Below are 144,179 nucleotides of genomic sequence, written 5' to 3'. Positions count from 1 at the left end.
AGAAGGAAGAAAGAGAAGACATTAAAAGCATCCAGAGAAGAGTAGATCATATAAAAGACGTCAAGAATCAGAGAGGCAATGGGTTGTTTACAACACTATCTATATATATAAAAGCCTTATATGCAAAGTGTCCCCTGGGGAGTTCAACCGGGAGACCCCTATGATGTGCGCTGACCACAAGGGGGTGGCATGGAATGAAGGAAGGCCCTGGCCAGCAGCCAGAAGGAAGGCCCCAATCAACCCTGATCACCGGCCAGGCCTAGGGACCCTACCCATGCACAAATTTTGTGCACCAGGCCTCTAGTTAAAAATAAGAAATAAGAAAAAGTCTTCAATATTCTTATGGAAAAAAGAAATTCTGACCAATAATTCTATAATCAAACTATCATCCTATTGTAAGGGCTGCAAAAAAGACATTTCTAGACATAAAAGGACACAAGCACAATTTCTTAGGAAACTCCAAATGATGTGCTCCACCAAAATGGGGGAGTAAACCAGAAAAGAGGAAGACATGAGATTCAAGAAACAGGTAAATTAGCACAGGAAAACAGTGAAGGACATCACAGGAAACAGAAGAAAAAAGGGAAGTCTTGAGGAAATTGCAGCAGGCCTAGAGAGTAACCAGACTAGCAAGGAGCAGGATTAAAAAGGGAATGGAGATGAAAGTCTCCACATTCAAAAGAAATGATGTGTTTGATCAGATGAAAAACATTCTTTTTTTATTATTATTATTAGTTACGGTATTACAAATGTGTTCTCATCCCCCCCCCCCCCCCAGATGAAAAACATATTAATTGGCATGTGACAATGATTCTGGAGACTTTGGATAAAAATAAATGGATAGCCCTAGCTGGTTTGGCTCAGTGGATAGAATGTTGGCCTGCAGACTGAAGGGTCTATGGTTCGATTCTCGTCAAGGGCACTGCCCAGGTTGTGAGCTCGATCCCCAGTGGGGGACCTGCAGGAGGTAGCCAATCAATGATTCTCTCTCATCATTGATGTTTCTCTCTCTCTCTTTCTCCTTTCCTCTCTGAAATCAACAAAAATAAAAAAATAAAATTTTAAATACATGGATAATTAAGCAAATGTGAGAAAAAAAATTAACCTCAGGAAAAATAAAAAGTTGTAATAGAATAAAGCTGAGCTAGCTCAGCAGTGAGTGATATTTACATACTAATATCTCATACACTATTGATGTAACCAAAAATTGTAATATAATTAATAACAGAATCAGAGGAAATTAAGGGAGCAATATGGGAGTACAATGTCCCCTCCACTCTGCAGTAAGTCAAGAGATAATGAGTAAATTGATTCATCAAAAAATAGCAATTCAACCACATGCAAGAGTTGAAGGGGAAAGGAAGTTGGGGGGCTAAGTGAAAAAGATGAAGGGATTTAGAAGTACAAACTGGCAATTACAAAAGTCATGGGAGCCGAAACCGGTTTGGCTCAGTGGATAGAGCGTCGGCCTGCGGACTGAAAGGTCCTACGTTCAATTCCGGTCAAGGGCATGTGCCTGGGTTGCGGGCACATCCCCAGTGGGAGATGTGCAGGAGGCGGCTGATAGATGTTTCTCTCTCATCGATGTTTCTAACTCTCTATCTCTCTCCCTTCCTCTCTGTAAAAAATCAACAAAATATATATATATAAAAAAAAAGTCATGGGAATGTAAAATACAATATAGAGAATATAGTCAATAATACTATAATAACTATGTATGGTGCCAGGCAGGTAGTTGAAGTATCATGGGGAATCACTTTGTAAATTAAGTAATTATCTAACTACTATGCTGTATACCTAAAGCTAATATAAAATAATATTAAAAATCAACTGTAATTTAAAAATTAAATTAAAAAAGAGGGTTGAAGGCAGCCACCTTTTAGGAGTGAAACTGGTGATAAGACTGTAATAGTACTACTTCACTTGTACACAAGTATACAATGACTTTTAAAAATACTTTATCTTAGAAAATTTAATTTGCATATAGTTCAAGACTGAACCATTCTAATGTCACAATATTATATAATAAGAGCTATTCCTTGTTACAACAAATTCTCTTCATAAGCATGTTTTTCACTGAATAATATTCTATTATAGGGATATAAATGATAACTTTTCTTTTGCTTTCAGATATTGAGGCTACAGGTGATCTTTAGAGATCTTCCCAACATTAGCCCAATTTTATAACCACACCCACTGTTCAACTGGAAATTCCCTTTATTCCTGAGCTACACAAAACAGATGGAGGAGATCATTCCATTATTAAGAGTGAAATCAAACAAACTCTTATTCCACATATTTTTTCATTGGAAAACCTAAGTCTGCAGAGATGTTCCGGATTTTTCCCTATGAGGTGTCCTTAATTATTTTACCCTATCAAATCACTAAGAAAATTAGATTCATTAACAAATTAATCTAGATTTCTGGTAGATGTCTAAGATAGAAGGTACTAAAGTACCTACAAAATGAGTCTGTAAACATTGTTTAAAACAAGGGAAGCCCTAGCTGGTTTGGCTCAATGGATAGAGTGTTGGCCTGCAGATTGTAGGGTCCCCGGGTTCGATTCCAGTCAAGGTCATGTGCCTGGGTTGCAGGCTTGATCCCCAGTGGGGGGTGTGCAGGAGGCAGCCAATCAATAATTCTCTCTCATCATTGATGTTTCTTTCTATCTCTCCCTCTCCCTTCCTCTCTGAAATCAATAAAAATATTTTTTAAAAAAATTAAAATTAAAAAAAAGAAGGGAGAACTGGTTGTGTGTAGGGGCATTGGTTTGTTTAGGAGAAAATTGGGGTCAGTTTCCTGAAGAGGGATATGTTAACCAGAGCAAAATTTTATTTTCCAAATTTGGTCTCAGTCAGACCATTTTTCATTGTGTAATTCACAATCTCTTTGTGCAAACAAGTAATGTTTCTTGATGAATTCCTGATAAATTTTAGCCTGATTGACACCTCTTCAGAGAAACTTGTTATCCAACCACTTGACCCTCTAACAGTTATCTGCAAGAGTGTAAAGAAAGATCTTTAACTAGACATTCTTTTCTTTTTTCCAAAAATGATTACTGAACACTTCTTTTTTCTATAACTATCTCCACAAACAGAGAAATATTTGAATTGGCTTATTAGAGACCTTTTTCTTCAAAGCAAAGGTAAGAGAACTTTGTAATTGCTTATAACTAAACTGTCTGAAAGTTCTTTTTTTTTTTATCTTTTTAACTAACCATCGGAAAGCATCATGATGAGGAAAGCAAATGTTTACATATACTAGGGATAAAAATGGCTCCATTTGAGCAAACAAAACAACACAAAGAAACCCACACAAACAACCCACATAACATCTCACCTGAGCCATGGCTTTGATATTTGCAGAAAAGGACCAGCTGTCCTCTGAACTCCTCTTTAGGAAAAAGACAGAGCTGGGGGAAGCAAAAGAAGCTACATAAGATCTCACTTGCCTTATAGCTCCAAAAATGATCATTTCCCCTCTGTTCACTCCACACAAACACTTGAGGGGTTATTAGTGAGAAGAACAGGAAAGTATTTCATTATCCCCAACTCCAGAAACCTCATGCTTTTGACTAGACCAGGATAGATTTGAATAACCTGATATGGCTTGGAGAATATATGTACACCTACAACCAAAGATGTAATTTTTTTTACATAAACTGTAGTATATTATACTTAGCCAAATTATACATCATTAAATGGATATATTTTACTTAACCATCTGCTGCTGCTGATCATTTGGGTTTGTACATATCATTTTACCAACATATGAATTTTGAATGATTAATTCCTAAAAGTTGATTACAATCATTTTGGTTTGGATATACATTGGTCAAATCAGGTTTCAATGATCCTGGATTATACAATCAGGTCCCAAGTCCTGAGTAAGAAACAGTTGATTGATAAACCAGATCCTCTAATCCTGCCTTAAGTCTTGCCTTAAGATAACTAAAATCCAGAAAAGCAAACAAAGTAATATTACTGAAACTTTAGCTGGATGTTAAAATTAGCATAGCAATAAGAAGGAATTACGAGTATAGAAATTATGCAGAAATTGACCTTATCACTGATGCTTTAGAATAGATTTTGACATTACATAAATGAAGCATTAATTTTAAAAATCACATATATTTTATGTACTTAACATGTTTAAAATGTCCAAAAGAATAGTTACACTAGCCAGGTCAGAGTGGCTCATTGGTTGAGTGTCGACCTATAAACCAAGAGGTTACAGTTCCATTTCCGGTCCAGGGCACCTGAAGGGGTTGCAGGCTTGATCCCCAGTGCAGGAGGCAACCAGTCAATGATTCTCTCATCATTTATGTTTCTATCTCTCTCTTTCTCCCTCTCATCATTTATGTTTCTATCTCTCTCTTTCTCCCTCTCTGAATCAATAAAAATATGTTATTAAAAAAGAATAGTTATACAAATAGAAGGCTAAATTATTTAAGAAGAGCAACTGCTTTGTGATCTATGTTTAAACTTTTAAGAAAAAAACTTTCTTGCTTATTAGATATAGGAAAATAAACTGAGCATTATAAAAGTATAAAGGGCAGTGAGCATTCCTCTCTGTACAAAGCTCCTTGATCATTAAACAATTCAACAATTTCAAGTGAAACTAAACACCCAGGAAGTAGCACCATGTAATCAATTATTTAATGACTACTCACTATATTCCCCGGGTGTATACATATTCCAAGAAATTAAAACCAAAATAATTCATAAATCTCTTCCTTAAAATGTGAAAGCACTCCTTTTATTATTACTATATATTAAGCCCCTAGTATTCTTTTACCAACCATACAACCTATATACCAGGCAATGTACTAAATACTGAAAAATTAACAGTAATCCAGAAAGACTTAGAAACAAAATTCCTTCGCCCATATTCCTTACTTTATGTCTCCCTTTCTAGTCTCTCCTCCTCAACTTTCCCTGGTTAAAGGGGCATCCTTGGCTGCTGCAACTTCCAAGTTGGATGAACAGGAAATATTCTTACTTCAATACACCTCCTTCTACCTTTGTCACTTTCCCAAACTTCTTCATCTTGTTCCTATGGGGTATCCTCACACACTGAGTTCTTGCATCTGGAGGATGTGTCCCTCATTTTTAAAGCCAAACATCTCTATGGCCAAGACTATACAGTGGGGCCTTGACTTATGAGTTTAATTCGTTCCGTGACGGAGCTCGTAACTCAAATTACTCGTATGTCAAATCATTAGAGTGAACGAGTGAGACACGTGATGCTGAGCTGATATTGTGGCGTTCACTGTGACATTCACTGTGCCAACTGCGGTGGGATATCTGAAGCTGGCTTGTAACCCGAATTTTAGCTCTCAACTCAAAGCAAAAAATCGGCCGAGAGACGACTCTTATCTCAAAAACCTAAGTCAAGCAAAAAAATATCACTACAGAGAAGAAGTCCTTTAAAATAGAGTAACTTACATTTTTTTAGTATTTTGCAATCTTATAAATAATAAACCTATCCTATATAATAAAAGGCTAATATGGAAATTGTCCCCACGACCAGGAGTTCAACCAGGAGTTCAACCAGGGGGCGGAGCCAGATGGCCAACTGCCTGCAGCCCCTCCCCCCAGACAGCCCCGCCCCCGATCGCCCCCACCCCACCCTGATCACGGGTGGGGCAGGCTGGCCAACATCCCATGTCCCCTCTCCCTGGCTGGCCTGGGCCAACAGGCCCCAAATGGGGCTGGCCAGACAGACCACACCGGTGCACAAATTCGTACACCAGGCCTGTAGTCTTTTAATAAAAGATTATTATTTCACTTATAGTATGTTTTTTTTTTAATTAAATCTTTATTGTTCAGATTATTACGATTTGTTTCTCTTTTTTCCCCCCATAGCTCCCTCCACCCGGTTCCCACCACACCCTCTGCCCTTACCCCCCACACACTGTCCTCATCCATAAGTGTACGATTTTTGTCCAGTCTCTTCCCGCATCCCCCACACCCCTTCCCCCCCCAAAAGAATAGTCAGTCCACTCCTTTTCTATGCCCCTGCTTCTATTATATTCACCAGTTTATTCTGTTCATCAGATTATTTATTCACTTGATTTTTAGATTCACTGTTGATAGATGTGTATTTGTTGTTCATAATTGCCAGAAGCCAGTCCATCCTTGCTGTTTCAAGGGACCTGGCATATATGGCATACTGTTCTTAATATGTTTGCTCACCTTCTTGGCACTATGTGTTTTAACCAAGGTCTCTGAGAAAGGTTGTTTCCCCAGGTAGGGATTTTCCCCTGAAGTTAGGGAGGGAATAAAACCTCTTAACTAAGTGCCAGGTGGGTAATTAATCACTTTAACTACGAACAATCATGCTTAAGCTACATAATCTTTACTCCCTGGAATGGAGATAAGAAACGCCCTAACCTTTGAAATAGAGATTGATAGGACTGGAATCAACTGGTATAAATACAGATCTAACAAGACAGAACTAAGAAGACAGAACTTAGAAGACAGAACCTACACAGAACCTAGAGACAGAGCCTAGCAAGAGAACATGGCAAAAGATCCTGGACTGAACCTGACTATAGAACATGACAAGAGAACCTGACTAGAACTTGGTGACTGAACCTGGCTGGAGAACCTGGACAGAACCTGGCTGGAGAACCTAGCGAGGGAACATGGCTACAGAACCTGGCTGGAGAAGCTGGAGAACCTAGCAAGAGAACATGGACACAGAACCTGGCTGGAGATCCTAACCAGAACTTCACTGGAGAGCCTGACCAGAACTTGGCTAGAGATCCTGGCTAGGCTGCTGGTCAACTGAACGCTGCCTCTGTGTTGTTCCTTCTTCGCCGACTCCGTCCACACCTTTGGGGACCCCTGGACCCGCTGGGGTTGGACCCCAGCATCTGGCGCCCGAACAGGGACCCCTAGGTAAGCACCCCGCACTCGGGACGGATAGGACTCCACCATAGGAAGAGGGTGGATAGTCTTTGCCGACTCCGTCCACACCTTTGGGAACCCCTGGAACAGGATTCCCCTAGGTGAGCCCCCCCCATTGAGAACCCCACACTCGGGACGGATAGGACTCCACCAGGGTACTGCAGACCCCCCTATAGAGGATAAGTAGGGTAAGAAGGTGGATAGTACAGAACTTAGATTGAGAAGATGTGCCATACTGAGTCCAAAGAAAGAAGACTCTGTATTGATTCTTAGATTGAGAAGATGTGCCATACTGAGTCCAAAGAAAGAAGACTCTGTATTGATCTTTAGATTAAGAAAATGTGCCATACTGAGTCTAAAGAAATAAGACTCTGTATTGATCTTTTAACACATATGCTTGCTAGCAGAGGAATTAAGGTTACTCCAAGTCAGACAGAACGTTTTATACAAGAAGTATGTCCATGCTTTTCTGAGGAAGGAAAGGTAAATGTAAAGGCATGGGAGGAGGTAGGCCCAAGGAACCTTATCCTTAACCCCACTGCAGCCTTTCCACCCCGGGAAAGTGCAGGATTGGCAAGCTCTCCCTGGGGTGATAGATCAGGCCTCAGGTAATAGCGGAAAGCGCCAATCCTACTCTTAAAATGGATACAAGAGAGCATTTGGGGTTTTTCTTTATAATGCCTGCTTTTAAAAAATAAAAAAGGGGGAATTTGCTGGGAGCCGGTCCATGCTTGCTGTTTCAAGGGACCTGGCATATATGGCATACTGTTCTTAATATGTTTGCTCACCTTCTTGGCACTATGTGTTTTAACCAAGGTCTCTGAGAAAGGTTGTTTCCCCAGGTAGAGATTTTCCCCTGAAGTTAGGGAGGGAATAAAACCCCTCAACTAAGTGCCAGGCGGGTAATTAATCACTTTAACTATGAACAATCATGCTTAAGCTACATAATCTTTACTCCCTGGAATGGAGATAAGAAACGCCCTAACCTTTGTAATAGAGATTGATAGGATTGAATCAACTGGTATAAATACAGATGTAATAAGACAGCAAGAGACAGAACTAAGAAGACAGAACCGAGAGAGACAGAAATTGGCACAGAACCTACACAGAACGTTCTCTAGAGACAGAAGACTTTCGCTGGAGAGAACATGGCAAAAGATCCTGGACAGAAACTGGCCTCAGAACCTAGAGACAGAACCTAGCGAGAGAACATGGCAAAAGATCCTGGACTGAACCTGACTACAGAAATTGGTAAGAGAACCTGACTAGAACCTGGTGACTGAACCTGGACGGAGAACCTGGACACAGAACCTAGCTGGAGATCCTAACCAGAACTTCACTGGAGATCCTGACCAGAACTTGTCTAGAGATCCTGGCTAGGCTGCTGATCAGTTGAACGCTGTCTCTGTGTCATTCCTTCTTCGCCGACTCCGTCCACACCTTTGGAGACCCCTGGACCTGCTGGGGTTGGACCCCGGCACATAATTTGTATCTTTACCTTTTTCTTCTACTTCCTCTTCTCAAAGGATACCTTTCAGCATTTCATATAATACTGGTTTTCTAATCTGTAAAGCTCTTTATCTGACCTTCAATTCTGAATGATAACTTTGGTGGATAAAGTAATCTTGGTTGTAGGTCTTGCTATTCATCACTTTGAATATTTCTTGCCACTCCCTTCTGGCCTGCATAGTTTCTGTTGAGAAATCGGCTGACAGTTGTATGGGTACGCCCTTGTAGGTAACTGACTTTTTTTCTCTTGCTGCTGTTAAGATTCTCTCTTTGTCTTCTGCTCTTGGCATTTTAATTATGATGTGTCTCAGTGTGGTCCTCTTTGGATTCCTTTTGTTTGGGGTTCTCTGCGCTTCCTGGACTTGTAAGTCTATTTCTTTCACCAGGTAGGGGAAGTTTTCTGTCATTATTTCTTCAAATAGGTTTTCAATAGCTTGCGCTCTCTCTTCTTCTAGCATTCCCATAATTCTGATGTTGGTACACTTGAAGCTGTCCCAGAGGCTCCTTACACTACCTTCATATTTTTGGATTCTTTTTTCTTTTTGTGTTTCCAGTTGGGTGTTTTTTCCTTCTTCGTATTTCAAATGTTTGACTTGATTCTTGCGATTCTCTAGTCTGCTGTTGGAACTCTGCGTAATACTTTTTATTTCAGACAGTGTATGCTTAATTTCTAGTTGGTTCTTTTTCATATCCTTGAGGGTCTCACTAGAGTTATCAAGGGTCTCACTAAATTTATTGGCAGTTTCTAGAAAATTCTTGAAAAACCTTATAACCATGGTTTTGAACTCTATATCCAGTCATTTGCTTTCCTCCATTTCTGTCATTGGTGACCTGTTTCTTTTTCTCCGCATTTTTTATGCTTCCCTGTGTTGATAGAGTGGCTTTCTGTGCTAGGTGTCCTATAGGGCCGAGTGGCTCAGCCTCCCCAATTACCTTAGGTGGACACTTTTGGTGCACACATTTGTGGGCTTTGTGCACAGTCTTGTTGTAGTTAAGCCTTGATTGTTGTAGGTATCACTGGGAGGAATTGACCTCCAAGCCAATTGGCTGTGAGAATCAGCTGTGTCTACAGTGGGAGAACTTTTGTGCTGGAGACACCCTTCTGGGGCAAGACTTGCTTCAGTGGGGCTTTGGTGCTCACTGAGTCTGCCCCCTGAGTCGGTCCCTTATGAATCTGAGGAGTTGTAATTTGGATGGTCACTCTGACCACTGGGTACACTGGCTCTTGGATCTCTGAGGAGGTGCTAATTTAGCCTCTGCCTGAGGCTACCCAGCAGGAGCTGTGGAGAGATCTGTAGATTCCTCTTCTATGTTTGGGGTTTGGAGGTGCCCAGATGAGGCCCAGCTGTGAAGCAATTCAAGCTGCTGTGGGGCCTTGGGCCTTCTCTTGGAAGTTCTGGGTCTCTCAGACCCAGCTGCAATTTGGTAGGTAATTTTCAGATTGCAACGGGCCAGGCCGTTCATATGCAAAAGCCTCTGCACACAGCTTGGGTGGGGCGGTGTCTCAGAGAATCAAAAGGGCAGAGCAAACAGCTATGGCTATCCTCAGTCCTACCCTAAGAGGCCCTGTGTCTCAGTGTCCCGGTAATCACTGCATGCATCTCTGAGAGAAAGCCGCCCTCGAGTTCCGACCGATACCAGACAGTCCAGTTTCTCCTCGTATGAGTCTTGGTCCCCAGAGACTCGCCTGGAACTGGAGTTCAGAGCAGTCGGGAGGGTGAGACTCTCTCCCAATTTAAAAAGACAATCGCGTCATCACTTGCCAGCCCTTTCCACGTGTTCCTCCGTACCTCTGCACTTTACTTCCACACCTCCTCTGAGTTTCAGTGTGCTTTTGTCTTTCCTTGTAGTTGTAGAATTTCCACTCAGCCAGCCTTCTTGTGGTTCTGGATAATGTCCGTTTTGTCTTTTAGTTGTATTTTTGAAGTGGTTGTGCGAGGCAGCAATTTCCAGCGTTTACCCATGCCACCATCTTGGTTTCTCCTCTCACTTATAGTATGTTTTAAATTACTTCCAGCATTTTTCTGAAAATTTCCCATATACTAGGAATTATATGTGTCTGTGAGTGACAGAAACCTGAAAAGCAGTTTAATTTTTCTTTTTTTAAAAAATTAAATCTTTAGTGTTCAGATTATTATAATTTGTCCCTCTTTTTCCCCCATAGCTCTCCTCCACTCAGTTCCCACCCCACCCTTTGTCCTTACCCTTTCCACTCTCCTCATCCATAGGTGTACAATTTTTGTCCAGTCTCTTCCTGCACCCCCATACCCATTTCCCCCCAAGAATAGTCAGTCCACTCCTTCTATGCCCCTGCTTCTATTATATTCACCAGTTTACTCTGTTCATCACATTTTTTATTCACTTGATTTTTAGATTCACTTGTTGATAGATATGTATTTGCTGTTCATAATTTTTATTTTACCTTTTTCTTCTTCCTCTTCTTAAAGAATACCTTTCAGCATTTCATATAATACTGGTTTGGTGGTGATGAACTCCTTTAGCTTTTTCTTTTCTGTGAAGCTCTTTATCTGACCTTCAATTCTGAGTGATAGCGTTGCTGGATGAAGTAATCTTGGTTGTAGGTCTTGCTATTCATCACTTTGAATATTTCTTGCCACTCCCTTCTGGCCTGCATAGTTTCTGTTGAGAAATCAGCTGACAGTTTTATGGGTACTCCCTTGTAGGTGACTGACTGTTTTTCTCTTGCTGCTTTTAAGATTCTCTCTTTGTCTTTTGCCCTTGGCATTTTAATTATGATGTGTCTCAGTGTGGTCCTCTTTGGATTTCCTTTTGTTTGGGGTTCTCTGCGCTTCCTGGACTTGTAAGTCTATTTCTTTCACCAGGTAGGGGAAGTTTTCTGTCATTATTTCTTCAAATAGGTTTTCAATAGCTTGCTCTCTCTCTTCTTCTAGCATTCCCATAATTCTGATGTTGGTACACTTGAAGCTGTCCCAGAGGCTCCTTACACTATCTTCATATTTTTGGATTCTTTTTTCTTTTTTCTTTACTGGTTGGGTGTTTTTTCCTTCTTCGTATTTCAAATGTTTGACTTGATTCTTGCAATCCTCTTGTCTGCTGTTAGAACTCTGTATGATATTTTTTATTTCAGTCAGTGTATGCTTAATTTCTAATTGGTCTTTTTTCATATCCTCCAGGGTCTCACTAAATTTATTGGCAGTTTCTAGAAAATCCTTGAAAAACCTTATAACCATGGTTTTGAACTCTATATCCAGTCATTTGCTTTCCTCCATTTCTGTCATTGGTGACCTGTTTCTTTTTCTCCGCATTTTTTATGCTTCCCTATGTTGGTAGAGAGGCTTTCTGTGCTAGGTGTCCTACAGGGGCAAGTGGCTCAGCCTCTCCAATGACCTGAGGTGAACACTCTTCGTGCACCCCTTTGTGGGCTTTGTGCACAGTCTTGTTGTAGTTAAGCCTTGATTGTTGTAGGTATCACTGGGAGGAATGGACCCCCAGGCCAACTGGCTGTGAGAAACAGCTGTGTCTACGGTGGGAGAACTTTTGTGCTGGAGACACCCTTCTGGGGCAAGACTTGCTTCAGTGGGGCTTTGGTGCTCACTGAGTCTGCCCCCTGAGTATGTCCCTTATGGATCTGAGGAGTTGTAATTTGGATGGTCCCACTCTGACCACTGGGTACACTGGCTCTTGGATCTAAGGAGGTGCTAATTTAGCCTCTGCCTGAGGCTACCCAGAAGGAGCTATGAAGAGATCTGCAGATTCCCCGTCCTTGTTTGGGGTTTGGAGGTGTCCAGATGAGGCCCAGCTGTGAAGCATTTCAAGCTGCTGTGGGGCCTTGGGCCTTCTCTTGGAAGTTCTGGGTCTCTCAGACCCAGCTGCAATTTGGTAGGTAATTTTCAGATTGCAAAGGGCCAGGGCATTTATATGCGAAAGCCTCTGCACACAGCTTGGGTGGGGCGAGGTCTCAGGGAATCAACAGGGCAGAGGACACAGCTATGGGTGATCCTCAGTCCTGCCCTAAGAGGCCCCGCGTCTCAGTGTCCCGGTAATTGCTGCAGGCACCACTGAGAGAAAGCCGCCCTCATTTTCCGAGTTCTGCCCACTGCGAAACAGTCCAGTTTCTCCCCTATGAGTCTGGGTCCCAGAGACTTCCGGAACTGGAGTTCAGAGAAGTTGGGAGCTTGTGACTCCCTACCGATTCAAAAAGACAGCTGTGTCCTCAGTTACCAGCCTTTGCCACGTGCGCCTCTGTACCTCTGCATTTTACTTCCGCACCGCACCTCCTCTGAGTCTCAGTGTGCTTTTGTCTTTCCTTGTAGTTGTAGAATTTCCACTCAGCCAGCCTTCCTGTAGTTCTGGATGATGTCCGTTTTGTCTTTTTAGTTGTATTTTTGAAGTTGTTGTGGAAGGCAGCAATTTCCGGTGTTTACCTATGCCGCCATCTTTGCTCTCCAAATTTTTCTTTTATAATGAGAAAGTTAGAAATAGATAAGAAGTAGTAATGGCCTTGATACCATCCACCCCCCCCCCCCGCCCAGTTTTTTTAGATACAATATCTACCACACAATCAAAAATGCAAGAAGATTAAAAACAAAAAATAGGAGAACCATAGACAATTCAGACATTGGACCTGGCAAACAAATCATTTAAAATAGCTACAATTAAATGTTAAAGACAATCAAGGAAAAATGATAGGCAAATGTGTGAGAAGATTAAGAAATTAAATAGAATTGAAGTTTATAAAAAAAGATAAAAATAGACTAGATTAGCAAATTAAGAAATTAAAAAGTCATTACACAGTGTTAACATGAAACCAGACATGAGGTAGATAGAATTACTGAACTCAAAAACAAGTAAAAGAGGTCAGAAGATGGCGACCAGCAGGAAGGTAGGGAGGGAGAGAGTGTGAGAGCACAAGGGAAAGAAAGAGGTGTGTGTGGACGTGTATGGTGTGTGTGTGTATGAGCTAGGGACAGTTAGATTCTGCAGGTCTTCTAAGGGGCTGCTAAACCAGGCAGTCTTAGACGGAGGAGCCCTGCTCCCAGCACGGACACGCCTGGGTGGCCAGCACGGGCACAGAGACCACACCATCTTGAGAAACAGAGCTGCTTGAGACTAGGATCCTGGCCTCAGCACCACCCAGTCTGGTTCCAGAAGCAAACCAGGACCCTGCAGCCACTGGGGACAGAAACCTGCGACCACAGCTATAGACCCACGGACACCAAGAATCCAGACATCCCCACGGCAGACCTCCGTGAATAACAGAGCCCATCCCCTTCCCCGCAGGCTTGCGGGTAGCGGCATAGTAACTGATAGACCCACCCCATGCCCGGGCCTCAGTGCTGCTACAGGAACCTTAGCCTGGAAGTGCGTGAACACCGGGAACTTGTCCCGCGCAGCACAGGCTACAGGAACCTTAGCTTGGGAGCTAACGTGCGAACACTGGGAACTTGTCCCCCACAGCACAGGCTACAGGAACCTTAGCTTGGGAGCTAACGCGCGAACACTGGGAACTTGTTCCTCGCATCATGGGCCCCGGGACCCCAATTCTCCGGGCAGGAGGCAGCACCAAGCACCAGTGACTTGACTGTGTTTCTTATCATCTGCGCCTGGGATCCCTGATTCCCTGTGCATTCACACTAAGAGCTAGTGACTCTAATTCTTGGTGCATGTGCACACAGGGACCCTGATTCTCAATGCGAGGCCACACAAAGCAACAGAGACTCTGATACTGGTTTCTTGGGGAACTCTGACTCCTGGAGCACGCTAGGAGGCTCTGATTTTCAACACATTCCGGGGGGGGGGGGGAATCTCTGTTTCAGCAAGGTGCAGGCAGGGTCCCTACTTCTATGTGCGCACACGAGGCCACATTGAGAGCTGGTAACGCTGACTCTGAGAGAGCCTGGATCCCACCAACCCACCACAACCACACATGTTAGTGTCAGAGCTCTTCAGTGACACTAGGGTGGTGCGAAGCTCCCATTGCACATGGCCCAGGCCCATGCAACTCCACGTTTGAACCATCTGGAGATAGTCAAAATGGGGAGATGACACAAACCCCAGAGGAAAGAAAATGAGGAGTCACCAAGAAAGGAAATTAATGAAATTGAAGAATGCAACATGACAGAAAAAGAATTCAAAGTAATGGTTGTACAATTATTTCACTGGATGGATGAGAAAATCAACAACCTATGCAAGAATCAGGAAGAAATGAAAAGTGATATAGCTACAATCAAAAACACCATGGAAGGTTTCAACAGTAGAATAGAAGAAGCAGAGGACCGAATTAGTGAGTTAGGAGATAAGGTAGAGAAACAAGCTCAATCTGAACAGCAACTGGATAAAAAAAATTAAAAAGCAGGAGGAGAGCCTAAGGGAGCTTTGAACAACATGAAATGAAGTAACATATGCATAATAGGGCTGCCAGAACAACAAGAAGAGCAGCAAGGATTAGAAAATCTATTTGAAGAAATAATGACAGAAAACTTCTCAGATATGGGGAAGAAAAAAGTTACACAAGTACAGAGAGTCCCAAGGAAGATGAACCCCAAAAGACCCACACCAAGACACGTCATAATAACGATGGCAAGTGTACACAACAAAGAAATAATCTTTTTTTTAAGTGGGCATTCTTTTTTAAAAAAATATATATATATATATTTTTAAACAAATCATTTAAAATAGCTACAATTAAATGTAAAAGACAATCAAGGAAAAATGATAGGCAAATGTGTGAGAAGATTAAGAAATTAAATAGAATTGAAGTTTATAAAAAAAAGATAAAAATAGACTATAAATATATATAGTCTATAAATATATTTAGTCTATAAAATAGACTAAAAAAATATATATATATTATTGATTTTTTTACAGAGAGGAAGGGAGAGTAATAGAGAGTTAGAAACATCAATGAGAAAGAAACATCGATCAGCTGCCTCCTGCACACCCCCTCCTGGGGATGTGCCTGCAACCAAGGTACATGCCCCTGACCGGAATTGAACCTGGGACCTTTCAGTCCACAGGCTGATGCTCTATCCAGTGAGCCAAACCAGTTAGGGCAAGAGAGAATCTTAAAGGCTGCAAGAGAGAGATAGTTACCTACAAAGGATCCCCCATCAGATTATCAAATGATTTCTCAAGAGAAATACATCAAGCTAGAAGAGAATGGAAGGAGGTATACAAAGTGTTGTGAAGCAAAGGACTGAATCCAAGAATATTCTATCCGGCAAGACTAACAATCAAAATTGAAGGGGATATCACAAGCTTTGCAGACAAAATAAGGCTAAGGGAGTTTATCACTACCAAGCCAGCAATGCAAGCAATACTAAAGGGAATGCTGTAAAAAGAAGAAATATAAAGGTAAGAGAGAACACAGGCACAAAAATAGAAATGAATACAAGCAATTACCTTTCAATAATAACTTTAAATATAAACGGCTAAATGCTCCAATCAAAAGACATCAAGTGGCTGAATGGATAAAAAGACATGACCCATATATATGCTGTCTACAAGAGACCCATCTCAGAACAAGGGACTCACACAGACTGAAAGTGAAGGGATGTAAAATATCTTTCAGGCAAATGGAAATTAAAAAAAAAAAGCTGGGGTAGAAATACTTATATCTGACAAAATAGACCTCAAAGTGAAGGCCATAACAAGAGATAAAGAAGGCCACTTCATAATACTAAAGGGATCGATACAACAAGAGGATATAACCCTGATAAACATATATGCACCCAATGCAGAAGCACCCAAATACATAAAAAACCTCCTGGAAGATAACAAGGGAGAGATCAACAACAACACAATCATAGTAGGGGATCTAAACACACCACTGACATCACTGGATAAATCCTCTAGACAAAAAATTAGCAAAGAAACAGCAATCCTAAATGACTCACTAGATCAGATGGACTTAATTGACATCTTCAGAACATTTCACCCCAAAGCCACGGAATATGCCTTCTTCTCAAGTGCACATGGGACAGTTTCAAAAATAGACCACATACTGGGTCACAAGCAAAGTCTGCCCAAATTCAAGAAGATTGAAATCATAAAAAGCATCTTCTCAGATCACAATGGCATAATATTAGAAATAAACTACAATAAAAACAATCCAAAAAACTCAAACACTTGGAAACTGAATAGCATGCTACTAAATAATGATTGGGTTACCAATGAGATCAAAGAAGAAATTAAAAACACCCCGGAAACTAATGGCAATAAAAGCACAACAATCCAAAATCTATGGGACACAATGAAAGCAATCCTGAGAGGGAAGTTTATAGCACTACAGGCCTACCTCAAAAAATAAGAAAAAATGATAGTAGATCATCTAACTTTACAACTCAAAGAATTAGAAAGAGAGCAACAAGAAAAGCCCAGAGTGAGCAGAAGGAAGGAGATAATAAAGATCAGAGCAGAAATAAATGACATAGAGACCAAAAAAACAATACAAAAGATCAATGAAACCAAGAGCTGGTTCTTTGAAAGGATAAACAAGACTGATGAGCCTCTAGCCAGGCTCATCAAGAAGCAAAGAGAGAGGATTCAAATAAAGAAAATCAGAAATGAAAGAGGTGAAATAACAACACACTCCTGAGAAATTTAAAGAATTGTTAACAAATACTATGAACAACCCTACTCTAACAAACTAGACAACCTGGAGGAAATGGACATATTCCTAGAAAAGTACAATCTTCCAAAACTCAATCCGAAAGATTCTAAAAATCTCAATAGGCCAATAACTATGAAAGAAATTGAAGCAGTCATCAGAAAGCTCCCAGCAAACAAAAGCCTAGGGCCAGACAGCTTCACAGGGGAGTTTTACCAAACATTCAAGGAAGAACTAAAACCTATCCTTCTCAGACTTTCCAAAAAATTCAAGAGGGAGGAACACTTCCCAGTTCATTCTATGAAGCCAGCATCACCCTAATACCAAAACCAGATAGAGACAACACAATGAAAGAGAATTATAGGCCAATATTCCTCATGAACATAGATGCCAAAATACTCAACAAAATTCTACCAAATCAGAAAGATCATACACCATGACCAAGTAGGATTTATCCCTGGGATGCAAGGATGGTACAATATCTGCAAATCAATAATTGTGGTACATCACATAAACAAATTGAGAGATAAAAATCACAGTCATATCAATTGACACAGAAAAAGCATTTGACAAAATTCAACACCCTTTCTTGATTAAAACTCTCAGCAAGGTCGGAATAGAAGGATCATACCTCAACATAATAAAAACCATATATGACAAACCCACAGCCAACATCATAATCAATGGGCAAAAACTAAAACCATTTCCACTAAGAACAGGAACAAGATAGGGATGCCCCCTCTTACCACTCCTGTTCAACATAGTACTGGAAGTACTAGCCATTGCGATCAGACAAGAAGAAGAAATAAAAGGCATTCAAATTGGAAAAGAAGAAGTACAACTGTCCTTATTTGCAGATGACATGCTACTGTACATAGAAAACTCTAAAGACTCCATAAAAAAACTATTAGACTTAATAAATGAATTTGGCAATGTAGCAGGATACAAAATTAATGCCAAGAATCTAAGGCATTTCTTTACACCAACAGTGAACTTACAGAAAGGGAGACTAAAAAAGCAATCCCATTTACCATCGCACCAAAAAAAATTAAGATACCTAGGAATAAACTTAACTAAGGAAGTAAAAGACTTATATGCAAAAAACTACAGGACACTGAAAAAAGAGAGAGGAAGACATAAACAGATGGAAGAACATACCGTGTTCATGGATTGGTAGGATCAATATAATCAAAATGTCCATACTACCCAAAGCAATCTATAGATTCAATGCAATCCCCATTAAATTACCAATGGCATATTTCACAGATCTAGAACGAAAGTTTCAAAAATTCATCTGGAATAAAAAAAGACCTCAAATAGCTGCAGCAATCCTGAGAAAGAAGAATAAAGTAGGTGAGATCTCAATACTAGATATCAAGCTGTATTACAAAGCCACTATTCTTAAAACAGCTTGGTACTGGCACAAGAACAGACATATCGATCAATGGAATAGAATAGAGAACCCAGAAATCAACAAAAACCACTAAGACCAATTAATATTCGACAAAGGAGGCAAGAGCATACAATGGCATCAAGACAGTCTCTTCAATAAATGGTGCTGGGAAAATTGGACAGATATGCAAAAAGATGATACTAGACCACCTACTCACACCATACACAAAAATAAACTCAAAATGGATAAAGGACTTAAACGTAAGACGGGAAACCATAAAAATACTAGAGGAATCCACAGGCAGCGAAATCGTAAACATATGCCGAAGGAATTTCTTCTCTGATACTGCTCCTAGGGCAATGGAAACTAAAGAGAAAATAAATAATGGGACTACACCAAAATAAAAAGCTTTTGCACAGCAAAACAAAACAACAAGAATTTGCCAATGATATCACCCATAAGGGTTTAATCTCCAACATTTACAGGGAACTCATGCAACTGAACAAAAGGAAGATAAACAATCCAATCAAAACATGGGCAAAGGACCTAAATAGACACTTTTCGAAAGAGGACATACAGAAGGCCGAAAGACATATGAAAACATGCTCAAAGTCACTATACGAGAGATGCAAATCAAAATGACAATGCGGTATCATCTCACACCTGTCAGAATGGCCATCATCAACAAATCAACAAACAACAAGTGTTGGGGAGGATGTGGAGAAAAAGGATCCCTTCTGCACTGCTGGTGGGAATGCAGACTGGTGCAGCCACTGTGGAAAACAGTATGGAGTTTCCTCAAAAAACTGAAAATGGAACTCCCATTTGACCCTGTGATCCCACTTCTAGGAATATATCCCAAGAAGCCAGAAACACCAATCAGAAAGGATATATGCACCCCTATGTTCATAGCAGCACAATTCACCATAGCTAAGATTTGGAAACAGCCCAAGTGCCCATCAGCAGATGAGTGGATTAAAAAAGTGTGGTACATCTACACAATGGAATACTACGCTGCAGTAAAAAAGAAGGAATTCTTGCAATTTGCAACAGCATGGATGGAACTGGAGAGCATTATGCTAAGTGAAATAAGCCACTCAGAGAAAGATAAATACCACATGATCTCACTCATTTGTGGAATATAGAGAACAACATAGACTGATGAACAGGGACAGATCCAAAGACAGAGAAACAGCAATCAGACTATCAATCCCCAGAGGGAAAGTAGGGGAGGGTGGGGGTAAGGGGAGGAGATGAACCAAAGGACTTGTATGCATGCATATAAGCTAAATCAATGGACATGGACAACAGGGGGATGAGAGCATGAGGGTGGTGGTGGTGGGGGAAGTTGGGGGTTGATGGGGGGATGAGGACACATTTGTAATACCTTAACCAATAAAGAAATTAAAAGTAAAAAAATATATTTACAAAAATGCAGACAAGAAAGAAAAAGAACATAAGTTAATATAAAAGACACATGAGACACAGTCAAAAGAGCTCCCACACATGTAAATGGCATTTCAGAAGGAGAAAAGAGATTGGATAGGAATTAATAGTAAAAACATTAACTAATCAAATACTTCAACAAGAGTTTCAAGAAGTTCAGCAAATCTGAAGTAAAACAAACACACAAAACAAAGAGCAAAACCACAACCAAATATAGCCAAATTGTTAAAAACCGAAGAGAAACAAAAAAAAATCTTTAAAGTAAACAAAGGAAGAAAAACACATTACCAAGAGCACTGATGAAAAAAAGAGAGGAAATGGTATCTCAATGTTGCTTTCTTAATTTTTTAAATAGGATAATTTCCATGTATCCCTACCTTTCACTACACAAATGAACAATATAAGGAATGAAAAGGTAACATCATTATAAGTGCCATAGACACTAAAAAGATAACAAGAGAATGCTAATAAGTTTATGTTCGTAAGTGTGAAAGCTTAGATAAAAATAGACAAATTCCTTAAAAAACATTCCCAAACTGACAAAACAAACAAAAACAATAGAACATCTAAAGAGTTAAATTGACTCCAAAATTTAAAATCTTCCTATAAAGAAAATTTTAGGCCCAAATTGCTTCACCAGTAACTCAGTAACTTCTTCCAAATTTAAGAAACAACTTTATTCTTACTTGTAGTGAATAGAGAAACACAAAATTCTTCCCAACTCATTTATGAGGCTAATAGAAGCCTGACACCAAAACTTAACAAAGACATTAGAAGAAAATATGGGCCAATATTTCTCATGAGCATATAAAACAGAAATTCGCCGAAAACGGTTTGGCTCAGTGGATAGAGCATCGGCTTGCAGACTGAAAGGTCCCAGGTTCGATTCCGGTCAAGGGCATGTACCTGGGTTGCGGGCATATCCCAATGGGGGATATGCAGGAGGCAGCTGATTGATGTTTCTCTCTCATCGATGTTTCTAACTCTCTATCTCTCTCCCTTCCTCTCTGTAAAAAATCAATAAAATATATTAAAAACAAAACAAAAACAAAAAACAGAAATTCTACACAGCATTAGCAAATTTTAAAAGGGTTTAATATATTATGGCCAAGCAGGGTTTAATTCAGGAAGGAAAGGTTGGTTTGACATTTGAAAACAACATAATTTACCACATTGATATATTTAATAAAAAAATCATATGATCCTTTTGATAGACACAGAAAATGTATTTGTCTAAATTCATCCCCCATTAATGTAAAAAAGTCTTTAACTAATGAGAAAGAGAACATCCTCAACTTCATAAGTAGCATCTACAGTAGGTATTTTACAAATGCTAGATACAAGGACAATATACAAAAAGCAACAATACTTACAGCAATAAACAATTGTGACCATGTGTTGTAGAATGCATGTGGGGGTACCTTTAAATACTGCCTGGTTTTATCTGTGGTTAGTGTGATTTTGCAACCACGTACAGGTATGTGATGCTTGTGACTGTTTATTACAGTCTCAATAATAAACATCAAATACTCAGGTACAAAGCTAACAGATGTGCACTGAAAACTATAAATTGTTGAGAGAAATTAAAGACCTTAACAAATGTAGATGTATTGGGTGTCTCCAAAAATGTTTACACACTTTGAATAATAGTTATTAATGCCAATGGGTTAAATATGAAAGGAAACATCAATTGAGCTATATTTATTAGGTGAAAGGTTAAATATTGATAAAATGTCAGTTATCTCCTAATTAACATATAGATTCACAAACAAAATCCCAGCGAGGACTTTTCTTTTTTTGGTGAGCATTAGCAAGTTGAGTCAAACATAGGAAATTGAAAGGACATACAATAGCCAAGACAGTCTTGAAAAAGTAGGAAAAAAGTTGGAGAATTAATATTGAAGATTTCAAAACCGTGGCACTGATAAAAAGAATAATAAAATAGAATACAGTTCAGAAAGAGCCACATATGTAATATCACCTGATTTAGGATAAAAAGCTCTTTGTAATTCAGATGGACAAGGACAGTGTTTTCAGTAAATAGTGCTGGAACAACTGGGCACTTAAATGGGGGGAAAATTAACCTTTATCCCTATTTTCACCATACATTAATTTAAGATAGATCACAGACGTAAATGTATTTAAGTACGAAATCTATAACGCTTCTAAAGGAAACATAGGAGAATATCTTCCAAACCTTGGGAATAATCAAAGGTTTCTTTTCAAGGTAGAAAAAAGAACTAATCACAAAAGACAAAGGGCTAAAAACCTGCTAGAAACATGGGGAAAGACATAAATAGGCAATAAAAAAGATTTAAAATGTTCAAGCACACTCCTATTTAAAAAATTAAGAAAGCAACACTGAGATACCATTTCCATGTATTAGATTGCTAAAAATGAAAAAGAATGACAACACATGCTGTTGGCTAGACTGTGAAGGGGAAATAGGCATTCTTATACATTACAAGTGGGAATGAAAACTGGTGCAACATAGGGGAATTTAGAAATATCCAACAAAACTGTATACGTACTTACCTCTGACCCAGCAATCCCACTTCTAAAAATCTACCCTGAAGATATGCCTCTAGCCCTAACCGGTTTGGCTCAATGGATAGAGTGTCGGCCTGTGGACTGTGGGGTCCCGGGTTCGACTCCAGTCAAGGGCATGTACCTTGGTTGCGGGCACTTCCCCAGTGGGAGGTGTGCGGGAGGCAGCTGATTGATGTTTCAAACTCTCTATCCCTGTTCCTTCCTCTCTGTAAAAAATCAATAAAATATATATTTTTTAAAAAGATATGCCTCTAAGCAATACAAAAATACATATATACAAAGTTATTTATTGCAGCATTGTTTCTAGTAGTAAAATATTGTAAGTGGTAAAGAGGGAATTAGTAAATCATTTGATCTGAAGAGTCTCCTTGAGGAACTTCAAACTTTCATTGCTTGATCTCTGTAAACCATGTTTTTTTCTTCAAAAAATATCCATAATAAGAGAGTGGTTGAATAAACTATGATAAATGTATATACTGGAATATTTATTATGCAACTATGTAAACAAAAGCTATAAGTATCTTTTTGAATTGTGATGGAGTAATGTCCAGTATATATCATTAAGTGAAATAAGCAATGTTCAAAACAGTATGCTATTTTCTTCTGATTTTATTCTTCTTTATTTTTATTGTTGACACTATCACAGATATCCCCATTCCCTCTCTTCTTCTCCCCTCCTTCACCCAGCCCCTGCTCCTCCTTTCCTCTGGCCATCACTGTGGCCTGTGTCTATGGGTTATGCATATACTGTATGTTCTTTGGCTAATCCCTTCACCTTCTTTCATCCCTCCCTCTCCCCTCTGACAGCTATCAGTCTGTTCCATATATCTATGCCTCTGTTTCTATTTTGTTCCTCAGTTTATTTTGTTCATTAGATTCCACATATAAGTGATATCATACGGTATTTGTCTTTCTCTGACTGGCTTATTTCACTTACCATATAATCTTCAGGTCGATTGCAAAAAAGAGGTCATTTGAAAGAATACATGTCCCTATTCATTTGTGCAAAATAAATAGCAGAAGGAAAAAGCAGAAACTAATGAGATTGATTAGTATAGGGAGTAGACAGGAACCACATTAATGTTTTCAAACTCAAAATACTGCGACATGCAACAATCAACCAGGATGTGGGGGAACCTAAAGTGTACAAACAAAACTAAACATATGAAAAATGAGTAACAAAACTACACTGAAGAGGAAGGCAAAGAAAAGAATAAAATTAGAAACAGTTTTTGACCATATACTGTAAGGTTAAAGAAAAAAAATTGCACAGAAATACTTTATTGTAGTAAACTTGTTGTTTATATATATATATATATATATATATATATATATATATATATACATATATTTTTATTGATTTCAGAGAGGAAGGGAGGGGAAGATAGAAACATCAATGATGAGAGAGAATTATTGATCGGCTGCGTGCTACATGCTCCCTACTGGGGAATAATCCTGCACCAGGGCATGTGCTCTGACCCGTAATAGAACCATAACTTCCTAGTTCATAGGTCGATGTCAACCACATAACCACACAGGCTGGGGTAAATTGGTGGGTTTTTTAATATAAGTATGAGTTAGCAATTCTGAAACTACTTTACATGTATTCTAGGGTATGAGTAAAAAAAAAAAAAAGACACTAGAATCAGGTTTCTCATTGTTGGAGAAAGGAGTTACAAATAAGGAAATGACCAACTTGATGGGAAACAATTCTCCTTGCGTCTTGCATGTTTCTACACATCTTGCCATCAAAAGCACTAGAATTATTATCTTGTACTATTTCTCCAAGATGTTTATGTAGTGAACAGCCTTGAAAGGCAGAGATATTCTCTCTTCAGAGCAAAGGGAAGGCATGCTTATTGCCCATTACATAAGATTCAGGTTCCCTAAATTCATGGGAGCACACAAATACCTGTGTAATTGCATCACCCTATGGGTGCAAGCGAGCCAATGCAAGGCAATGTTGGTACTTTGGCTTTTGCTATAAGCAATAAACTGTCTTTCATTTCTGACCTGAAAGTCTCACATCTTCTACCAGCAACTGTGAAACTGTGGCCAGCTAACTTGTTAACATTCAGGTATGGTAAAATCTCAGACACTTCACAGTTCTTGACAGAATCCTGTGGTACTGGGTTGGAATAGAAAGTTTTAAATAGTGGCTTTTTAATGTATACAAATTAATAGGTAGGTAGATAGATAAATAGACATAGATGTATATATTCTAGTTTTGTCCAATGACAAAACTAGATCAATTACACCAAGGTAGCAATGAGCAAACCTAGTGCCCAGAGCTTGGTTTATAAATCCATTCTGCAATAAAATATACCAGGGCTCCTTGGAAAATTGCTGATGCCAGGGCTAGAGGATGAAAAATACAAGATAAGCCTGGAACATCATGGTGCCAGAAAGAAAGCAAGCACTAAAAAAATGGCATGTTGAAAGGACACAGGAGTCAACAAGAAGGAGTTCTTAATGGCCAAATCTGGAACAATTTAGCAATAAAATCCTATATAATAAAGAGGTAATATGCAAATTGACTATCATGCCCTTGCACAAGATGGCCACGCCAATGTCATCACAAGATGGCCACCACAAGATGGCCAGCAAGGGAGGGCAGTTGGGGACGAACAGGCCAGCAAGGGAGGGCAGTTGGGGGTGACTGGGCTGGCAGGGGAGGGCAGTTGGGGGCAACTGGGCCTGCAGGGGAGGGGAGTTGGGGGGGATTGGGCCAGCAGGGAGGGCAGTTAGGGGCGACCAGGCTGGCAGGGAGGGCAGTTGAGGGTGACCGGGCCTGCAGGGGAGGGCAGTTAGGGATGACCAGGCCAGCAGGAGAGTGGTTAGGGGGCAATCAGGCAGGCAAGCAGGCAAGCGGTTGGGAGCCAGCAGTCCTGAATTGTGAGAGGGATGTCCAACTGGCAGTCGGACATCCCCTGAGGGGTCCCAGATTGGAGAGGGTGCAGGCTGGGCTGAGTGACACCCCCCACCCCCGAGTGCATGAATTTCATGCACTGGGTCTCTAGTATATAATAATACTGAATTAATACTCAAAGAATAAAATAACCATGAGTCCATAAATAAATAATCAAATAAACACATGAGGAATAAAGAATAGTTCCTCCTTACAGTAGAATTTATTTTTTTAATATATTTTTATTTATTTCAGAGAGGAAAGGAGAGGGAGAGAGATAGAAACATCAATGAGATGAGAGAGAATCATTGACTGGTTGCCTCCTACATGCCCCCTACTGGGGATTGAGCCCGCAACCCAGCCATGTGCCTGACCAGGAATTGAACGGTGATCTAGTTCAGAGGTTGACACTCAACCACTGAGCTATGCTGGCTGGCCAGAACTTACAGTAGAATTTAAATTAATGAATGTAGAAGGACTGATGGAAAGAGAAAATCACCACCAGGCAAACATCACAGTAATAATTATTACAAACAAGAATTACCAATGAATGTCAAATTTATTGGGTGAAAGTATGATGAGAAATATTATTTTTGCATAGTCTCAAAGCATCTTCCCACAAGATACTAATTAAAAAGGGAAAATACTAATTTTACATAGGAAAAACCTGGTACCCACCACCAACTAATTTGTAATAGCCAAAACCTGGAAACTAGCAAATGTCCATCAACACTACAATTAATTACTAAACTGCAATACTAGTATATCCCCAAATGTAATGAGCACTAAGTACAATTATATTCAACAACATGGATGAATCTCAGGCATAATGTGGAACAAAAGAAGCCAGGCATAAAAAAGTACATGCTATATAATTCTATTTAAATATAAAATTCAAGAATCGGTAAAATTAACTAATGGGGATAGGTTTCTGATTGTGATTCTGGGAGAAAAATAACTGGGAAGGGGTTTAAAGGAAAGTTCTGGGCAGGACATTGTTATATAGCTATATACTTAACTTCTGTGCACTTTACTATATTTATACTATATCTCATAAAAATGTTTTAAAAACTATCAGAACCGGGGAGGGGGGGGGGGGCTAGAAGGGGTCAATGGGGGAAAAGGAGAAAGTATGTAAATCTTTCAACAATAAGATTTAAAAAAGAAAATAGGACTTTGTAAAAAAAAAAAAACAACTATCGGATATAGAACAATGAAATGCTTCAAACACTGCTATGCAAATATAAATTTGTGCACCCATCTTGGTAAATATTATTTAGTAAAGCGGAAGATATTATACAGCCCAGTAATTCCATTGGTAGATAAACTCATGCATGTGTACCTTATGTAAAAGAATGTTTGCACAGCATTGCTTATAAAGTAAAACAGACTAGAAAATAACTCAAATCCATCAATACTAGAAAGGATGAGTAGTAGCCCAGCTGGTGCAGACAGAGACCTACCTGAGGCGGGCAAGATGGCTCTTGAGCGTCAGGATTTCGGTCCGCGCTTAACTGCGTCCCAGCCGAAACCTAGAGCATCAACCCATGAACCTAGAAATCACAGGTTCCTTGTCAGGGCATATGCTGGGGTTTCAGGCTCAATTCGCGGGGGAGGCGGTGGAGAGGGAGGGAGGAGGGAGCCAATCAATGTTTCTGTCTCATCGATGTTTCTATCTCTATCCCTCTCCCTTCCTCTCTAAAATCAATACACACATATTTTTTTTATAAAGGAACCACTATTATATCTAATATGGGAAATCCTCAAAAACAATTGTACAAATAAGCAAAAATAAAAGATAAAGGAGAGCATTCATATAAAGTTTAAAAACCAGGGAAAACTACAGTATAATGCTTAGAGAGGTATAAATAAATGAAAAAACCTCATACAATTATCCAGTCTCGCAAATCACATAACCACTATGGGAACATAAAGCTAGAAGTAACCCACAATCAAAGCAACAGGGCCGCACACACAGGGCTTCAGAGGGTCACAAGCATCGCATACCTGTACTTGGTCGCAGAGTCACAATCACACTAAAACAGATAAAACCACACAGTATTCACAGGTACCCCCACATGCACTCTCCACAGCACGCGGTCACACACACACCCCGACGGGACAAACGCTATCACACCCCCCGAGCCAAAAGCTCTCCACACCTGCACATACAAAGCTGCACGTGGCTACACACACACACACACACACACACACACACACACACACGGAGTACCGTCCTGTCACACCAGCAGTCGCTGGCTCGCCGACAGCGCTGCAAGTCACACCCACACGGTCAGTCTCCACATGGACGAAATCACACCATTTAAATCTGATCTCCCGGGTACAAAGCCTAGGCTCCGGTCCCGCCGCCTCCTTGCGGTCCTCACCTCAGCAGGAGCCCCTCCACAGAACTGTAGCAGTTGCTGGTGTAGACCCGAGGGTCCCGCCAGCGCGTGACTTAGAGGCTGAATTAACGCGAGAATCCCGTTACGCTGAGGAGTCCTCTGGGCAATGCAGTCAGAGACCTACCTGGGGCGGGCAAGATGGCTCTTGAGCGTCAGGATTTCCGTCCGCGCTTAACTGCGTCCCGGCCGAAACGACTGCCCCCTCACCCAACGGCGCACCGGAGGCCTCAGGGAGCCTGGCGTCCCTCCGGCCGTGGCTCCTGAAAAAGGCCACTCGGACGCGTTCGATGAGTTTCGTTCCCTTATCCGCCGTACGATCCAGCAGTGGGACAGGCTCGGGAAGAGGCTAGTTCCCCAGGAAAGAAAAGACGCGCCGCCGGCGCTTCTGGGAAATGTAGCTCGGGGCCCTGATTCTTCAGCCTGCTCCGGCTACGCCGCGGACATTGCTGGGGGCGCACCGTGTCCTGGGCCGCTGCTTTGGCCTGCGTTCCGCAGTAGCTTTGGCTTGGGGTTCTTCCGCGCAGAGGAGTTGTGGGACCTAAGTTTCTGAGTCCCAGAGCCCGACCCGAGGCTGAAGGGGAGGCAGACTAGGATCCTGCAAAGGGAATGGGGAGGCTGGTAAGGAGGAATCGCCAAACGTGAAACGGGATGGGGAAGGCCAAAGAGGAGGAGTTTACGAAATTGCGAAAGAGGCTGGCATTCTGAGCTGACTTTTGTATGAAATGTCTTGGCCTGAGGAGAATAAGGCAGGGGTGAGGCAGGCTTTGCTAGAAAAAAGTAAGGGGGGAGGGGGGAGGGGAGGGGAGAGAGTTGGGCATCGCAGAGGGAGAAACTGGATTCAGGATTTTGTATGGGTGTGTGTATAATTGAAAGTTTAAGTATCACTGTATATATCACAGTGATTGTATTTTTTTAATTTGATGGGAGAAAGGTTACATAATTGAGCTAATAAATTAATTAATATGTTTTTATAGATTTTAGAGGAGAGATAGAAACATCAATGATGAGACAGAATCATCGATGAGCTGCCCCTACTGCAGATCCAGCGCAACCTGGTCTCTGCCCTAAGGGGAATCCAACCATGACCTCCTGGTTCATAGGTCTACGCTCAACCACTGAAAACACGGGGAGGGGGATGCGAATAAATGATTTAAAGCGTGTAAAATCTTAAGCATCTGTATAGAATAGAAATAAAAACTGTTGTTTTCTTTAAAAAGAAAGCCAGAGGCTGGGTGGAGGGGGCAAAGGAGAGGAAAATAGGGACATCTGCAATAGTGTCAACAATAAAAATAAAGAAAAATAAAATAATAAAACAAAAAGAAAGCCAATTCCAAGGGACTTGTTTTTTAAATGGGGTGCTTGCTCTTGCTTAGACTGCAGACTGGAGACATAGCCTTTCAATCTTATGGGCTCTTTTCGAGTCCTGGTTGAAGGGGGTAAGTCTAAGCGATGTAAGCCTAAGGCAGCCGTGGGCAAACTACGGCCTGCGGTCGGGAATAAAACTAAAAAAAAAAGACCGTACCCTTTTATGTAATGATGTTTACTTTAAATTTATATTAGTTCACACAAACACTCCATCCATGCTTTTGTTCCGGCCCTCCGGTCCAGTTTAAGAACCCATTGTGGCCTTCAAGTCAAAAAGTTTGCCCACCCCTGGGGCCCTAAGGTCTAAGGCAGTGGTCAGCAAACTGCGGCTCGGGAGCCACATGCGGCTCTTTGGCCCCTTGAATGTGGCTCTTCCACAAAATACCACGTGCGGGCGCGCATGTACAGTGCGATTGAAACTTCGTGGCCCATGCCCAGAAGTCGGTATTTTGTGGAAGAGCCACACTCAAGGGGCTAAAGAGCCGCGTGTGGCTTGCGAGCCGTAATTTGCTGACCACTGGTCTAAGGGAACAGATTTGTGAAGTCCTGGATTAAGAAACAACTTTAAAGTTCGAAGAGTAGTGTCGACCATTGCATAGAAAAGAAGTGAATTAGGCAGTGTTAGTCCCATTTTTTGAAGAAAAAAACATGGCTTACAGAGATCAAGGAATGTAAGTTTGAGTTCCTCAAGGAGACTTCAGATTACCTCCAGGCCAGATGAATTTTGTTAGGTATAAAAATAACTGTTTTCTAACTGCAAAATGCTGTCTCCAAATATTTTATTGTAGTTACTTTTAACCTATTTTTTTAAAAATTGATTTTAGAGAGAGAAAGGGAAAGAAAAAGAAAAACGTTGATTTGTTATTCTACTTATTTTTATATTCATTGGTTGATTCTTGTATGTGCCCTGACTGGAAGATTGAATGGGAAATCTTGGCATATGAAGAGGACTCTGTAACCAACTGAGCTTTCCTGGCCAGGCCTCATTGGTTGATTCTTTTAAGTGCCGTAAAGAGGGATGAACCCACAACCTGGGCCAACCAGAGAACAGTCTAAGAAACTGGGCCAGAGTTAACATCTATACTAATAAAAGGGTAATATGCTAATTAGACCAGACATTTTCCAGACTAACTTCCAGACAAAGCCATGGTGGCGGGGCTGAGGCAGAGGAAGTTAGGGGCGATCAGGTCAGCAGGGGAGAGCAGTTAGGGGCGATCAAGCTGGCAGGGGAGAGCAGTTAGGGGGATCAGGCTGGCAGGGTAGAGCAGTTAGGGGGATCAGGCTGGCAGGGGAGAGCAGTTAGAGGGCTCAGGCTGGCAGGCAGGTGAGCAGTTAGGAACCAGCGGTCCCCGATTGCAAGAGGGATGTCCTACTGCTGGTTGTGGGATTGGGCCTAACCGGCAGTTAGACATCCCCCGAGGAGTCCCGGATTGGAGAGGGTGCAGGCCAAGCTGAGGAACCTTCCCCCCTCCCCCCCATGGACGAATTTCATGCACTGGGCCTCTAGTAATCTGTAATAATAAAAGGGTAATATGCTAATTAGACCAGATGTCATTCCAAATGTCCTTCCTGACAAAGCCAGGGCTGGGGGGAAGCCATCCGGGTCCCGGGTCCTGGGTGCCGGAGGGAAGCCGGTGCCGGCAGCCAGGGGAAGGATGGCCTACTCTTGCACAAATTTTCATGCATTGGGTCTCTGGTTTTAAATAAAGGGAGAAAATAAGACAGTGGGTATAAAATTTGTGTAAATAAACTTCATATATACAAACAAAACCTTGCAGTACAGTTAAATGCTTAAGAATAATCAGCAATAAACAAAAAAATAAGTTTAATACACAATTGAAAGGCACAGAAAAAAACTTAGCCAATGAAAGAAATTATACTATATCCTTGAATAAAAGTTTGTAACACAAACATATCATTTTAAATAATTTATGAATTTAACATGATCCCATTTAAAATGTATTTTTCTAAATAGGGATTTTTCTAAAGTTTAAGTGGAAAACCAAAGGTAAGAATAGACAGTATACTTGGGCAGAAAATGCAGTATGGGGCAATTGGGGCTAGTCTTACCAGATAACAAACCATACCCTTAAACTTCAAATATTGGCCCTAGCCCGTGGTTAGAGCATTGGCCCACAGACTGAAGGATCATGGATTCGATTCTGGTCAAGGGCAAGTACCTCAGTTGCAGGTTCCATCCCTGGCTCAGTTGGGGTGCATGTGGGAGGCAACCAATCAATGTGTCTCTCACATAAATGTTTCTCTGTCTCCCTTCCTTGCATTCTCTCTAAAAATCAATGGAAAAATATCCTGGGGTGAGGATTAACAAAATAATCCTATATAATAAAAGCCTAATATGCAAATTGTCCTCTTGACTGGGAGTTCAACCAGGGGCAGGGGCGGCCGGCCAACCGCCCTCAGCCCCTCCCCCCCGGCCGGATTGGCCCTGGTGGGGGTGGGCCGACAGGACCCCACCCATGCACGAATTCGTGCACTGGGCCTCTATTAATATGGTAATAATAATTGCTACATCAGATAAGTTTTTTTGGTTTGTTTGTTTAATATATTTTATTGATTTTTTTACAGAGAGGAAGGGAGAGGGATAGAGAATCAGAAACATCGATGAGAGAGAAACATCGATCAGCTGCCTCCTGCACACCCCCTACTGGGGATGTGCACGCAACCAAGGTACATGCCCTTGACCAGAATCGAACCTGGGACCTTCCAATCCGCAGGCCGACGCTCTATCCACTGAGCCAAACCAGTCAGGGCCAGATAAGTTTTGATATGTTCTGTTTTCATTTTGATTTCTTTGAGAGTATTTTTTAAATGTTTCTTGTGATTTCTTCTTTGACCCCTTGTTTTAAGAGTATGATGTTTAATTTCTATATATTTGGAATTTTCCATTTTTCTGCTGTTATTGATGTCTAATTTCATTTAATTACACATAATTGGAAATTATATTTTGTATTAATCAACCTTTTAAAATTTATCATGACTTGTTTTCTGGCCTGACATTGTCTATTCTGCAAAAAGTTCTATATGAACTTCAAAACTTTTTATTCTGCTGTTGCTAGGTGCAGTGTTTTCTGTTTGTTAGGTTTAAATGGTTTTTTAATCTTTTATGTTCTCCTTGATTTTCCTGTTGTTCTATCCATTATTGAAAATAGAGTACAGTTAGGTAATTTTGTCGTTAGGTGAACATCATAAAGTATACAGGCATACCTCATTTTATTGCACTTCACATGTATTGTTTTCTTTACAGATTGAAGGTTTGTAGCAACCACGTGTTGAACAAGTCTATTGCTGTCATTTTTCCAATAGGTTCAGGTGATGATTAGCATTTCTAGCAGTAATAAGTATTTTTAAATTATGGTATATACATTTTTTAGATATAATGCTTTAGCACAACTTAATAGACTATAGTGCAAATATAATGTTTAGATGCCCTGGGAAACCAAAAAATTCCTGTGACTCACTTTATTGTGATATTGTGGTGTTCTGTAAAAGAACCCACAGTATCTGAGGTATGCCTGTACTTACACAAACCTAGATGATACAGTTTACTGCACACCTATGCTATGTAATATACCCTATTGCTCCTAGGCTACAAACCTGTACAGCATACTGTAGGCAGTTGTAACACAATGGTATTTGTTTATCTAAACATAGGTAAGGTACAGTAAAAACAGAGCATAGCCCTGGCCAGTGTGCTCAGTTGGTTGAGTATCATTCCATGCACTGAAAGGTTGCCAGTTCGATTCCTGGTCAGGGCACATGCTCAGGTTGTGGGTTTAGTCCCCAGTTAGGGTGCATATAGGAGGCAACTGATCAATATTTCTCTCTCACATTGATTGGTGTTTCTCTCTTTCTCTTCCTCTACCTTCTTCTTTATTTAAAATCAATTAAAAAATACTTAAAAAGAAACATAGCATAAAAGATTAAAAAATGGTACACCTGAATAGAGCACTTACCAATAATGGAGCTTACAAGTCTGGAAGTTGCTCTGGGGGAGTTGAATTCATGCTGACTTAATGTGATCATATACTACTGTAAACTTTATAAACACTGCATACTTAGGCTACCCTAAATTTATTTACACTTATTCAATAATAAACTAACATCAGCTTAATGTGACTTTTTACTTTATAAACTTAAGAAGTTTTAACATTTTTATTTTTTGTTTTAATCCTTACCCTAGGATATTTTTCCATTGATTTTTTTTTTTTTTTTTTTTTTTGAGAGAGAGAGAGAGAGAGTGGAGGGGAGGGAGGAGGGAGGAGAGAGAAAAACATTGATTACAGGGATTGATTGCCTCCCATGCGCATCTCAACCAGGGCTGTGAATAGAACCTGTGACCTTTCAAGCCAAAAGCCAAACCAGCCAGGGCACTTTTTGTAATAATACTTAGCTTAAAACAGTTTACAGCTATAAAACAATATTTATCTTTATATCCTTATTGTAAAAGCTATTTTCTTTTAATTAAAATGTTTAAAAATTATTTGTTAAAAATAAAGACATAAATACACACATTAGCTTAGGCCTACATAGGGTCAGGATCAATATCACTGTCTTTCACCTCCACATCTTGTACTACTGAAAGGTCTTCTGGGGAATTCCATACATGGAGTATCATTTCCTATAACAATGCCTTCTGGAATATTTCACCAAGTACCTGCCTGGGACTCTTGAAATGTCACTCTTTTAAAAAATATGTCCATTGCCGAAACCAGTTTGGCTCAGTGGATAGAGCGTCGGCCTGCGGACTGAGAGGTCCCGGGTTCGATTCCGGTCAAGGGCATGCACCTGGGTTGCGGGCACAGGATGTGCAAGAGGCGGCTGATCGATGTTTCTCTCTCATCGATGTTTCTGGCTCTCTCTATCTCTCTCCCTTCCTCTCTGTGAAAAATCAATAAAATATATTTTTTTTAAAAAATATATGTCCATGGTAGTTTGCTTTTTTTCCATCATAGACCATGAACATTCCTATTAAAGAAAACCTTTTGGTGTTGGGGTCCATGCTTTCAAACATTTTAAGAAGCATGTTGAGGTCTGCAAAACCCACTAAACCCTGTACTATGATTTTTCTTCAAGTTCTCTTCCTCTAGTTTTATTTTCTCTAGCCTCTTCTTCAGCTATGTACTCCACTCGGTTATGACTAGTGTCACTAGGTGATAGGAATTTTCAGCTTCATTATAATCTTACTAGAGGCCTGGTGCATGAAAATTCATGAACTCAGGGGGGGAGGGGTCCCTCAGCCCAGCCTTCTCTCTTGCAGTCTGGGACCCCTCGGGGGTTGTCCACCTGCCAAGGGATCAGGCCTAAACTGGTAGTCAGACATCCCTCTGGCAGCCCAGGAACCCATGAGGGATGTCCGACTGACGGCGTAGGCCCGCTTCCTACAGGGCCTAAGCCGCAGTCGGACATCCTTAGTTCTGCCGAGGAGGCAGGAGAGACTCCTGCCACCGCCACTGCACTCCCCAGTTGTCAGCCCGACTTGTGGCTGAGCGAAGCTCCCCCTGTGGGAGTGCACTAACCACCATGGGGCAGCTCCTGCATTGAGCGTCTGCCCCTTGGTGGTCAGTGCGTGTCATAGCAACTGGTCTTTCTGCTGTTAGGGTCAATTTGCATATTACCCTTTTATTATATAGGTGTACCACTGTCATATATGTGGTCCACTGCTGACCAAATCATCGTTATGTGGATTATGACTATTGAAATATCCAACTATTATTGTACAAGTATTTCTCCTTTCAGTCCTATCAGATTGTTTCATATATCTTGAGCCTCTCATGTCTGGTGTATATGTTTATAATTCATATATTTCTTGGCTGATATATCCCTTTCCCTTATAATAGTTTTTTTACTCAGTGTCACTTTTCTTTTAGTATAGCTACTTCTGCTCCCTTTTGATTACTATTTGCATGGACTATCTTCTTCCATCCTTTTACCATCAACCCATTTGGGTCTTTAGGTCTAAAGTATCTTGTACATAGCATAGTTGGGTCATTCTTTAAAAATCCATTTTGGCAATCTCTGTATTTTGACTGAAGAATTGAATCAATATACATTTAATTACTGAAAAGAACTGCTATTTGCTGTTTTCTGTATGTCTTCACAGCATTCCCTCATTTTCTTCATTATTGCCCTCATTTTTTATATTTGTGACATATATTGATTCTTTTCCAATTTTCTTTTGTGTTTGTCCTATGGCTATATCTTTATTAGTTACCATGGGAATGACATATAACATCCTAATGTTATAACAAAATGTTATAACAATCTAAATACCAACTTACCTACAGTCATAAAAACAATTCTACTATAACTGTTCTCTTTGTTACTAATGTCAAAATGTTGCATCTTTATACAGCGCATGTCCAATAACAAAGATTTATAATTATTTTTATAAATGTACTGTGAATTCTATAGAAAATAAGAAGTGGAATTACAAACTTAAATTACCCAATTCTCCTCCATGCCATAGATTATCTATTGTGTATCCACTAATAATCTCTTGAACCACTTATCTATGGGTTTATAGTCCACCCTGTAGCTTTTATGAGCAGTACCTACTCATTTTCTCCCACCTGCATTCTGATTCATGCAAAACAGATAAGTGCCTTGTATCAGTCCTTCATGTATCAAGAAAGATTAGAAAAGATGTATACAATAATTTGTAAAGATGATCTGCTTTGCTCCCTCCAGTTTGAGGGAGAAATGGGTTGCTGCCTGCTCAAGACCAAGATCACTGCCATGCTGGGGAGCAGTGGGATAAGAGTGAAAATGCTACAAAACTTTATTAACATTTGAAGATGGCTTTTTCTTTTCTTTTTTTTTATATTATTTTATTGATTTTTTACAGAGAGGAAGGGAGAGGGATAGAGAGTTGGAAACATCGATGACAGAGAAACATTGATCAGCTGCCTCCTGCACACTCCCCACTGGGTATATGCCGACAACCAAGGTACATGCCCTTGACCAGAATTGAACTTGGGACCCTTGAGTCCACAGGCTGACGCTCTATCTGCTGAGCCAAACCGGTTAGGGCGGCTTTTTCTTTATTAGGCATTTGATTGTTCCTATAAACCTTTGACTACTTTCCAGGGGTGTGGGAAACTGTTTATGGCCTTCACTATCTGATAAGCGTAGACAGAGAACGCCCCCCCCCGCCCCCCCCCCCCCCTCCAAGGCTGGGTGCCTTTGAAGCCCTAGCAAAGGTCGGAGCTAGGCGCCACCTCTGTTTGTCCAGACAGTGGTAGCTGAAACTACTCCCCCATTTATTATTATGTAAATCCTTGCTGATGGGCTAGTCTGCCTGTTGCCAGGGGTCACCTGCCTAAGGGCTATGCTATGGGTGCATCCCAGATCAATAAAAGCTTGGTGAAGCCTGAGCAGAAGGAAGTCCTTTGGGACTTGCCGCCTGGTCCCTCAATATTGCAAAATTATCTCGTGTCTTTTTCTCTCATTTGTTGTGCGGCTCCTTTCAGATACCGAACCCTACTCCACGCAGAACGTGGAGGGAGTCTTACTCGACACAGGGGTATTACAAAGTTAGTTCAGAAAACTTCCGTTTTATTCAGTTTGTGGGGAAACAATAAACTGGAGCTTTTTCATTCAACATTTTGGTGATATTGCTCCAGGAATTTGTCACATATTTCCTGTTTCAATTATTCTTCTTTTAAAACAAAGAAATTGGAATTTATGGAAGTATTATAAATTCCCCAAAACTATAGAGCTTGTTAAAAAAGTTAGGATTACACTCTCCTAACAATAAAGTGTCTTTGTCTTACCATATATTAGGAGCATATAACCTTATTTCTAACTGACTGGCATGGAATTAAGAAGGACATGATTGTCTTACCTTGGGCTCCTATAACAGACTAGGTGGCCTAAACAATGGACATTTATTTCTCACAGTTCTGGAAGCTGCAAAGTTCCAAAATCAAAGTGCTGACAAATTTGGTTTCTGATAAAGATCTATTTCCTGGCTTGTAGACAGCTACCTTCTCATTTATGTTCACATGGAGATATCTCTTTCTCTCCCTTAAAGATTACTATTCCCATCATGAGTGTCCTACCCTCATGACATAATCTAAACTAAATTACCTTCCTAAAGCCTCACCTCCAAATACCATCACATTAGCAATTAGGGCTTCAACATATGAACTCTTGTAGATGGAAACAGTCAGTCCAATCAGGGATTTTTCTTATTCACCCAAATATTAAACCTTTCTTGAATATAATGGTATTAAGCAGAGATGTGCTGCACATTACTTTATTCAGAATCCCTCTGCTGAAGGACATGTATCACAATTTTAATAAATGCTAAGGCATACTGTTTGGGGGCAGAAAGGCAATATCATGTCACTTCTCTCCAAATAAATGTATAAATTTAATGCAATACCAACTAGAATACCAAAAGGTTTTTCTAATTTGAGAAAACTATCTTCATTTATGTAGAAATAAAATTAACTTTGAGTAGGCATTAACAGTGTGAAAACAGCAAGAGGGACTTAACTCTTATTCTGCTGTATTGAAACACAGTATGGCCTTAACTGGTTTGGCTCAGTGGATAGAGCATTGGCCTGCGGACTAAAGGGTCCCAGGTTCGATTCCAGGCAAGGGCATGTACCTTGGTTGCGGGCACATCCCCAGTAGGGGGTGTGCAGGAGACAGCTGATCAGTGTTTCTCTCTCATCGATGTTTCTGGCTCTCTATCCCTATCTCTTCCTCTCTGTAAAAAAAATCAATAAAATATATTTTTTTAAAAAGAAAAGAAACAGTATGGCTAATGTTAAACTAATTAGCTGAGGTCCTGGAAGCTGTGGTATTATATAGGAACAGAAAAATAGATTAGTGAAACAAAATATAGAAATGTCTTGGTATACTAGTAAATGAAAATATAAGATAGTTTCAGTTGAGTGAGGGAAAGATCATATGTGTAAATGATTACATAGCAAAGTTTTCATTGAATAGAAAAAGGATGGTATCAGTATAGGATTAAGCACAGGTCTTTCCCACTGATCCATACCTGGAAAGATGACATTAGATTTACCTTTCTACCACAGCATCCTTAAAGAAAGTAACAGTGTAAATCCCTCATCTGTAGCCTTTACCTGGATCGGGAGATCTGTGAATTGCCACGTAGACATTGACAGCCTATGTGACTAAAGCATTACAAGTTTTGAGGAAACCAAGGCAGTGGAGTAGCTTCCCTATGCTTAAGTAGATATCAGTCTTCCAACTGAGTGTGCCCCATGTGATGGTGGCACACCATGCATATGTACTGGTGGATCATTGTAAAATGCCCTGGATGAGAATGTTAATGTTTCCCAGGGCTGAGGTCCTGAAAGCTGTGCTTGCTTGGGCAGTTGCAGGACTGTCTAATAAACATATTGTGAAAGTGTTTTCTTATCAGGATAAAGCTGCCATTAAAACTAATTCAGGATTAAAGCCTATTCAGTTTATTTAACTGCCAGATCGAATCTGTGATTGTGCTGGTGTCAGTGCTGTGTGATTGGCTGTTGAACGTATTAAACTATTTTACTGAATTGTGCTTGTACAATGGAAACCCATCTGGAAGAAAATAACAATGAACCTCACTTTATATGATATTAAATTCTACATGCATTACATATTTACATATTGAGATAACCAAATTGCAAGGCAAACTAAGAAATAATATATGCAATCTAGAGATTAAAAATATGTATTTTGTTACATTTTATTTTATTTCACTACTTATTCCCTCTATGCCCTCTTCCACTCCCAGCCCCCCCCAAAGTATCTTCCTAATTCATAAGCTTAGAAAAAATTAGTACATATTCCGTTACATCGAAATTTAAAAATATTTTAATAGAAAAAGTCACTTTTTTATAACAAAAATTAGACAAATTCCTAATAGCTAATATATGAAGAGGTCTTCAAAATTGAAAAAAAAAATACATAATCCTTTAGGAAAATGGGTTAACAATATCAAAATTTACAAAGAAGCAAATTTAGGAGCAGGGGAGGTTTATACTCATCAGACCAGCATTAATTTTAGCAGGTTAACACCATCTATTGCAGGGCTACATTTTTTGTTGTTGTTGTTGTTTTGGCTTTTTACCTATTTTTAAGTTAAATTTATTGGGGTGACATCGGTTAATGAAATTATATAGATTTCAAGTATACAATTCTTTGATACATGACCTACATATATTGCATTGTGTGCCCACTGCCCTGTCATATCTTCAGTTACCATATATTTGACCCTCTTTACTACCCCCCATAACCCTTCCCTCCAGTAACCAACATACTGTCTTATTTGTTCATTTGTTACTTTCAGTTTTATATCCTACATGAGTGAAATCATGATTCTTGACTTTTTCTGTCTGACTTTTGCTTAGCAGATATTCTCAAGATCCATCCATGTTGTCACAAAGGCTACTTCTTATGGCTAAGTAGTATTCCATTCATATGTACAGCGTTTCTTGTCTTTTTAAAATTGACTGACAGTATCTATTACAATTTTTAAATAGCATATATCCTTTAATATGTCTAGCAACCTCTTGCCTATCATCTACTCTCCAATAATGAAAATACCTAAATGTATGGGTATTTACTCTAGTTTGTGGTTTACAATAACTAACAACAAGATGAATCAATAAAGAGATGGCTGAATAAATTTACAGTACACAGTATCACAGAAACTGTGCAGCAATTACTCATCTTACTTTACCTGACCATTATAATTCTTTTGATTTTTAATCCTTATCCAATGATATTTTTTCCATTGGTTTTAGACAGAGTGGAGGGAAAGGAGAAAGGGGGAGAGAAACATTAATGTGAGAGACACACAATGATTGGTTGCCTCCCACATGTGCCCTGACTGGAGCTGGGATCAAACCTGCAACCAAGGTACGTGCCCTTGACCAGGAATCGAACCCACGACCCTTCGGTCTGTGAGTTGACACTCTAACCACTGAGCGAAACCCATAATTATTGGCCACTTATAGGCAGCAAAAGGTAATCTTCCTAATTTGGTCTGACTTGAGTTCTTCTGGTGACTTCAAAGGTGCACAAGCACAAGGGCAGAACACTTAAGGAATATGAGAGAATGTTTAGTGAAGATTGAAATAGAAGAGAACTTAGGTTCATGTAAATATATACATGCATATTGTTTGGGTAGATTACCTCAGAATATCAACCACTGGTATTTATAATCTTACCTCAAGACTAACCTTCAAAGATGCTAATAACAAAAAATGCAGTTCTCTAGTTATATTAGCATTTTATTATTTTGAGTTTAAAAGAAATTGATATATGTGAAATTAACCTAAGGTTTAAATGTTACATACTCATTTTTATCACTATTAACAAAGAGCATTAACAGATTTCTACCTGTCAAATTGCTGTGAAAAGGGATCAAGCATCCCTTTCAAAAATCCTATAAAAAGATTTGCTGAAAATAAAGTACTATTTAGGTCTATCTATCTTTCAGCACCCTTTTCCCTAAGGAAACAAATGGGAATTGATTATGTCTGGCAGAATAGAGAAAAATATTAGTGTGAGGTTAAAATTGAGACTAAACCATAAGAGTGGATATTTTACTCAGTGGCATATTAAAATATGTAAGAGCAACATGGCTTCCTCATTTTAAAATGGTCTATTTTCCATTGCCAATACTGGTTATATGGGGTATTAAATTTTCTGATAAATGTTTCAGTGAAAATGAATTCTTTCCCTCTACCAGGTCTGTGCATGTATTATTAAATATAATCTTTACATGTATGTGATTCAACTAATCTGTTGTAAAATCATGCTATAACTTAGCAGAAACCAATACAGTAATATGACATGTGAGAGTAAATTTAAATAATTGGATCTGTTAAGCTGCCATCACAATTAAAAATTTTTTCATATTTAAAATATATAATTTCAGAAGTATTTTTAATAAAAAATTGGCATCTGATTGGGAATGTGAATCTATTTTAACATGTACTTCATGTACAGGTTCCCTACACTTATCTCTATCTTTTTTAATTTTCAAAAGTTTAAAAGAAATAGCACAAAAAAATAAAATAAACACATATATTGCCACAACCCAGAATTAACTAACATTTTGTTATGGTTACATGAAATTTTTATTTCTTTTTAAGGATAGATGTTTAGATACAAAACTGAAGTACTCTTTAACTACCATGCTTAATCCCACTTCCCTTCCACTACCTTTCTTTCTGGGGGCAACCACTTTTGGGAACTGAATGTGTATCCTTGTAATCCATTCTTCACAGTTTTAAATCAAAATGTCCATCCATAACCAATGCTTAATACTGGTGTTGGTTAGTAGTGACTTAATTCAAATTTACACGGATATTTTTTTCTTCACTCTATATACTTTTTCAGATGTTTCCTTGTTAAATATATTTAACTTGTACTTAACTACTAGAAAATACTCTACTGTGTGACTATCATTTTATTCAACCATTTCACAAGAGACAGACATTTGTTTCCAATATTTTGCTAATATAATTTATGATCCAATGAATATTGAGGTACACGAATCCCTGGGTACATACTATGTTTCTTGGGTATATGTATATATACTTAAGAGTGAGTATTCTGGAATAAATTTTAGAAATTCTTTCCTACTCCAAGGTTTTAAAAACATTCTCCTATAAAGCTCTTATATTACTGTTTCACATTTTGCATTCTAGTCTTCAATATTATTGGATTTCATAATAAGTAAATATTTTAATGTATGGCAGCAAATACCTCAATACTTTTCCATATGAAGAGTCAATTACTCTGAGTCCACTTTTGACTCACGCATGATTTCCCTACCAACCTGTGATACATATCTGTCAATTACCAATTCCTCATAAAGACATGCATATATTTCAGGATACAATATTCTGTCATAATCTATTTTTTAATGACTGGAAAACAGCAAATAATTGATGATTACCCATATAGTAAAACATATAACATGACAGTTTGTTCTCTTAATTATGAATCTTTTGTCTTAATGCATCAGGTAGGCCTTCCAGAACCACGCTGATTGGTGTCCATGACTGGATTTTTACTTCAATGAGAATGCTCCTAAGAAGTACATCATTAACAATGTTTATTGTGTTGGCTCTGGAGGTATAAGTTTTCTTAACACTATACTTTTTATTTACAATCTCAGTATTTTAAGTTAGAGTACTGAAGGATTTTCCATGTTCATGTCACTTTAGTAAGATGGATTTTCTGATATACTACAAATATGAATTCTGTTGAAGGTTTTCTAAGTTCAAGGCATTCATAGAAGTTTAATGAGTATGAATTCTCTGGTGTCTAATATGGTGTGACTTCTGGCTAAAAGCTTTCCCACATTCACTACACTGATAAGGCTTTTCTCCAGTATGGATTCTCATATGTAGAGCAAGAGTTGAGAACTGAGAGAAAGCTTTTCCACATTCATTACAACCATAGGGCTTCTCACCTGTATGGCTTCTCATGTGCACAGTAAGAGACGAGCTTTGACAGAAGGCTTTCCCACATACTTTACATTCATAAGGTTTATCGCCTGTGTGGATTCTCACGTGTACAATAAGTGATGTAATTCGAGAAAAGGCTTTTCCACATTTATTACATTCATAGGGTTTCTCTCCTGTATGGATATTGTGATGTTTAATGAGGTATTGCTTCTGCCTAAAGATTGTTCCACATTCATTACATTTATAGGGTTTCTCTCCAATATGAATTTTCTCATGCTCAGTGAGATTTGATTTACCACTGAAGGCTTTCCCACATTCCTTACATACATAGGGTTTCTCTCCTGTATGACTTCTCTGGTGTCTAATGAGGCTTGATTTCTGAATGAAAGCTTTCCCACACCCTTTACATTCATAAGGTTTCTCTCCAGTATGTATTCTTTGATGGATAATGAGGTTTTCCTTTTGGTTAAAGGCTTTTCCACACTCATTACATTTAAAGGGTTTCTTTCCACTATGAATATTCTGATGTTTAATGAGGTATTGTTTCTGGCTAAAGGCCCTTCCACATTGATCACATATAAATGGTTTCTCCCCCGTATGAATTTTCTCATGCTCAGTGAGATATGACCTGCCATTGAAGGCTTTCCCACACTCCTTACATGCATATGATTTGTTTTGAGAATGATTTCTCTGGTGCTTAATAAGACCTGGCATCTGAACAGAAGCTCCCCCATTTTCATAAGGTTTCTCTTCAGTATGATGTTTCTGATGAGAAAGGAAGTTTCCCTTCTGGCTAAAGGCCTTTTCACATTTACTGCATTTATATAGTTTCTTTCTTGTATGACTTCTCAAATGTAGAGTAAGGGATGAGACTTGAGAGAATACTTTACCACATTCATGACATTCATGCGATTTCTCTCTTGGGTGCATTTTCTTATGCTCTATGAGGTTTTTCTCCAGGCTAAAGGTTTTTCCACATTCATTACACTCACAAGGTTTCTCTCTGATGTGAATTTGATCATACTGAAGGAGATCTGATTCAGTCTGAAGGCTTTTCAGCATTGTTATCATGCAGATATTTTCTCCAATAAGACTTCTTTAGTATTTCTTGACGTGTCACATAGATGAAAGCTTTTCCACATTCACTAAATTCATATGGTTTCTCTCCAATATCAATTCTCAGATATCTAAGGAAGTTGAATTTATGATGGAAATCTTTCCCCATTGATTATCCTGAGGTTAGGCAAAACAGGCATATCTTAAGAATCAATGTCTGTGACCAGCGGAAATATTTTTCTGTTTCCTATGTTTTCTGAGTTCTTCCTTAGCTGTATTTTCATGGAGAAGGATGAGACTTAACTCACAAGTCTTTCATGATGTGTCCTTATTTATAAATTTCCCAGGGCTCTTCTAAAAGGGAGTATAAAAAAAATCATCATTGAAGAGTTAATAACTATAAAATATTTAGTGTCTGGCATGTAGTTTACATCCAATAAAGCAGCTATTGTCACCATCAACATCAGTAACACTTGTGAATTTCTCCACATTAATAAAATTAAAAAATATGCTATTATAAATAAACTTAATTTCAAACCTACCCTACATATAAAAGAAAGCTCAAATACAAAGACAGTCATGGATGCATGTAGTTTAAACTGCTTTTAAATGTAACCTTGCACTCTTCATAAATTAGTAAAATAAGAGAAATACCTTTATGTGGCAGGTGATAGGATGAAAGGACAAATATAAAATTGAGAGAGCCTAGGGTGAAAAGATAAAAAAATGAAATAGAAGTATTATTAAAGAGGATGTATGGTTAAATAAGATACAGCTATGCACTGTATAATGACATTTTGGTCAACGATGGACCGCATATATGACAGTGGTCCCACAGTATATATATATATATATGTAACCTAGGTGTATAATAGGCCTTACCATGTAGGTTTGTGTAAATATACTCTATAATGTTTGCACAGTGATGAAATCGCCTGAAGCATTTCTCAGAATGTATGTCCATCATTAAGTGGTGCATGACTGCATTTATTTCCACATCTTCCTTCTACTCCATTAAAATGATAGTAAGGGGGTGAAAGGGAGCACATACTCATAAAAACTAAAAGGTTGAGGAGACATCAGGATATGAAAGTTTTAGGCAATTTTGAAAGGAAAAAACAAAGGAATGTAAATTAACTATAGAACTCAGTGGCTTAAGTGAAAAGACAGCAGATGAGGATGACACCTAAAAGCAAGGTAATTTGTAATACAACTGTCAACAGAAAGGCTTTATGGGTGAGAATGCAAAGTGAAGCTTAAATAAAATGATTATAAAAAGAGCTATTGAGCCCTAACCGGTTTGGCTCAGTGGATAGAGTATCGGCCTTCGGACTTAAGGGTCCCAGGTTCGATTCCGGTCAAGGGCATGTACCTTGGTTGTGGACACATCCCCAGTAGGGGGTGTGCAGGAGGCAGCTGATCGATGTTTCTCTCTCATCGATGTTTCTAACTCTCTATCCCTCTCCCTTCCTTTCTGTAAAAAAATCAATGAAATATATATGTGTGTATATATATATATATACACACACACACATACATACATATATATACATATATGTATATATATATATATATATATATTAAAGAGCTATTGAAGCGCCCAACTCTCCTAGTTGGAAGGAAATAGGAATTTATTATCCAGACAAAGTATAAAGGAGAGTCTCCAAATTTAGTTAATGACAGGAAAAGTAGATAAGAGTACCATACAGAAAAGAAGAAGATGAATAAAAGTTTATATACAGAAGAGGGTCCCAATCCCTTTCTATTACTGAACTCTAGAGGTGCTGATGGTTGCCAGGTGTCATATGACAGAAAGGTTCTTTTGTGAAAAAATGAAATCTTAGAGTCACGTCAAGGAAACACATAGATATCTGACTTAATGCTGTACAGTGAAGCCCACCGTCTCACAAGCTCACACTTGCACAGAGATTACAATAATCTTTCTGGTCATAATGTTCATCTTAATGTAGACCTGAAGATAACAAAAATTTGATGAAAGCCCTAGCTTGACAAGTAGATCAAAACAAAAAACAAGGCAAGAAATAGAAGAGCACACACATACAAATGATACAATACTGTAACTAGTATCACAGAAACAAGGGATTATATAGCAATGAAATATTAACAGAGTTCTATAAAAAAGTGCTTTTGGAAATAACATGCTGCTGACCTTAAAAATTTAATAGATTCAGAAAAAAATTCCAGAAAATCTCCCAGAATAAAAAAAAAAGGAAGAATAGCCTGGATGCCTCAGTGGTTGAGCATTGGCCTATGAACCAGGAGGTTGCTGAATAATTTCCAGTTACAGCAGATGCCGGGGTTTCAGGCTTGGTCCCCAGTGTGGGGCATGTAGGAGGCAGCTGATCAATGATTCTGTCTCTTGATGTTCCTATCTCTCTCCCCGTTTTCCTTCCTCTCTAAAATCAATAAAAAATATATTAAAAAAAAAAAAGGAAAGGAAGAATAGCAGGAAGGAGGCGAGAAATGAACAAAGAACGGGAATAATGATTGGAAAACCAGTGTACTTACTTGTGGAGGAACCCAAGAGTTTTAACATCTACTAAAGGAGCTCCAGAGAAAATGTGAAGAAAAATAAGTGCAGGAAATTTTATGAACCACATCTTTCATATTAACATGTTGGTAATATTTACAATTAATTAAATAAAAATTAGGTAAAATAGTCATAGAAAATGTGGAAATAAACACCAGTGAACACAGTTAAATTAGTGTGATTAACTCTGTAGTTTAGGAACTGTGGTTGAGGAAGGATGGAGCAAAAATAGCTATAATCTTATTTGACCTTTAAAAATTTAAAAGCCACTATTCATTATACATATAGAGATGGCCTTGAAGATTTGAGCCTTTTTAAAAAAATTTATTTATTGGTTTTAGAGAGAGAGAGAAACATCAACTCATTGCTCCACCCACTTATGCATTCATTGACTGACTCTTGTATGTGCTCCAACCAGGGATGAACCCCACACAAGGATGACACTCCAACCAACTGAGCTACCCAGCCAGGGCTGACTTAAACCTTTTAACTTAAACCAATCTATAACTGTAAAATAACTATAGACAGTGCTCTTTATATCTAGTTGCAATAGAATTTCACTTGGGCTAAAAAGCGAAGTACACATATATTTAATACAAAAAAAGAAAATAGGCCAGAAAACAGCCATTTTTGCTTCTCTATCATACTGTAGTGTTCTGATTATTGATACTATCATTTCTGGATACAGAAGCTGTCATTGCTATCAATTTCAGTTTTTACTTTTTTTTCCCTCTCTGATTATGCCTGTTATCCAAGCTCTTCTCCTATAAAGAGCCCTTTTCATGTCCTCTCTCTAATCCTTTCTTTTATAATTGTTTTCCATTCTCTAGCTTGAAAACATCAACTTTATCCTGATCTATATCTCTCAAAATTGTATCCTCATTTTCTTATAAATCATTATAAGAAAAGACTCTGCTGTCACTCATATCAATGCTATAATTTCTATAACTAAGAAAAACACACAATATAAGTGTTAAAACTATTAAAATAAAAGAAAAATGGTAAAATATACTTTATCAAAATTAAAAACTAATGCCATCTGAAAAACAAATCAGGCTGGCCGGTGTGGCTAAGTGGTTGAGCGTGGACCTATGAACCAGCAGGTCACGGTTTGATTCCCAGTTAGGGCACATGCCTGGGTTATAGGCTCACTCCCCAGTAGGGGGTGTGCAGGAGGCAGCCAATCAATGATTCACTCTCATCACTGATACTTCTAACTCTCTCTCCCTCTCCTTCTTCCTTCCCCTGTGAAATCAATAATACTATGTTTTTTAAACGCACACACACACACACACACACACAAAACCAAAGGGAATGCCACAGACTGCAAGATATATAGAATCCTTGAAACTCAATAATAAAAAGACAAACAATTTGTTTTTAAAATTGTCAAAAGACTAGAATATACATTCAGAAGGATATATGAATGGCCAGAAAGCACATTTAAAAGTTTATCTTTATTAGTAATCAGAAACAAATGGATTTTAAAACCCCAATGAGACACACTACACATCCTTTAAAATGGCTAAAGTTAAAAGAACTGACAATCCAAGTGTGTTAGTGTGAAGTCACTGTAGCTCTCATACATTGTTGGTTGGAATGAAAAATGGTACAGCCACTTTGAGGATGGCAGCATAGGTAAACACCAGAGTTTGCTGCTTCGAACAACCACTTCAAAAATACAACTGAAAGACGGAACGGACATCATCCAGAACTACAGGAAGGCTGGCTGAGTGGAAATTCTACAACTAGAAGGAAAGAGAAAAGCATACCGAGACTCAGAGGAGGCACAGTACGGAAGTAAAATACTAAGGTACAAAGGCACACATGGAGCGGGCTGGCGGCTGAGGGCGTGGTTGTTGTTTTCAATCGGGAGGGAGTCTCAGGCTCTGAGCTCCAGTTCTAGGTGAGTCTCTGGGGACCCAGACTCATACGGGAGAAGCGGGACTGTCTGGCATCGGTTGGAACTCGAGGGCAGCTTTCTCTTGGAGGGGCCTGCAGTGATTACCGGGACACTGAGAAGCGGAGCCTCTGAGGGCAGGACTGAGAGCAGCCATAACTGCTAGCCCCGCCCTGTTGATCCCCTGGGACCCGCCCTGCCCAAGCCCTACTGGGAGGCTTTTGCTGGATAGCCTCAGGCAGAGGCTAGATTAGCACCTCCCTAGGGATCCAGGAGCCAGTGTACCCAGAGGTCAGAGTGGGGCCATCCAGTTTGCAGCTCCGTGGAACCATAACGGACACACTCAGGGGGCAGACTCAGTGATCACCAAAGCCCCATTGAAGCAAGTCTTGCCCTGGAGGGGTGTCTCCAGCACAGAAGTTCTCCCACTGCAGACACAGCTGATTCTCACAGCCAATTGGCCTGGAGGTCAATTCCTCCCAGTGATACCTACAACAATCAAGGCTTAACTACAACAAGAGTGTGCACAGAGACCACAAGGGGGTGCACCAAGAGTGTCCTCCTCAGGTAATTGGGGAGGCTGAACCACAGGGCCCTAGAGGACACTTAGCACAGAAAACCACTTTACCAACACAGGGAAGCATAAAAAATGCGGAGACAAGGAAAAAGGACACAAATGACAGAAATGGAGGAAAGCAAACTACTGGATATAGAGTTCAAAACTACACTTTTAAGGTTTTTCAAGAATTTTCTAGAAACTGCTGATAAACTTAATGAGACCTATAAGAAATCTAGTGAGACCCTCGAGGTTGTGATAAAGGACCAACTAGAAATTAAGCATACACTGACTGAAATAAAGAATATTATACAGACTCCCAACAGCAGACTAGAGGATCGCAAGAATCGAGTCAACAATTGGAAATACGAAGAAGCAAAAAAAAACACCCAACTGGAAAAGCAAAATGAAAAAAGAATCCAAAAATATGAAGATAGTGTAAGGAGCCTCTGGGACAGCTTCTAGCGTACCAACATCTGAATTACAGGGGTGCCAGAAGAAGAGAGAGAGCAACATATTGAAAATCTATTTGAAGAAATAATGATAGAAAACTTCCCCTACCCGGTGAAAGAAATAGACTTACAAGTCCAGGAAGCGCAGAGAACCCCAAACAAAAGGAATCCAAAGAGGACCACACCAAGACACATCATCATTAAAATGCCAAGAGCAAAAGACAAAGAGAGAATCTTAAAAGCAGCAAGAGAAAGACAGCCAGTTACCTACAAGGGAGTACTCATACGACTGTCAGCTGGCTTCTCAACAGAAACTTTGCAGGCCAGGAGGGAGTGACGAGAAATATTTAAAGTGATGAATGCCAGGAATCTAGTACCAAGATTATTTTATCCAGCAAAGCTATCATTCAGAATTGAAGGTCAGATAAAGAGCTTCACAGATAAGAAAAAGCTAAAGGAGTTCATCACCACCAAACCAGTATTAAATGAAATGCTTAAAGGTATCCTTTAAGAAGAGGAAGAAGCCCTAACTGGTTTGGCTCAGTGGATAGAGCGTCGGCCTGCAGACTGAAAGGTCCCAGGTTCGATTCCGGTCAAGGGCATGTACCTTGGTTGCGGGCACATCCCCAGTGGGGGATGTGCAGGAGGCAGCTGATCGATGTTTCTCTCTCATCGATGTTTCTGACTCTCTGTCCCTCTCCCTTCCTCTCTGTAAAAAGTCAATAAAAAAAATATTAAAAAAAATTTTTTTTAAAAAAAAGAAGAGGAAGAAGAAGAAAAAGGTAAAGATACAAATTATGAACAACAAATACACATCTATTAACAAGTGAATCTGAAAATCAAGTGAATAATCTGATGAACAGAATGAACTGGTGATTGGAGAACCAAGATGGCGGCATAGGTTAACGCCGGAGTTTGCTGCTTTGAACAACTACTTCAAAAGTGAAACCAAAAAATGGAAGGGACATCACCCAGAACCACAGGAACGCTGGCTGAGTGGAAGTCCTACAACTAGGAGGAAAGAGAAACGCATACGGACACTCAGAGGAGGCGCAGTGCTGAAGTCAAATTCTGAGGTGCGGAGTGCGCGGAGCGGGCTGGTGGCGGAGGGCGCGGTTGTTGTTTTCAATCTGGAGGGAGTCGCAGACTCTGAGCTCCAGATCCGGGCGAGTCTTTAGGGACCCAGACTCAAACGGGAGAAGCGGGACTGTCTGGCTTCGGTCAGAGCGAGTGCAGCTTTCTATCCAAGGTTTGCAGCCGTTGCTGGGACTCAGAGAGGCAGAGCCCCTGGGGACAGGACTGAGAGTCGCCATAACTGCTCTTTCCGGCCCATCCTATTGATCCTGTTCGACCCGCCCCGCCCAAGCCCTGCACAGAGGCATTTTCTGGATAGCCTCAGGCAAAGGCTAGATTAGCACCTCCCTAGAGGACAGAAGTTCTCTCACTGCAGACACAGCTGATTCTCATAGCCACTTGGCCTGGAGGTCAAACTCTCCCTGGTATTAGCTACAACAATCAAGGTTTATAAGACTGCGCACAAAGACCACTAGGGGGTGCACCAAGGAAGCATAACAAAATGCGGAGACAAAGAAACAGGACAAAATTGTCAATGGAAGATATAGAGTTCAGAACCACACTTTTAAGGTCTCTCAAGAACTGTTTAGAAGCTGCCGATAAACTTAATGAGATCTACAAGAAAACTAATGAGACCCTCGATCTTATATTGGGGAACCACCTAGAAATTAAGCATACATGGACTGAAATAACGAATATTATACAGACTCCCGACAGCAGACCAGAGGAGCGCAAGAATCAAGTCAATGATTTGAAATGCGAGGAAGCAAAAAACACCCAACCGGAAAAGCAAAATGAAAAAAGAATCCAAAAATGCGAGGATAGTGTAAGGAGTCTCTGGGACAGCTTCAAGCGTACCAACATCAGAATTATAGGGGTGCCAGAAGATGAGAGAGAGCAACATATTGAAAACCTATTTGAAGAAATAATGACAGAAAACTTCCCCCACCTGGTGAAAGAAATGGACTTACAGGTCCAAGAAGCGCAGAGAACCCCAAACAAAAGGAATCCAAAGAGGACCACACCAAGACACATTATCATTAAAATGCCAAGAGCAAAAGATAAAGAGAGACTCTTAAGACCAGCAAGGGAAAGAAACTCAGTTACCTACAAGGGAATACCCATACGACTGTCAGCTGATTTCTCAACAGAAACTTTGCAGGCCAGAAGGGAGTGGCAAGAAATATTCAAAGTGATGAATACCAAGAACCTACAACCAAGATTACTTTATCCAGCAAAGCTATCATTCAGAATTTAAGGTCAGATAAAGAGCTTCACAGATAAGGAAAAGCTAAAGGAGTTCATCACCACCAAACCAGGATTATATGAAATGCTGAAAGGTATCCTTTAAGAAGAGGAAGAAGAAGAAAAAGGTAAAGATACAAATTATGAACAACAAATATGCATCTATCAACAAGTGAATCTAAGAATCAAGTGAATAAATAATCTGATGAACAGAATGAACTGGTGATTATAATAGAATCAGGGACATAGAAAGGGAATGGACTGACTATTCTTGGGGGGGAAAGGGGTGTGGGAGATGCGGGAAGAGACTGGACAAAAATCGTGCACCTATGGATGAGGACAGTGGGTGGGGAGTGAGGGAGGAGAGTGGGGTGGGAACTGGGTGGAGGGGAGTTATGGGGGGAAAAAAGAGGAACAAATGTAATAATCTGAACAATAAAGATTTAATAAAAAAAAAAAAAAGAAAAATGGTAGATGAATGGATCAGAAAACTTTGGTACATCTACACCAGTGATTCCCAAAGTGGGCGCTACCGCCCCCTGGTGGGCGCTGCTGCGATCCAGGGGGGCAGTGATGGCCACAGGTGCATTTGTTTTAACTTTTTTTGTATTACCTTTCTATTCTGAGTTCAATAAATAGTTTCATAATTTCAAACTTCAATGTTTATAATTTACACCTTTCTTTACTATATTTTACGAAAAAGGTAGAAACATTAATACATATATCTTTCTGTTTAATTGCTATTAAAATTTTTAAAAAATTAATTTCCAGGGGGCGCTGAGTAATATTTTTTCTGGAAAGGGGGCAGTAGGCCAAATAAGTTTGGGAACCACTGATCTACACAATGGAATACTATGCTGCTGTAAAAAAGAAGGAACTCTTACCATTTGCAACAGCATGGATGGAACTGAAGAGCATTATGCCAAGTGAAATAAGCCAGTCAATGAAGGAAAAATACCACATGATCTCACTCATTCATGGATAGTAAAGACCATTATAAACTTATGAACAAAAATAGATACAGAGGCAGAGCTGCCTCAAACAGATTGTCAAACTGCAGCGGGAAGGCCGGGGAGGGTAGGGGGGCAGAAGGGGGGGTAAGAGATCAACTGAAGGACTTATGTGCATGCATATAAGCATAACCAATGGACATAAGACACTGGGGGGTAGGGGAGGCCAGGGGATTGTCAAGGGTGGGGGAAAAAAGGAGACATATGTAATACCCTTTGTAATACTTTAAGCAATAAAACTAAAAAAATAAAATAAAGAAAAATGGTACAGCCACTTTGAGAACTATTTGATAATTCTATATAATAAAGTGAGAATATGCAAATTGACCATCACTCCACCACAAAGATGGTAGCGCCCACAGCAGAGGCAGGCGTTTCCATAACACAAGATGGCTGCACCCACAGCAGAGGCCGAGTTCCCATAACGAGCCTTAACGAGCAATCATCAGGGACCTGAGGCTGCGACCCCCACCCTGGTGCCAGGGTGGGGGACCTCAGGCCACGCCCCCAACCCTGCAGGGCTTGATGGGAGACTTCAGGCCACGCCCTCCACCCCAGCACCAGGCCAGGGGACCTCAGGTCATGCCCCCCCACCCGGCAGGGCTTGACAAGGGACCTCAGGCCATGTCCCCTGCTCCAGCGCCAGGCTGGGGAACCTGAGGCTGTGCCACCTGCCTGGCAGGGCTTGACAGGGGACCTGAGGCTGCGCCCCCCCACCCAGCGGGGCTTGACGGGGGACCTCCATGTGTGCCCCCACACCCCAGTGTTGGGCTGGGGGACCTCAGGCCACGCCCTCCACCCAGCGGGGCTTGACAGAGGACCTGAGGCTGTGTCCCCTGCCCAGCAGGGCTTGATGGGGGACCTCAGGCCATGCCTCCGGCCTGTCAGAGCTTGAAGGCGGATCTCAAGGCATGCCCCCCACCCTGGCCTGGGCTGGGGGACATCAGGCCGCGCTCCCCACCCCGGCACCGGGCCACGGGACCTGAAGCTGCGCCCCCCACCCAGTGGGGCTTAACAAGGGTGGGACTGACTGGGTCTGGATCTAGCCCAATGGGGTGGGGCCAGCTGGCTCTGGGCCTCACACAATTTTGAGGCATACGTGGGTGGGCAGGGACTTGACTCTGGGTCCCGTGGTGAACCCCAGATTCTGACAGAAGGAAGATTTTCATATACATTTTACTAATTTTCTTTCACGTCTGACACTTCTATTATAGAGAAAGGACAAATAGCAATATTAAAATATTTCCTCTAATTAATCCCCTTTTAATATGCACGAATTTCATGCACCAGGCCACTAGTTCTGTATAATAAAGAGGGAATATGCAAATTGAATGTCACACCCTCGCACAAGATTGCCACCCCTATGTGGTCACGAGATGGCCACCACAAGATGGCCGGCAGGGGACAGCAGTTGTGTGTGATCAGGCCTGCAGGGGAGGGAGGGAAGTTGGGGGGGGGACCAGGTGGGCAGGGGAGGGCAGTTAGGGGCAACCAGGCCCGCAGGGGAGGGCAGTTGGGGGCAATTGGGCCAGCAGGGAAGCAGTTAGACATCAGTCAGGCTGGCAGGGGAGTGGTTAGGGGTGATTAGGCTAGCAGGCAGAAGCAGTTAGGGGCAATCAGGCAGGCAGGCAGGCAAGCGGTTGGGAGCCAGTAGTCCCTGATTGTGAGAGGTATATCTGACTGCCAAACATCCCCCGAGGGGCCCCAGATTGGAGAGGGTGCAGGCTGGGCTGAGGGACACCCACCCCTCAGTGCACGAGTTTTATTCACCAGGCCTCTAGTATTTTATAGTTAAATCTACATTCAGTATTCTACCCAGAAATCCCACTCCTAGACCTTTATTCAAGAAAAATAAATACTACATATGTTCACAAAGACTAGTATGTGAATATTCATACTAGCATTATTCTTAATAATCAAAATGAAAAAACATCCAAATGTCTATCAACTGGTGAGTATACAAATTATGTCCATACTATGTAATACTAATCAGTAATAAGGAGAGATGAAATATTAACATATAAAACATGAATTAACATCAAAATATAAACTAAGTCAAATATATTAAATGCAAAAGACTATATTTATATTAAATGCTAGAAAAGGCAAAGCTATAGTGACATAAAGCTGATTAGTCTCACCAGGAATGGGGGAGGAGTGTGGCTCAACTGCAAAAGGGTGCAAGAAATTGATGATGGAGCTGTTCTGTATCTTTTTTTATTTTTATTGCTTTCAGAGAGGAAAGTAGAGGGAGAGAGAGATAGAAACATCAATGACGAAAGAGAATCACTGATCAGCTGCCTCGTGCATGATTGGTGGACCAAGCCTGCAACCCAGGTATGTGCCCTGACTGGGAATTGAACCATTACCTTCTATTTCATAGGTCCACACTCAACCACTGAGCCATGCTGGCCAACCTCTTTCTTTTTTCTTTAATCCTCACCTGACATGAAGACATGTTTACTGATTTCAGAGAGAGAGAGGAAGGGGAGAGAGAGAGGGACAGACACAGAGTGAACAAGCAAGAGAAAAACATTGATGTGAGAGAAACATGGATCAGCTGCCTTCTGTAAATGCCCCAACCAGGGATGGAACCTGCAAGCTAGGTATGTGCCCCGACTGGGAATTGAACCTGCAACCTATTTGGTGTACGGGACAATGCTCCAACCAACTGAGCCACCTGACTGTGGCTGGAACTGTTCTATATCTTGATTTTTGTGTGGGTTATATGATTCTATGGTCATCCCTTGGTATTCCTGCCCCCCACCCCATGGATACCAAAATTTGTGGATGCTCAAAGCTCAAGTTCCTGAGAGAACCAAGATGGTGGCATAAGGTATAAACCTGTGCATGCTGCCTCCCACAACAACACTGAAATTACAACTATAAGACCAAACAGCTATCATCCAGAACCACGGGAAAGCTGGCCGAGTGGAAGTTCTACAACTAGAAGGAAAGAAAGAAGCACATTGACACCTGGTAGGAGGTGCAGACGCACCACGAACAGAGGTACGAAGGCGTGCGTGAGGCAGCTGCACCTTGGTGTGCTGTTTTTTTCAATCGGAAGGAGATACAAGCTCTCGAACGCACTGAGCTCATTTAAGGCGAGATTCTGAGGTCCCAGACTCCTCCGGGGAGAAACTGGACTGTCTTGCAGTGGTTTGGAAAGTGAGGGGGGCTTTCTCGCAGAGCTGCTTGCAGGGATCATTGTTGCTGTGGGGGCGCGGGACTGCAGAGACGCGGAGTCACGGAGATGCGAGGAGTTGCGGACACGCTGACGACAGTCGCTCTGTCCTGGTGATTCTCTGAGACCCCACCCCACTCAATTTACATCCCCTCCCAAACTGTGCTCAGCAGTGCAAAGGAATCACCTTGGATTTTGCAGCCTAATCTAACTGCAGGTGGGTTAGAGAGCTCCAAACCTTCCAAATTCCAAACAAAGAGGAGAAATCTGCTGATATCACTGTAGCTCCTGCTGGGTGGACTCACACAGTGGTTGACTTGGAGATCCAGGAGCCAGGGTACCCCTGGTCAGATACCAGATTTCAACTCCTCACATCCATAAGGGACACACTCAAAAGGCAGACTCAGTGAGCACCAAAGCCCCACTGAAGCAAGTCCAGCCCCATAAGGGTGTCTCCAGCACAGCAGTTCTTCTTATAGACATAGTGGGTCCTCGCAGTCAGCCAAAAATGCAAAGACAAAGAAATATGTCACAAATGAAAGAAATGGAGGAAAGCAAACTAATGGAGAACATAGAGTTCAGAACCACAGTTATAAGGCTACTCAAGAACCTTCTACGAACCTCCGAGGAACTTAGTGAGACCTTCAAGGATCTAAATGAGAATGCCAAAAAAATGGAAAAGGACCAGTCAGAAATTAAACATACACTGACTGAAATAAAGAATAATATACAGAGATCCAACAGCAGATGAGAGGATCCCAAGAATCAAGTCAAAGGTTTGAAATATGAAGAAGCAAAAAACACCCAACCGGAAAAACAAAACGAAAAAAGAATCCAAAAATATGAAGATAGTGTAAGGACCCTCTGGGACAACTTCAAACATACCAACATCCAAATTATTGGGGTGCCAGAAGAAGAGAGAGAGCAAGATACTGAAAGCCTATTAGAAGAAATCATGACGGGAAACTTCCCCTACCTGGTGAAAGAAATAGACTTACAAGTCGAGGAAGCGAAGAGAACCCCAAACAAGAGGAATCCAAAGAGGACCACACCAAGACACATCATAATTAAAATGCCAAGAGTAGAAGACAAAGAGAGAATCTTAAAAGCAGCAAGAGAAAAACAGTTAGTTACCTACAAGGGAGTACCCATACAACTGTCAGCTGATTTCTCAACAGAAACCATGCAGGCCAGAAGGGAGTGGCATTAAATATTCAAGTGATGAATAGCAAGAACCTACAACCAAGATTGCTTTATCCAGCAAAGCTATCATGTAGAATTGAAGGTCAGATAAAGAGCTTCACAGACAAGAAAAAGCTAAAGGAGTTCATCACCACCAAACCAGGATTATATGAAATGCTGAAGGATATTCTTTAAGAAGAGGAAGAAGAAGAAAAAGGTAAAGATAAAATCTATGAACAGTAAAGTGACAACAAACACATACCTATCAACAAGTGAACCTAAAAATTAAGTCAGAATAAACCGGTGAATATAATAGAAGCAGGGCCATAGAAAGGGAGTGAACTGACAATTCTTGGGGGGAAAGGAGTGTGAGGGGTGCAGGAAGAGATTGGACAAAAATCGTACACCTATGGATGAGGACAGTGGCGGGGGGTAAGGGCATGGGGTGGGGTGGGAACCAGGTGGCGGGGATCTATGAGGGAAAAAAAGAGGAACATCTGTAATAATGTGAACAATAAAGATTTACTAATTTAAAAAAATAAAGCTCAAGTTCCTTAAATAAAATGGCATAGTATTTTCATATAACATATGCATATCCTCCAATACACTTTAAATTGTCTCTAGATTATTATAATACCTAATACAATGTAAATGCTATGTAAATAGTTGCTACACTGAATTGTTTAGGAAATAATGACAAGAAAAAAAGTCTGTACATGTTCATAGGGATACAACCATTGTAAACTTAACTATAGACATACTTCAAACATATTGCAGGTTCAGTTCCAGACCACTGCAATCAAGTAAATATCAAAATAAAGCTAGGCACACAAATTGTTTCACAGTGCATGTAAAAGTTATGCTTACACTATACTGTAGTCCAGTGATTTTCAAACTTTTTCATCTCATGGCACACATAAACTAATTACGAAAATTCTGCAGCACACCAAAAAATATTTTGCATATCTAATCTAATAAAAGAGAAACATGCAAATTGACCATACCTCCGCTACACCTACCAGCCATGCCCACCAGCCACCCCAGCCAATCAGGAGCAAATATGCAAATTAACCCAACTAAGATGGTGGTTAATTTGCATACTAGGCACCAGTGGCCTGGGTCCGGGAAACATCATAGGGCACCCAGTTCACTACAAGGTAGGCCCCATGTGGGCCCTGAGCAGTCTAGGAAGGGCCTGAGCCAGGGGGTTCCTGGGCAGGGCCTGAGCCTGCAATCAGAGCCGAGGGGGCCCCTGCCAGGCCTAAGGTTCGGCCAGAGGCTTGAGGCCTGGGCAGGGGCAGAGCCGGCGATTGGAGCCGGCTGGGGATCCCCTGCCCAGGCCTAACACCCCAGCCAGAAGCCTGAGGCCTGGGCAAGGGCAAAGCCTGCGATTTCACAGGGCTGGGGGTCCCCTGCCCAGGCCTAATGCTCCAGGGAGAGGCCAGAGGCCTGGGCAGGGGCTGATCCTTCCATCGGAGCAGCCTGGGGGTCCCCTGCCCAGGCCTAAGACTGCGGCCAGAGGCCTGAGGCCTGGGCAGGGGTGGAGCTGGCCATCAGAGCAGGCTGTGGGTCCCCTGCCCAGGCCTAACGCCCAGCCAGAGGCCTTAGGCCTGGGCAGGGGCCAAGCCGGGGATGGGTGTGAACTACAGAGGCAACACCTTTTCTGACCGCTCAATGGCTAAGCTCCCTATATGCCACTGGTAATATTCTTAGTAACTTGGGTAATAAGAATCCAAGAAGGTGATGTAGGGTTTTCTACCTCACTCCTGGAGAAAAAAACAAAGGTCTGCTGCTGCAGGGGCTAAGAAATGTCATATCCTACCCTAGCCGGTCTGGCTCAGTGGATAATGCCTTGGCCTGCCCACTGCAGGGTCTGGGTTCAATTCTGACCAAGGGCATGTACCTAGGTTGCAGGCTCCTCACTGGCCAGGGCCCAGGTCAGGGCTCATGCAGGAGGCAACCAATCAGTGTTCCTCTCACTTTGATGTTTCTCTCTGTCTTTCCCTTTCTCTTCCACATTCTCTAAAAATCAGTGGAAATATATACTCAGGTGAGGATAAAAAAAATAATAAATGTCATATCCTATAAAAGACACATCTTGAAAATGCCTAAAGAAAGTTGTCATTTTTCATGGTGAAGGAACTGGAGTCCATGTTGATGAAAACACCTTGGTGGCTGTGCTGATTGGCAGTGGCTGCAGCAGAGGGCTGATGGGGCTGGCTCCTTCCCCTGCTCAGCCTAGTCGCCTCCCACAAAGGAAGGCCAGACTGCGGCTTAGGCCCACTCCCCAAGGGGAACAGGGAGCGGGCCTAAGTCATCAGCAGGACATCCCCTGAGGGCTCCCAGTATGTGAGAGAGGGCAAGCTGAGCTGAGGGACCACCTCCCTCCAGTGCACGAATTTCGTGCACCGGGCCCCTAGTCCTATATAATAAAAGGGTAATATGCAAATAGACCGAACGGCAGAACAGCTGAACAACCAATCAAAGCGTAATATGCTAATGATATGCTAAGGCTGCTCAACCACTCACTATGATGTGCACTGACCACCAGGGGGCAGACAGTTGACCGGTTAACCAGTCGCTATGATGTGCACTGACCACTGGGTAGATGCTCCAACCGTTAGGTACGCTTGCTGCTGGGGTCTGGCCGATCGGGACTGAGCGAAATGTGCCGGACATACCCTAGAGCCCTCCCGTGGTCCCTCCCCAGCCCAATTGTGCACCGGTGGGGTCCCTCAGCCTGGCCTGCACCCTCTTGCAATCCGGGACCCCTTGGGGATGTCAGAAAGCCAGTTTCAGCCTAATCCCGCAGGCCACTCCCCTTGGGAGGGAGCCAGACGCAGGGCTCATGGCTGGTGAGTGCTGCTGCAGCAGTGTGAGCCTCTCCCAATCGGGACTGATTGGGCGCGAGCCCGTGACAGGCACAGTGCGGCCGGGATGAGCAGGAGCAGCAGGTAGGAGCTGTAGGCGACGTTGGACTGCAGGTTTCGGCCCGATCCCTGCAGGCCACACAGAGGGACCCCACCTGTGCACGGATTCGTGTGTCAGGCCTCCAGTATAATATATTTGACTAAAAAAAAAAAGTATAATTTTCATTCACACCAGATGGCTAGTGTTGTGTTGACTGTTATCATATTTAAGACATCAGTGCCCCTAACTAAAGAGTCAGGTATAGCATGTTTTAAAAATTCTTGTGGCATACCAGTGTGCCTCTTATGGCACACCAGTTGAAAATTGTAGTCTATTAGGTGTACTAAAGCATTTTTGTAAACAAAATGTACATAATTTAAAAATACCTTATTGCTAAAAAATGCTAACTATTATATGAGCCTGTTGGAAAAACGATTATGATAGATTTGCTCAATGCAGAGTTGCCACAAACCTTTAATTTGTATAAGTTGCATTATGTACAAAGTGCAATAAAGCAAAGCACAATAAACGTGTACTATGCACTCTGTGAGGTATGCATAGTACACATATGCAACAATATATTTTTCACCAAATATTTTTGATCCAAGGTTGGTTGAATCTTTGGATGTAGAACCCAGATATGAAGAGTGAACTGAATACAATTATCAAAATCTATCATATAATATACTTAAAGAGGGTGACTTTTATTTTATGTAAGTTTACCTCAATAAATCTGAAAAATAAATATTTCCACCGAAGCTCTATAACAATTATAAATTATTTAATAATTATCTTGTTTGTTCTGAAGACTGCAGGCTAGAAACATAAAATACTAGCTTTTCTGCCAATGAGCTTCAATGTATGTCTTAGGCATCAAAGTGAAAAATACAAATAAGAAAGTATTTACTTAGAATCCAAGTTGCTTGTAAACTACAACATGGGTTGGAAATACAGATTTTGGAAGGCTTAGAGCAGTGGTTCTCAACCTTCCTAATGCCGCAACCTTTAATACAGTTCCTCATGTTGTGGTGACCCCCAATTTCATTGTTACAAATTGAACATAATTAAAGCATAGTGATTAATCACAAAAACAATATGTAATTATACATGTGTTTTCCGATGGTCTTATGCGACCCCTGTGAAAGGGTCGTTCGACCCCCAAAGGGGTCGTGACCCACAGGTTGAGAACCGCTGGCTTAGAGCAATAAGAGACATTTTAATAAAAATGAAGCTCAACATAAATAGTGGACAGAACTTTGATAGATGGATCACTGCACAAAGGCAAAGATGCAAAGAATTGCATATATAGGGTATCCCAAAAAATGTATACACACACTTTGAATAATTATAAAGGCAGGGTTTATTAAAATACATTTCATTTTCAAAAGTGAGCTATCAACTGTTAAAGTATGTTTACATTTTTTGGGGGACACTCTGTATAAAGTTTACATAGGTTTTGCTATATTAGTGTTAAACTTTATCATGCCTCAAAAATACCTGGAGAGCTTGTTAACTACAGATTTATAAACATTGCCTTTATAATTATTCAAAGTGTGTGTATACATTTTTTGGGACACCCTATATATACATATGTGAATATATTAAAAATGAAAATAAGAAGTTATCCTAATTTATAACTTACAGCTAATCAGTTTATTCTGTATCTTGAAAATAGATAGTACCAGTAAACCATCTTTTCAAATGCTTAAAGAACAAGTCTCAAAATTGGCCCATAATAGTAATATAAAACTTTAAATATTCCACAAATTAGAAAAGGGACAAAAAAATACTGTGACTAAAAACAACAAAAAAGTAACACCTAAAAAAACACATCCTAAAATAGGAAAACAAAAATCTTTTATTTGTAAATTTCAAAATTTACTGGCTTGAACAAACTCTTTGGTCAAAGAGAAAATTTGTAGAATATTTGCAGAATATTCAGAAATATTAATCAAAAAACTGTATATCAAAATCCACAGATCACATTTGAAAAATGCTTGTTGAAGTTTTAGCATTAAGTGCTTACAATATTTTTAAAAGACATAAAATAATAAAGTAAGGATTTAGGTTAAGGAATAATCAAAACAGACACATTAGTAAAGAAAACAAATTAATGTATTATAAACAAACAAAATAGAAATAATAATAAATTTGTGAGTTGATTATTAGGAATAACTAAAAGGGAATAAAAGCAAAACTACAAAAATAAAAAATGACTATTGGAAATAGTCATAGATAGAAAATAAGGATTTTCTTATTTTAATAATAAGAAAATAAAGTCGAGATTATTTTGCTCAACCCTATGCAAATAAATTTGAAAATTTAACAAATACAACCTATAAAAACTGAAATCAGAAAAGACAAAACCTAAACAGAAAAATAAACATAAGGAAAAAAAAGAGACTTGTTAAGATGTTCCATAATTGTAAAGCCCACGGCACAAATTGCTTAGCATGTGGATTTTACTAAACTTTTAACAAATTATGGTAATACTATGTAGTTAAAAATTCCTAATTCTTTAATTCATTAAATTTGCAAAAGCATGACTGGACTTAAGCTACTAAATTCCTAGTAAGCCAAAAGAAAACACAGAAATTGTATCTTCTTCATAATTAAGCCCCTCATATTTTTATAGGATTTATGTCAACATCCTTCACACGTATTTATCAGAATTGCATTTTTCATACTATAAAATGACAATCCTGAACTGAACTAGGCAATATCATCTGAATACCAGGCAAAACAGTCCTTTCAACAGAATTTATCTTACTGTTTAAAAAATATTTTCAAAATAGAAATCAAAATGCTCTAATGTCAACTAAACTACTTTTGTGCTATAGTCCCTGAGTTGAGTAGTTGCAACAGAGATTCTACGATCTACAAAGTCTAAAATATTTACTAACTTTTTATAGAAAGTTTACTGACCCCTGCCCCAGAGTGGTAATTCCTTCTTCTACCTGATTAGAATTAGGATGTATAGTTGCTCCAGCTTTAACCACAACTAAATAGACAACTTGCAAGAAATATGGACCCTTGCCCGGCTGGTGTGGCTCAGTGGTTGAGTGTCGACCCATGAACCAAGAGGTCGCCGGATTGATTCTCGGCAGGCACATGCCCCAGTTGCTGGCTCCAACCCCAGTGAGGGGCGTGCAGGAGGCAGTTGATCGATGTTTCTCTCTCATCAATATTTCTCTCTCTCTCTATCACTCTCCCATGCTCTCCTAAAAATCAATAAAAGCATATTTTAAAAAAGAAAGAAAGATGGATCCTTAAAGGACCACCACAAAAACCAAAGTTACCATGAAATTTACTACTCACCACATAACTGTTATGTGACCAAAAAAGGAACTGGAAGTTATTGTTGATCAAAGCAGCATCCCAGATTTCAGGCTGAGTCTTTAGAACTGTCAAGTTTTAAAGGATAAGGAAAGTGCAGCTCCTGGGGATGCACAAGAAAACTTGTTTATGAAAAAGAACAAAGTGGTGATGACCCTTTAGCTTAGAAGCTAGAGCATACACATACATATGAGCATATGGAATAAAATATTTGTACTTTGCATCTAAGGCCAAACCCATCATACAATTTAAAGGCTGCACTTTCAGAAATGGGATACAGAAAGTAACTTACTTTCATAATTTAAACAGAGAAACTCTAAGACTGAGTTCTCAGCGTTCTCCAGAATCACAACCCATACAGGTACTTTTAAGTGGGTGTCACTATGGCCTTGCTCCTTATTGAACAGTCACAGTTTTGAATATAATTTTGAATATAACAACACTTTTCTCATAAATGTGAAGTCACGAACCTTGAGTGATATGAATAAAATACAAAGGAAGTTATTTTGGTATTGTTCATGGCTCAGAGTTCATAAATTTTTAGAAGCTTAATATTTTACCTAGGTTATGAAATTCTAGAAGTTAATATTGTAAGTGTCCTACAATTATATGGTCATTCATGGATTTAGCAAACACATGTTTTTATCATTTATTGTGATAAATAGACCAGGGTCTCCAATTTTTAATGGGCTGTGTCAGATAAAAGGATCAAACCTACTCAGAAGACCTTCCATTACTCAGAGGTAAGAGGCTTAGCATCTGGTTGGATAGTGCTATGTATTGATGAAACAGGTAATACAGAAGGGGTAATGGATGGAGGCAAACTGTAGGAGGGAAGAAATATCAGTATGACATTTTGGACATAAAAGAGTTTGAAGTTCCTGTGTAACCTCCAGGTGGGCTGTCCATTGGGCAGTTGGATATATGGATGAGGAGTTTAGGACAAACCTCAAACATTTGTTACTCATTTGTCAGCTGAAGCCAAAAATGGAATGCTATTGCTCATAGAGTTCTTTGAGGTAAAAAAAGATGATCAAAGCCAGAAACTCAGTAATGCTAATAGTTAAAGGACAAACAGAAACATAAGTCACTAGTGGAATTGGAGGGAGGGGGTTGCTCCTTGATTTTGACTGGAATTATAAAAATGAAAGTAGTATCATGCAAGTCAAGGAAACATTCAAGAATGAGGCAATGATAACAATCAAAAAAGAAAGCAACAGAGCAAACAAAGAAATCTAATCCCCCAACCCGGGTTAAAAAGGAAAATAACAAAACAGGCAAGCAAAGAAATGTGATTCTGATCCCTGCCCTGGATGCTGCAACTCCCTACCCAGCAACTATTTTTATTTTCTGTGTAACACACCAAAGTTTCTTCATGCAACTACAAATATACATTCTTATCTCCATTTACTCAAAAAAGTAGTATATTACATCAAAGATTGTGTATCTTGCTTTCTTCACATAACAGAATACATTGCAGACTTTTAAAATCTATCTAAAATATGATACATATTTCCATTTGCTCAAATCTTCTTTTAGGTCCTTCATTAACATCTAAAAACAATCTAAATACAGGTTTTAAACAGTTCTTATTTATCCCTAGGTATTTTATCTAATTTGTTGCTTTTGTAAATAAAGTACCATCTTTTCTATAACTGACTATTTTTTGTATATATCAAAGCTATTATTTTGTATATGAATTTTTGTATTGTACTTTATTTTTTCATTTTGTTGAAAAATATGTTGCATGATAAAATGCTGGAAGAAAGTGTCTTTGTAGATAGAAGAAAACTGTTTCACTACATTTACAAAGGCCATTTGGTCTGGGGAAAACCTGGTCAAATTAGTAGTCAGATTGCCATGCCAAGACAGACTTTAACCGTTTACTCTGTGGACGAAAAAGGGGCCACACACTAACCTGACTAGCTCAGGGAAGGCCTGCATGGTGGCCTTGCAAACTCAGAGATCTAAAGTAACCACAAAGGATGGTCTGAAATTCAACTTTTTAAACTAAAAGTAGTTTATGGTGGGTAGTCATGCCCTAGGCCAGTATTACCTTAATTGAGCCTATTGTCTTTTTGTATTTATAATAATACTAGAGGCCCAGTGCACAAATTCGTGCATGGGTGGGGTCCCTCTTGGTGGCCTGCAGGGATCGGGCCAAAACCTGCAGTCCAACGCCACCTGTAGCTCCTACCTGTCGCTCCCACTCATCCAGGTCCCGCTGTGCCTGCCATGGGCTCAAGCCCAATCAGTCCGGATAGGGAGAGGCTCGTGCCACCACAGCAGCACTCACCAGCCATGAGCCCTGCATCTGGTGCCCTCCCAAGGGGAATGGCCTGCGGGATCGGGCTAAAACCGGCTCTCCTACATCCCCCTAGGGGTCCCAGATTGCAAGAAGGTACAGGCCAGACTGAAGGACCCCACCAGTGCATGATTGGGCTGGGAGGGACAGGGGGAAGACTACAGGGCGTGTCCAGCCCATCTTGCTCAGTCCCGATTGGCCAGACCCCAGCAGCAAGCTAACCTACCGGTGGGAGCAGGTGGGAGCATCTGCCCCCGGGTGCACATTATAGCGACTGGTTGACCGTCTGCACCCTGGTGGTCAGCACCTCATAGAGAGCGCAGCCTTAGCATATTATTAGCATACTAGAGGCCCAGTGCACAAAAAAAGTTCACTCGGGGGGGGGAGGGGGGGTCCCTCAGCCCGGCCTGTGCCCTCTCACAGTCTGGGACCCCTCGGGAGATAACGCCCTGCTGGCTTAGGCCTGCTCCCGGGTGGCAGAGGGCAGGCCCAATCCCTAAGTGTAGCCCCTGGTCGGGCTCAGAGCAGGGCCGATTGGGAATTTGGGGCGCTGCCCCCTGTCATGCACAGAGCAGGGAGATTGGGAGGTTGTGATGCCACCCTCAGTCATGATCAGGGTAGGGCTGATTGGGGGTTGGGGCACCATCCCGTCACACTCAAGGCAGGGTCGATGGGGAGGTTGCAGTGCCACCCTCGGTCACCCACAGAGCAGGGCCAATCAGGGGGTTGGGGCACTGCCCCCTGTCACTCACAGAACAGGGCCCATCAGGGGGGTTGGGGATCTGTACTCTGTCACGCACAGAGCAGGGCCAATCAGGGGGTTGGGGCGCTGCCCCTGTCACACACAGAGCAGGGCCCATCAGGGGGTTGGGGCACCGCCCTCTATCACCCACAGAGCAGGGCCGATCAGAGGGTTGGGGCGCCGCCACTCTCACACTCAGGGCAGGGCCAATGGGCAGGTTATGGCTCTACCCTGTCACACACAGAGCAGGGCCCATGGGGGGCAGGGGGGTTAGGGAGCTCCCCCTATCAGGCACAGAGCAGGGCTGATCAGGGGGTTGGGGCGCCTTCCCCTGTCACGAACAGAGCAGGGTGGATAGGGAGGTTGTGGCCCCACCCCCTGTCACACACAGAGCCGCAGGGCAATCAGGGGGTTTGGGCGCTGCCCCCTGTCACGCTTATCCCGGTGCCGGGAGGCCTCATGGCTCCGCTGATCCCAGTGCTGGGAGGCATATTACCCTTTTACTATATAGGGTAGAAGCCTGGTGCATGGGTGGAGCCGGCTGGTTTGCCCTGAAGGGTGTCCTGGATCAGGGTGGGGGTCCCCACTGGGGTGCCTGGCCAGCCTGGGTGAGGGGATGATGGCTGTTTGCAGCTGGTCACACACCCTTCAGGGTGAGGGTCCCCACTGGGGTGCCTGGCAGTCTGGGTGAGGGGCTGAGGGCTGTTTTCAGGCTGGGGGTGACTGAAGCTCCCAACTGCTCCTTTTTTTCTTTTTTATTCTGGGCCAGCTTTAGCTTTGAAGCTTGGCTCCAGCTCTTAGGCCTCCGCGGCTGAAAGTAGGTTTCTGGGCTTTGCTTACAATGTTGCGAATCTGCTGGCTGAAGTCTGGCGGTATTTGTTACAGAGTTTCTTAAACTGCCAGCTCAGAGGCCTGCAGCCGCAGGTGGGGAACGTTGGTTTCCTCAGTCACTGAGGCAAGCAAGCCTCATGTTAGTTTCAAGCTGCCTGGCTGCCGGCTGCCATCTTGGCTGACAGTTAATTTGCATATCTCGCTGATTAGCCGATGAAAAGGGTAGCGGTCGTACGCCAATTACCATGTTTCTCTTTTATTAGTGTAGATTACGCTTTGATTGGCTGTTCGGTTGTTCAGTCTATTTGCATATTACCCTTTTATTATGTAGGATCTCTTTAGAATGTCAAAGTAATTTTCCTTTTTTCTAGACCCCTCAAAGCACAGACATTGCTCTGGGGAGACCACAAATCTCCTCATTGTTACTGAGTTAATAGACTGTTAACTATCCTACACCCACCTAAGTAAAATAAGTATGTGTATCATTTTACTTTTTATCCAATCCCAGAGGTTTCCCCACTTTGCTTTCTCCTGCCTCCCTAATCTATCACCAATGGATTTCATGTAACCCACTTACATCTCTTTTTATTGTAATGTATAAAACAGGGTGCAAAACTGCCATTTTCAGGAGCATTATCTCAATCCATTGAGATACTGCTTCCCAACAACTATTGACAGTTTGGCTCAAAAAAACTCACAAAAAAATTCTTCACAGGTTTGAATGTTACTTATGTTAACAAATTGATCTCTCTGCACCAAAGACAGATCTCTCTGCACAGAACAACTTGCTTCCTAATTCTGAGCTGTCTGTGCAAGTGTAAATGACCAATTAAAGCTATTCCTTAGTCCAGAGCTTCTCAAAGCAGACTCACCAAAGTTATTCCAAAGAATTAAGAAAAGTCAATACTTACAGGAGAATTTAGACACCCAGTGAAAAGTTTTTCGGGAATCTTTCCTCTTAAAAGAAAATTAATGCTGATTTTGTTTCTACACCACAATGAGCGTGCTTTTATGTAAAATTGCTTTAAAAATTACTTATCGCTCAATTGCTTAGCCTTTTTCTTATCTTTCAGAAAAACGGATTCTCCAGAAAGATGCATTCTTGCAATTATTTTAGAAATGGGAAAAGTGAGGTTTAGAGGTTATTACCCCACAAAACTCACATGCCATTCATCCTCACAAACTTGGAACTACACACTGTCTCACACAGGTTGTAATTACAACCCCCTCACACCCTCTTACACCTTTGGTCACCCACCCGCGAGTCCTCCCTTTTCCTCTAGTACCCCCACCTCTCCAGATAAGCTTTGAACACTACATGTCACAGTGGCAATTCTTCCCCCTCAGGCTCCCCAGTCCCGTCGCAGACACCGCGAATGCTCCCTCACAGCCTCCCAGCCCGATATTGAGCTCAGAAACTCAGGTCCCACAGCCAGATTCGCGTTTGGCGGAGCCAAAAGCAAACTCACCAGCAAACAAAGACTGCGATGGCGAGCCGGAAAGTCTGCGCCTGCGCTTTCCTTGGGCTCCCACAGGTCTCCTGGGCTCCGCCAAGCAGGGGCTCACGATCGGATGGAAAACAGTTGACTTTTCTGACTGTGGACTACATTTCCCAGAAGGTTCAGAGGCTGGAGACTCGGAACTCAACACTGCGTTAACTGTGTTAACCTCTGGGAGAGGCGGTGGTGTGCCTGGTAAGCTCGGTTCTAGCACACCTGACTGTCCCCAAGTCGGAGCCACAGTGCGAGGCCCTGCGGGGAGCGCCAGAAGCCTGCGGGACGCAGGTCTGGGCTTTCTTTGGCCTGACTGAAGCCCGGCGCCACCTAGTTTATCGCGAGGGCTTCGCTGAACTACATTTCCCAGGGGGCACACCGCTCCTCCCTATCGGAAGGTGGAATGTTTGGGCAGAGCTGTACTGTTACCTGAGCGGGTTGGCGTTGTGGCTAACGCGATTCGGGGGAAAGGGGTGAAAAGTACAGAGGCAGGGACAGTGACTGAGTATTGTTTGTTCAGGCAGAACGGTCTGAGAGGATTAATTGTGAAATTATGTGTGAGACTGTGTGTCCCAATGATGTGTTTGTGATTTTATGTGATACTGTGTGTGCGGAGCTGAGGAACTTTGGTGCGGCTGAGTCCACGCAGTATGATTGTTAATGTTTGACGGCCTGTAACTATGTGCGGGTGTGGGTTACCTGTGGCTGTGTCCCCGTGGTGGGTGTGTGACTGTGGCTATGTGACCATGTCTTCCTCTTTGTGTAGGTATAGAGAGCTTTGTGGCTGTTCTTTGGTGACTGAGTCCCGGTGGGGATTGTGACTCAGCAGCACTGTGTTGGGAGGGGAGGGAGAGTTTTGTGACTGATGTGTTACTGTGTGTCTGATGGTGGGCGTGTGACTGTGCAGCAGTGTATGTGTGGATTTGGGAAGACTGTCCATTTGTGTTGTAGACTCTGTGTCACATAGTCATATGTGGGAATACTGGAGTTGAGTTCGAAGCCCTAGTCTCCTCTGATAGCACTCCCCTGGTCTGGGAAGGGAAAGTGGAGCATCTGGGTCTCAAGAAAGGTCTGTTGTCTCCGCTCCCCATCTTTATCCTCCCAGTGAGCTCTCCGGAGGAGGAAATAATAGTTGTGACAACTAAAAGTTATATTTAAGCCCTACAGGTGTGGCTCAGTGGTTGAGCCTCAACCTATGAACCAGAAGGCCACAATTGGATTTGAGCCAGTTTCTGGCTGGATTCCCAGTAAGGGATGCAGGAAGCAGTGGGTAAATGACTCTCTCAACACTGGTGTTTCTCTCCTCCTTTCCTCTCTGAAATCAATAAAAATGTATTTTTTAAAAAGCAGATGTAACAAAAAATAAAAATAAGTCATATTTAAGGTGCTTTGGAATTTTCTATTTGTTTCCAAAATACTTTATTTTTTCAGCATATGATTTTCTTTCTTTATTGGCAAACTAGAGGCCTGGTGCACGAAATTCATGCACTGGTTGGGGCGGGGGGGTCCCTCAGCCAAGCCTGCCCCCTCTCACAGTCTGGGAGCCCTCAGGGAATGTCCTACTGATGACTTAGGCCCGCTCCCTGCTCCCATACTGGTCTCCTTCCCTAAGATTCATCAGTCTGTTCCATGCTTTCATGCTTCTGATTCCATTTTATTCACCAGATTATTTTGTTCATTAGATTTCTTGTTTATTTTGATTTTTAGATTCAAATGTAAGCTATTTGTTGCCATTTTATTGTTCATATTTTTTTAAAATCTCTTCTTATTCTTCCTCTTCCTCTTCTTAAAGAATACCCTTCAATATTTCATGTAATATTGGTTTGGTAGTGGTGAACTCCTTTAGCTTTTTCTTGTTTGTGAAGCTCATTACTTAACTCTCAGTACTAAATGAGAGCTTTGCTGGATAGGATAATCTTGGTTGTAGATCCTAAATATTCATCACTTTGAATATTTCTTGCCACTCCCTTCTGGCAGGCAAAGTTTCTGTTGAGAAATCAGCTGACAGTCATATGGATGATCCCTTATTTATTTTTTTAAAAAATATATTTCACTGAATTTTTACAGAGAGGAAAGGAGAGGGACAGAGAGTTAGAAACATCGATGAGAGAGAAACATTGATCAGCTGCCTCCTGCACGCTCCCCACTGGGGATGTGCCCACAGCCAAGGTACATGCCCTTGACCGGAATCGAACCTGGGACCCTTGAGTCCACAGGTCGACACTCTATCCACCGAGCCAAACCGGCTAGGGCTGACCCCTTATTGATAACTGCTTTTCTCTTGCTGCTTTTAAGATTTTCTCTTTGTCTTTAATCCTTAGCATTTTAATTATGATGTGTCTTGGTGTGGGCCTCTTTAGGTTCCTATTGTTTTGGACTCCGTGCTTCCTGAACTTGTCAGTCTATTTCTTTCACCAGGTAGGGGAAGTTCTCTGTCATTATTTCTTCAAATAGGTTTCCAATATCTTGCTCTCTTTTCTCCTTCTGGCATCCCCATGGTGTCAATGTTGGTACATCTGAAGTTGTCCCAGAGGCTCCTTACACTATCTTCATTTTTTTGGATTCTTTTTTCTTTTTGCTCTCTGATTGGGTATTTTTTGCTTCCTCATATTCCAATTGTTGATTTGATTCTTGGAATCCTCTACTCTACTGTTGAATCCCTATAAATTATTATTTATTTCAGTTAGTGTATACTTCATTTCTGACTGATCCTTTATGTCTTTGACATTCTCACTAAGATCCCTGAAAGTCTCATTCAGATCCTTGAGTTAGTTAATAATGATGGTTTTGAACTCTGTATCCAGTAGTTTGCTTGCTTCCATTTCTTTCATTTGTAACATATGTCTTTGTCTCCACATTTTGGTTGCTCCCCCATGTTTGTTTTTATGTATTAGATAGAGCTACTATAGAATTGGTAGAGTGGCCTTGTGTAGTAAGTGTCCTATAGGGCCCAGTTGTTCAGCCTTGTGTAGAGTGCTCTTGTGTAGTAAGTGTCCTATAGGGCCCAGTTGTTCAGCCTCCCCAGTCTCCTGGGCACTCTGTGTGCCCCTGTGTGGGCTTTGTGCACAGTCTTGTAGTTGAGCCTTGATTGCTATTGGCATCACTGAGAGGAATTGACCTTCGGCCCAACTGGCCATGAGGACCAGCTGCAACTACAGTAGGAGAGTTGCTGTACAGGAGATACCCCTATGGAGCAGGACTTGCTTCGGTGGGACTTTGGTGCTGACTGAGTCTGCCTCTTGAGTGTGTCATTTGTGGATGTGTGGAGTTGTAATCTGCTATGGTCTGAAATTGTCCAATGGATGCACTGGCTCTGGGGCCTCCAGGGAGGTGCAAAGTCAGCCACTGCCTGGGGGCACCTAGCAGGAGCTACAAAGAAATTGCAGATGGCTGCTATTTGCTATTTTTATTGGGCTTGGAAGTGCCCAGGTGAGGCCCAGCTGTGAAGCAAGGCAGGCTGGTGCAAGTGCTGAGTCTTGGGCCTTTGATTGATAGGTTTGGGGCATGCTATCACCAGCTGAAGTTTGTTTGAGAGATTTTAGCAAAGTGTTAAGCCTGAGCCAAGACAGGCCATTCATATGGGAAAGCTGCTGCAAATAGGTTGGGTGGGGCTGCAAATTGGATGGGATGGGGTTTCAAGGAATCACCAGGGCAGAGCGAACAGTGTGAGTCACACTGATGGAAATTCAAATACGCCTGTAAGTCAGCCTGCAACAGGGGAGGTCCCAGCACAGGAAAAATGACCCTTGCAAGCACCTCTGAGAGAAAGCTGCCCCCAAGTTCCTGCCCCAATGACAGATAATCTAGTTCATTCCATATGTGTCTGGGTCCCCCAAAGCTTCCCAATGTTGGGATTCTGAGTTTGTGCACTGGCACTTTAAATGGAATACCTGGGTCTTCAGCAGCCTCTGTGTCCTTCAGCCACAATCCCCACTGGTTTTTACAGCCTGTAGTTGCAGGGACTTCTCTTCCCAGCTCTGGAACCCTGGGCTGGGGGTCTGGTGTGGGGCTGGGGCCCCTTGCTCCTCATAGTCAGTCTCCGCAGAGATGATCTCTCTCCCAAATTAAAAAAAAAAAAAGGCACAGGTAGATATTGGACCAGCCTGTTCTTCAACTCTGCCCCTCCTACCTCAATGTGCTTTCTTCTTTACTTCTCTAGTTGTAGGACTAGCTTTCAGGCGGTTCTGAATGATGGTGGTTCTATATTTTAGTTGTAATTTTGATGTGATTGTGGGAGGCAGAGATTACAGGCATTTACCTATGCCACCATCTTGGTTCTCTCTCTCAAAATCGTTTTACTATTAAATAATTTCCACCAGAACAAATCTTGCCACACCACAGTCTCCCCATTTGTGTGTCCATGGAATGCATTTTTTGTGATCCCGTGGAAGAACACAAATTCCATAGGCAACAATAATAGACATTTTAATAGGTGTGAGGTGGTATTTCATTGTAGGTTTGATTTGCATATCCCTAATAGCTAGTGAAGTTGCACATCTTCATATACCAGTATCTGTTGGTCATTTGTATGTCTTTTTGGGAGAAGTGTCTGTTCAGGTCCTCTGCCCATTTTTTTGAAACAGAATAAAGTAAAAAAAAAATTTTTAAAGTTTATATATATTTAAAAGTTATATATATAAAATTTTAAAAGTTATATATATTTTAAAATTTATATATATATATATATATATATATATATATATATATATATATATATATATATATCAGAGAAGAGGGAAGAGTGAGAGAGAGATAGAAACATCAATGATGAGAGAGAATCACTACTGGACGACTTCTGCACAGCACCTACCAGAGACTAAGCCCGCAACCCAGGCATGTACCATTGACCGAAAATCAAATTTTTAATAGTATGCATGGGAATTTGCATAAGCATGAAAATTACAAAGACAGTAAGGCAACTGTTAGGGTTGCTGAAGGAGGAACACACGAGGCCAAAGTGGTAAGGGATTATAAATTTACTAGTGGTCCAGTGCATGAAATTCGTGTGGGGGTGTGGGGGGGGAGTCCCTCAGTCCAGCCTGCACCACCTCCAATCTGGGACCCCTTGGGGGATGCCTGACTACCGGTTTAGGCCCAATCCCACAGGATTGCCCCCAACTGCTGCCCCCCTGCTGGCCTATACCCTCTCAAAATCCGGGACCACTGTCTCCTAACCACTCACCTGCCTGCCTGCCTAATGGCCCCTAAACACTCTGCTTGCCGGCCTGCTCACCCCCAACTGCCCCCCACCAGCCTGCTTGCCCCCAACTGCCCCCCCACCAGCCTGCTTGCCCCCAACTGCCACCCCTGCCAGCCTACTCACCCCTACTGCCCCCGCTGTTGGCCTGTTCACCCACTACTGCACCCTCTGCCGGCCTGCTCGCCCCCAACTGACCCTCCTTCTGACCTGCTTGCCCCCAACTGCACCTCCTGCCTAATAACCCCCAACTGCCCTGCCCTCCTGGCCTGATCACCCCTAACCGCCTCTGCCTTGGCCCCGCCACCATGGCTTTGTCCAGAAGGTTTCCCAGTCTCATTAGCATATTACCCTTTTATTACTATAGAGGCCTGGTGCATGGGAGGGGGCCAGCTGATCTGCTCCCTAAGGGGGTCCCAGATCAGAGTGTGGGTCCCCGGTGGGGGGCGTGGCCGGCCTGGGCGAGGGGCTGAGGGCCATTTCCAGGCTGGCCATGCCATCATCAGGGTGAGGGTCCCCACTGGGGGGCGTAGCCGGCCTGGGCTAGGGGTTGAGGGCCGTTTGGGGGCAGTTTGCAGGCTGACCAAGCCCCAGGTTTTTCATGAAGGACATCTGGAAGGTCTCCCGGTCTGGGCTCGCCATTGATCCCCGCCCACATGAAGGCCCTGCCCACCATGCTGGGGCTCTGGGAACAATGTCAGAGCAGAGGCAGGTGTTTCCCACCCAGCCTGCACTCTGCCATTAATCCCCACCCACAGGGAGGCCCTGCCCACCAGGCCTGGGCTCTGTGATCAATGCAGAGCAGAGGCAGGTGTTTCCCACCCGGCCTGGGCTCCGCTATTAATCCCCGCCCACAGGGAGGCCCTACTTGCCCTGCCCACCCTGACAGGGCTCTGTGATCAATACTGCACAGAGGGAGGCCCTGCCCACCCGGCTGGGGCTCTGCAATGGGCCCTCCCAGCCTTGGCAGCTTGCCTCAGCCCTCCCAGCCATGGCTTTGTCTGGAAAGCGGTCCGGAAGGTCATCTGTAAGGTCTCCCAGTCTAATTAGCATATTACCCTTTTATTAGTATAGATGAGGCCATCTGGAAAACCATATGGGCTGAGACCCAAAATGGTGCCAGCACCCGGGAATGGGGCATTGGGGATTTTAAAGTAGGTGGCTTTTTCTGGGTGGAGAATTCTCTGGGTGGGTCCGGAGGGGAATGATAATGGCATTAGCAAGTGGAATGTGGTCTAAAGGTCAGTTACCCAGGGAGGGGATATTGAATCAATTATTTGATCAGACCTAATATTCCAGCTTTTTGTTTTATGGAATAGAGATGAAGGTCATATCTTCTGTAGTTACTGCCTGCGGAGGGGGGATGTCAACATCATAGGGAGATGGACTTTGATAGGAATCGCTGGAGCACTGTATAGATTTCTCATGGTTGGAGCGATGGGGCACAGCAGCATAATTTCCCCAAGAGGCTGGTTGATGAAGGCTTGAAAGTGGTCCTGTTGAGTGACTTGGGAGGTAAAAGCTGGTCCTGAGGTTCAGTGACTTAGGAACAATGGGACAAAGTGGGAATCTAGTAAACACACTTGGAGCTTCCAGTCTAATGCTAAGGTGATTAAGTTTTCCTCCTGAAGCAGGTGTTCTCCATCTGTATCGCTTAGGCAGGAAAGGAGAAAGAGTCAAAGGTTATTTCTGAATCTTTTGCTTTTTCTTTTCTTTATTGATTAAGGTATTACATATGTGTCCTTATCGCCCCATTGCCCCCCGCCCCCTCTGCTCGTGCCCTCACCCCCCTAGTGTCTGTGTCCATTGGTTAGGCTTATATGCATGCATACAATTCCTTTGTTTGATCTCTCACCCTTCCCCCCATCCTCCCCTGCTCTCCCTCTAAGGTTCGATGGTCTGATTGATGCTTCTCTGTCTCTGGATCTGTTTCTGTTCATCCGTTTATGTTGTTCATGATATTCCACAAATAAGTGAGATTATGTGATATTTATCTTTCTCTGACTGACATTTCGCTTAGCACAGTGGTCAGCAAACCGCGGCTCGTGAGCCACATTCGGCTCTTTGGCCCCTTGAGTGTGGCTCTTTCACAAAATAACACGTGCGGGCGCACACATACAGTGCGATTGAAACTTCGTGGCAATGCGCAGAAGTTGGTTTTCAGCCTGGCGAGTCTATTTTGAAGAAGTGGCGTTAGAAGAAGTGGGGGGTGTCGGGTCGGTTGAGCAACGGGAGACGAGGCGCAGGCAGGCCGTGGGAATCGCAGTGCGGGGGAGGTACATTGTTTTGAGGTACATTCACTGAGGTCGACCCCTTCCAACTCTCCCATCCACACCTGTCTATCTGAAACAAGTATACAAGACAAGTGTGGATGGGAAAGTTGGAAGGGGTCGACCTCAGCGAACGTACTTCAATCAGACTGAGGACGTTTTTAGCAAAAGCCAGCTTAGGAGTACCCTAATTAAGTGAATAACAATGTACCTACCTATATAGTTTAAGTTTAAAAAATTTGGCTCTCAAAAGAAATTTCAATCGTTGTTCTGTTGATATTTGGCTCTGTTGACTAATGAGTTTGCCGACGACTGGCTTAGCATAATGCTCTCCAGGTCCATCCATGCTGTTGCAAATGGTAGGAGTTCCTTCTTTTTTACAGCAGTGTAGTATTCCATTGTGTAGATTTACCACAGTTTTTTAATCCCCCTATCTGCTGATGGGCACTTAGGCTATTTCCAAATCTTAGCTATTGTAAATTGTGCTGCTTTGAACATAGGGTGCATATATCCTTTCTGATTGGTGTTTCTAGTTTCTTAGGCTATATTCCTAGAAGTGGGATCACTGGGTCAAATGGGAGTTCCATTTTTAGTTTTAGAATCTTTTGTTTCTTAATAACCAGCTAAAAATCAAAGGCAACTTTAGGTTGGCAAAATTTCATTATTCAAAAATTAAAAGTAGGTACTACTGTTCAGCTGGGTCAAAAGGTAAAAAGCCAGCACTTTCTAAGATGGTCATGTCCTTGCTGCAGCCAAACCCAGTTGATCCTATTATCTGAGAATACATGTGTTTATGCACAGGAATGTGTTCATATGTGTTGGGACTTTTCTTTCTTTGGCTTCTTGGGGATCCTTTCTGAAAGGTTAAAGTCGGTGGTGCCACAGGCAGACTAAAAAGCCATCTCATATGGTGATTAAAAAAAATTGAATTTATTTAAGGAAGAGGGGATGGGAGATGGGAATATCCAAAGGGAAAGGTTATACAGCACTGAGCCAAAGGTTATTGGATCCATGGTGCAGCAAAAATATACTTAGGACAGTGAAACAAGGAAGGGCACAGAAGAGGCAACGGGAAAGCCTGGGCTAGACTGCTTTGGACGAGCTGCTACTGCCCATTGCTCCCCTGGATGCAAGTATCATGGGGTATCTTAGAAATTAGGGGCTACATGCCTGTGGGGGAATGGCACAGGCATGCTCCTTGAAGGGAGAGAGGCACTGGGTCCTTTGTCCTGAGCTTATATATCTCTTTCTTGCAGGAGGAAATCTTAGGGGAAGTCTCAGGGGCAGGTCTTAGAATACTCATCAGCTCTACAGGTGTGCTCTTTCAGGATCCTTGTCTCCACTGATTGGTTGGTGCCAGGCAGGGGTTCATTAGTCAATGTAACTGGTCCTGAGGCAGCCATGGCGTCACTTGTCTGGTTTGGCTGCTTTTCTGGGCCTGGTGCTAAAATACAACTGAGGCCTTGATGTTATCTTTAGGGAGGAAAAGGTCAGGGAGTCTACACTGCCTGACCAGCGATATGAAAGATCAGGGGTCCAAACCGCATGACCAATGATATTCTAGGGGAGGACAGCTTACCCTGAGGGCGAGATTTTTGTTTTCCCAGTTTTGCCCCTTGCTGGGCATCTGGAGTGTTCTGCCCTCGTGAGTTTCTGTGCCTGGCCTATTGTCCTTGCTCTGCTCATGTCTGTCTAACACTTTCAGTGTAGTAATAGGTTCTGATAGTAAAAAAGACCATGCTTTTAAATTTTTGGAGAGTGATCATAAATGAAGTTCCCAACTGTCTGGACCAACCTTAACTCAGACTTCAGAGAAGACTTGCTTGATTTAATATTCCTGAGCATTCATTGTTCATAATTTCTAGGGCCATGACTTGGTTCTAGGACTGTTAATGTAAAAAACATTCCAACCTGTAAAGAATTTTTGTGAGTTTATTTGACAATTAAACTGTCAATAATTGCCAGGAAACACAATCTCAATGGATTGAGATAATGTTCCAAAGAATGGTGGTGTGCCATCTATTTTTATAAATTACCAACAAAGGAGGAGACGTAAGTTGGTTACATAAAATTTATTGGTAATAGATTAGGGAGGTGGGAGAAAGCAAAGCAGGAAACTTCTGGGATTGGATAAAAAGTAAAATGATAGACACATGCTTCTTTTACATAGGTGGGTACAGGATAGTAAACAGTCAACAATTAACAAGATAACAATAACAATGAGGGAATCTTTGGTCTCCACCCTGGTGCCCTGGTACATTGGTTGTACTCTGAAGGGTCCGGAAAAAGGGAAATTACAAGTTATCCCAACATTCCCAAGGTATGTTATCGTAGATGCAAAAAAAAAAATAGGCTCAGTTAAGATCAAAGTTAACCCTTGTCAGGGAATTTACCAGCCTAGGACCTTACTACCCAACATACAGACCATCCTTTGTGGTTGCTTTAGGTCTCTTAGTTTGCAAGGCCATCACGTAGGCCTTCCCTGAGCTTGACAGGTTAGCATGCGGCCCCTTTTCCTCTATAGAACTCATCTCTTCATAGCAGAGGGAGCATTCAGCCATCTTCAAATCAATACCAACATTATCTCATTATGTGTGTGTGTAGAATGAAGGGGTCACAAACAAGGTCTTGAGGACTGACATAAATAAAAATCACTTTGGTCCTCAGATATGAATGCAACAACTGTTTATATTTTTGTGTTTTTCCTAATATTTGTCCACAGGCAGACATATTTTTATATGGTTTTAGTCTTCACCATATATGTGCACTTTTAAACTAATAACCTGTGTGGGAAGCACGCCAGGTCCCTGGATAGTCAAGGCCAATAGGAGCACAGAGGCCTTGTTATCAATACACAGAATGGCCAAAGGCCGCTCTGAGCATGAGCCTAATCAGGATGTCCAAGGACTCTGAGTCTAGGAACCGTAATCAGGCCAAAATACCATGAGTGGGTGCAAGGACACATGGTACACTGTGCCTTCTGTAACCCAAATGATTGATGTCATTGTTGGTAACCAGCCTTCTTTGTCTCTAGAGTAAAAGACAGATTACTGACCAACAGTGTGTGAAGAAGTCTGCTAGAGAGAGAGCAGCTGGGCAGGAGACAGGAGAAGCTGCTGATCCAGAAAGCTCAAGTACTACTATGATGTAAGACGGTGAGCTTAGAGGCAGCATGCGGCTGTTCAGATACTAAATGTGGGTACAGAGATTAATGCTACTATGTGAGAAAGATATGTATTCACCAGCTGGTGTCCGGCTGTTTGCCTGTATGGACTTTGATGTAAGGACTGTTCTTGTCTAATGGCTATGTGGCCACTGGCCTCTGCAATAAAGACTCATTCTTATATACCCACAACATCTCATGGCTTCTCCATCTGCTCCACTGCCAGAATTGACCTGTGTCTCTCACACTTGGTAAAGGAGGAACTTGGACTAAGTTCCCAACAGTTAGTACAGTGGGCAGGGTTCGAGGAGGAACCTGCCCTGGTGTAGTCAAATGGGAGAATTTAGAAGAATACATGGACTCAAAGCCAGTCAGACCAGCAGAGCCGTGCAGTGCATGTGCTGGCTCTGACAACCTGTTTTTAAAGTAAGTAATAAAAGTTAAAATTTCTCATTAGGTATGTACTTATTGTAAAACATTTAAAAAATATAGAAAGGGCTTCTTTTCTGAGGAAACCAAATGGCAGATGATGCCCACGCTGCGGAAGGGCCTGGAGGCCCCAGGGGCTCTGGAATAGGAGGCCACGGTGGCTTCTGTGGAGGATTTGGCAGTGGCATCTGGGGCTGAGGTTGCGGCTGGGGTCAGGGCAGGGGCAAAGGCCGTGGAGCTCATGGAGGCAAGGCCAAGGACAAGGAGTAGATCCCTGTCACCAAGCTGGGCCGCCTGGTCAAGGACATGAAGATCAAGACCATAGAGGAGATCTATCTATTCTCCTTGCCCATCAAGGAATCAGAGATCACTGACTTTTTCTTGGGGCATCCGTCAAGGATGAGGTCTTGAAGATTATGCCCGTACAAAAGCAGACACATACTGGCCAGAGGACCTGGTTCAAGGCATTTGTCACCATTGGGGACTGCAATGGACATGTTGATCTGGGTGTTAAGTGCTCAAAGGAAATAGCCACTGCATTCTGTGGAGCCATCATCCCAGCCAACCTCTCTATTGTCCCTGTGGGGCGAGGCGACTGGGGGAACAAGATCAGTAAGCCCCACACAGTTCCATGCAAGATGACTGGCTCCAGTGGATCTGTACTGGTGTGCCTCATCCCTACTCCCAAGGGGCACTGGCATTGTATCGGTCCCTGTGCCCAAGAAGCTGCTGCTGATGGCTGGTATTGATGACTACTATACCTCGGCCAGGGGGCTGCACTTGTCACCCTGGGCAACTTAGCCAAGGCCACCTTTTATGCCATCTCTAAGACCTACAGTTATCTCACCCAGATCTCTGGAAAGAGACCATGTTCACCAAAGCCTGTCAAGAATTCACTGACCCTCTTGTAAAGACCCACACCAGAGTTTCTGTGCAGAGGACTCAGACTCCAGCTGTGGACACCACATAATTTTATACAAGAAAAATAAAGTGAATTAAGAGAGAGAGAGAGAGGTATTATATCATTGCTCTAAGACAGTGATGGCGAACCTATGACATGCGTGTCAGAGGTGACATGCGAACTCATTTTTTTGGTTGATTTTTCTTTGTTAAATGGTATTTAAATATATAAAATAAATATCAAAAATATAAGTCTTTGTTTTACTATGGTTGCAAATATCAAAAAATTCTATATGTGACATGGCACCAGAGTTAAGTTAGGGTTTTTCAAAATGCTGACACACTGAGCTCAAAAGGTTCGCCATCACTGCTCTAAGACAATGCCTGTTAACATTTTCGTTTGTTTCTTCAAACTTTTATACATGCATTTCTTTTCTTCCTACATAATTTGATTGAATAATATATAATTTTGTTTTCTGCTTTTTTATTTCATATGATTTTATGATCTAATTTCTTAAAGTTTTTTGTTTGTTTTTGTTTGTTGTTTTTTTTTTACAGAGAGGAAGGAAGAGGGATAGACAGTTAGAAACATCGATCAGCTGCCCTACTGGGGATGTGCCCGCAGCCAAGGTACATGCCCTTGACCAGAATCGAACCTGGGACCTTTCAGTCCGCAGGCCCATGCTCTATCCACTGAGCCAAACTCGTTAGGGCTACTGTAAAGTTTTGATAAATATCCTTTAACAGCTTGTAATTTGCCTTAGCATTCTCTTGTTAGAAGACAATACTCCCTATTTCTTGGTATTATAATGCTGCAAATGGGCAAGATAGTTGTAAATTCTGATTTTTTTCTGTGTTCCGAATAATTGCCTTACTATAAATTTCTAAAGATAAAATTGTGTCATCAAAGGAAATGAAAGAATTTAAAGCTCTTGATAATATTATTAAATGGCTTTCCAAAGTACTGTATTGATTTATAGTCTTGGCTATCACTCTAAATTTTTATTATTTTGATGGAAAATGGCCAATGGAGAAAAAAGGGAGACAACTGTAATATTTTTAAAAATAAAGATAAATTTTTTTAAAAATTGCATGTTTTTTACTGAAAAGGTTGATGAACTTTATCTTGTTTCAGATAAATCATCTGTCCTCGTCCTTTGCTCACTTAATTATGGAATCATTGTGTTTTATTTATTTTTAATTGAATTTGCTGGGGCAACATTGGTTAGTAACATATATAGGTTTCCATTGTTCAGTTCTATAATACTTCATCTGTATATTGTATTGTGCGTTGGCCACCCCAAATCAGGTCTCCTTCTGTCACCATTTATCCCCCCATTACCCTCTTCTACCTACTCCCACCCCACCCATCCCTTTCCCTCTGTTATTCAACATACTGTTGTCTGTCTATGAGTTGTTTTTCTTTGTTGTTGTTTTTTGTTGCTAATCCCTTCATCAATTCAATTTCCGGTCAGGGCACATGCCCAGGTTGGGGGCTCAATCCACAGTGTGGGGCGTGCAAGAAGCAGCCGATCAATGATTTTCTCTCATCATTGAAGTTTCTACCTCTCCCTCCTTCTCCCTTCCTCTCTGAAATTTAAAAAAAAAAAATTTTTTTTTGAAAAAGAAACCAACAATAAAACAAAAGACAACCAACCGAATAGAGATAATATTTGCAAACAACAGCTTCGACAAAGGGATAATATCCAGAATATATAAATGACTCAAGCAATTCAACACCAACAAAACAATCCAATTGTAAAATGGATAGAGGAGCTGAACAGAGGACTGGATTAAAACAGGCTTGAGCATATAAGCATAACCAATAGACATAAGACACTGGGGGATAGGGGAGGCTAGGGGACTGTCTAGGGCGGGCGGGGGGGGGGGGAATGGACACATATGTAATACCCTTTGTAATACTTTAAGCAATAAAAAATATATATATATATAAAATAAAAATAAAAAAAAATAAAACAGGCTTGATAATTTGGTAGCCTGTGTGGTTAAGTGTTCAATCTCTGCTAAGGCCCAGTAGTAAGCCAAAACCCATTTCTCAAAGGGAGAGTAGTTAACCACAGAGGAAGACAGGGCTTGGCTTCAAAATCCTAAAGGCTTGCACTGTGATTCATCTATAGGGGGCTGCCAATGGCTCCAGGCAGCATCTCTATCTGCCACTGATACTTCCAGTGATCTGTTGGGCCATGTGGCCCAAGTGGCAAAGCAGCTAACACACAGTCTGGACCTGTTGCAGAGTTGTAGAATCTTTTCTTGTTCTGGGCCCTTCTCAAAACTAGCAGCCTTTCAGGTCACTCAGTAAACACCCAAATGAGGAAAATACCTCCAAATCCAGAAGCCCACTAGGCTTTGTGCCTCTTCTGGGGTGTTGGTAGAGCCAGATACAACAATGTATCTTTCACCTTAGAAGGAATATCTCAACATACCCCACACCACTGGTTCCCTAGAAATTTCACTGAAGTAGTAATTTTTGAAGATTTGTTGGATTTATTTCCCACTCTCTGACACACAAATGTCTTACCAATAAGTCTGGAGTACTTGCCAAGTAGGCAAGTTAAATGGGGATGTGGTGGGAATCACTACCCCTGCATCTTTCAAGTCCTTAATGGTGGCCTTAATCTCTGCAATCCCTCCAGGAATGTATATTTCTTTTAGTTTACTATTTTTCTAGGTAGAGGCAGTTCTAGTAGCTTCCAATTCTCCTATCCACCATAATGGTCTTCACTCAACAGGTCAGAGAACCACTGTGGGGAATCTAACAGTTGCAGTTACTGAGTATGTCTATTCCAATTACCCATTCAAGAACTGGGGGGAAAACCCACAGGGTGGGTTTAAGGCAACCACTGGGCCCACTGTGGGACAGACCTCAGCTAAAACTGCACTGATTACCAGACCTCCATATGCCCTGTCTCTGACTGGTAGGCCACAGTGACATTTTGGGTCACCTGGAATTAGCATCAGTTCAGAACCAGTGTCTGGTAATCCCTGGAAGGGCTTATTATTTGCTTTTCTTTAATGTACAGTCATCCTGTTAAAGTCTGTAGGTTCCTTTGGGAAACATGGAGAGGGGGAGGATTAACAGTATACATTTTTGGCAAGGTAGCAGGTTTGTGTCTATATACATTGGGTCAAGTCTGGGAATTGACTGAAGTGCCATGACTCTGTTTTTATTATTCAGGTTAGGCTTTTGTTCACTTGACCTAGAACTCTTCCACTCATACAGATCTAGTCAGAATTTGGCAGACTTCCCACCTATTTCACTTCCACCAAAGAATACCAACCATACTCCCAGTTACCCTATAACAGAATTTTTTTTGGGGGGGTGGGGTGGGAATCTTTCACAGTCATTTGCATTCTTCAGCACAATAAGTTGTTTCATCTATTTAAATCATTATAAATTATTCTTAGATTTTTAAAAATTTCCCTTGAATATTTAATTTTCAAGTAAAATGGATCCTCCAGGAAGCTTACCCATCATTATCTTTTTAGAGGTAAGTAAAGTGAGGGTTAGCATAGGTTTCACCACATAATCTCACACACTCATAATATCATAGTTTCTCCTATAATTACTATATTCAGACCACAACACACACTGTCTTCCATCCAAATTTCAACTTGTATAAGTTCTGTTCAAACACACAAAAACTGTGAGAGACTGACCAAATCTCTTATATAACCGGCCCACTCAATCATACTCAGTTAAAACTCACACACATCAACCTCAAAGTTTCAACATTATAATCACCCACTCTTTCACTGTCATATAATTCTTCCAGACTCTTGGGAGGTAGTCACAAACCACTTCCACATACTGTGCATATTGCACTCAACATCCTCTCCTGGTGACAGTCTCAAGTGTAAAACATCTCACTCACGTGACAAGATTCAGACACAGAAACACAACCACTTGTTCTCACAGATACATTTCTTCACATCACACTTAGAAATGTGGTTTCTGGCCTCTCAGCAAAGTTAAAAATCTATACCATAGATTTGTCCCTTCTGATAGCTAATCTGTACTAGCTTCCACCCTTCTCAGTCAATTCCAGTCTCTGACACACACTTAGACACACAGTGTCACCTCTCCCACGAACACATGTACAGCTCAGGACCAGCACTCGCTGGTGCCCCAGGATTCTGTGATTCATCCACCAGGGTCCCTCCTGGTCCCACCATGGTCCCCCCCGCGCCCCCCGACCCCGTCCCAACAAGCCAGCTTCCTCCCTTCTTCAGGGAACTCACCTGAGGACATGCGCCACCACCAAATCCTCCTGCTAGTCAGAGGCAGGCCCAGCACAAGCAGCCTCCCACCTGAAGTTACAAGGTCACTAGACACCAAGGTTGCCAGTAATCAATCACAGGGTCTCAAACCGCCCCTCACTGGTAAGACACACCACCTTCTACCACATGGCAGAGCTCGTCATGTGAACCCGCACGGGTGTCCAGCACATCCACTATCTCACACGCACGACACCCTCACAGTTGGTGTCACATACATCCTCTCCATCTCATCAGACTCACTCTGGGACTTGTACACTTGTAGACTCACAGAAAACAAACCTCGCACCCAGAGGCTGGATCCCTCCGCACCAGACAATTCCCTTAAGCCCCTGCATGCAGGCGTCCACCCTAAGCGGGTGGGGTGAGCCACCGTGCCAGGCCTAAAATCCCTCGTCGGAGGACTCTGAGATCCCATATGCAGACCTAAAATCCAGGCCTGAGCCATGGAAACTGGGAGATTGTAGCATCCTCCAGGTCCTATTAAAACTGGGCAGGTGCAGCCGGAAGTCCGGCAGACAACTCCCGGGCTCTTTCCTCTCAGACTACGTTTCCCAGAGGACACAGATGTCCAAGCTACTTCGGGTAGGAAGGTTGGTGGAGTGGTCGGCACGGACACAGGTGAGGGCTTACCGACCTGAGGAGCAGAAGGGCTAGGCATGCGGCCTCCTCTGTAATCCTAAAGAGAGGCTGGACCAGAGCCCTTGCTGAGGATGCTGAAGGTTAGGAATCCTGGAACCCAGGGCTGGGCAAGAGGAGCCTCGGTGGTGCTAGGCCTGTGAGCAGCCCCGGGAGGGTAGAGTGGATGTTGTGTGTGCAGGAAGGAAACCAGAGAGTGTGTCTGCAATGAATGTATTTGGTTGTTTGTTGTGACAGCGACTGGATTCGTGATCGTGCCTATGTGACAATGTAATTGTGTGGGTGAGGGGTTGTGTGAATGGAGCTTATGATTGCGGGTGGCTATTTGTAAGCCCGTTTACTTGCATAAAAGCACATTTACACAAACCGTTACACTCAGACTCACACCATCAGGCAGTTAGGGAGACACTACAGTAGTCACCTATAGATTCATACACACAACACAAAGCCAAAAATCACATAATTTACCCCCAAGTTTATCATCATCACACAACCTTAGAAAAAGCCACATAGGTACTAAAAACACCCCCCCCCCTCCCCGCCGAAACAACAACCACCACCATTACCCTTATGTCCACTTAGTCCTCACAAACAATTATCTGAGGCACTCACACATACCACTAAGAATCATAGAAACAGCTATGATGGACCATAGACACAGACAGGTCTACTCTACATCGCACTCAAGGTCACACAGAGTTTGAGTTCCAAGAAAGGCCTGGTGTCTCATAATTCTTCTCTACCTCACTACTTCTGCCAGTCCCCTTAGAAATACCTAGGGAAGGAGGAAAGAGTGGCACTGTAACACATCCAAAAATAGTGTCTGAGATGACTAGGTGCTGCTTCTTACCTGAAATGTGCATATTAACTATTATAGATGTCCCCCATTTCCCTCCCCTCTTTGCCCACCTCCATCCAGCCCCTGACCCCCTTCCTCCAGTCCCCTGGCCTTCACCACATGGTGGTCTATGTCCATGAGCTATACTATATATGCTTTGGTTTAATCTCTTCACCTTCTTTTATCTAATCTGTCCCCCAGCCACCCCCCCCCACCCCGATATCTGTCAGTCTGTTTCATGTATCTACGCCTCTGGTTCTGTTTTTGTCAGTTTATTTTGTTCATGAGATTCCACATGTAACTGAGATCATATGGTATTTGTTTTCCTCTGATGACTTATTTTGCTTGGCATAATAATCTCCAGCTCCATCCATATTAACTTTTAAAATTCCTGTGTTATATTACTTTATTTAAAGTAAGAGTTATAATTCTTCAACCATGCTGAACATTTTGTTGCAAATTCTTTTACTCTCCTTATATGCATACATATATGCTTATGTACATAAGTATTTTTCCCCAAAAAGTACACCATGGTACACATGGTGTTGTAATTCCTTATTTAAAGATATTCAGGTCTCTTTGTCAGTAATCAAGGATAAATTTCAGCAGATTTTCCATGACACTTCCAGGTGTGATTCTTTCTCACCAGTACTTCGAGCTAAATGCTCAGGTATTTATTTTGCTCTGGAATTTTTTCCTATTTATTTATTCTTTTCCATGTGTTATTTTAGTCTCTATTTTTGACATTTCCATTATACATACATTAAGTCTTTTTGGGTCATTTACTATTTCCTTGATCTTTTCTTAATGTCCATTTCCTTTTCCCTCTTATTCAGTGATAATTTGGTCAGGGTAGGTCTGAGCAGGTCAGTTTGGTTCATATCATTATAACATTGGGACACTGGTCTGCCTCTCTAAATTCCCCCTACTAAAGACCCTGGGCCCATCTTTCTTTTTTTCTTTTTCTTTTATTTTTTATTTTTATTTTTTTAAAATATATTTTATTGATTTTTTACAGAGAGGAAAGGAGAGAGATAGAGAGTTAGAAACATTGATGAGAGAGAAACATTGATCAGCTGCCTCCTGCACACTCCCCACTGGAGATGTGCCCGCAACCAAGGTACATGCCCTTGACTGGAATCGAACTCGGGACCTTTCACTCCGCAGGCCGATGCTCTATCCACTGAGCCAAACCGGCTACGGCTCTTTTTCTTTTTAAAAATCTTCATTGTTGGATTCTCACAGCCAGCTGGCCTGGAGGTCAAATCCCCCTAGTATTAACTACAACAAGCAAGGCTTAACTACAGGAGGACTGCACACAAAGACCACTAGGGGGTGCACCAAGAAAGTATAAAAAATGCGGAGACAAAGAAACAGGACAAAACTGTCAATGGAGAATATTCAGTTCAGAACCACACTTTTAAGGTCTCTCAAGAACTGTCTAGAAACCACTGATAAACTTAATGAGATCCTCAACAAATCTAATGAGACCCTCGATGTTATGATAAAGAACCAACTAGAAATTAAACATACACGGACTGAAATAACGAATATTATACAGACTCCCAACAGCAGACCAGAGGACCGCAAGAATCAAGGCAAAGATTTGAAATGCGAAGAAGCTAAAAACACCCAACCGGAAAAGCACAATGAAAAAAGAATCCAAAAATACGAAGATAGTGTAAGGAGCCTCTGGGACAGCTTCAACTGTACCAACATCAGAATTATAGGGGTGCCAGAAGATGAGAGAGAGCAAGATATTGAAAACCTATTTGAAGAAATAATGACAGAAAACTTCCCCTACCTGGTGAAAGAAATAGACTTAGAAGTCCAGGAAGCACGGAGAACCCCAAACAAAAGGAATCCAAAGAGGACCACACCAAGACACATCATCATTAAAATGCCAAGAGCAAAAGACAAAGAGAGAATCTTAAAAGCAGCAAGAGAAAGACAGTCAGTTACCTACAAGGGAGTACCCATACGACTGTCAGCTGATTTCTCAACAGAAACTTTGCAGGCCAGAAGGGAATGGCAAGAAATATTCAAAGTGATGAATACCAAGAACCTACAACCAAGATTACTTTATCCAGCAAAGCTATCATTCAGAATTTAAGGTCAGATAAAGAGCTTCACTGATAAGGAAAAGCTAAAGGAGTTCATCACCACCAAACCAGGATTATATGAAATGCTGAAAGGTATCCTTTAAGAAGAGGAAGTAGAAGAAAAAGGTAAAGATACAAATTATGAACAACAAACATGCATCTATCAACAAGTGAATCTAAGAATCAAGTGAATAAATAATCTGGTGATCATAATAGAATCAGGGACATAGAAAGGGAATGGACTGACTATTCTTGGTGGGGAAAGGGGTGTGGGAGATGCCGGAAGAGACTGGACAAAAATCGTGCACCTATGGATGAGGACAGCGGGTGGGGAGTGAGGGTGGATGGTGGGGCAGGAACTGGGAGGAGGGGAGTTATGGGGGAAAAAAGAGGAACAAATGTAATAATCTGAACAATAAAGATTTAATTAAGAAAAAAAAATTAATGTCTAAAGCTAAGTGAGTAACAACAGGTCACTGTGAAATCATTGCCTGATCAATTCTTGTCTACTCATTTGGTTTATAAACACGTTGGGATATTTTATAATCTGTAAAGCTTTTGACACAGGTAGAAAAGGTGGTCATTGCTAATTTGCATCAACAGATGTGTATTGATTCAAACTGTTTGCATTATAAGTTTATTAGCAAATTCACTATGCCTTGGGAAAGACTTTAATAAAGAATGCAAAACACACACACACACACACACAAAAAATCTTCATTGTTAGGAGTATTACAGATGTCCTCCTTTTCACCCCTATTGCCCCCCTTCCACCTCATTCCTGCCCTGCCCCAGGCCTTCACCACTTTATTGTATGTGTCCATAGGTAATACATATATACATATATAATCTTTGGTTAATCTATTCCTGCCCCACTTCCCCCTTCCCCCTGAGATTCATCAGTCTGTTCCTGTTTCCACGCCTCTGCTTCTATTTTATTTATCAGTTTATTTTGTTCATTAGATTTCTTATTCATTTATTTTGATTTTTAGATTCAGGTTTTGATAGATATGTATTATTGCCATTTTGTATTTTATTGTTTATATTTTTATCATTTTTTCTCCTCCTTCCCCTCCTCCTTCTCCTTCTTCTTCCTCTTCCTCTTCTTAAAAAATACCCTTCAAAATTCCCTGTAATACTGCTTTGGTGGTGATGGATTCCTTTTAGCTTTTTCTTGTCTGTGAAGCTCTTTATCTGACCTTTAGTTCTAAATAATTTAGCTGGGCAATCTTGGTTGTAGGTCCTTGTTATTCATCACTTTGAATATTTCTTGCCAATCCCTTCTGGCCTGCAAAGTTTCTGTTGAGACATCAGCTGACAGTTGTATGGGAACACCCTTGTAGGTAAGTAACTGCTTTTCTCTTGCTTCTTTTAAAATTGTCTCTTTGTCTTTGACCCTTGGCATTTTAATTATGATGTGTCTTGATGTGGGCCTTTTTGTGTTCCTCTTATTTGTGTCTCTGTGCTTTCTGGACTTATAAGTCTATTTCTTTCACCAGGTAGGGGAAGTTTTCTGTCAATATTTCTTCAAATAGGTTTTCAATACCTTGCTCTCTCTCTTCTCCTTCTGGAACCTCCATAATGTGAATGTTGGTATGCCTGAAGTTGTCCCAGAGGCTCCTTACAATATCTTCCTATTTTTGGATTCTTTTTTCTTTTTGCTCTTCTGATTGGGTATTTTTTGCTTCCGCATTTTTCAACTGTTGATTTGATTCTTAGATTCCTCTACTCCACTGTTGAATCCCTGTAAATTAGTCTTTATTTCAGTTAGTGTATGCTTTATTTCTGACTGGTCCTTTTTTATGTTGTTGATGCTCTCATTTCCTTGAAATTCTCACTACGTCCCTTGAAGCTCTCATTAATTCCCTTGAAGCTCTCATTAAGATCCTTGAGCAACCTTATCACCATGGTTTTAAACTCTGTATCCAGTAGTTTGCTTGCTTCTATTTCTTTCATTTGTGACATATTTCTTGGTCTCCACATTTTGGCTGCTTCCCTGTGTTTGTTTCTATGTATTAGGTAGAGCTGCTATGTCTCCTTGAATTGGTAGAGTGGCCTTGTGTAATAGGTGTCCTGTAGGGCCTAGTAGTTCAGCCTACCCAGTCACCTGAGCTGGGCTCTCTAGGTGTACCCCTGAGTGGGCTGTGTGCATAGTCTTGTAGTAGTTGAGCTTTGATTGCTCTTGGTGTCACTGAGAGGAATTGACCTTCAGGCCAATTGGCTGTGAGGACCAGCTGTGTCTACAATGTAAGAGCTGCTGTGCAGGAGACACCCCTATGGAGCACAACTTGCTTCAGTGGGGCTTTGGTACTCACTGAGAGTGTGCCTTGAGTGTGTCACTTGTGGATATGTAGAGTTGTAATCTGGTATGGTCTGAAGCTGTCCACTGGGTGCAATGGTTCTGGCGCGTCCCGGGATGTGCAATGTCAGCCACTGCCTGGGGCCACCTGACAGGAGCTACAGAGAGATCTGCAGATGGTTGCTACTTGTATTGGGCTTGGAAGTGCCCAGGTGATGCCCAGCTCTGTAGCAAGGCAGACTGATGCTAGTGCTGGGTCTTGGGCCTCTTATTGAAGGTACACTGACTCCAGCTGGTGAAGGTTTGAGAGATTTCAGGAGAGTCTGAAGTCAAAGCCTAAACAGGCCATTCGTATCTAAAAGCTGCTGCAAGCAACTTGGGTGGGGCTGCGAGTTGGATGGGGCGGGGTCTCCAGAAATCACCAGGATGGAGCAAACAGTGTGGGCCATGCTGATGGAAACTCAGAAAAGGCTGCCAGTCAGCCCTGTGATGGGAGAAGTTCCAGAACAGGAACAATGACCCCTATGAGCACCCCTGTCTATGAGAAAGCCAACCCTGACTTCCTGGCCTGATGCCAGACCATCCACTTCCTTCCCGTATGTCTCTGGATCCCCTAAAGCTGCCAGCCTGGCAGCACTGGTGCTTAGAAGAAACTGAACCATGTAAGTTCATGCACCATCCCTTTAAGAGGGACACCTGGGACTCCAACAGCCTCTGTGTCATTCACCCACAATCTGGCTGGTTTTTACAGCCTGAAGTTACAGGGACTTCTCTTGCCAGCTCTGGACCCTAGGCTGGGTGTCTGGTGTGGGGCGTGGATCCCTTGTTCCTCATGGGAGGGAGGCCTCTACAGACACAATACCTCTCCCAATTAAGCCACATGTGGGTGTTGGACCAGCTCATTCCACATCTCCTACCTATCTCAATGTGCTTTCTTCTTCTCTAGTTTGAATGATGGTTGATCTGTATTTTAGTTGTAGTTTTGATGTGGTTGTGGGAGGCGGTGAGTACCTAATTTACTTTCACCACCATCTTGGTTCTCCTCCAGTCTTCTTTTTTTTTAATTAAATCTTTATTGCTCAGATTATTACATTTGTTCCTCTTTTTTCCCCCCACAACTCCCCTCCACCCAGTTCCCACCCCACCCTCTGCCCTCACTCTCCACCCACTGTCCTCATCCATAGGTGTACGATTTTTGTCCAGTCTCTTCCCACATCCCCCACACCCCTTTCCTCCCCAAGAATAGTCAGTCCCACTCCCGTTCTATGTCCTTGATACTATTATAATCACCAGTTCATTCTGTTCATCAGATTATTTATTCACTTGAATTTTAGATTCACTTGTTGATAGATGTGTTGTTCATAATTTTTATCTTTACCTTTTTCTTCTTCTTCCTCTTCTTAAAGGATACCTTTCAGCATTTCATATAATACTGGTTTGGTGGTGATGAACTCCTTTAGCTTTTCCTTATCTCTGAAGCTCTTTATCTGACCTTCAATTCTGAATGATAGCTTTGCTGGATAAAGTAATCTTGGTTGTAGGTTCTTGGTATTCATCACTTTGAATATTTCTTGCCATTCCCTTCTGGCCTGCAAAGTTTCTGTTGAGAAATCAGCTGACAGTCGTATGGGTACTCCCTTGTAGGTAACTGACTGTCTTTCTCTTGCTGCTTTTAAGATTCTCTCTTTGTCTTTTGCTCTTGGCATTTTAATGATGATGTGTCTTGGTGTGGTCCTCTTTGGATTCCTTTTGTTTGGGGTTCTCCGTGCTTCCTGGACTTCTAAGTCTATTTCTTTCACCAGGTAGGGGAAGTTTTCTGTCATTATTTCTTCAAATAGGTTCTCAATATCTTGCTCTTTTTCTTCTTCTGGCACCCCTATAATTCGGATGTTGGTACACTTGAAGCTGTCCCAGAGGCTCCTTACACTATCTTCGTATTTTTGGATTCTTTTTTCATTTTGCTTTTCCGGTTGGGTGTTTTTTGCTTCTTCGTATTTCAAATCTTTGACTCAATTCTTGCGATCCTCCAGTCTGCTGTTGGGAGTCTGTATATGCCGGGGTCCAACCCCAGCGGGTCCAGGTGTCCCCAAAGGTGTGGACGGAGTCGACGATGAAGGAATGACACGGAGACAGCGTTCAGTTGATCAGCAGCCTAGCCAGGATCTCTAGCCAAGTTCTGGTCTCGATCTCCAGAGAGGTTCTGCTTAGGATCTCCAGCCAGGTTCTGTGTCCATGTTCTCTTGCTAGGTTCTCCAGGTTCTCCAGCCAGGTTCTGTAGCCATGTTCCCTCGCTATGTTCTCCAGCCAGGTTCTGTCCAGGTTCTCCAGCCAGGTTCAGTCACCAGATTCTAGTCAGGTTCTCTTGCCAATTTCTGTAGTCAGGTTCAGTCCAGGATCTTTTGCCATGTTCTCTCGCTAGGTTCTGTCTCTAGGTTCTGAGGCCAGTTTCTGTCCAGGATCTTTTGCCATGTTCTCTCCAGCGAAGTTCTTCTGTCTCTAGAGAACGTTCTGTGTAGGTTCTGTGCCAATTTCTGTCTCTCTCTCTGTCTCTTGCTGTCTTGTTACATCTGTATTTATACCAGTTGATTCCAATCCTATCAATCTCTATTCCAAAGGTTAGGGCGTTTCTTATCTCCATTCCAGGGAGTAAAGATTATGTAGCTTAAGCATGATTATTCATAGTTAAAGTGATTCATTACCCGCCTGGCACTTAGTTAAGGGATTTTATTCCCTCCCTAACTTCAGGGGTAAATCCCTACTTGGGGAAACAACCTTTCTCAGAGAGGCGACCTTGGTTAAAACACATAGTGCCAAGAAGGTGAGCAAACATATTAAGAATAGTATGCCATATATGCCAGGTCCCTTGAAACAGCAAGCATGGACTGGCTCCCGGCATGTATAATATTCTTTATTTCAGTCAGTGTATGCTTAATTTCTAGTTGGTCCTTTATCACAACATCAAGGGTCTCACCTGATTTCTTGAGGGTCTCATTAAGTTTATCGGCGGTTTCTAGAAAATTCTTGAAAAACCTCAAAAGTGTGGTTTTGAACTCTATATCCTGTAGTTTGCTTTCCTCCATTTCTGTCATTTGTGTCCTGTTCCTTTGTCTCAGCATTTTTTATGCTTCGCTGTTTCGATAGAGTGGCTCTGTACTAGGTTTCCTATAGGGCCCAGTGGCTCAGCCTCCCCAATTACCTGAAGTAGACACTCTTGGTGCACCCCTTTGTGGGCTGTGTGCACCATCTTGTTGTCATTAAGCCCTGATTATTGTAGGTATCAATTGGGAGGAATTGACCTCCAGGCCAATTGGCTGTGAGAATCAGCTGTGTCTACGGTGGGAGAACTTCTGTGCTGGAGACACCCTTCTGGGGCAAGACTTGCTTCAGTGGGGCTTTGTTGCTCACTGAGTCTGCCCCCTGAGTGTGTCCCTTATGGATCTGAAGAGTTGTAATTGGATGGTCCCACTCTGACCACTGGGTTACACTGGCTCTTGGATCTAGGGAGGTGCTAATCTAGTCTCTGCCTGAGGCTCCCCAGCAGAAGCTAGCTGTAAAGCAATACAAGTTGTCCTGGGGCCTTGGGGCAGCTGCAGTTTGTTAAGCAATTTTCAGATTACAAAGGGCCGGGCCTTTCATATGCAAAAGCCTCAGTGCACGCTTGGGCGGGGCGGGGTCCCAGGGGTTCAAAAGTGTGGGCGGAGCGAGCAGTATGGCTGCTCTCAGTCCTGTTCTCAGAGGCCCCAGCAATCACTGTGAGCGCCTCCGAGAGAAAGCTGCCCTCGAGTTCTGACTGATGCCAGACAGTCCCGTTTCTCCCATATGAGTCTGGGTCCCCAGAGACTCGCCTGGAACTGGAGCTCAGAGCCTGAGACTCCCTCCCGATTGAAAAAGACAACTGTGCCCTCAGCCGCCAGCCCTCTCCACATGCACCTCCCCACCTTTGTAGTTTACTTCCGCACCGCACCTCCTCTGAGTCTCAGTATGTTTTTCTCTTTCCTTCTAGTTGTAGAATTTCCACTCAGCCAGCCTTCCTGTGGTTCTGGATGATGTCCGTTCCGTCTTTTAATTGTATTTTTGAAGTGGTTGTGCGAGGCAGCAAACTCCGGTGTTTACCTATGCTGCCATCTTTGTTTTCTCTTCCTCCAGGCTATCTTGACTCCATCCTGCTATAGTTGGATTTCCTCCTTGTTTTGAGTAAGGTCAAATTTGTCCAACTTTCCTCTAATCTTTCATGTATGTGTGATTGAGACCAGGGAGTAGGAGACATGAAAAGATAAGAAAAATATTCTGAAGTAGCACTTTGGGAGCTCAGAGTCAAGATTACCTCATGTCTTTGTTTTTCAACCCCTCTCATCCAACATTTTCTTTGGACTCTGAGTTTCTTCTAAAGTGTAACCAAGAAGAGAATAAATATGTTGATTTCTAAAAAGGCATGCCCCATGTAAGTTGGTGTTTTCTTGTCCCTGATTGAAGTCACTTTTTTATATAGGTCATATGAATACCTGCATTATTTATCATGATATTGTTACCTAATTGAAATCATATAATAACTAAGAAAGTTATTATATGATTTAAATTATATAATGATGCCAAATGAGTGACTAAGTGATGATACCAAAACTTCAGGTTCTTCCTTTTTTGTTCCTCTCATCTCTAACCAGTGTTTATATACTCATTAGTGAATCATTCTTTATTTCACATATGCTCAGTCTTCTACCAGAAACAAGGGGAGAAGAGAAATAGTATTTTTGAGGGAAATATTAGTGTTTCTCTTGTCAAAACTTTTGTTTGATAAGATGAATTTAAAAAAAATTTATCTTAAATTTTTAACTTTCTTTTTCTTGTTGACACTATTACAGATGTCCCCATTCCTCACCTTTGCCCATCTCTACCCAGTCTCCAATCCTCCCCCACCCCTTCCCTCTGGCCAACACTACACTCTTCTCTGTGTCTATGTGTTATGGATATATATTCTTTGGCTACTCTGTTCACCTTCTTTCATCAATCACCTATGCTGGCTCCCCTCTGACAGCTGTCAGTCTGTTCCATGTATCCATGCCTCTGGTTCTATTTTGTCAGTTTATTTTGTCCATTAGCTTCCACATATAAGTGAGATCATATGGTATTTGTCTTTCTCTGACTGGTTTATTTCATTTAGAATAATAATCTCCAGATCCATCCATGCTGTTGCAAAAGGTAAGATTTCCTTATTTTTTATAGCCACTTAGTATTCCAGTGTGTAAATGTACCACAGCTTTCTTATCCACTCATCTACTGATGGGCACTTGGGCTATTTCCAGATCTTGGCTATTGTAAAACATGCTACTATGGACATAGGAGTGCATATATTCTTTTGAATTAATGTTTCTGGATTCTTAGGATATATTCCCAGTAGTGGGATAACTGCGTCAAAAGGCAGTTTCATTTTTAATTTTTTTAAGAAACTCCATGCTATTTTCTACAGTGGCTGCACCAGTCTGCATTCCTACCACCAGTGCACAAGGGCTCCCTTTTCTCCACATCCTCACCAGCACTTGTTGATTTATTGATGATAGCCAGTTTAACAGGTGTGAGGTGGTATCTCATTGTGGTTTTAAATTGCATCACTCTGATGATTAGTGACATTGAACATTTTTTCATACATCTGTTGGCCATGTTATGTCCTCTTTGGAGAAGTGTCTATTAAGGTCCTTTGTCTATTTTTAAATTGAATTGTTTGTCTCTCTGGTGTTGATTTCTATAAGTTCTTTACATATTCAGGGAATTAATCCTTCATCAGATGTATCACTGACAAATATATTCTTCCATACAGTGGTTTCCCTTTTCATTTTGCTTCATGGTTTCTTTTGCTGTACAAAAGCTTTTTACTTTAATGTAATCCCATTTATTTATTTTTTCCTTTGTTTTTCTTGCCATATGAGATACATTGGCAAAAATATTGCTGTGAGAGATGTTTGAGAAGTTACTGGCAAATTTTCTTTTAGGATTTTTTACAGTTTTGTGACTTACATTTAAGTCCTCTATCCATGTTGAGTTTATTTTTTGTGTATGGTGTAAGTTGGTGGTCTAGTTTCATTTTTTTGCATGTACCTGTCTAACATTACCAACACTATTTATTGAAGAGACTGTCTTTACTCCATTGTGTGCTCTTTCCATCTTTGTCAAATATTAATTGACCACAAAGGTGTGGGTTTATTTCTGGGCTCTCCATTTTGTTCCATTGATCTAGCTGCCTATTCTTATGCCAGTACTAGGCTGTTTGATTACAGTGGCCTTATAGTGTAATCTGATATCAAGTATTGTGATACCTCCAAGTTTATTCTTTTTCAAGATTGCTGAGGCTATCGAAATCTTTTTTGTTTTTATATAAATTTTTGGAATATTTGTTCTAGATCTGTGAAATATGCCATTGGTATTTTAATAGGAATTGTGTTGAATCTATCCATTGCTTTACATAGTATGGACATTTCAATATGACAGGCACTCATCTAAGTAACTAGAACTAAATCCTAGTAGGGGGGGAAATGAGACACATACAAATCATGTCTTGTGTAACTTAACTTGTAGTGAGAGAGACAAAATAAATATGTAATTATATAGTGCAAGACAACACAAGAAACACTGATACACACACACACACACACAGCCTGTATAATAAAAGCCTAATACGCAAATTGACCGAACAGCAGAACAAGCAGTGGAACGACTGGTTGCTATGAAGTGCACTGACCACCAAGGAGCAGATGCTTAACACAGGAGCTGCCCCCTGGTGATCAGTGCACTCCCACAGGGGGAGCGCTGCTCAGTCAGAAGCTGGGCTCATGGCTGGTGAGCACATCAGCAGTGGTGGAAGCCTCTCCTGCCTCCACAGCAGCACTAAGGAGCAGCAAGCCGAGCAGTAGGAGCAGTGAGGAGGCAGGCAGTAAGAAGCGAGGGGTCCTGGACTGTGAGAGGGTGAAGGCTGGAATGAGGACCCCCCCCCCAGTGCTCGTATTTCGTGCACTAGGCCTCTAGTATATATACCTAATATTTATCTGTATATACATATATGTATATCTTATCTAATAAAGCATGAATATGCAAATTGACTGTCACACCATAATGGTCAAGATGGCTGCGCCCACAGTGGAGGTAGGTATTCCCTAACACAAGATGGCTGCACCCACAGCTGAGGCCGAGTCCCTGTAACGAGCCTTAATGAGCAGTCAGCAGGGACCTGAGGCTGTGTGGTGCTGGGCCACCTCAGGCCATGCCCCCCACCCGGCAGGACTTGATGGAGGACCTCAGGCTGAAACCCCGCCCCAGGGCCAGGCTGGGGGACCTCAGGCTGCACCACCTTCCTTGGCACCAGGCCAGGGGACCTGAGGCTGCAACCCACACCCCGGTGCTGGACCGTAGGACCTGAGGCCACACCCTCCACCCGGTGGGGCTTGACAGGGGACCTCAGGCCATGCCCCCTGCCCATCGGGGCTTGACAGGGGACCTCAGGGAGCACCCCCACCCTGATGCTGGGCCTGGGGACCTCAGGCCGTGCCACCCACCCTGGCACCAGGCCGGAGGACCTGAGGCCGCACCCCCCGCCCAGTGGGGCTTGACAGGGGACCTCAAGCCATGCCCCCTGCCCAACAGGGCTTGATGGGGAACCTCAACGTGTGACCCCTGCCCCGGCCCGGGCCGGGGAACCTCAGTCTGTGCACCCCACCCCGGGTCAGGGGACCTGAGGCTGCACCTCCTGCCTGGCGGGGCTTGACAGGGGACCTCAAGCCATGCCCCATGGCCTGGGCCAGGGGACCCTAAGGCGCTCCACCCGGCCTGGGCCGGGGTACCTCAGGCTGTGCCCTTCACCCGGTGCTGGGCCAGGTAACCTGAGGCCGCGACCCCCACCCGGTGGGGCTTGATAGGGGTGGGGCCAGCAGGGTCTGGATCTAGACCAACGGGGGTGATGCCGGCTGGGTCTGGGTCTCACGCAATTTCAAGGCACATGTGGTGGGTGGGGAATTGACTCTGGTTCCTGTGGCATGCCCCAGACTCTGACAGGAGGAAGATTTTCATATATATTTTACTAATTTTCTTTCATTTCTGACACTTCTATTATAGAGAAAGGGCAAATAGCAATATTAAAATATTTCCTCTAATTAATTCCCTTTTAATGTGCACGAATTTCGTGCACTGGGTCATTAATATATATATATATATATATATATATATATATATATATATACACACACACACACACACACACACACACACACACACACTAGGTGTACCGGTTAATAATGCAGATTTTTTTCATTGGATGGAGTTACACATATGTTGATATATATGTGATTTAATATGTATGCTATTTTGTTGTATTGACAACAAGCTTCAAAACTTCATATGTCAAATTTGCTGAAGGTGTTAATATCATAGATATTTTTACACTTAAAAATGTTGAATTTTCTGCCAAAAAAAAGAGCATTTACAGGAAGTTATAATTCATTACTTCATTTTGAAGAAAAGTGCTGCTGAATACTTCAGGAAGCTTATGGTGAACATGCTACATCTCAAGATACTTGTGAGTGCTGGTTTAAACGCTTTAAAAGTGATGTTTCGATGTGAAAGACAAAGAACATCCAGGTCAACCGAAAAAGTTTGAAGACCAACAATTACAAGCATTATTGGATGAAGATGCACGTCAAACTAAAAAACAACTTGCAGAAAGATTGAACGTTGCTCAGCAAACAATTTCCGATTGTTTACAAGCAATGGGAAAGATTTTAAAGGAAGGAAAATGGGTGCCACATCAACTGAATGAAAGACAAATGGAAAACCAAAAAGTCATCAGTAAAATGTTGCTTCAACGGCACGAAAGAAAGTCTTTTTTTGCATCGAATTGTGACTGGCAATGAAAAGTGGATTTATTTTGAGAATCCGAAATGCACAAAATCATGGGTTGATCCAGGTCAACCATCAACATCGACTGTAAGGCCAAATCGCTTTAGGAAGAAGACAATGCTCTGCGTTTGATGGGATCAGGAAGGTGTGGTGTATTATGAGCTTCTAAGACCAGGTGAAACCATTAATACTGATTGCTACAGACAACAAATAACCAATTCGAACCATGCTTTGATCGTGAAATAACCAGAATGTGCCAGAAGACACGGCAAAGTAATTTTGCTTCATGATGACACACCATCACACACTTCAAAACCAGTTAAAGACACGTTAAAATATCTTGCCTGGGAAGTATTAACCCACCTGCCGTATTCACCAGACCTTGCTCCTTCCGATTACCACTGTTCTGATCGATGGCACACACACTTTCTGAGCAGCACTTCACAACATACAAAGAAGTGGAAAATTGGGTCTCTGAATGGTTTGCCTCAAAACAAGAAAAGTTCTGTTGGGACAGTATCCATAAATTACCTGAGAGATGGGGAAATGTGTAGCTAGCGATGGACATTACTTTGAATAAAGCACTTTTGATGTTTCTCTTGAAATTATCGTGTTTTCTTTGATTACAAAATCCGCATTATTAACCAGTACACCGTGTGTGTGTGTGTGTGTGTGTGTGTGTGTGTATGTATAATTATATGGTAAACTTAAGACCAATGAGCAAATATGTGCCTTATGAGTCAGTGTATATGAGCTTTAGCTCACCTATTAAAAGAAAAAGGCTTTTAGAATTAGTCACAAATAAAACTCAACTCTATATCTGACATTTAAGTGATTCTGTAATTTAGAAATGTTACTTAAAAGGATGGATAAATTATATCAGGCAAATAGAAACTAAAAAAAGCAGACTAAAATTCAGGCCACATCACACCATTAAACAAGGCAAAGAAGGGGCACTATATAATTCTAAGATTTAAATTTCAAAATGAAGATATAATAGTTATGAATACACATGTATCAAATATTACAGCAACAACTTTCCAAAAGTAAATGGAAGGACACTCAGAAGAAGAAACAGATACTTGCGAGCATTAGGAGACATTAATTCACTCAAAGTCAGACCAAATGGACACAATTCAGTGAGAATATAGAAGTCCTAAATCACATACTCCCTGAAATTTCCCTTACTAATGTAGATTAAATTCTGTATGCTAATAATAGTGAATATCCATTATTTCCAAGTGTCATGGACCAGTGGAATTTACTAGCAAAATCAGAAAAATAAAATTACTTTTAGCAGCAGTTGGTAAAATCTTGCTGGGGTCCAACCCCAGCAGGTCCAGGGGTCCCCAAAGGTGTAGACGGAGTCGGCGAAGAAGGAAGGACACGGAGGCAGTGTTCTGTTGATCAGCAGCCTAGCCAGGATCTCCAGCCAAGTTCTGGTCTCGATCTCCAGAGAGGTTCTGCTTAGGATCTCCAGCCAGGTTCTGTGTCCATGTTCTCTTGCTAGGTTCTCCAGGTTCTCCAGCCAGGTTCTGTAGCCATGTTCCCTCGCTAGGTTCTCCAGTCAGGTTCTGTCCAGGTTCTCCAGCCAGGTTCAGCCACCAGATTCTAGTCAGGTTCTCTTGCCAATTTCTGTAGTCAGGTTCAGTCCAGGATCTTTTGCCATGTTCTCTCGCTAGGTTCTGTCTCTAGGTTCTGAGGCCAGTTTCTGTCCAGGATCTTTTGCCATGTTCTCTCCAGCGAAGTTCTTCTGTCCCTAGAGAACGTTCTGTGTAGGTTCTGTGCCTAGGTTCTGTCTCTCTCTCTTCTGTCTTCTTACATCTAAGGGAACCCTGTTCGGGCACCAGATGCCAGGGTCCAGCCCCAGTGGGTCCAGGGGTCCCCAAAGGTGTGGACGGAGTCAGCGAAGAAGGAATGACAAGGAGGCAGCGTTCAGTTGATTAGCAGCCTAGCCAGGATCTCTAGCCAGGATCTCCAGCCAAGTTCTGGTCTGGATCTCCAGCGAAGTTCTGGTTAGGATCTCCAGCCAGGTTCTGTGTCCATGTTCTCTTGCTAGGTTCTCCAGGTTCTCTAGCCAGGTTCTGTAGCCATGTTCCCTCGCTATGTTCTCCAGCCAGGTTCTGTGTCCATGTTCTCTTGCTAGGTTCTCCAGGTTCCCCAGCCAGGTTCTGCAGCCATGTTCCCTCGCTAGGTTCTGTCTCTAGGTTCTGAGGCCAGTTTCTGTCCAGGATCTTTTGCCATGTTCTCTCCAGCGAAGTTCTTCTGTCTCTAGAGAACGTTCTGTGTAGGTTCTGTGCCAATTTCTGTCTCCCTCTCTGTCTCTTGCTGTCTTGTTACATCTGTATTTATACCAGTTGATTCAATCCTATCAATCTCTATTCCAAAGGTTAGGGCGTTTCTTATCTCTATTCCAGGGAGTAAAGATTATGTAGCTTAAGCATGATTGTTCGGAGTTAAAGTGATTAATTACCCGCCTGGCACTTAGTTGAGGGGTTTTATTCCCTCCCTAACTTCAGGGGAAAATCCCTACCTGGGGAAACAACCTTTCTCAGAGAGGATACCTTGGCTAAAACACAGTGCCAAGAAGGTGAGCAAACATATCAAGAACAGTATGCCATATATGCCAGGTCCCTTGAAACAGCAAGGATGGACCAGCTCCCGGCAAAATCTGTCTTAATCATTCCTGGATCAAAGAAGAAATATAACCTAAAAATGAAGAATTTCTAATAATTAGCAATAGCATTACATATTGGCACACATAGGACTTAGTTAAAGCATATCTCTAAGGGAAAGGTCATAGCTTTAAATGCTTTGCGCAAAAATTAATGAAAAAAATGTAAAAGGGACTAGAAGGAAATATAGAAGGCCTTTCCAAAGATAAAAATTATATACATTGGAAAACAGGCAAAAATTATAACTAATATAAATCAATAGGACAAACCATCAGCTCTCAAATCAGGAAAGAAAAGAGAGATCACAAAAAAAAAAAAAATTAAAAGGGGAAAATCAACAGAAACAAAGAAAATTAAAAAGAATGTTGGAAAAATACTTTATTTGATTCTTTGCAAATATATTTAATTTATCCACATATATACTATTTTCGATTGCTCTTTACATGAACATGCCTTTATTACACCATAATTTATATAATAAGTCATGAAAGGCAACCCCCTCCTCAATTCACCAGTGAAGTCATCTGTGGAAGAGAGAATAATGAGCCACCCCATCTCCCATTAAAAGATATCTACATGCTAATCCTGGAACCTGTTCATATATTACCGTAAGTGGCAAAAGAGATTTTGCAGATATGATTAATAGCTTTGAGATGGGGAGATTATCTTGGATTATCTGAAGAGTCAGGGTCAGAGAGAGATGTAAGTATGGAATACGAATACTTCTATTAGAGAAATCAACATTGCTGAATTTGGAGGAAGGGGACCACCAGCCAAGAAATGTTAACTGGCCTCTATAAACTAGAGTTTCCAGAAAGGTACCTTGATTTAGTCTAGAAAAACCCTTGTTGGACTTCTATAGAACTGTAAGATAATACCTTTGCTGTTTTAAGCTATGATATTTGTGGTGATTTGTTTCAGCAGCAGTAGAAAACTTATATGCCATCTGAGTTTGGAGTTTTCTCCATGGAGAACTTTCAATTTCCTTAATATAGAGCTTTTTTGGAGCGGGCATTTCTTCTTAAATCAATGTAGTAAATTGTGTTTTTCAAGGAATCTATTTATCTCAACTTAGATACCATATCTATTGGAATAAAGTTGTTCATAGTATTCCCTTCTCTCCCCACCCCGCACCCGCCTTTTAATTCCTCATCCAAGGATATTTTTTCCATTGATTTTCAGACAGAGTAGAAGGGAGGGAGGTGATTGAGGGGGGGAGGGAGGGAGGGAGGGAAGGAGGGGGAGAGAGAGAGAGAGAGAGAGAGAGAGAGAGAGAGAGAGAGAGAGAAACATCAACATAAGAGACACATCAATTGGTTGCTTCCCACATGCACCCCAACCAGGGTGGGGATCAAACCTGCAACCCTTCTGTCTGTGGGCCGACACTCTATCCCCTGAGCCAAACCAGCCAGGGTTCCCTTATTTTTCTTTTAATGACAGATCTATAATGATGCTCCCTTTTGTATTCTTGATATTGATAATTTATGTCTTCTTCTCTTGGTCAATATACTAATATTTTAACAATTTTAACGATCTTTTCAAAGAACCAGCTTTTAGTTCTATTGATTTTCTCTCAGTTCGCCCTTGGTATTTCATTGATTACTGGTCTTATTTGTTCTTTCTTTTCTTCTGCATAATTTAGATTTAATCTTACCTTCTTTTATTCTAGCTTAAAATTCCTATGGGTTTTACCCATGTGTTATTTAGAAGAGTGTTTTTTAATTTCCAAATTTTTGAGGACTTTTCAGATCTTTCTGATGATTCAGTTTTAATTTATTTTGTGGTCAGAGAACATCTCTGTAATTTCAGTCCTACTCGATTTGTTTTATTGCCCAAAACGTGGACTGTCTTGGTGAATACTCCCTATGCACTTGGGAAAAAATGGGTATTATACTGTTTTGGAGTAGTGTCAGTTAGGTCAACTTGTTTGTAGTGCTGATCAACTCTTTCTATATCTTTACTGTTTTGTTTTTTTGTCACTTGGCCTAACAAGTATTGAGAGAGGACTGCTGAAACCACCAAATACAATTGTGGATTTGTTACAGTTGTCTCAGTTTTTGCTTTGTGTGTTTTAAAGCTTTGTTATTAGGTGCATGCATATTTAGGATTGTTATATCCTCTTGATTAATAGACCCCTTTATCATGAAATGTTCCTTTTGGCAATATAATTTTTCCTTTTTTAATGTAACTCCTTCTGCTTACTTTTTCAATTGTTTCATCGCATATCTTTTTTCCTTCCTTGTATTTTAAGCTATTTTAATTTTGGCTATATAGTATAGCCCCTCCTTTTTTAAACCCAATCAGATCATCTCTGCCTTCAAGTCTCTAGAGTCTCTCTAGACCAAGGGTTGGCCAACTATAGGATGCAGGCCAAATTCAGCCCACAGCCTAGTTTTGTATGGCCTTCAAGCTAAGAATGACTTTCCATTTCTGAAGGTTTATAAATAAAACAAAATAGAGTATGTGATAGGGGCTGTATGTGACCCACAGAGTCTAATATATTTACTATCTGACCCTTTTCAGAAAAAGTTTGTTGAGCCCAATATTGACCATTTAAATTGAATATAACTATTAGGTTTTAATCTATCATCTTGTGATCTGCTCTTTTGTTTTGTATTCCCTTCTTTTTGGACTAATTTGCATTTTTAGTATTCCATTTAACTCCACTGTTTTTCAGCATTAAATTTATTTACATTATAGAATTATTAGCTGAACTATTTCTATTGTTTTGCTGTTTGGGGGGTTCTAAGGTTTTTAATGTGCTTATTTTTTTTAAAAAAAAACAACACTTATTAGCCTGGCTGGTGTTGCTCAGTGGTTTTGCGTCAACCTATGAACCAGGAGGTCATGGTTCGATTCCCAGTCAAGGCACACAGCCAGGTTGTGGGCTCGAGCCCCAGTATGGGGTGTGCAGGAGGCAGCCGATCAATGATTCTCTCATCCTTGATTTTTCTATCACTCTCTCCCTATCCCTTCCTCTCTCTGAAATCAATAAAGATACATTTTAAAAAACTTATTAGAGTCTTCCAATAATTGTTATAAACTTCATATATAATGCAAAAATATTAAAACTGGATACTTCCATTTCCCTTTTGCTATTGTCATATATTTTATTTCTAAATATGTTTAAACCACACATGCTTTTTTTTATTCAAATGGGCTAATATCTTTTAAAGAAATGATGAACTGATTACCATTCTGGCATTCTTCATTCCTCTGTGGATAGAAGGTTTTACCTAGTACCAATTTTTGGTGCCTGAAGAACTTTCTTTAATATTTTTTGTAGCATGGCCTTCAGGTTAAGAATCCTCTCAGCATTTGTTTCTCTCAAAAACAAGACAACACCCCTCCAACTTTATTTCCCTTATTTTGAAGGATTTTAGTTGGATATAGATTTATATCTTTCTTTCAACATTTTAAAGATATTGTTTTGTTGTTTCCTTACCCATTGCTATTAATGGGAATAAATCTTTGATTCTTATTTTGCAATATATCTTTTTAAGGGATTGGGTTGGTTACTTTTAAAATTTTTCCCTTTTAACCTTAGTGTTCATCAGTTTGATTATAACGAGCATAGATTTAGTATTTTGTGTGTTGATGTTACTTGGGGTTCATTGAGCTTCTTGAATATATGGGTTGATGCTTTTTCTTTTTTAAAACTCTTTATTACAGATGTCTCTCTACTGCCCCCTTCCAATCGGTTCCTGCCCCACCCCAGGCCTTTCCCACGCTATTGTCTGTGTCCATGGATTATGCATATTCTATTGGATTATGCATATTCTATCCATATAAGAGGCTAATATGCTAAGTGCTCTTCCCTCCGTCAGGGTAATTACGTCATGTAGCAACGCTCAGCTTCCTCTCCCTAGCAACAACTAGTCTCCTTGCAGTTTCTTCAGCCCAGGAACATTTTAGCCGGGTGGAAACACTTTACACTGTAACCAAATGTCTGTGAAGTGTTTTCTTGTGCCTCATCTCATTTGATCCTCACAAGAGTCCTGGAGTAGGTAGATAGGAGACTTGGTGGAATCCTATTTTATTTTCATTAGCTGGAAAACAGAGATTTCGATTATTTAGAAACTTGACCTGACTGAAAAGAAGAAATGGTGGACCTTGAAAATGACTTCAGGTTTTCTCACTGCACAGAATATAGTCAAACACTGCTGCAGTTAAATATTTTACCCTCTGTTCTCCCTGCATGATCTACAATAATAATCTGCTTCATGTTAATATTTACTGCTGTGTTGCTGACAATCACCTGAAAGAGAAGTTGGGGTGCTTCACTGGGCTGGAAAAAGTTTTGCTAAATCAGAAAGCAGGTCTAATTAAGCAAGTTTGTTCTATATCTATAAAAGGCTAAGTTGACTTGTGCATGTGCAATACATATAAAACTCACGCTGGTGCCAATCGCATGCGTGTTTCCATCTGTCATTGTCAATCATGAATTTGGTTGATTGACACTTCTATTATAGAGAAAGGGCAAATAGCGATATTAAAATATTTCTTCTAATTAATTTCCTTTCAATGTGCACAAACTCGTGCACCAGGCCACTAGTATGCATATAAGTTCTTTGGTAATTCTCTGTCTGCCCTCCCCCCATTCCCTCTAATATCTGTCAGTCTGTGCCATGCTTCCATGCCATTGGGCCTATTTTATTCACCAATTTATGTTTATTAAATTCCATGTACAAGTGCAATCACATGATACTTGTGTTTCTCTAACTGGCTTATTTCACTTAGCATGATACTCTCCAGGTCCCTCGATGATGTCTTGAAGGGTAAGAAATCCTTCCTTTTTTACAGTTGCATAGTGTAAATGTACCACAGCTTTTCTTAATCCACTCATCTACTGATAGGCACTTGGGCTGTTTTCAGATCTTAGCTATTGTAAATAGCGCTGTTGTGAACATAGGGGTGCATATATTCTTTCTGATTGGTGTTTTGGGATTCTTAGGATATAGTTCTAGAGTGGGATCACTTGGTCAAATGGCAGTTCCATTTTTTAATTTTTTGAGGAAATTCCATACTTTTTTCCATAGTACTTTTGACAGTCTGCATTCCCACCAGTAGTGTACTAGGGTTCTCTTTTCTCCACATCCTCTCCAACACTTGTTGTTTGTTTATTTATAGATGGCAGCCAATCTGGCAGGTGTGAGGTGATACCTCATTGTCATTTTAATCTCTCTGATAATTAGTGACTTTGAGCATTTTTCCATATGTCTCTTGGCCATCTGTATGTCCTCTCTGAAGTGTGTACTTAAGTCCTTTGTTTATTTTTTAATAGGGCTATTTGTCTTCCTTTTGTTGAGTTGTATGATATATATATTTTGGAAATTATCCCCCTTATCCAATGTATCATTGGCAAATATGTTCTCCCACACAGTGGGTTCCATTTGTAATTTTGAGGATGGTTTCTGTTGCTGTGCAGAAAATTTTTAACTTGATGTAGTCTCATTTGTTTATTTTTTACTTTGTTTCTCTTGCCCTAGGACAGTGGTCGGCAAACTGCGGCTCGCGAGCTACATGCAGCTCTTTGGCCCCTTGAGTGTGGCCACGAAATTTCAATCACACTGTACGTGTGCGCCCGCATGTGATATTTTGTGGAAGAGCCACACTCAAGGGGCCGCAGTTTGCCGACCACTGCCCTAGGAGATGTACCTGTGAAAATTCTGCCATATGAGATATCTAAGATTTTGCTGCCTATATTTTTCTTCTAAGATTTTTATGGTTTCATGACTTACTTTTTCTTTTTAAATCAAATTTGGAAAATGTTCTGGCCAATATTTGTAAAAATTTTCTTTTGCCCTATTGATTCTTTCTTCTTCTGAATTTCCAATTACATGTATGTTGGATTGACAGTGTCTCAAAAATCATTATGGCTCTATTTACTTATTTTTTCAATCCTTTTTTCTCCACCCTGGGCTTCAGTGGCTAAATTTCTATTGACTTGTTCTGAAGTTTGCTGATCTTTTTTCTATTGTGTTTAATCTTCCATGGATCGCATCCATCAATTTAAAAAAATATTCCAGATAGTTCAATTTCAGAACTTGCCTTTGTCTTCCAATTTCAACATCTGAATCATTTGTGGATGTGTTTCTATTAAGTGATTTTTCTCTTGAGTATGAGCTAAGTTTTCTTCTTTCTTTCTTTTTTTTACATTTCTAGCTATCTTTTAATAGTAATCATTTTTAGTTATGTTATTATACACTCAATATTACATATTGTATATTGTTGACTGAATTCTTAGTCTTCTAAAAAGAAGAAATTAGTCCCACCAGATAATCCTATCTAATAAAGAGGAAATATGCGAATTGACCATCACACTCTCAAAGATGGCAGCACCCACAGCCAATAAGGTGAGAATATGCTAATTGACTGCCATGCCCTCAAAGATGGTGGTGCCCACAGCCAATAAGGAGGGAATATGCTAATTGACTGCCATGCCCTCAATGATGGTGGCACCCACAGCCTGCCTCCGGAGTCCCCCAGTCCCCTCAGCCCCCCAGCCACCCAGGGCCGGCCCAAGGCACAGGCAAGCCTTGGATGGCAGCTTCCCAGCCACCCAGGGCTGCCCAAGGCTCAGGTAAGGAGGGCCAGCCAAGGCTTGCGCTGCCGGCAATGGCAGCAGCAGAGGTGTGATGCGGGCGTCACCTTCCCATGATCGCCGTTTTGCCTCCTGCCCCTGAGGGCTCCTGAACTGTGAGAGGGGGCAGGCCAGAGTGAGGGACCCCCACTCCAGTGCATGAATTTTCATGCACCGGACCACAACTCTATCCTATCTAAAAATAGAGAAACATGGTAATTAACCATGACTTTGCTACCCTTCCCATTGGCTAATCAGCGAGATATGCAAATTAACTGCCAACCAAGATGGCGGGTGGCAGCCAGGCAGCTGTAGTGAACAGGAGGCTTGCTTGCTCCAGTGAAGGAGGAAGCCAAGGTTTCCCGCCTGCCGCTGCTGAGCTCTGAGCTTTCACTCTAAGAAACAATGTTGCAAATATAGAAGCTAAACAAACCCCATGCTTTCAGCCAGCCGGCAGAGCTGGAGTTGCAACAGTGTTTCAATTATAGAACCCAAACAAACCAAATATCTGCTTTCAGGAGCCGAGGTCTCAGAGCTGGAGCCGAGCCTCAGAGCTAAAGCCAGCTCTCAGTTCCAGTGAAAGCCATAGAAGGTAAATAAATCCTAGAATAAAAAAAGAAAAGAAAAAAAAAAGGAGAGGTTGGGAGCTTCAGTCACCCACCAGCCTGAAAACGGCCCTCAGCCCCTCACCCAGACTGGCCAGGCACCCCAGTGGGGACCCCCACCCTGAAGGGAGTGCGACCAGCTGCAAACAGCCATCATCCCCTCACCAAGACTGGCCAGGCACCCCAGTGGGGACCCCCACCATGAAGGGGGTGTGACCAGCTTCAAACAGCCATCATCCCCTCATCCAGGCTGGCCAGGCACCCCAGTGGGGACCCCCACCCTGAAGGGGGTGTGACCAGCTGCAAACAGCCATCATCCCTCATCCAGGCTGGCCAGGCACCCCAGTGGGGACCCCCACCCTGAAGGGGGTGTGACCAGCTTCAAACAGCCATCATCCCCTCATCGAGGCTGGCCAGGCACCCCAGTGGGGACCCCCACCCTGAAGAGGGTGTGACCAGCTGAAAACAGCCATCATCCCCTCATCCAGGCTGGCCAGGCACCCAAGTGGGACCCCCACCCTGATCCAGGACACCATTCAGGGCAAACCAGCAGGCCTCCACCCATGCACCAGGCCTCTATCCTATATAGTAAAAGGGTAATATGCAAACTGACCCTAACAGCAGAAAGACTGGGAATGACTGGCCACTATGACACACACTGACCACAAGGGGGCAGACGCTCAATGCAGGAGCTGCCCTCTGGTGGTCAGGGCGCTCTCACATGGGAGGAGCTCTGCTCAGCCACAAGCCAGGCTGATGGCTGCCAGTACAGCGGTGGTGGTGGGAGCCTCTCCTGCCTCCTCAGCAGCACTAAGGATGTCCGACTGCAGTTTAGGCCTGCTCCCCGCTGGCAAGTGGACATCCCCCGAGGGCTGCCGGGCTGCCAGAGGGATGTCTGATTGCCATCTTAGGCCCAATCCCCCAGGGAGCAGGCCTAAGCCAGCAGGTGGTCATCCCCTGAGGGGTCCCATACTGTGAGAGGGCACAGGCCAGGATGAGGGACCCCCTTTCCCCCCCAAGTGCACAAATTTTTCTGCACCAGGCCTCTAGTATGTATATATAAAAGCCAAGTGACCAGAACGATGGAATGACCAGAATGACTGGTCGCTATGATGCACACTGTGGCAGCCAAACTGCCTGATCAGGGCCCTGATCGGACCTCCCAACCTCCTGCAGCCCCTCCCACTGGCCAACCCAGCCCCTGATTGGCCCCCCACCACCATGATTGGGGGGCGGCTGGCTGGCCAACTGCCCGCAGCCCCTTCCCCTGGCCAGCCCCACCCCCACCCAGCCCCACCCATGATTGGCCCCCCTACCCTGATTGGGGGCAGGGCCGGCCAGCCAACCTCCCATGGCCCCTCTCCTGGCCAGCCCTGCCTCCGATTGGCCCACCACCCCAATCGGGGTAGGGCTGGCTGACCTCCCACAGCCCTTCTCCCCAGCCGGCCCAGCCTGATGGGCCCCCATCAGGGCAGGCCAACTGGACCCTACATGCACAAATTCATGCACCAGGCCTCTAGTTACCTATCCTATATAATAAAACTGTAATATGCAAATCGACCAAATGGCTGAACAGCAGAACGACCATCCGGACGACAATCTGGACAACCATCTGGGACCACACTATGACACACACTGGCACCACGCCAGCCAAGATGGATGCGATACAATTGGTCAGGGGCCCAGCCATTGCCCCATGATCACCCTGCAGAAGGAGGCCCAGGCCACTGGCTGGCAGGGTGATCAATCGGGGGGCTCCATGATCGCCCCAAAGAGGGAGGCCCAGGCTGCCAACCAGCAGGCTATGTTAGGTGGGTGGGGCCTCCCTCTGTGAGGGAAGCCCAGGTCCCAGGTGCCGGCGGCCAGAGGGAAGCCGGTGCTGGCAGCCGGGGGAAGGAAGGCCTACTCTTGCATGAATTTCATGCATCGGGCCTCTAGTAATTATATATCATGTAGAGCCGTGGTCAGCAAACTGCGGCTCATGAGCCACATGCGGCTCTTTGGCCCCTTGAGTGTGGCTCTTCCTAAGCCTTAGGAGTACCCAAATTAAGTTAATAACAATGTACCTACCTATATAGTTTAAGTTTTAAAAATGTGGCTCTCAAAAGAAATTTCAATCATTGTACTGTTGATATTTGGCTCTGTTGACTAATGAGTTTGCCGACCACTGATGTAGAGCATGAAACTTAAAACATTATGGTATTGGTGCATAAATATATCAAGAGAACAGAATAGAAAATCTATAAATATTTTATAAATGGTAATTTACCTCTGATGAAAGGCTAAAGATAAACTATTGTTTTTTTAAATTGATTTATAATTAACATATCACATGATGTTAGTTTCATGTGTACAACATAGTGATTTGATATGTGTATATTATTAAATGATCACAATAAGTCTAGTCAGCATTTATCACCATACATATTTGTAATTTTTTTCTTGTGATGAGAATTTTTAAGATTTACTCTTACTAACTTTTAGGATGTGAGGGCGATCTGGCTGCGACATCTGTCACCCCATTGATCGCCAGGGTTGATTCGGCTGATCTGGCTGGCTAGGCGGGTGTCCCCCTCCTCCCTCACCGATCCATGTGCGTCCCTCCCGAAGCTGCGCGCTCGGTCGAAGAGGACGACCTTCCCCCCCGAGGAGAGGACCGGTCTTCGGTCAAGGGTATACGAGTAGCTGCGCTCCCCTGCTAGAACCTCCAAACAAGCTCTCAAGATTTACTCTTACTAACTTTTAAATATATGCAGTATTAATTACTAGAGGCCCAGTGCACGAAATCTGTGCGGGGGTTGGGGGGGTCCCTCAGTCCGGCCTTCACCCTCTCCAATCTGGGACCCCTTGGGGAATGTCCAACTGCCGGCAGTTGGACATCCCTCTCACAATCCAGGACCACTGGCTCCTAACCACTCATCTGCCTACCTGCCTGATCACCCCTAATCACTCTGTCTGCCAGCCTGATTGCCCCCAAAAGCCCCCCCTTCCAGCCTGATTGCCCCAACTTCCCCCCCTGCCGGCCTGCTTACCCCCAACTCTCACCCCCTGCCACCCTGCTCGCCCCCAACTGCCCCCCCCCACCAGCCTGCTTGCCCCCAACTACCCCCCCCCCCAACTGCCAGCCTGATCACCCCTAACCGCCTCTGCCTCAGCCCCACCACTGTGGCTTTGTCCAGAAGAATGTCCAGAAGGTCTCCTGGAAGGTCTCCCAGTCAGATTAGCATATTACCCTTTTATTAGTATAGATAATTACCATGCTGTATAATAAATCCCAAGGGCTTATTAATTTTATAACTGAAAGTTTATACTTTTTGACTACCTTCATCCATTTTGCCCACTTACCTTCTTCCAATTCTGGTACCCACTCTGTTCTCTGTATCTGTGAGTTTGTTTTTTTTGTTTTCTGTTTTTAGATTCCACATATAAATGAGATCATATGGTATTTGTCTTTCTCTGACTTATTTCACCTAAAATAATGCCCCCAAGGTCCATCCATGTTGTCACAAATGGCAGGATTTCCTTTGTTTTTATGGCTGAATAATAGTCCATTGTGTATATGTAACACATTTTCTTTATCCATTCATCCATCGGAGGGTACTTAGGTTGTTTCCATCTTGGTTATTGTAAATACTAATTGTAGTGATCATGGGGATGATAATATCTTTTTGAGTTAGTATTTTGTTTCCTTCATATAAATATCCAGAAGTGGAATTGCTAGATCATGTGGTAGTTCTATTTTTAAAAGAACCTTCGTAGTTTTTATCTTAGTGGTTGCACCAGTTGAAACTCCCAGCAAGAGTGCACAAGGGTTTCTTTTCTCCACATCCTTAGCAACATTTATGTCTTGTCTACACTAATAAAAGAGAAACATGGTAATTAGTGTCACTCCGCTACCCTTCCCATTGGCTAATCCTCCTGTCACTCACAGAGTAGGGCCGAGATATGCAAATTAACTGGCAGCCAGGCAGCTGATGCGAACAGGGAGGCTTGCTTGCTTCAGTGATGGAGAACTCCAACATTCCCCGCCTGACTTGCTGGCCTCTCAGCTGCAACTCTCAGCAACTATGTTGCGAATAAAGAAGCTAAAAAAATACTCCAGAAACCTGCTTTACTCAGCTTCAGCCAGCTGGACTGCAACATTGTATCAAATACAGACAGGTTTAAACAAAGGCCAGAAACCTGTTTTCAGCAGCCGAGGCCTCAGAGCTAAAGCTGGCCCAGAATAAAATAAAAAAAAGAAAAAACGGAGCGGTTGGGAGCTTCAGTCCCAGCCTGAAAACAGCCCTCAGCCCCTCAGCCAGACTGGCCAGGCACCCCAGTGGGGACACCCACCCTGAAGGGTGTGTGACCAGCTGCAAACAGCCATCATCCCCTCACCCAGGCTGGCCAGGCACCCCAGTGGGGACCCCCACCCTGATCCAGGACACCCTTCAGGGCAAACCAACCAGCCCCACCCATGCACCAGGCCTCTATTCTATATAGTAAAAGGGTAATATGCCTCCCAGCACCGGGAACAGCGTGACAGGGGGCAGCACCCAAACCCCCTGATTGCCCTGCAGCTTTGTGTGTGACAGGGGGCGGGGCCCCAACCCCCCCAACCCCCACGGGCCCTGCTCTGTGACGGGGTAGAGCCATAACCTCCCCATTGGCCCTGCCTGAGTGTGACAGTGGCGGCGCCCCAACCACCTGATCGGCCCTGCTCTGTTGGTGATAGAGGGCGGCGCTCCCCCCCCCCCCACGGGCCCTGCTCTGTGTGTGATGGGGTAGAGTCATAACCTCCCCATCTACCCTGCCCTGAGTGCGACAGTGGTGGCGCCACAACCCCCTGGTCCGCCCTGCTCTGTGGGTGATAGAGGCCGGCACCCCAACCCCCTTATCAGCCCTGCCCTGAGTGTGACAGGGGGCGGTGCCCCAACTCCCCTATCGGCCCTACTCTGTGAGTGACAGGGGGAGCTCCTCAACCCTCTGATCGGCCCTGCTCTGTGCATGACAGGGGGGAGCTCCCCAACCCCCTGATTGACCCTGCTCTGTGCATGACAGGATATGGAGCCCCAACCCCCCTGATGGGCCCTGCTCTGTGCGTGACAGGGGGTGGCGCTGCAACCTCCCCATCGACCCTGCCTTGAGTGTGACAGGGGGCGGTGCCCCAACCCCCCAATCGGCCCTACCCTGAGAGTGATTGAGGGTGGCATCGCAACCTCCCAATCTGCCCTGCTCTGTGCATGACAGGGGAAGGTGCCCCAACTCCCCAATCGGCCCTGCTCTGAGCCCGACCAGGGGCTGCACCTAGGGATTGGGTCTGCCCTCTGCCACCCGGGAGCAGGCCCAAGCCAGCAGGGCGTTATCTCCCGAGGGGTCCCAGACTGCGTGAGGGCACAGGCCAGGCTGAGGGACCCCCCCCCCCATCCCCCGAGTGCACAAATTTTTGTGCACCGGGCCTCTAGTCTTATTTATAATAGCCATTCTAACAGGTGTGAGGTGATATCTTATTGTAGTTTTAATTTGGCTTTCCCTGATGATTAGAGATGTTGAGCACCTACCTTTTCATGTACCTGTTGGCCATCTGGATGTTGTTGTTTTTTTAATGTCTATTCAGATCATGTGTTCATTTTGCAATCAGATTGTTTGGAATTTTTTATCTGTTGAGTTGTATGTTATTTTGGCTATTAACCCCTTATCAGATATATGATTTGCAGATATTTCCCCCATTCTGTACATTGCTTTTTCATTTAGTTGATGGTTTCCTTTGCTGTGTAGAAGCTTTGTAGCTTGATATAGTCCCATGTGTTTATTTTACTTTTGTTGCCTTCACTTTTAATGTCAAATGCAAAAAAAAATCACCAAGGCAGATGTGAAGGAGCTTACTGACTATGCTTTTTTTTTCTAGGAGTTCTAAGGTGTCCAGTATTATGTTCTACTCTTTAACCCATTTTTAATTGTTTGGTGTGTGTGTGTGTGTGTGTGTGTGTGTATGTGTGTGTGTGTGTGTGTTATGAGATAGTGGGCCAGTTTCATTCTTTTGCACATAGCTGATCAGGTTTTCAACATCATTTGTTGTAGAGACTGTCCTTTTCCCATTGTATATTCTTGCCTCCTTTGTCATAAGTTATTTGACTATATGTATGTGGGTTTATTATTTTTGGGCACTCTGTTCCGTTCCATTGATCTTTGTGTTTGTTTTTATGCCAATACCATACTGTTTTGTTTACTACAGCTTTGTAATATAGTTGGAAATCAGGATCCCTCCAACGTTGTTCTTTTTCAAGATTGCTTTGGCTAGTCAAGGTGTTCTGTGGTTATATACATATTTTAGGATTGTGTGTTCTATTTCTGTGAAAAATGTCATTGGAATTTTGATAGGGAATGTATTAAATCTGTAAATTTTTTGGGATAATGTGGATATTTTAATAATATCCTTGCAATCCACCAACATAAACTTTATTTCCATTTCTCTGTGTATTCTCATTCACCAATGTCATATAGTTTTCAGTGTGCAGGTCTTTTACCTCCTTGGTTAAATAAAGGTGGACTCCTGATGGACTCAGGTGTTGGGTAGTGAGGTAGACATTTTGGAAAAATATATAAGTCTCATCTATATCTCATCTCCCACATAGGATAAACTTCAAATAAGTTGAGTGATTTAATCATTAAAATGCAACCATAACATTTATTGGACTAAAACATGGGAGAATTAGTTCATATATTTGATATGAGGAAGGCCTCTGTAACTAGGACTCACAATCCAGAAACTAAAAGAGAAAAGATTAACAAATTTATCTGTATAAACATAAAAAACTTTTGCATGAGAAGAAACATTGGTAAGCAAAGCAGAAGAGAGATAACAAATGGGGGAAAGTATTTAAAACTTATATTCAGACAAGGAATTTATTATTTCTCTAATTTATAAATAATTTTTAAAAATTAAAAAAATAAAGACCAACAGCTCAGTAGGAAAAGGGTCAAAGGACATGAATGAAAGTTCACAGAAAAATGAATACAAAAGGCCCTTATAAAAAGAAAAATACTCAACAATAACTCAAGAAATAACAATGAAAAGTCTACCAATGTGCCGTTTCTCCCTTATTAAATTGGTAAAAATAAAATATTTTGACAAAATGCTTTGCTGATTTGGGTATAAGGAAACAGATACTCTCATATACTGCTGGTATATAGTAAATGGGCCACCTTCAGTGGAGGACAATTTGATAAGCATCTATCAAAATTACAAGTGCACTTTTTATTTTGACTCAGCAATATGACTTCTGAGACTTATGGGACAAATTATATGTGTGTGTGTGTATGTAATGATGTATTTTCAGGAGTATTCATTGCATCATTGTTTGTTATAGCAATAGATTGGAACCATCTATTGAGGTCTGCCTAAATAAACTATGATAAATACAACAAAATGGGTGATGTGCACCTATAGAAAAACAAGGAAACCACTAGCCTTAGAATTTAATTTAAAAAACAAGTATAGGAGAGTGTACATATGTTACCATTTGTGTAAAGTATGGAAAATAATATATAGGTATATACTTGTATTTGCTTTAAAACACTGGGAAAACATACAAGAAACATAAAATTGCTCATCTGTAGAGGTTAGGAGGTGGGAGAAAAAATGGACAGGACAAGGGTGGGAATAAGATATCTGAATGTGTATCTTTTTAGGCCTGATCCATTTAAGAAGAAAAATAAATTATAAAAATATAAATCTGTCATTAAGGTTGGTGATTTTCACTAGTCGTGTTCAGCCACATAGATGCAGTGACAGAGTAGGAAGAGACTTGGATGTACTTAGAATTCAGGCTCTGCCAAGCAAGTATGATAAGAGAGGTTCAAGGGGTTTCACATTGGGAGTGATTCTAAAGTTGGGTGATTAGTTGAACATAGAATTTAAGTTGGGTAAGAAGAGGAGAAGAAGTGTGAGTTTGGTGACAATGTAAGGATGACCAGAGAGAAGGAGACAACAGTTACTTGTCTAGGGGAGCGACATGAGAAGGAGAGTGAACTTATAGTGGAAGACAAGATCACTGAAGCAGACAGGTCAGGGAATTGGGAGCCTAGGATAATCTTAGGAATAGGAATATGGATATTTGGAATCACTGAGAATTAAGATAGGAATATTGGATATAGTGACACTGATCCAGGAGCTAAAATTCCTGAGGGTAAGAAATTCCTGGGTGTCTACAAATCACTAAAACAGGAATAGATATTTCGTGGTATAGTCTGATGAAATGATAATATTAGATTTCAGAAAAGGAGGGGTAGTTGCCTGACAAGAGCAATAAGGAGCAGGGAGGGCAATGGTATAAAGATTATAGGAGAAAAAACAAGCCACCCACTTGAGAAGTCCCCCCAGGAAATGGTGTCCTCAGGGGAAAATGGTTAGTTGTGGGAAATATTTGAAATTCTCCATTGTTTTGAAATTTCCAATTAGACATTATGTTTGGGGTGATTTGGTGGAGATATGATTGGTGCTTGCATATAAAAAGATCAAAGGTCTTGCCAGGAAATAGATAAGCATGAGATTCAAAATCAAATTTTAGATTGAACTGGATATGCTTGACCTAGGCTACATCTACTTGAGTCTGAATTATTCTACATCAGTATTCTTTACTGAGGAACATGGAAGTGTACAAGGAGGAATGGAGGAATGCAGGATGATAACAGGTAAGAATTCCCAGGTGTGACTGCAAAAAAAAAAAAAAAAAAAAAAAAGGACACTCAACACAGTGTTTATTGATTTTTTAAAAAATGCATACATTTAAAAAATGATTCCTGCTAGGTGATGGGAATACATTTTTTATGTGTTATAAAGACATTTTCAATCTAGTAGTGGATCAAGGACATATGAATAGATGTTCTAATAGAATAGTCAGGAAAAATTAAGATTGAGTAGAAATTGGGAAAATTAAAGAAAATGACTACATTGAGGAGGTAGAGATGGCAAAGGGAACGGGAAGGAAGGAGGTCATCTAGGAAAGTGTAGGGCAGTCTAGGAGGTCTATTCTATAGGTTAGAAGTCTTTGACAGTGTCTGTGACTCATTCTAGTGCTCTAGAACTGTGAGAAAGTGTATTTTTGGTGGTTCTGTCACCCATTTTATGGTACTTTGCTATATTGACTCTAAGAAACAAATACCAAGGAGAATCACAGAACAATGATACACACTCTTAAGTATTGTCTTTTCATTTAAATATGTAATTTCTTTATCATTTTTGATGCCTGCCGCCTTTCCTTTTGTATGGGTATGGTGGTTTCTTTTTAAAAAACTTTTTATTTAGACTCCCCAAGAATGCTACAGCATAACCAGAGGCTGAGGGCCCTTCCTCCCAGCCAGAGACCAGACTTACAGCTAAAATACTGTGCAATCAACTTGTAAAACCAGGTGAAGTGCAGCTGATTGGACATATCCTATCTAAGGAGCACTGAAGAAAGCACGTAGAGCAGTGGTTCTCAACCTTCTGGCCCTTTAAATACAGTTCCTCATGTTGTCACCCAACCATAAAATTATTTTCGTTGCTACTTCATAACTGTAATGTTGCTACTGTTATGAATCATAATGTAAATATCTGATATGCAGGATGGTCTTAGGCGACCCCTGTGAAAGGGTCGTTCGACTGCCAAAGGGGTCGCGACCCACAGGTTGAGAACCGCTGATGTGGAGCCTGGTGAAAGGGGGAGGGGTTTGAGGAGAGGGGAGGCCCCCCTGGAGCAGGTGCAGAAGGCCTCAGCCTGAGAGATATCGGATGCAAAGTGCACTCCCTTTGGGGGTATGGAGTCTCAACTCCACACAGCAGAGATGGGAAAAGCCCACATAGCATTGGGTAGAGGGAACCAGGGGAATTCTGTCTGACTGGGAGACTGGGACCATACCTTTCCATGGGAGGGTTCCTTTTTGCTAGCAGTGCCAGCCTGAGAAGTTTACAGGGACTCTGACTGCTGAAAAGGTTGCGCTGCGGTGTTTGGGTCCAGCAGAGTGGTCTGCGGGCTATATCCAGCAGTGACTTTGAGGGACCCTCTTCTTTCTTGAAAGGCATTAGGTAGAACCCCAGTCAGTGACTAAACTGTTTGGCGTGGGGAAGGGCAAAAGGACCCACCACAAATGCTGCATGATAATCCTTCCCCATACCTGTGGAGCTTCCCAGGCTGCTCCCTTCTGCTGAATTGGCTGCAAAGGGTAGCAGCACAGTTGGGGGATTTCTGACCCACACTGAGGAGAGTTCAGAGCACCAACTGAACTGAGAATTTTGGCCCCCACTTAGTGGACACCAGCTGTGTGGAGAGATCATAGTCCTGGGCCAGGCTAACTTTCTAAACACTCTGGCTTGGACTGATGGTGTGAGGGCGTTGGTTCCATGCAGTGCTTGGATTGTTGGACTGTATCCCCTGTTGATGGATGTTTAATGAACCGAAGACGCAGAAGTAAGACAAGCACACAGGCGATTGATTGCCGGACAGAGGGCTACAGCTCGCTCAGGCATGTAACAAACTCTGTACCCTCAACCATTGCTTTTATTGGGGTTTGGCATGAGGTTAGTGCATCAGCAATTAATCAACTAAATCTTGTTTTGTTCTATATTATAACAAACTAGGGGCCGGTGCACGAAATTCGTGCACTGGGTGTGTGTGTGTGTGGGGGGGAGAGTGTCCCTCAGCCCAGCCTGCCCCCTCTCACATACTGGGAGCCCTCAGGCGTTGACCCCCATCACCCTCCGATCACCTGATCGGCCCCTTGCCCAGGCCTGACGCCTCCGCCAGAGGTGTCAGGCTTGGACAGGGGACCCCCATCTCCCCCCGATCACTGGCTCTGGCCACCGCCCAGGCCTGAGGCCTCTGGCCCAGGAATCATGCCTGGGCAGGGGACCCCCATCTCCCTCTGATCGCTTGCTCCACCCCCCACCCAAGCCTGACGCCTCTGACCCAGGCTTCAGGCCTGGGCAAGGGGACCATCATATCCCCCCAATCCCCGACTCCGCCCCCCACCCAGGCCTGATGCCTCAGCCAGAGGAGTTGACCCTCATCACCCTCCGATCACCAATCACCGAATCGGCCCCTTGACCAGGCCTGAGGCCTCCGGCAGAGGTGTCAGGCCTGGGCAGGGGACCCCCAGCTCCCCGCGGTTGCAGGCTCCGCCCCTGCCCAGGCCTGACAACTCTGGCCTAGGCGTCCGGCCCAGGCAGCGGGGACCTGCAGTGGCAGCGGGGGCCGCCGCAATCGTGGGCTTCGCTTTAGGCCCAGGCAACGGACCCCTAGCTCCTGGGACTGCCAGCTTCGACCGTGCCAAGCTCCCATTGCTGGCTCCACCCCTACTTCCTGCTATCACTGGCCAGGGCGGCAAAGGCGCCTGATTCTCCGATCATGGCTCGGGGGCAGGCCAAAGGCGGCCCCAGGGCCGCCTTTGCCCTGCCTCCCAGCTCTTAGCTCCCCCCTGGGTTTCCGATCACTGTCAGTGGCAGGGGGCTTCTTCCTGCTTTCCCTTTCACCACCCTGCATTGTGCCTACATATGCAAATTAGCCGCCATCTTGTTGGCAGTTAACTGCCAATCTTAGTTGGCAGTTAATTTGCATATAGCCCTGATTAGCCAATGAAAAAGGTATCGCCATATGCCAATTACCATTTTTCTCTTTTATTAGTGTAGATAGTGCATTGAAGACAACTTGCAGCTGTGCCCTCCCTTTCTGCTCTACCCATGACTATTTAATCTTATCCTTTCTCAGGGAGGTAAATTTTCCGGGAACTCAAGATTGTGTGCAATCTTGACCCAGCGTGACTCACTTGCAAGTCACATTGTGAACATTCACTTCTTCTTGGCAGGACTTCAGATCCTTGTTTACAAATGTCCAGCTACAAATCCCCCTTTTTTTCTTGCTTCATTTGATGGAGCATTAGAGATAACACAGCTGCTTTTCTATTAGCTAACTGCTTGGTTTTCCTGAGTCTTCGGTAGACTAAATATAAAATGATACAGTGACAGATTATTAATAATAGCATTCCAGCAGAAGCTCCTAAAGCGGCTTGTAAATGGGGTATAGGATTTAATTGTTGTAATCCCTCAACCATATCTTTTAACACATTTTGCCCAGTTAATCTATGCAATTCCTTCTGAAATGTTTCTTGTATATGAGATTGTAAATCTAGAATTTCTTCTGTTAGATTCTTATGATTGAACAAATGCTTTTTAACCTTTTTCCATGGAAATAAACTTTCATTATAAGGTACAAGGGTCATGCAAAATGATGAATAATTCCAGTCACATTTCATATGCATTTGTCTTTGCAGACTTACAATTTGATCTCCTATCATTAATACAGCTTGTTGTAGATCAGCAATTTCTGCATGTATTTCGGTATCGATTTGTCTTTGGACAAACCATAATTGTTCTGACTCCTTATGCCAATCAGCTACAAAATCAGTAGTCTGAACAGATTGTTGCAATGCTACTCCTGCAACAGCTTCAGTGGCTGTAATCACTATAAGTCCCAAAATTACTGTAATTAACATTCCAATAAACCTTTTTCCTCTTTTAAGCAAATCTTCTGCAATATACTGTAACATAGCAGTAGCTGGAGAATCCTGCCATCTATGATGCATTTGTACTGGCAGCCATACTCCAGGTCTAGCTTTCAAAACATAAATGCTTTCAGATGATTGGTTAAATGCAATAGAAGAATTTAGACAAGTATAGAAAGAACAATTAATACAGGAAATTTTCCCCAAGTTAGCATTTCACTTAACATCTCCTTTCATTAATAAAAATGGTAATTGAACACAGGCTTGTACAAAGGCAGTTTTATTAACATAAAATTGTAAGGTGTAATTCCCAGAGTTATTTTCTAGAAGCCAGTCCATGCTTTCAAAGAGTTTAAGGCAGATCCCAATTTCTATAAGTTAGATTGAACAGGATGTCCTTCTTGATGAGGTGTTGGCAAATCCTCTATCATGCCACACGATGCTTGCATTCGCTTGCATGGACATGGACTTGTTCTCTCCTCTACACCATTGTAGATCAGTTCCATTGGCTTTGGAAAGGGCAGAACCTGAAGGGCTCCAATCAATGATGCGTCCATAGGAAGTATTAGATAAAACCCGAACCGTCTCTCCTCGACAGGATTCCCAATGGACCCAATTGGACAAGTGCGTAAATGTAGGAATATGACATGGTGGAAGTAATGGAGGTGTACTATTGTTATCCCAACTAACATTTTTAAACCTGTGTGTGTACTCAGAAGAAACAAACGCCTGTTTTTTGTTGCAGTAGTAGTGTTTTCCAAAATGCTCAGCCAGGCTTGTGCCTGTATTAGACAATGGTCTCCTTGACCTAAGCATATTGGCACTCCCTGCATTCCAGTGGTATAATTTTCTGACTCTACCTTCCTCTCTGGTTTTTTTTTTAAATATATTTTATTGATTTTTTACAGAGAGGAAGGGAGAGGGATACAGAGTTAGAAACATCGATGAGAGAGAAACATCGATCAGCTGCCTCCTGCACACCCCCTACTGAGAATGTGCCCACAACCAAGGTACATGCCCTTGACTGGAATCAAACCTGGGACCTTTCAGTCCGCAGGCAGATGCTCTATCCACTGAGCCAAACCGGCCAGGGCGCCTCTCTGGTTTTAATGGACCTCGATCATCATAAGGTCCAGGTAACCAATTTGAGTCATTAACATAAATTCGAACCTTTGACTCTAACCAAGAAACACCTCTATTCAGTGGGGGATTAGGAATGTAAGCCCAGTATGTATGATTCTCAGCATTTACCTGAGTGGTTATTAGTGTAAGCATAGCAAGGAACAAAGTAGATGGCGTCACTTCTTTACCATGACACCGAACCAGTTGTTCTTTCTCTTGGGTAAGCTTCTTCACCTGACCCCAGGTTGGTACAGATTTCTCAGAGATGAATGTTGCGTTGACCGTAGAGGAGGCCCCGTCAACGTCATCTCTGAGAAATCCTTGGTCAGGTTACTTAAGTAGAACTTCCTTTTGGTTCCTATGTCTCAGCTTAAGATGCCTCTCAGGAACCCAGAACTTTCCTTTACCTGTGGAAATATAAGCATAACCTCGCCCCCATCGTAGGACCCATGCAGGATTCCACGACTGAGAGGACTCATTATGATAAAACACAGGTTGATTCAATTCTTGTGAAACCTCCTTTACCCAATGTCACTGAGCAGCAGTGCTGTCAGTCTCATCTTGATTTAAAAAATTTAAAGTAAATAGAGCAGTTAATAGTCTTCATTTAGGGGATTCTCCCCCTTTTTGTTTTTGAGCATTTCCTTTAAGGTGCGATTTTGTCTTTTAATAGTTTGTCCTGTACTGTGATGCCAGTACACAGTGAGTGTACTGTGCGATTTTGTCTTTTAATAGTTTGTCCTGTACTGTGATGCCAGTGATGTGAGTGATATGATGAAATTGAAAAAATGTTTGACATTTTGTAGATAGATATGCAGAACCATTATCAGTCTTAATATTTTGAGGTATTCCCATCACTGCAAAAGCTTCCATTAAGTGAGTAATTACTGCATCTGCTTTCTCAGACGTTGCTGCAGTAGCCCATTCTGTATATTGAGAATCAGTGACAATATTTACAGCTTGAGGAAAATGTTGCAGTAATAAAACAATGGCAAATAGTTCTGCCCATTGCACTGAAGTGTATGGAGATTGAATTACCTTTGTTAGCTGTTCGGAATGAAAACCAGCTATTCCTAGCCTGTTAGCATCGGTATAAACAGTAGGGCCTTGAACTGGTTCATTAGCTATAATATGAGGCAATATCCACTGGGTTTTCTTGAGAAATTGTAACCTTTTATCTGTAGGATAATGATTATGTATTTTCCCTAAAAAATGAGCACAAGCAGTTTGCCAATCATCACATATTCAAAACAATTCTTGAATTTCCTTGACAGTAAAATGTACTATAATTTCTTCTGGATCTAAACCACATAATTGTCTTAATCTTAATCTTCCCTTGTAAATAATTTGGCAAATTTTTAAAATATAAGTCTGTATTTTTTTCTGTGATTTATGAGGCAAGAAAATCTATTCAACAACATTACTGTCTTGAACAAGTAACCCTGTAGGAGAATGCTCAGTGTGGAAAACTAATAATTTAAAATTGTCTATGGAAAGAATTTTATCTAATTGTGCTTGTTGTACATGCTGTTCTATCCAAGTTAATTCTTTTTCTGCAGCAGGGGTTAAAACATGGGGACTATCCAATTCAGATGGCCCCTCTAGGATTTGAAATAAATTAGTCAATTGATAAGTAGGTATACCAAGGCTGGGTCTCAACCAATTAATGTCTCCTAATAACTTTTGAAAATCATCTAGAGTCTTTAAACTGTCTCTTCTAATTTGAACCTTCTGTGGAATAATGGAGACATCTATTAATTTTTGCCCAAGATATTTCTATGGCTCCTGTCATTGTACCTTTTCTGGGGCTACTTCTAATCCATAGTCTTGGAGTTTTTCAAGGAGGTATTGGTAAATCTCCTGTAATTGTGATTGAATTTCAGAAGCTACTAAAATATTATCCATATAATGATAAATTAGAGCATTAGGAAATCTTTTTCTGACTATTTCAAAAGGTTGATGCATATATGCCTGACAAATAGTGGGACTGTTTAACATTCCTTGTGGTAAGACTTTCCATTGATACCGTTGAGTGGGTTGAGCCTGACTTAAAGCCGGGAAAGTAAATGTAAATTTCTCACAGTCTTGAGGTTGCAAAGGAATAGTGAGGAAACAATCTTTTAAATCAATTATGACAATGGACCAATGTTTAAGAATTAGCGAGGGGTTAGGAATCCCAAGCTGTAAGGGTCCCATTGGTTGTATAACTTCATTAATTTTCCGTAGATCAGTTAACATTCTCCACTTGCCAGATTTTTTCTTAATAATAAACACAGGTGAATTCCAGGGACTAGAGGAATATTCAATATGACCCTGGTCTAGTTGTTCTTTAATTAGTTGATGTAGCGCTTCTAATTTTTCTTTAGGAAGGGTTAACACATTGTATGCGGGAAACGTATTTATACGTTTTACATATTTATACGTTCTACCAGTGTAGTAGAGCGCGGGACACGTATTAATACGTTTTTTATAGACTAGTGGTAGAATGCAGGTAACGTATAAATACGTAAACTAAAGTTATCGTAATTTTACTGAACGTTGCCATTTACGCAAAAAATTAGCAAAAATGGCCCGCATCACTTGTTAACACACGATAAAAACTACCCGCAAACAATGTGTTAAAGAGAACAAAACGGGACAGAGAAAAACTTGTGCTTAGTAGCAGCTTGTGGCCTTGAGTCTAGCATAGTTCAGATATGTACAAAAACTCTCTCTCCATGCTCTCCCTGATGATGGCCCCCCTCCTTTTCTGCATTAACCATTTGGATATTGGGGATATTGTTGCAGATCCGGTGGCATTTGCTGCCGCTGTATTGGAAATGCAAGGAAATCATCATTTCTTCTACATGTGGGAGGAACAATCTCATCCCCAGGTTCTAAATCTAGTAATATTTTGTTTATTTCAGTAGGCAAGGGCAGCTGGAATTGCCAATGTGCCCCTCTGGAATAATGTGGTGGGTCTGGAGGAGGAGCCGTGGGAGTTACTCTGGGCTCCTCCAACAGTGGCTGTTGAACTGGAAAAGCATTTTTGATTAATTCCTGTAACTTATTAGTGGGTTTAACATGAGGTGGTGGGCTACCACATAGTAAAGCCTTCATATGAATCAGCAAATATTTTAATAACTCTTGTTCATAATCCCTTGTTTTGCTTTTCTTTTTTAATCTCTTCCGTTCGCTACTACTAGAATCAGTGCTACTAGTTTCACTTTCTGAGAAATCCTGAATGCCCTCTTTATCAGTCCCTTCTATATCTTCATATCCCTCCAACTTCTGTTCAAAATCTTTCCTTTTTTGCTCCATATTATTTTCATGAGGCAAAGAAGGTAATGGTCTATTAGGCATGTCTTTATTAGTTTCACAAGCAGAGCGAGAACGAGAGCTAGTAACTTTAACTGGAGCAACCTCATAATCTGATTCTGACTGCAAAGGTTTAAGAGCCATAGTAATCAAAGTACACAAGGACCAAACTTCATGTCCTATAGGATCTCCATTCTGATGAGCAAGCCATATCACACAAACAACCTGTTTCCAAACCTTTAGATTTAACTGATTTCTGCCTGTCAGCTCAAACCAATAACAATGCCTTATTATTTCTCTAGCTAATTTCCTAAAAGTGTCTTGAGACACACTAACCCCAGTGCTTTTAAGCACTGAATGCAGCAGAGTCATATATTGACTCTCTGCTGTCGGGGAGTTCCCCATTGCTCTGCCTGGCTTGCCGAAAGTTTTGCGTAAACCATCACAGACTTTTTCCCTTTCGGTCCTGTGCGTTCCCCGCACTTACCTTAAGGTCCCACATTCAGGGTGCCAAGTGTTGATGGATGTTTAATGAACCGAAGATGCAGAGGTAAGACAAGCACACAGGCGATTGATTGCCGGACAGAGGGCTACAGCTCACTTAGGCATGTACCCTCAACCATTGCTTTTATTGGGGTTTGGCATGAGGTTAGTGCGTCAGCAATTAATCAACTAAATCTTGTTTTGTTCTATATTATAACAAATAGCGCATTGAAGACAACTTGCAGCTGTGCCCTCCCTTTCTGCTCTACCCACGACTATTTAATCTTATCCTTTCTCAGGGAGGTAAATGTTCTGGGAACTCAAGACTGTGTGCAATCTTGACCCAGCGTGACTTGCTTGCAAGTCACGTTGTGAATATTCACTTCTTCTTGGCAGGACTTCAGATCCTTGTTTACAAATGTCCAGCTACAATCCCCCAGGGAGGCTCCTATTGGGGATACAACCAGAAGAATGCTGGGTTCTGTGACTGCATGGTGGGGAGGCTGATGTGAGTTCCCTGTGAGTTCTCCCAGGCAGCCCTGGGAAGGAGAAGTAGAGCCTGTTCCCCCTCCTGCAGGCATAAACACCACTCCCAACAAAAGACTGGTTGTTTCAGCTCTGTGAAGTCCTGGATACCCATGCTGGGTGCAGCTCTGTGGGGAATGGGAGAGCAGCTCAGAGCAGCACATTGCAAATGTGAGACCCTCAAAGGCTATTTTCTTGGAACTGGAGGAAGTGCTTAGCCCCCTCATCAGGGTGGGGCCTACAACATCCTCAATCAGAGACTCTTTTTTTTTTCTTCCATTTGGGAAATGTGTAGGAAAGAGACTCTTTTAAAAATATATATATACTAGAAGCCCGGTGCACAAAAATTTGTGTACTCGGGGGGGAGGGGGGTCCCTCAGCCCGGCCTGTGCCCTCTCACAGTCTGGGACCCCTTGGGAGATAACGACCTGCTGGCTTAGGCCTGCTCGCGGGTGGCAGAGGGCAGGCCCAATCCCTAGGTGCAGCCCCTGGTCGGGCTCAGAGCAGGGCTGATTGGGGAGTTGGGGCGCCGCCCCCTGTCATGCACAGAGCAGGGCAGATTGGGAGGTTGTGATGCCACCCTCAATCACTCTCAGGGTAGGGCCGATTGGGGGGTTGGGGCACCGCCCCCTGTCACACTCAAGGCAGGGTCGATGGGGAGGTTGCAGCGCCACCCCCTGTCATGCACAGAGCAGGGCCCATCAGGGGGGTTGGGGCTCCGTATCCTGTCATGCACAGAGCAGGGCCGATCAGGGGGTTGGGGTGCCACCACTGTCACACTCAGGGCAGGGCCAATGGGGAGGTTATGGCTCTACCCCATCACACACAGAGCAGGGCCCATGGTGGGGGGTTGGGGGGCCGCCCTCTGTCACCCACAGAGCAGGGCTGATCAGGGGGTTGGGGTGCCGCCACTCTCACACTCAGGGCAGGGCCAATGGGGAGGTTATGGCTCTACCCCGTCACACACAGAGCAGGGCCCGTGGGAAGGGGGGGGGGGTTGGGGAACCGCACCCTGTCACACACAGAGCAGGGCCGATCAGGGGGTTGAGGCACCGCACCCTGTCACACACAGAGCCGCAGGGTGATCGGGGTTGGGGAGCTCCCCCCATCAGGCACAGAGCAGGGCTGATCAGGGGGTTGGGGCGCCTTCCCCTGTCACGAGCAGAGCAGGGCGGATAGGGAGGTTGTGGCCCCGCCCCCTGTCATAGAGCCACAGGGAGATCAGGGGGTTTGGGCGCTGCCCCCTGTCACGCTGATCCCGGTGCCAGGAGGCCTCTCAGCTCCACTGATCCCAGTGCTGGGAGGCCTCGCGGCTCCGCTGATCCCGGAGCTGGGCGGCATATTACCCTTTTACTATATAGGATAGAGGCCTGGTGCATGGGTGGGGCTGGCTGGTTTGCCCTGAAGGGTGTCCTGGATCAGGGTGGGGGTCCCCACTGGGGTGCCTGGCCAGCCTGGGTGAGGGGATGATGGCTGTTTGCAGCTGGTCACACACCCTTCAGCATGGGGGTCCCCACTGGAGTGCCTGGCCAGTCTTGGTGAGGAGCTGAGGGCTGTTTTCAGGTCGACTGAAGCTCCCAACTGCTCCTTTTTTTCTTTTTTTCTTTTTTATTCTGGGCCAGGTTTAGCTCTGGCTCCAGCTCTTAGGCCTCTGCTGCTGAAAGCAGGTATCTGATTTATTTGTGTTCTATAATTGAAACAATGTATAACTCCAGCTCTGAGATCCTGGCCTGCTGAAAGTACGTTTCTGGGGTTTTGTTTAGCTTCTATATTTGTTACAGTGTTTCTTAAACTGCAAGCTCAGAGCCAGCAAGGCTGGCGGGGAATGTTGGAGTCCTCCATCACTGAAGCAAGCAAGCCTCATGTTCGCTTCCAGCTGCCTGGCTGCTGGCCACCCTCTTGGCTGGCAGTTAATTTGCATATCGCCCTGATTAGCCAATGGGAAGGGTAGCGGTCGTACACTAATTACCATGCTTCTCTTTTATTAGATAGGATATTTTTAAAATTGATTTCAGGAGGAAGGGAGGAGAGAGCAATAGAAACATCAATGATGAAAAAGAATCAATCGCCCCCCGCCCCTCCCCCCACACACACACCCACACATCCCCACCAGGGACTGAGCCCACAACCTGCACACAACCTGACCAGGAACTGAACTGACATCTCTTTTGATCAATACCTTGAGCCTAGGTGAACTGAAACTACTCCAGCAGAGAAGACTGCAGACTGTACCCAACCTGAACCTGAAGCTAGCCCCCTTAGGGGGAATTAGAGTTGGAGTCTCTGGTAGACACTGAGATAAGTATGTTAAACAAGGTTTAAGTTTATGTGGGCTGCAAAAAAAAAAAAGTTTCAATTTTCATAGAAACATAGGTTTATTTTGATAGAGACATGCTGAATACAAAGGGCTGAAATAAATGAATAATCGTTAACATAAAATAATACAACATTTTAATAAAAATTAATATTTTTTCTTGAACATTAAAACTTACCAGATACTGAACAACTGCATAAATTAATAAGCATATGCAAAGAAACCTATTTTTCTTGTTCCCCGAAAGCAAAATATTTCCTGTTGCACACACCAAGTCAGTACAAGACTAATGACGTGGCAATCAGCTGCTAAAATATTCACTGCTAGTATTAGTGAAGAGAAATGGTGCGCCTGCACATAAGGCACATAAGGGAAATGAATGCAACACGATTATAGTAATCAGCCATTAGCGAACGTTGTAGTTTGTTATTAATAATTATGTATAACAGGATATTATAAAAATTAAGTTACGAAGTTTTTATTAAAACATTTCTGACATACCGTTGTATTGGCTGGGCCACAAAAATATCCATTGTGGGCTAAATGCAATCCGCGGGCAATGAGTTTGACATGCTTACACTGAGAAGTTTGGTTTTGAAGCAGAGTAGTTTCCCCTCATTGGGTGTCTGACTACAAGCAGAGGGCCTACTATCCCAAGTTAGGCTAGCCTGGGTCCATTCTGCAGATTCTTTTTGGATGCTCTGGAGGAAGACCAAGCAACCTCAGATGGGAGTCAGAGTAGCTGACAGGAGAGGAGGACTTCAGGGAGCATGGGTCTAACCACAGATCTACCACCAGCACTAAGCTAAACAAAGCCAACCCATTTGCATAGATTGGTCCTTCCCCTGAACACACAGGTCTAACAGTGAACAGAGTTTTAACTAAACACAAGAAGCCCAAGAACAGTTATACCCAACATCTGTCAGCCATCTGCATCTGAAACCCACTCAAAAGGACCCAGAACCAATGCAACAAAAGTTCAACCCAATTAGACATACAAACTGTACACCCAAAGGTGGATCTCAGAGGCTCCAGACCCTGCTAGGAACAACCTCACCTTGGGAAGCAGCCCCTGAATAGTGTCTTATACATGGCAATAAAGGTTTGTCTCTATAGATACCCAGCCTGAAGGGTTAATGATTGTTCCACTGAGCCCATCAAGAAACCTCGAGACTGTACCTTCACAGAAGTTTGTACACTGGTGTGGGGTTGAGTCTCATAATTAGCCTGAGGGTGGATTCCAACTACAAAAAGACCATCAGCAATAAACACCCAATTACAACATGAGGGTCCAATCACCCCAAATCCAGCTCAGGAGATGAAGGAGACTGCACCACTGGGAGCCACAGGATACCTACTACAGAGGGCCATCCCACCAAGACAGGAACCATAGCAGTGCTTTCTAAAACATAGAAACTAACACAAAGAGAAAGCCAAATTGGGGGGACAAAGAAACCAGCCCCATCACTGGCTGGTGTGACTTAGTAGGTTGAGCATCATCTCATGCACCAAGATGTCACTGGTTCTATTCCTGGTAAGGGCACATGCCTGGGTTGTGGGCTTGATCCCTAGTAGTGGGCATGCAGGAGGCAACTGATCAATATGTCTCTCTAATCAATGTTTCTCTTTCCCTCTCCTAAAACAACAGGCCCCAAATAAAAGAACAGTAGGAAACTCCAGAAAAGAGCTAAATAAAATGGAGGCAAGCAATTTATCAGATAGAGTTCAAAGTAAAGGTTATAAGAATGCTCAAGGAACCTAGGGAGAACAATATCAGCATAAAGAAGGATATAGAAAACATGGTGGAAATGAAGAACGCCATATCGGAAATACAAAATTCACTGGAAGGAGTAATCAGTAGGCCAGACAAGGCAGAAGATAAAATTAGTGAATTAGAAGACAAAATAGAAAAAAATCAATCAATCAGAACAGAAAAAAAGACAAAATAATTACAAAGCAGGAAGATAAATGGAACTTCCATTTGACCCAGTAATCCCACTTCTAGGAATATATTCCAAAAAATAAGAAACACCAATCAGAAAGGATATATGCACCCCTATGTGCATAGCAGCACAATTTATAATAGCTAAGATTTAGAACCAGCCTAAGTGCCCATCAGCAGATGAGTGGATTAGAAAATTGTGGTACATCTACACAATGGAATATTATGCTGCTATAAAAAAGAATGAACTCTTACCATTCGCAACAGCATGGATGGACCTGGAGAGCATTATGCTCAGCAAAATAAGCCAGTTAGAGAAAGATAAATATCACATGATCTCACTCATTTGTGGAATATCATGAACAACATAAACTGATGAACAAATATAAAACCAGAGTCATAGAAGCATCAAACAGACTGTCCAATCTATGAGGGAAGGCAGGGTGCAGGGGGCGGGGGGGGCGGGGGGGGGGAGGCGGGTAAGAGATCAACCAAAGGACTTGTACGCATGCATATGAGCATGACCAATGAACACAGACAGTAGGGGGGGTAAGGGCATGTTCTGAGGGGTGAGGATGGCCTGGGAGAGGTCAATGGGGGGAAAAGGAGACTTATGTAATACTTTAAACTATATATATATATATATATATATATATATATATATATATATATATATATATATTTAAAGCAGGAGTATAGTTTAAGGGAACTTTGGGACAACATAAAATGTAACAATATTGCATCATAGAGACACCAGAAGGAGAAGAAAGTGAGAAAGGGATAGAGAACACTTTGAGGAGAAAGGAAGAAATATGAGTCAAAGCACATTGTGTGGCAGTCAGTAGCAAAAAAAAATCATGAGTTTTCACTGTAAAAACATATTCATGTAAGGCAATCTGTGAAATTAAAAAAAAATACTTTTTATTTTCAAATAATTATGGATTCACAGGAGATCACAAAGAAATGTATAGGGAAATCGCATGTATTCTTTCTCCACCCTTCCCCTACTACCTTACACAACTATAGTACAATGTCATACCAAAAAACTGACATTAGTGTCATCCACAGAACTTACTAAGATTTCACTCATATTTGCATGTGTGTGTGTGAGTGTGTATTACATATAGCCTTGTATCACCATTGCAGTAGTCAAAATACTAGAAAGTAGCATCACCCTGTATTCTCTTTTTGTAGCTACACCCTTATTCTTATCTCTTGGCAACCACTAATCTGTTCTACATCTGTAGTTATGTTATTTTATGAAGGTTACATAAATGGAATCATGCAGTTTGTGTCCTTTTGAGGTTGGCTTTTCTTCTATCTCATATATTTACATGTAAAAAAGATATGATTATATGAATATACCAATACACATATACAAATCTATTTTTGACAACATGGATGGACTGGAGTGTGTTATGCTTAGTGAAAAAAGTCAGACAGAGAAGGACAAATACCATATGATTTCACTTATATGTGGAATCTAAAAAACAAATGAACAAAGCAGAAGCAAACTCAGATACAGAGAACAAATTGATGGTTACCAGATGGGAGGGAGGTAAAGGGGCTGGCTGAAAAAGGTGAAGGGATTAAGAAGTACAAATTGGTAATTACAAAATAGTCATAGGTATGAAATGCCAGGGCTGACCAGCAGATCCTGAGCGATGAATGAATACTCTGACACATAATTCCTGTGAAAGAGAGGGTTAAGGGACTACCTGGCAATAGGAACCAAACAGTCTCTTCAGGCTTTTATTGTAATAGCAGTTTGAGATAAAGTTTAACTTTTAGATACAATCAGTAGGGTAAGTATTCTTGGGAGGACACATGTGTCTGCAGTGTCCTTTAAGCAAGGACACCTAAAGATTAAGCATAAAGATTCCGGTAAACACCTGAGGGTCTGCACATACACAGACTTGTTTGGAAAGGTCAAGGAACAATTAGGGGCAGTCACCTTCAGCCAACTCCCCTAGGTCAGAATTTCCTCCTTACAAACTTTCCAACCAAGTCTCCCGTGCTCCCCTACAATGAAAGTATAGCACAGGGATATAGTCAATAATTTTTATATTAACAATGTATGGTGTCAAGTGGGTACTGCACTTAATGGTGTGATTACTTTGTAATTTATATAAATGTGTAATTTATATTATACACCTGGAACTAATTTAATATTGTAATTAATTTTTAAAAACTGATGCTACCAAATCTTCTACAAGAACTGTGTGATACAACATAAATCTCCTAATGTATCCTCTGGGAAATAAATTCCTTCTGCCCTTCTTGACAGAGATTTCTCTGCATATCCCTCCACACACCGCCCTCCCACCCCCCCCCCCCCCACCCCCTGCCAATAATACTCTTATTCCTAAAGGCCTCCAAAGCAAAAGACTTATTTACTGAAATCAATCAAACCATCTCATGTCTTGCCATTTTCCCACTCATGTCTCTGAAGGATACCTAAAATATCTAATGTGTAATTCTACCTAAACATTGTTCTCTTCCCTAACAAATTACCAGGTAAAAAAAAAGTCTTACTTCTGCATCACGAGACTCCTTAGAACAAAAGGCACAAGGGGGAGGTGTTGCCAAATTATTATATGAAAATTAACTGTAGGAAGGACATTTGATGAGACACTGGGAAAGAAGGGGATCCATCCTCATTGTACCATCATTAACAGGAAAGAGAAGGCCTAAAAACCAGATAAATGGGTAAGTCACTATGTGGCTGGGCATTTCAGATGTGGTTATTTTATATGCTGAAAAACAAACATGCATTTCATAAAACAAAGAAAAAACTCAAAATGATCTCTAGCTTGACTTTGAGATGAACCCACTGCAGCACTTTTCTCCTCTCATGACTCATCTTTTGTAGTATAGCAAAACTTGGAAGGAAATGGGAATCATTACATTTGTAGTCTTCATTACTAGTGCAAACAACAATAAAATAGAGACAGTTTAAAATGAAGCTGGAGCTGCCATGCCAGAGGAACTGCCTTGTAAGTCTCATGCATCAAACCTTGAAATGTTAAAACAGGGCAAAATAATCTTTGGACAGGAATAAGGCAACATTGTGTCCCAAACAACTGTTTGCAAAGATAACAATAAAGCAGCTATTATTATGACTACTGGGCTGAAAATTAAAGACATTATATAGTATTAGTGTCATTATGTTATCTGCACCAATAGAAATGATGTAATTGTTTTCCTTCCCTTTCTCAAAAATACTCATTGCCTCTGTTTCCTAAGTTATTTGGGCTTCAGGCTGGAATTATTGATTCCCGAATACCTATTCATTTTTATCTCAAATAAATGCTTTTTGCCTTTCACTTTGACAGGTCTTTTATTTTTAGTTTAGCACTAGCAAGCCCCCTTTATCTACATTAAACAAACCAAGATGGAAGTTTGAGAAAGACTAGAATACTATTGATCCTTTCCTGTGTCATAAAGAAAAGTCAGGTGCATTAAAGCTTGGGAATGGAATCTGATTCCATATTCTCCAGTTTCCTGTCAACAGTGCTATTAAAATTCTCTGGATCCCCAACATGCAGCTTGCTCCCACAGAACTTTGAAGAGGAACCTTAAGAGGAAGGAATGCTGTTCTTAGTGCCTGTCATATTTTCCCTGCCTTGAGGGGAAGTCCAGCTCTAAAATTGCCATAATAAACACAGGGCTGTGCTTTTTGAGTTGGAACCATCATTCCAGATCTCATATTCAACTTCCCTTTCACAGCCATTTTTGTGCAGGTAGCATTTCTGTGCAGTGTGTCTGCACAGAGGTAATGGGAAAAACATAAACCCAGGGCAACAAATTCCAGTGAACCATGGAACTTACAATGGCCTACAGAAGAGGCTACAATTGATATACTGCATGCTACTGTGTATTAACAATACTAGGCTAGACAGTGGATACAGGTGCACTGAAGAAGGCAACAGTGGGTTTTCATTAGAACAGGGGCCTCTATGGTTAACAAGGGCCTCAGAGTCTTTGACAGGTACAGATTAAGTCATATGGGGATCTTGTCCACAAATTCCTCAGCCCCAGAACTGCAAAAATGAAGCTCTAGACCAGCCCACCGGGATCCAGCATTCAAGGATTTGGCTCCGAGACCCTGCAGTGAGTGCAAGCCAGTGGGAACCCTGTGCCCCACCCCCGCCCTGACCCCAGAACCATGCTGCTAGTCTGACCTGGAGCCACCCCACACCTGCTCCACCCTGAGCCCCGGGACCTGCTGCTGGGGCAACCTGGAGCAACCCAGAGCACACCCCACTCCAGAAGAGCATGGACTGTGCTATCCAGAGCAACCAGTGCCCACTCCATCCCAGTTACCTGGACAGCCTTGCCGGGGTGACTCCCAGAGCAACCCATGTCCACTTCACCCCAGCTCAGGAGGGGCGACCCAGAACAATCCAGCACATGCCTCACTCAAGGCCACAGGGGAGCTCTGACTATGCAACCCAGAGCAACCTGCGCCTGCTCCACTCTGGCCCCCGGGACAGTCCTGCCAGGGCCAGCCAGAGCAACCCAATGTGCACCTCACTTGGAGTGACAGGAGACCTCAGACTGAGCAGCCAGAGCAACCCGCCCCTGCTCCGCACTAAAGAAGGGCGAACTGGAGCAACCCAGCCCACGTCTCACTCTAGGCTACAAGGAAGCAAGGACTGTGGAACCCAGAGCAACCTGTGCCCACTCCACCCTAAGCCTAGGGTCTTGCTGCTGGGACAACCTAGGGAGAAACCCAGCGTGCACCCCACACAGGCCACAGGAGAGCTCTGACTGTGCAGCCCAAAGCAACCTGCACCTGCTTCTCCATGCCCCTGATACAGTCCTGCAGGGGAGACCTGGAGCAAGCCAGTGTTCTCAGCCAGGGGCCACAGGACTGCACTGCAAGTGCACTGCCAGAGGGACCTAGAGTGCCATCCTGCCATGGGTACCAGGGCACAGTGAACTGCATGCCAGAGGGCTCTGGGTCCTCACAGGGAGTCACACATCAGAGGAACTGTACACGCACTCCCACCACCTCAAATATCTGAAGCAGACAACTGAGGAACCAGATCCATGGGAGAAAGGGATACAATTCAGAGCAGAGACAATAAAAGTGTGAGACTCAAGGAAGACCCAGCCTCTGGGCTAACGATTTCTGGACCATTGCCCTGATAGGGTCTTCAACCTTGCAAACCCCAAGCAGGGTGTTCAGGGCCAGAAAGAGACAGCAAAAATGGGGAGACAAAGAAACAACCACCACCACCCGCCCCCACCCCCCCACCCCCCAAGGAAAGAAAAGGAGGACTCACCAGAAAAGGAACTAAATGAAACTGAGGCATGCAATATGTCAAAAAAAGAATTCAGAGTAAGGGTCATACAGTTCATAAACTGGATGGATGAGAAAAATCAACAACTTATGTTAGAAACAATAGGAAATAAAAAATGATATAGCTACAATAAAAACACAATGGAAGGTTTCAACAGAAGATGAGATGAAGCAGAGGACTTAATTAGTGAAAAGATAAGGCAGAAAAACACACCCAATCTAAACAGCAATTGGAGAAAAATATTAGAAAGCAGGAGAAGAGCCTAAGGGAGCTTTAGGGCAACATGAAATGAAGCAACACACACATAATAGGGGTGCCAGAATGACAAGAAGAGGAGCAAGGATTAGAAAACCTACTTGAAGAAATAATGGCAGAAAAGTTCCCTGATTTAGGGAACAAAAAATCACACAAGCACAGAGTCCAAAACAAGATGAACCCAAAAAGACCCACAACAAAACACATTGTAATTACAATGGTGAACGTTAACAACAAAGAGAGAATCTTAAAGGCTGTAAGAGAGAGACAGAGAGTTACCTACAAAGGATCTCCCATTAGATTATCAAATGATTTCACAATAGAAACACATTAGGCCACAAGGGAACAGAATGAAGTATGCAAAATGGTGCAAAGCAAGGGACTGAATCCAAGAATGTTCTACCCAGCAAGACTATCATTCAAAATTGAAGGGGAAATCAAGATCTTTGAAGATAAAAAAAAAAGGCTAAGATAGTTTATCATTACCAAGCCAGTAATGCAAGAAATGCTAAAGGGACTGCTGTAAAAAGAAGAAATAGAAAGGGAAGAAGGAACACAAGTATAAAGAATAAAAATGGCTATGAACAAGTACCTATCAATAATACCCTTAGAGAGAAACCAAGATGGCGGCATAGGTAAACACCGGAAATTGCTGCCTCGAACAACCACTTCAAAAATACAACTAAAAGATGGAACGGACATCATCCAGACCAACAGGAAGGCTGGCTGAGTGGAAATTCTACAAATAGAAGGAAAGAGAAAAGCATACCGAGACTCAGAGGAGGCGCAGTGCGGAAGTAAAATACTAAGGTACAAAGGTGCACACGGAGCGGGCTGGCAGCTGAGGGTGCGGTTGTCATTTTCAATAGGGAGGGAGTCTCAGGCTCTGAGCTCCAGTTCCGGGCAAGTCTCTGGGGACCCAGACTCATACAGGAGAAGCGGGACTGTCTGGCAGCTTTCTCTCGGACGGGCTTGCAGCTATTGCTGGGACACTGAGAAGCGGGGCCTCTGAGGGCAGGACTGAGAGCAGCCATAACTGCTAGACCCGCCCTGTTGATCCAGTGGGACCCATCCCGCCCAAGCCCTGTAGGGAGGCTTTTGCTGGGTAGCCTAAGGCAGAGGCTAGATTAGCACCTCCCTAGAGATCCAGGAGCCAGTGTACCCAGAGGTCAGAGTGGGACCATCCGGTTTGCAGCTCCGTGGAACCATAAAGGACACACTCAGGGGGCAGACTCAGTGAGCACCAAAGCCCCATTGAAGTAAGTCTTGCCTGGGAGGGGTGTCTCCAGCACAGAAGTTCTCCCACTGCAGACACAGCTGATTCTCACAGCCAATCGGCCTGGAGGTCAATTCCTCCCAGTGATACCTATAACAATCAAGGCTTAACTACAACAAGACTGTGAACAAAGACCACAAGGGGGTGCATCAAGAGTGTCCTCCTCAGGTAATTGGGGAGGCTGAACCACTGGGCCCTAGAGGACACTTAGCACAGAAAACCACTTTACCAACACAGGGAAGCATAAAAAATGAGGAGACAAAGAAAAAGGACACAAATGACAGAAATGGAGGAAAGCAAACGACTGGATATAGAGTTAAAACCACACTTTTAAGGTTTTTCAAGAATTTTCTAGAAACTACCGATAAACTTGATGAGACCTATAAGAAATCTAGTGAGACCCTCGAGGTTGTGATAAAGTACCAACTAGAAATTAAGCATACACTGACTGAAATAAAGAATATTATACAGACTCCCAACAGCAGACTAGAGGATCACAAGAATCAAGTCAAAGATTTGAAATACGAAGAAGCAAAAAACACCCAATCAGAAAAGCAAAATGGAAAAAGATTCCAAAAATACGAAGATAGTGTAAGGAGTCTCTGGGACAGCTTCAAGTGTACCAACATCCGAATTACAGGGGTGCCAGAAGAAGAGAGCAAGCAAAGAGAGAGGACCCAAATAAACAAAATCAGAAATAAAAGAGGCGAAATAACAACAGAAGCCACAGAAATACAAAGGATTGTAAAAAAAAAAATACTATGAAGAACTCTATTCCAACAAACTGATCAACCTAGAAGAAATGGGCATATTCCTAGAAAAATACGACCTCCCAAAACTCAGTCAGGAAGAATAAAAAAATCTGAATAGGCCAATAACTATGAAGGACATTGAAGCAGTCATCAAAAAACTTCCAGCAAACCAAAGCCCTGGACCAGATGGCTTCATAGGGGAGTTTTACCAAACATTCAAAGAAGAACTAAAACCTACCAAAACTATTGCAAAAAATTCAAGAGGAAGGAACACTTTCAAGCTCATTCTATGAAGCCAGCATTACCCTAATCCCAAAACCAGATAAAGACAACACAACGAAAGAGAATTACAGGCCAATATCTCCAATGAACATAGATGCTAAAATCCTCAACAAAATCCTAGCAAATTGGATCCAGCAGTACATTAGAAAGATCATACACCATGACCAGCGATGCAACGCTGGTACAATATCCATAAATCAATAAATGTGATACATCACATAAACAAATTGAGAGATAAAAAATCACATAATCATATCAGTTGATGCAGAAAAAGCATTTGACAAAATCCAACACTCTTTCTTGATAAAAATCCTCAGCAAGGTAGGAATAGAAGGATCATACCTCAACATAATAAAATCCATATATGACAAACCCACAGCCAATATCATACTCAATGGACAAAAACTAACACCATTTCCACAAAAACAGGAACAAGACAGGGATGCCCACTCTCACGACTCCTGTTTGACATAGTACTGGAAGTATTAGCCATTGCGATCAGACAAGAAGAAGAAATAAAAGGCATCCAAATTGGAAAAGAAGTACAACTGTCCTTATTTGCAGATGACATGATATTGTACATAGAAAATCCCAAAGACTCCATCAAAAAACTACTAGACCAAATAAATGAATTCAGCAATGTAGCAGGATACAAAATTAACACCCAGAAGTCTATGGCTTTTCTATACACCAATAATAAACTCACAGAGAAATTAAAAAAGCAATCCCATTTACCATTGCAACAAAAAAATTAAGATACCTAGGAACAAATGTAACCAAGGAGACAAAGGACCTGTACTCAGAAAATTTCAGGACGCTAAAAAAAGGGACAGAGGAAGACATGAACAAATGGAAGAATATACCATGTTCATGGACTGGTAGAATCAACATCATTAAAATGTCCATACTACCCAAAGCAATCTATAAATTCAACGCAATCCCCATTAAAATACCAACAGCATACTTCAAAGACCTAGAACAAATTCATCTGGAATAAAAAAAATACCCCGAATAGCTGCAACAATCTTGAGATAGAAGAACAATGTTGGAGGGATCACAATATCAGATATCAAGCTATACTACAAAGCTACTGTTCTCAAAACTGCCTGGTAGTGGCACAAGAACAGACATATAGATCAATGGAAGAGAACAGAGAACCCAGAAATCAACACAGGCCATTATGTTCAATTAATAGGAGGCAAGAGCATACAATGGAGACAAGACAGTCTCTTCAATAAATGGTGTTGGGAAAACTGGACAGATACTTGCCAAAAAATGAAACTAGACCACCAAATTACACCATACACAAAAATAAACTCAAAACGGATAAAGGACTTAAACGTAAGACGGAACACCATAAAAATCTTAGAAGAAGCCATAGGCAGCAAAATAGCAGGCATTTGTCGTAGAAATATCTTTACCAATACAGCTCCTAGGGCAATGGAGACTACGGAGAAAATAAACAAATGGGACTACATCAAAATAAAAAGCTTCTGCACAGCAAAAGAAACCATCAATAAAACAATAAGAAAGCCCACTGCACGGGAGAACATATTGGCCAATGTTATCACCAATAAGGGTTTAATCTCCAACATTTACAGGGATCTCATACAACTTAACAAAAGAAAGATAAACAATCCAATAAAAAAAATGGGCAAAGGACCTAAATAGACACTTTTCGAAAAAGGACATTCAGAAAGCCAAGAGACATATGAAAACATGCTCAAAGTCACTAATCATTTGAGAGATGCCAATGAGGTATCATCTCATACCTATCAGAATGGCTATCATCATCATCAACAAATCAACAAACAAGTGCTGGAGAGGATTCAGAGAAAAGGGAACCCTACTTCACTGCTGGTGGAAATGCAGACTGGTGCAGCCACTATGGAAAACAGTATGGGGTTTCCTCAAAAAAGTAAAAATGGAACTCCCATTTGACCCAGTGATCCCACTTCTAGGAATATATCCCAAGAAACCAGAAACACCAATCAGAAAGGATATATGCACCCCTATGTGCATAGCAGCACAATTTACCATAGTTAAGATTTGGAAACAGTCTAAGTGGCCATCAGCAGATGATGGATTTGAAAACTGTGGTATATCTACACAGTGGAATACTATGCTGCTGTAAAAAAGAAGGAATTCTTACCATTTGCAACAGCATGGATGGAACTGGAGAGCATTATGCTAAGCGAAATAAGCCAGTAGGAGAAAGATAAATACCACATGATCTCACTCATTTGTGGGATATAATGAACAACATAAACTGATTAAGAAAAATAGATCCGAAGACAGAGAAGCATCCAACAGACTGTCAAACCTCAGAGGGAAGGTGAGGGCGAGGCGGGGACGTGGTTAGTGATCAACCAAAGGACTTGTATGCATGCATGTAAGCATAACCATTGTACACAGACACTAGGGGGTGAAGGCATGTGCTGGGGTTGGAGGTGGCCCGGGAGAGGTCAATGAAGGGGAAAAGGAGACATATATAATACTATATGTAATACTTTAAACAATCAAGAATTTTTAAAAATGAAACTATTTTCCTAAAAGTAATGAAAGCTAGACTACGACAAATTTGATTAGTCTCCAGCATCACTTGGTCACAGTATAATGCACCTCACAGTCACAGCCAACCCTGGTTGTATTAAAGGGTCCACCCCCACCCCACTCACGGTCTCTGGAGCCTGCCACGCAGACAACCCGGGCACGCACAGGCACACACAACACACACGCTCTCTCTTACACACACAGACATGCACTCTCATAATTACATCCCAAGCTGACGCAGCCGTATAATCATGCACCCCCGCCCGCCCCATCACCTTCCTCAGCAGGTGATTCACACGGGCCCGGAGCCAGCTGCCTCTGCCTCTGCCTCCACCCGCACCCGCACCCGCACCCGCACCCGCACCCGGAAACCTCCGGGCCTCCTACGTCCTTCCGCAACCCCGAACCCGTGTCCCCTCCACTCACCACGCAGATCACGGTGACCGCAGGGCTGGCGTGAAATGAACAAGAAGTCGACGTCCATTAGCTCCCCCAGGGGCCTGTGACAAACGTAACCCAAGCCGGAAAAGCGCGGACGGAGACACAAGCCGACCTGCGCTGCAGGAGCTGGGATCTCGGGCTCCAGACGCGAGGCCCTGCGGGCTCCTGGGAGCTGCGGCGCGCGCGGGAGTGCGCAGGCGCAGACGACCGACTCTGGGCCAGGGTGAGGTGTTTGGGTCCTAGACGCGTGAGTCTTAGGGGCCCTGGAGAAGGAGAGACCGGGAAGCCCGGGGCCAGGAGGTCAGACTAGGGAAGCGGGGCCCAGCCGAGAGGCCAAGGAGGAAACCGCGATCAAAGCCGGTACTGGTTATTCAGAGAAGGGAGCTGGAACTGGGCCCGCGGTAACTAGACACTCAGATCTCTGAGCGGGGCCTCGGGCGTGGTCCGTGGGCGTGGCCGTGAGGGTGACAATCGCTTGTGATCTGGAACGAGCTCTGCGAGGGGGGGTTGTGTCTGCTCGACTCTGAAGAAGCGTATGGCAGCGAAGAAGCCGCACCGAAAGGGTGTGTGTGTGTGTGTGTGTACCGAACGAGGCGGCCTCCTGCCCCAGATCGCTGCAATTTGGGTGCGTGCTAGTTTGCGAGAAGTTAGGGAGGATTGTGTGTGAAAAGTGGACGGTGTAATGTTGCTACCTGGGGTTTCTTCTGCCTTTGTCTATTTCGAGATCAGGTGTGAGTCGTATTTGAGGCTGTAGGTGATGATGGAGAAGCGAAAGTGATTTGCAATATGATTTTGAGACTTTGCCTGGAATTATGTAATGAATGTGCTGCCCGAGGTTGTGATATATGGGGGCTATGGGATGCTGGTTTGCTGAGGAAAGTTTGATTGACTGTAAACTATGCATGTGTTTGTAAACCACTGTTATTTTTTGTGATGGAGAAACTCTGCATGACCCCTGTCTAGTTGGATATGTAAGATGTGATTATCTGAGTAGCGTTCATTAAATCTGCCTCCAAAATTGTAACTCAATAGCTATTTAGCAAATAAAATAGAGATATAAATATCGGAAAGGAAGAGGTAACAGTTTTGTAATTCCTAGATGGTAAGATTCATTGCAGGGAAACACCATATGAACTAAAAGTAATGTGTTAAAATGAATAGTGTCCCATAATTAGTGCTTTCAACACATATATCTCTGAGATTTCCTGCTTCTGAGTGAAAGTGATGACAAGGTTAATAGCTTCTTCGGGCATTCTAAAATAATAAAGAGTATTTGGTACACTTTTAATCACAAGGCCCATCTTGTTTTAGTAATTAAAATAGTTATTTTGTGAATTAAAATATTCACTGTATCAATCTATACTTCTGACTTTATTTAGCAAAATACTATCCTTTCTGCGTAGAAGCCTATAGAGTAGAAAGGCACATTTCTTTTCTATTTCCATACCTATACTACTAAAAAGTGTTGCTTACTATTAATATTTAAATTAGCTATTAGGAAATTAATAATAAATATTTATTATTAATAACTGTGCTTATTACATAGTGTGAAACAGATGAATCAATAAAGAGATGAAGTAGAGACATAGAAAGTCCAGATATTCTCAAGCAGATAGGGATATGGAATATGTGATAGAGATGGCATGTCACATAAATTGAGAGAATATGGATTATATGTTATGTAGTATTGCTAAACAATAAAACACTGGATAAAATCTTCACAAAGCAAAAACACTTTAATAGTCATATGAATAACTAAGAAAATTTATTTGCAACTTTAAGTAGGTAAAGCATTAATTTACTAAATTTAAAAATATAATATCAACAAATAAGGAAGTAAAAACCCATGGGGGAAAAAAAGAC

The 144,179-nt window shown here is 42.3% G+C and overlaps 1 protein-coding gene and 1 pseudogene across 3 annotated transcripts; one reads left to right on the top strand and one right to left on the bottom strand.

Annotated features, from left to right (window-relative positions):
- Window positions 1–41,117: 41,117 nt before the first annotated feature.
- Window positions 41,118–142,465, bottom strand: LOC308531061 (uncharacterized protein). 2 transcript variants are annotated; one of them, XM_081107910.1, is made up of 2 exons: window positions 142,302–142,465; window positions 41,118–43,956 (listed from the first exon to the last, which is right to left on the bottom strand). In XM_081107910.1, exon 2 carries the CDS (start codon window positions 43,615–43,617, stop codon window positions 42,379–42,381), a length of 1,239 nt encoding a protein of 412 aa, XP_080964036.1. In that variant the 5' UTR covers window positions 43,618–43,956; window positions 142,302–142,465; the 3' UTR covers window positions 41,118–42,378. The 2 variants fall into 2 exon arrangements, with proteins under 2 accessions (XP_080964036.1, XP_080964037.1); XM_081107911.1 differs by lacking the exon at window positions 142,302–142,465 and adding an exon at window positions 62,985–63,105.
- LOC308531062 (small ribosomal subunit protein uS5-like) lies at window positions 79,523–80,497 on the top strand (annotated as a pseudogene). Its single transcript has one exon. The product of its transcript is annotated as a small ribosomal subunit protein uS5-like (transcript).
- Window positions 142,466–144,179: the final 1,714 nt, after the last annotated feature.

This window comes from Myotis nattereri (assembly GCF_964212035.1).
Source record: "Myotis nattereri genome assembly, chromosome: 15".
In the NCBI taxonomy this organism is placed as follows: domain Eukaryota; kingdom Metazoa; phylum Chordata; class Mammalia; order Chiroptera; family Vespertilionidae; genus Myotis; species Myotis nattereri.
This window is presented reverse-complemented; position numbering and strand designations above follow the sequence as displayed.

Coding starts and splice junctions, on each gene's coding strand:
- LOC308531061 (XM_081107910.1), bottom strand. CDS start 43,617: ATGATAACAATGCTGAAAAGCCTTCAGACTGAATCAGATCTCCTTCAG.